At 38.4% G+C, this 144,179-nt stretch overlaps 1 long non-coding RNA gene, 1 other non-coding gene and 11 pseudogenes across 3 annotated transcripts in view; 11 read left to right on the top strand and 2 right to left on the bottom strand.

The window, feature by feature from the left end:
• Positions 1–107, top strand: part of LOC146399012 (uncharacterized) — a 12,678-nt gene extending 12,571 nt beyond the window's left edge. For both annotated transcript variants that reach the window (XR_014818218.1, XR_014818217.1), the window contains one exon: positions 1–107. This exon is cut by the window's left edge. This is a non-coding gene — a long non-coding RNA (uncharacterized LOC146399012).
• Positions 108–25,073: 24,966 nt separating this feature from the next.
• LOC100737261 (7-dehydrocholesterol reductase-like) lies at positions 25,074–28,920 on the top strand (annotated as a pseudogene).
• Positions 28,921–45,844: 16,924 nt separating this feature from the next.
• On the bottom strand, positions 45,845–47,094 carry LOC100526129 (E3 ubiquitin-protein ligase RNF130 pseudogene; annotated as a pseudogene).
• A 6,488-nt stretch (positions 47,095–53,582) lies between these two features.
• Positions 53,583–54,464, top strand: LOC106504600 (olfactory receptor 5W2-like; annotated as a pseudogene).
• Positions 54,465–63,430: 8,966 nt separating this feature from the next.
• Positions 63,431–64,354, top strand: LOC106505230 (olfactory receptor 4A47-like; annotated as a pseudogene).
• An 801-nt stretch (positions 64,355–65,155) lies between these two features.
• Positions 65,156–65,260, top strand: LOC146399011 (U6 spliceosomal RNA). The gene has a single exon (XR_014818492.1). It is a non-coding gene; the product is annotated as a U6 spliceosomal RNA (small nuclear RNA).
• Positions 65,261–69,285: 4,025 nt separating this feature from the next.
• LOC146399010 (olfactory receptor 5J3-like) lies at positions 69,286–73,898 on the top strand (annotated as a pseudogene).
• Positions 73,899–83,903: 10,005 nt separating this feature from the next.
• LOC106505231 (olfactory receptor 8I2-like) lies at positions 83,904–84,838 on the top strand (annotated as a pseudogene).
• Positions 84,839–93,401: 8,563 nt separating this feature from the next.
• On the top strand, positions 93,402–94,423 carry LOC100737473 (olfactory receptor 8H1-like; annotated as a pseudogene).
• A 9,826-nt stretch (positions 94,424–104,249) lies between these two features.
• On the top strand, positions 104,250–104,766 carry LOC100512010 (achaete-scute homolog 1-like; annotated as a pseudogene).
• A 2,092-nt stretch (positions 104,767–106,858) lies between these two features.
• LOC100512187 (olfactory receptor 8J2-like) lies at positions 106,859–116,366 on the top strand (annotated as a pseudogene).
• A 4,257-nt stretch (positions 116,367–120,623) lies between these two features.
• LOC102161499 (nucleolar MIF4G domain-containing protein 1 pseudogene) lies at positions 120,624–126,468 on the bottom strand (annotated as a pseudogene).
• A 1,633-nt stretch (positions 126,469–128,101) lies between these two features.
• LOC106504621 (olfactory receptor 10AG1-like) lies at positions 128,102–129,091 on the top strand (annotated as a pseudogene).
• Positions 129,092–144,179: the final 15,088 nt, after the last annotated feature.

Raw genomic sequence — 144,179 nt, 5'->3', positions numbered from 1 at the left:
AATATTATTATAAGATTTTACTCCAATATGTATGTTATATGTCTAGGATTTACTTATTCACTTGCTCATATATTCATTTATTCAATAAATGTTATGTGCCAACTTCATCCTAGTATCCCATCTTTGTTTTTGTGATTTTATTGTACTATGAAACAGAAAATGGTAAGATGGTAAATGGCAAAAAAAAGTAAAATATGTATTGTGTTATAGATGTGTATGAAATTGTTATTTTTGATGGCTGATATTGACTGTGGCCATGAGTCAAGTGGAGATGATCATGAAGTTTAGGTTCTTGTCTCCTCAGAGAAGGAATTTAGAAATGAAAGGAAAATTGAGACAAAAAAATAAGGATTTATTTAAGTGAGAAATACAACTCTTATAGGGAGGCAGGCAGAGAGTCAAGCAGCTGCACTGTGTTTCTTTGGCATACTGGTTATAAGGGGCATCTGTGTGGGCAGAATATTCACTGGGAAGTTTTGGTTTGGGGGACCAATTCCTTAATTTTCATATCAGCTCTAACTTCCCAAAGGGTGGAGGAATTTTTGTCCTTATTTAGCTTTTACTGGAAGTGTCCTGGTGTTGGTGCATGATGGGTAATATTTATCTGCACAGCTAATTTTATTATAATTTTATTATAATGAGGGCATAAAGAGCAACAGGTTACATTCAGATGCTGGAGACTTGCACCCTTTTCCATCATTCCTTGTTCATTTCCAGGGCACTTAATCACCCCAAAACATTCCATCAGTGTGGAGGTTCCTGCTTTTTTTGTCTGCCCATGGACCCCACTGTTTGCATAATGCAGTTTCCTGCCATCTGGCCCCATGTCCCCCTTATCTGTCCATACCTAATTATCTGCCTGCTGTAACATAGACAAATACCATTTGATGAGGTCAGAAACTAAGTTTTAATGGCATTGGAATAATTGTCTTTATTCTGATGAAACCAACTCAAAGTAAGACAATCCCAAATCAAGTAAAAACCATACTGTTACACCTTAGGGAGCACTCCCTCACCTTTGGAATCTTTGAGGTGGACTAAGTTGACCACCTGATATTGATGTTATACACTGATATCCAGCATAATGAAAATAGTCTGGAGATAATATTAAGTTTATATCCACCACAAATCCCTCTAAATATCTTATATTATAAATATGCCAAAAAGGGGTACAAACTTTTTACAATTTCAATATGTTGTAAATGTAGCTGATGAAGTATGTTATTCTTCTGTAGGGAATATCTAAAAATGTTGAGAGAGAAGCGTGTGATTAAGTGTAAGTCATTAACTGGAAAGGAAATCCAGAAATAGTTATAGCAACAATAGCAAAATAAAAATTGACAATGTTGCTGAGTCATTAATTGTAATTTGAGTTCTACATTCTCACAGTTAAACAAGATAGGCAGTGAAGAAATTATAGACTGTTATGCTTCAAGTTTCTTTCAAGAGGAGCATTTCAACTAAAATCGTATTTAGTAGTATTTACTAGTCCATCTCATGAAGCCAACTACCTCTGAAGATACTGAGTTTCATCCTGTGAGACAGGGCTGAGTCTATTTTTGTTCATTATTTCTTAGCTAACTTCTTTAATTATTCCATTTGCACATGTTCAAAACTCATTCTAAAACTGTGATATTAGGGAGTTCCTATTGTGGATCAGCAGAAATGAATCTGACTAGCACATGGGGGCACAGGTTCAATCCTTGGCCTTGCTCAGTGAGTTAAAGATCCTGCATTGCTGTGAGCTGTGGTGTAGGTCACAGACATGGCTCATATCTGGTATTGCTGTGGCTACATCTCTGATTTGACCCCCAGCCAGGTAATATACATATACTGCAGGTGCAGCCTTAAAAACAACAACAACAACAACAAAAAACTATGATATTAGTAAAGTCTAGCTTTTGGAAATTATCTAAAAGTTGAAACCAAGTTGGGAATTTCCATCATGGCTCAGTGGTTAACAAATCTGACTAGGAACCATGAGTTTGTGGGTTTGATCCCTGGCCATGCTCAGTGAGTTAAGGATCTGGCATTGCTGTGAGTTGTGGTGTAGGTCATAGATGCAGTTCAGATCCCACGTTGCTGTGGCTCTGGTGTAGGCCAGTGGCTACAGCTCTGATTCAACCCCTAGCCTGGGCAACTCCATATGCCACAGGAGCAGCCCAAGAAATGGAAAAAAGACAAAAAAAAAAAAAGCTGAAACCAAGTATATTCCATAACATAACTTATGGATATTTATAAGTCTTTCCATTTTTCTCATTCTAATCTTCCATACCCAAAGTTTGCTTCTCATTTCTCTGAATTGACTTTTATACATTGTCCACAAGAACCAACCAACCAAACAAACAAAAAACAGTGTGGAAGTCAATTTCATCCTCTTGGGATTCTCAGAATATCCAGTGTTGCAGGATTCTCATGCAGAGAGACAGGACACTGAGGCTTTATGCCAAGAAGAGATTTTATTTGTGCTGGCACTGGCTCAGCAGATTCACATCCGAAGGCTGAGCCCTGAACAGAGTGGGGCATTGTCTTATATACCGTCCATTAGTTTTCCCTCTCATTTTGGTTCCTTTGTCCCCCTTAAAATGTCACATACCTTCTGTAAATTCTAGTTGGATGGTCTATGTTACAAAGTTGCACATGGATACTGATTATGTCATGCTGCCACAGAGTTACACAAGTGCACACAGATGCTGGTTATGCCACATTGCCTTCTCTTTGTTCTGGGAGGGCCCTTACCACATTTCCCCCTTTGATACTTGGACCCCCCCTTTGGGTCAAAGAGCATCAACTTGGTTTAGGGGTTTACATTTCCATAGCATCATTACATGCGTGACCATTTTTCTTTCAACCATGGCCTCAATGAGGCTGGAGACAGACCATGTAAGTAGAGGAGTTAGACAGGGGAAGATGTAACAAGCCCCCAAAATTAAAAGCATAAAACCTATGAGGATTTTGAATCCCCTCAAATTTGAAAACCTTCAACCAAACAAATTTTTTGGGTTCCAGCCTCTGCAGGTTTGGACTTGGACATGAGTGATTTTTCTCATTTGGCCTATGATTTCCTCTATGATATTTCCTTCATCACCTATTTGTAAACAGAAATTACTGAGGTTAAATTTTCCATGAATTCCTCCTTCAGAGGCCAGAAGGTAACCTAAGCCTAGACAGTTTTGATAGATAGCATTATGCATTTTGTTTTGCTGTTTGGCTAGTATATTAAGGGTTTTTGCAATTTTATTAATTATAATTTCAACAACAGGCTGTAACCTGATGATACTATTTAACATATTGATGGGAGTATGATATATATAAGACCCTCCTCTGTCCATGTGGCTGGACCACAATAATAGACATATACTCAGGGGGCCAATTGTCATCTTTCCAGTTTCCAATTTGTAGGGCATGCCATTATCTCTGGGTCTCCCAGTCTTCATACACTGGACTCTACAATACTCCCCTCTGGAATGTGGGAGCAAGAAGAAAAATGGGTGGATCAAACCCAACATATAAGATCCTGATCAGTTTTGGATAAGTACAGTATAGGCAATTCTCCCACATATCCAGTATAGTCCAACTGGGGCCCACCATTTGATGTTAGTGTCAACATTGTCCCAGGCCTGTTGGAGATTAGAAAAGTTGGACAGGAGGTCAGGATTTGGTTCATAATGATTTGAGGATCAACACCATTAGATTTTCTGGGTGGTTACATTATAGAATCTCTGACCTAGGCAGGTGGGGCTCCCAACAGTGGTTTTGAATCATTCTCCCCATTGGGAAAGGCAGTTCTTTCCTATGATTGGGGTCTTAAGAAGCTAAATCCTGGTAGCAGGATTGGAGTATCCTGCCTCATCATAAGGTTTGCAGGGATCTAGCTCTCTGCCCCCCCCATGACCATTGATCTTCCATGTTATTTCCCCCACATACATAACAAGAAACATTCAGAGTCTGAACTATAGTCTCTGCCAGGGCCAGAAACCAGTTTCTGGTCATGATGGTGTTGGGAAGTGGCCTACTTTCTATTTCCTCATAAAAAGAATGAAAGACCTTGTGAGTTGAGGCTCAGAGTGGAACTGTGACCTTCTTGAAGTATAATATATTTCCTGGGTCAGTGCCTCACCTGTAGATGCATATACCAACCTTGGGACCATTTTTCCACCGAGGATCCTCTGGGTCTAGCATAGTAAAATCACTGGAGTTTCAGGCCCCTAGTGTAAGTTGGAATTGGCTATACCCAGTTGGAGGATGGCTGTTTTGTCTTTATCTTTCCAAGGGGTGCACCTAACACAGCTCCAGTAGGGGCAGTATCAGTAGACTGGGTCATCACATTCACCCCAGGATTTTTCACACATATATTTGTCATTAAGTCTGTAGTCTCATTCCCAGTGTGGGCCCCCATATGGTATAGTATGATTTAACCATGACCTGGTATTACCAATATCCCCACATACCTCAAAAATTATCAACACATTGGATTTCCCATCATGGCGCAGTGGTTAACGAATCTGACTAGGAACCATGAGGTTGCAGGTTCGATCCCTGCCCTTGCTCAGTGGGTTAACGATCCGGCGTTGCCGTGATCTGTGGTGTAGGTTGCAGATGCGGCTCAGATCCTACGTTGCTGTGGCTCTGTCATAGGCTGGTGGCTACAGTTCCGATTAGACCCCTAGCCCGGGAACCTCCATATGCCACAGGAGTGGCCCAAGAAATGGCAAAAAGACAAAAAAAAAATCACCACTGGCAGGTGAGGATTAGTAACCTGTGTTCTGTTAATTAAATTTCTCCCATCTTGGGAGTGCCTGACCTCTAACAATACTTCCCTTGGGGAGGACTGTGGGTCAAAGCAAGTGTACTGATTCTCTTGTTGGTAGATAGAATAGGTGGTCTTGTTGTGTTTGCAGGTCCCCAAGACTTCTCCCTGGCAAGCAAAATGGGTGCAGTAAAGTAAGGTCTTTGTGACACTCTCATCATATCCTGTAGTGTGGATGCTTGGGTCACAAGATGGGGAAATTTGGTCTACAAAAGAGGCCCAAACCAGAGGCAACCAATAGCAATAAAACTTCCTGCCCACAGGAGGAAAGAAAGCACTAGTGGAAACATTTCTGCACACTTCCAGTGGGCTGGAGTGGTCTCTGCCAACCCTATGGCAAAGATTAGGGTGAGGATCAACCCCAACCATCAAAGGGGACAGAGCAGCTAAGACCCAGCAGTGGGGTATTTGCAGGCAGTGGATGTTCAGGGTCCATGAGGGGACATGATAAGGCCACCCTCTGTGGACTGACCTCCCAGCAACAGGGCCATGTGTCCCATACTGTGGCCTCTAATACCTGGAGGTGACAGCAGTGGCAGAGACCTGGAGGGACAGTGCCATTTGAGTCATCTGCCTGGTACACCAACCCCACTTAGGTGTTTCCAGAAGAAGCCTCCTAGCACTTGGGCCCCAGGTTCCATGCTCCAAGCTTGGGGTGAGTAGGTGGATCCCTCTGCTGCCAGTGGTCACTTACCTGTTGAGGAATGTCACCCAGCAGTTGTAGCAGACATTCCAGTGCATCACAGGCCTGCGGAGAGAGGGCACACACACACTTGTCTGCAAACAGCAGTCATACATCTGTTTTAATATGAAGTTTCTCCAGGTCTTTACGAGAAACAGAAGCTCCTTGGGGGCTTTCTAAAACCAAAGTTAACAATGGACCCAAGTGTTTCTGCCACAGTGCAGGGTCTAAACACAAGTGTTCTAGATTGAGCATAAAGTCCTTCCCCCTCAGGGATCATCCTCTCCTGGAAGGTTCTCAGACCTTCCAGAAGCTGCCTGCCTCCTTTTGCTCTTCCTTGTTGCCACATCAACTCTCTATCTCCTACTAGCCCTGGGCACCAGCCTCTGCATCTTCCCAGTTCTCCCCCACAGCACCACTCCTGACCTGAGCCCACTAGAAAGAAGGTTTCAGGGCACGGGCGAGTGGCCTGAGGGGTGGAGGCAGGGTGGTGGGCACTGAATAGAGCTGTTTGCCCCTCTGACTGGACTCCTCTCAAGAGAGACATTGTGCTTCACATCTCTCCCTGACCACCTGGTACTTTCCTGCTCTGCAGGAGAGGCCAAAGCAGCAAAGGATAGGATGCTCTACTGGGCAGAGCTGGGCAGAGATGGACAGAGCTGAGCAGAGGTGGGGCAGAACTGGGCAGAGGTGGGGCAGAGATTGCCAGAGCTCATGGTGTGGGCCCAGCCCAGGATGAGAGCACAGGCGCTCAGAGCAGAATGTGTCAGGCAGCAGGGGAGGATGGTTTGAGGAGAATCCAAGAGGACGTACTGTCAGATGAAAATGATTAAATCCCATAAATATCCATGGATGTGATGTAGGAGGAAATAAGGCCAACCATGATCAGTGTGGGCTGTAGAGTCAGGTGGATGGTCCATTCCCACTCGGCACTGGCTGAGTCATGTGGCCCTGCCTTCCTCCCCCAGTAGGGATCAAAGTGAGGGAGGTGGGGGGGCTGCCCCTATCCTGCCCATAGCACATGGTACCACCAGCAAGACTCCCACCATTAAGATTTCTGCTCCTCCCCCAGCCAAAAACCCTGGGTTCACATTTGTGTGAAAATTGTACTCAGAGAAGGAGGTAAACATAGATTTTAAAATAAAACTGAGACCCACACTGAATATCTGATTTCCAACTGAAATAAACTTCTCAAACAAAAAAGAAACACCAAAAAGCACCACAAGCAAAAGTTAAAGCTTAAAACATAGAATTAAATTGCAAACAACATACAAGGAAAAAAGTATTTTTATCCCAAGATGGAATGGGCTGACATAAATCAAATATAAAGAACTCATAAATTAGACACACACACTTCAGTGGTTGACAAAAGAATAAGTGAGACAATGTCACAAATGGCCAATAAAAAAAGTTCAACTCCATAAGTGATACAGGAAAGTAAGATAGTTATAAAAATTTATGGATCATTCTAAGATTTTCTTTTTCTTTTTTTTTTCTTTTTCAGCTGCTTCTATAACATATGGAAGTTCCCAGGCAAGGGGTCAAATCAGAGCTGCAGGTGCCATCCTACACCATAGCCACAGCAACCCAGGATCTGAGCCGAGTCTGTGACCTACACCACAGCTCATGGCAAACCCATATGCTTAACCCACTGAATGAGGCCAGGGATTGAACCTGCATTCTCACAGAAAAAATGCTAGGCCCCCAACCATTAAGACACATTGCAAACACATGTTTTCCTTTATTTTCTTTATTTTAAGCTAGGCCTTCCCTTTGTGATCAGCACTAAAATAACTTACCTCCAACCACTGAAGGCTGGAACATGGCTAAGCACCTTTTCCCTGGAGAATAATTTTTTTACTTTTTATTTTTTTATTACTCAAATGAATTTATCACATCCGTAGTTGTACAATGATCATAACAATCCAATTTCACAGGATTTCCATCTCATAACCCAAGCACATCCCCCCACCCACAAACTGTGTCCTCTAGAGACCATAAATTTTTCAATATCTGTCCTTCAGCATCTGTTCTGCAAAGAAGATCAGTTTGTCCTTTTTTCAGATACCACATGTCAGTGAAAGCATTTGATGTTGGTGTCTCATTGTATGGCTGACTTCACTTAGCATGATAATTTCTAGGTCCATCCACGTTGCTAAAAATGCCAGAATTTCATTCCTTTTAATGGCTGAGTAATATTCCATTGTGTATATATAGCACGTATTCTTTATTCACTCCTCCATTGATGGACATTTAGGTTGTTTCCATGTATTGACTATTGCAAATAGTGCTGCAATGAACATCGGAGTACATGTGTCTTTGCAAGTCGTGGTTTTCTCTGGATAAATGCCAAGAAGTGGAACTGCTGGATCAAATGATAGCTCTTTGTTTAGTTTTCTGAGGAATCTCCATACTGTTTTCCACAGTGGTTGAACCAATTCACAATCCCACCAACAGTGTACTAGGGTTCCTTTTTCTGAACACCCTCTCCAGCACTTAGTGTTTGTAGACTTTTGGATGATGGCCATTCTGGCTGGTGTGAAGTGGTACCTCATAGGGGTTTTGATTTGCATTTCTCTAATCCTGAGTGATGTTGAACATCTTTTCATGTGTTTTTTGGCCATCTGTATGTCTTCTTTGGAGAACTGTCTGTTTAGATCTTCTGCCCACTTTTGGATGGGATTGTTTGTTTTTTTGGTACGGAGCTGCAGAAGTTGTTTATAAATTTTGGAGATTAATCCCTTGTCAGTTGATTCACTTGCAAAGATTTTTCTCGCATTTTGTGGGTTGTCTTTTAATTTTGTTTAGGGTTTCCTTTGCTGTGCAGAAATTTTGAAGTTTGATTAAGTCCCATTTGTTTATTTTTGTTTTTATTGTCAATACTCAAAGAGGTGGATCTGAGAAGACGTTGCTGTTGTTTATGTCAGAGAGTGTTTGGCCTATGTTTTCTTCTAAGAGTTTTAGAGTGTCTGGTATTCTATCTAGGTCTTTAATCCATTTGGAGTTTATTTTTGTGTCTGGTATTAGGGAGTGTTTTAATTTCATTCTTTTCCATGTGGCTGTCAAGTTTTCCCAGCACCACTTATTGAACAAGCTGTCTTTTCTCCATTGCATATCCTTGTCTACTTTGTCCTAGATTAGTTGGCTGTAGGTGTGTGGGTTTAATTCTGGGCTTTCTATCCTGTTGCACTGATCTATATGTCTGTCTTTGTGCCAGTACCATAGGATTTTGATGACTGTTGCTTTGTAGTATAGTCTGAAGTCCAGAAGCCTGATTCCCCCATCTCCATTTTTCTTTTTCAGGATGTCTTCAGCTATTCTGGGTCTTCTGTGCTTCCAACAAACTTTAAAATCTTTTGTTCAAGTTCTGTGAAAAATGTCCTTGATAATTTGATAAGGATTGCATTGAATCTGTAGATTGCCTTAGGTAGTATAGTCATTTTGATAATATTAACTCTTCCAATCCACAAGCATGGTATATCTTTCTATTTATTTGGGTCATCTTTGATTTCTTTCATCAGTGTCTTACAGTTTTCAGAGTACAGGTCTTTTGTCTCTTTAGGTAGGTTAACTCCTAGGTATTTTATTCATTTGGATGTGACGCTAAATGGGATTGTTTCCCTAATTTCTCTTTCTGTTCTTTCATTTTTCATGTATAGAAATGCCATTGATGTTTGTGTATTAATTTTGTATCCTGTGACTTTGCCAAATTCATGGATGAGCTGTAACAGTAGGTATAGTATCGTGTCATCTGCAAATAGTGATAGTTTTACTTCTTCCTTTCCAATTTGCATTCCTTTTATTTCTTTTACTTCTCTGATTGCTGTGGCTTGGACTTTCAAAACTATATTGAAGAATAGTGGTGAGAGCGGGCATCCTTGTCTTATTCCTGATCTCAGTGGGAATTCTTTCAGCTTTTCACCATTGAGAATGATGTTCACTGTGGATTTGTCATATATGGCCTTTATTATGGAGATTAACTTGCAATTAAGAGAACAACTTAAAACAATCTCATATATATATAGACCCATATCAAAACTTCAGAATAACTGCAAACCAAAAATCTACAATTGATACAAAAACCAAGAAAAATCAACTCAGATACAACACTAAAGATGGCCATCCAACCAGAAGAGGAGAGAAGAAGAAAAGAAAAAAGAGCAACAAAAACAAATCCAAAGCAATTAATAAAATGGCAATAAGAACATAATATCAATAATTACCTTAAATGTTAATGGACTAAATGCCCCAATAAAAAGACACAGACTGGCTGAATGGATAAAAAAAAAAGACCCATATATATGCTGTCTTCAAGAGACTCACTTCACTTCTAAGGACACATACAAATGGAAAGTGGGAGGATGGAAGAAAATATTTCATGCAAGTGGGGATCAAAAGAAAGCTGGAGTAGCAATACTCATATCAGACAAAATAGACTTTATTTATTTATTTATTTATTTATTTATTTATTTATTTATTATTATTAGTTTTTTTTTGTCTTTTTGCTATTTCTTGGGCCGCTCCCGCGGCATATGGAGGTTCCCAGGCTAGGGGTCTAATTGGAGCTGTAGCTGCCAGCCTACGCCAGAGCCACAGCAACGCAGGATCCGAGCCGCGTCTGCAACCTACACCACAGCTCATGGCAACGCCGGATCGTTAACCCACTGAGCAAGGGCAAGGATTGAACCTGCAACATCATGGTTCCTAGTCAGATTCGTTAACCACTGTGCCACGACGGGAACTCCAAAATAGACTTTAAAATGAAGAATATTTTAAGGGACAAAGAAGGTCATTACATAATGATCAAAGGATCAATCCAAGAAGAAGATATAACAATTTTAAATATCTATGCACCCAACCTAGGTTCACCACAATATATAAGGCAACGGCTAACAACCTTAAAAGGACAAATCAACAATAATGCAATAATAGTGGGGGAACTGGAGGATAATTTTGAAAGACAGTTTTAGATGGTGAATATCAGTGACATCATGGTATAACTTTTTTTGTGGTCTGGAGCTTACAGATCCAGATGAGTATTAGTTTCAAAAGAAAAATATCTTTAAATTTTTTAACATTTTAAGGGTAAAAAGTAGAAAAACAAAACATTTTTTAATTTAAAGGCCAGCAGAGGAAAGTGGCATAAAGAAAACATACAAAAGATGAGGAAGAAAATAGAAAAGCAAGAAAACATGGTGACAGAGAATCTTAATAAAGTGACAAAAATCAGTCTACATAGTGGGCCGAGTAAAGGCCCACCACCATGTCCCCATCCTAATTCCCAGAACCTGTGATTCTGTCACTTCACTTGGCAAAAGCAACCTCACTGATGTGGTGATAAGTAAGTTATGTGCCTGAGAGGGGAGATTCTCCTGGAATCTCTGGGCCCCAACATGACTGCAGGGGTCCTCATACAAGGTAGGAGGAACAGTTGGAGTGGACATGGTGATGGAAGCAGAGTGGCAGTGACATGCAACTGGCTATGATGATGGAAGGAGAAGCCTCCAGCTCAGGATTCAGGCAGCCCTAGAAGGTGGAAAAAGCAAGGAAACCCATCTGCCACAAGAGCCTCAAGGAGCAGTGGCCCTGCTGACCCATGTTAGACTCTGACCTCCAGCACCACGGAACAACAGGTTGGTGCCCTTCTGTGTTTTGCATGTGAGGTAGTTTGTCACACAAATTACAGGAAACAAACACAGTCCACAAATCAAGAAGTGTAATGATAACAGGAACAGACCTAGAGGTGATAATACAAAGTGAAGTAAGTCAGACAAAGGCAAATATCATATGAGATCACTAATATGTAGAATCTCATAAAACATGACACTGAAGAGCTCATTCACAAAACAGGAAGACACTCAAATTTTTGAAATAAAACTTATGGTTACCAAAGGAGAAACACTGGAGGAGGGATACATTTGGAAGTTGGGATTCACATACACACTCTCCTATATATATAAAAGATAAGTACCAAGGACCTACTGCATATCACAGGGACATCTACTTCATACTCTATAATAATCTATATGGGAAAAAGAATGCATATATGTGTATGTATAATTGATTCACTTTGCTATAAACTGAAACTAATGTAACACTCTAAGTCACCTATATTCCAATAAAATTTAAAGGAAAGAATTATAATGAATGTGAAAATAATGGATTAAAATTCTCATCTAGGAAGTTCCTGTTGTTGCTCAGTGGGTTAAACACCTGACTAGTATCCATGAGGATGTGGGTTCAATCCCTGGCCTCACTCTGTGGGTTAAGGATCCAGTGTTGCAGGTGACAGATGCAGCTCAGATCCTGTGTTGCTGTGGCTGTGGCTGTGGTGTAGGCCAGCAGCTATAGATTCTATGCTCAGATTTGACCCCTATCCTGGGAACATCCATATAAAAGAAAGTAATTTTAAAAAAACTCATCTATTCACATCTTCAAAAAGACTATTCAGATGTCACAGTCTGTGGAAATGAAGTGTAGAATACAGTTTTGTAGAATACGTGTTAGGCTGAGGAAAAAGAAAGCAATCACAGCTATGTCTCTAACACTTAACACAGAACTCAGGACACAAATAGAAACAACAGAAAGGCCGATCAGAGAGCTTTGGTTGTGCAAAGCACATCACACACACACACACACACACACACACACACACACACACACACACAAACACGCTAGAAAAGTTCTAGTCCATAGTTCCTACCTATGTTGATGTGCACTTGTGGAGCCTATACCCTATGGACAAATAGGAATACCTCATTTTATTGTACTTTGCTTTATTGTGCTTCATATATGTTGCAATTTTTACAAATTGAAGGTTTGTGGCAGCCCGGCATTGAGCAAGACTATTGGAGCCATTTTTCCAAAAGCCTTTGCTCACTTCCTGTCTCTGTGCACATTTTGGTGATTATCACAATATTTCAAACCCTCCACTAGTCCAAAAGATGATGACTTGCTAAAGGGTCAGATTCTGGTTAACACTGTTTAGCAATAAAGTACTTTTCTTTTTTCTTTCTTTTTTTTTTTTTCCATTTCTTGGGCCGCTCCCACGGCAAATGGAGGTTCCCAGGCTAGGGGTCTAATCGGAGCTGTAGCTGCCAGCCTATGCCAGAGCCACAGCAACGCAGGATCTGAGCCACGTCTGCAACCTACACCACAGCCCACAGCAACACCAGATCGCTAACCCACTGAGCAAGGGCAGGGATTGAACCTGCAACCTCATGGTTCCTAGTCGGATTTGTTAACCACTGTGCCACGACAGGAACTCCTATTTTTTCTTTTTCTTTTTTGTCTTTTTGCCTTTTCTAGGGCTGCTCCCAGAGCATATTGAGGTTCCCAGGCTAGGGGTCTAATTGGAGCTGTAGCCACCAACCTATGCCAGAGCCACAGTAATGCAGGATCTGAGCTGCATCTGTGACCTACACCCCAGCCTGGCAACACCAGATCCTTAACTCACTGAACAAGGCCAGGGATTGAACCCACAACCTTATGGTTCCTAGTTGGATTTGTTAACCACTGAGCCATGATAGGAATGCCAAAGTACTTAGTAAGGTTTAGCTGTCTATCTTCAGACATAATGTTACTGCACACCTAATAGACTACAGTAGCATGCAAACATAATTCTTACATGCACTGGGAAAACAAAAAATTTATGAATCACTCTATTGCTACATCCATTTTACTGTAGTGGTCTAGAACCAATGCTTCAAGGTCTCTGAGGTCTGCCTATAAACCATATGGACCTGCACCTATGGAACCTACACCATGTGCATCTACACTTATGGAAGCTGCATCTATGAATCTCTACCATATGGACCTCCACTGTATGTAACTATTGTATATATATCTACATCTAGGGACCTGTGCTGTATATACTTATACCACATACACCTAGACTTATATAAGCTGTGTCTATAAGATATGGAGCCTATATCATATGGACCTACACCATATACATCTATACCTATGGAACCTACTGCTACAGACTTCCATCTATGGAACATATGCCATCTGGAGCCATAATGGAGGGATGTGGAACCATCCCAAGACTCACCATTAAGTAAAGTGCTATGTTTGGTGGGGGCCTGTGCTCCTACTTGTGCAAATCATGTACATGCACAACACCTTCTGGATGAAAATACACAAATCTACCAAGAGCAGCCAATGCTGGGCAATCAGCTATCTGCTGGGTTAGGAGGGAGCAAAGACCACTTCTCTACAGAGGCTTCTGTATCTCTGAAGTGTGCAGATTCCATATCCCTGATGGCAGGATGGTACCAAAAGCACCACACCCTTGAACTTGCCTCTTTGCTAGCTCATCTCTCCACACAGTCATGTTGCCACTTACATTCCCACATCCCAGATGGTATCCTGAGTGATTGGAGATTCCAAAAGGGCAGCCAGGAACTGGAGAAAATGCAGGAGAGTGTATGACTCATAATAATAATCCCAACATCCATGGCTGCTGAAGAGGGAGGGAGCAGGCAGGTAAGTCCTTGAGCCATACCGGGTGGGCTAGGAGGCATGGCAGAGACCTAAAGGCCAATGGGATCAGAACTTGCAGGGGTGAAACCCAGGCATTTTTTCTTTATAATGCCTCCCTTATAATTCCTTGCTTAAATAATGATATATTGATTCTTCCCTGTCTTAGAAACTGCAGGGTAAATGGAGGCAGAGACTGGGGCAATGAGACCTCAAGCAGGTTTATCAACAAACACAGTGTCCCAGAGCACTGAGCAGAGAGAAGTCTCCTGGCTTAGAGAGCAGTTAGGTATATAGGGAAAAGGGTCATTTCTATTTTCATTGCACCCCATTTTTAGCACAGATTTTTTTTTTTGTCTTTTGTTGTTGTTGTTGTTGCTGTTGCTATTTCTTGGGCCACTCCCTCGGCATATGGAGGTTCCCAGGCTAAGGGTCGAATCGGAGCTGTAGCCACCAGCCTACGCCAGAGCCACAGCAATGCAGGATCCGAGCCGCGTCTGCAACCTATACCACAGCTCACGGCAACGCCAGATCGTTAACCCACTGAGCAAGGGCAGGGACCGAACCCGCAACCTCATGGTTCCTAGTCGGATTCGTTAACCACTGCGCCACGACGGGAACTCCCAGCACAGATTTTTGATGGAGTAAGAAACAGGGAAGATACAAGTTATATTGTTACAATTTAACAGGTTCTCCAGCTATTTTTGTCTTGAAGTTTTGTGCTTCATTTTGTTCCAAGGCCATCTGGCTTTTGCCACATTTTAGTTTTCACCTAACACTCTGGATATTTTATAATTTTATGGAAAAGTTTCTTAAAGGTAGGAATTGCTCTGGAGTGATTTCCAGCAAAGGGTAAAGAAAGGAGAGAGGAAAGCTGGAGATGAGGAGCTGTTTATCAAAGTGGTGTGAGATGTTCTGTCATTTACTGAATGTTTCCTGAGTGTCCTGCCCCAGGCTTGGTGCTTCAGCCTTCCTTCTCAGAACCACCTGGGTAGCAGGCATCACCCCACCTTAGAAACGAGGAGACTGAAGCTCCCAAGAAGTGAAGTGACATGGAGGGATTTATACACTTAGAGAGGGCAGAGCCTGGGTTCTCACCAAGAAATACTGGGGACATGGCTTTAATTGAGGAGAGGCGCCTCAGAGACAAAGCCCAGATTTGGGGGGCTGGGAGTTGGGGGCATAAATCCCTCCTAGACCTCCTCATCCTCCCAGATGCCCTCGATAATGGTTATTCCCAACTGACTTTCTTCCCAGGGCAGGTGAATGGGGCTGGGTGGTCTTCCCTTAGACACACCTGGATTCCAGCACCCAGATTTAAGAAACAACACCAGGGACTTCCCTGTGGAGTGAAAAGGACACTTTATACACTCTTAGTGGGAGCAGAATATGATCTGTTCTTTCTGAATATGATTCAGCACTCCTGTTTGATAGAATTTTGAATAATCCTGTTTATTCTCTCAAAGAAGTAGATTGCTGGGTGAGGGACCTGAGAAACTTGGGGGGGTTCCAGAGGCCAGGTGCTGATTGAATAGCCCAAGATACCCTGAAGGCCCCCAGGGAGGTGACAGGACAGGCCTGAGGAGGATCCAGTCAGCATGCCTGCAGGGCACTTTCCAGTGAAAAATCAAGATGGTCTGCAAGGTGAAAACTCAGAAACAACAATGCACAATTCATTCTTTGGATACTTCTCATAACATCATTTTACATATCTGGTGCTAAAAAAATGGCAGATTTACATATTTTATCTATGCAGTTGGAAACCTGTGTATCAAGATCAGAGAAGGCAAAGAAGTGAGGTTGCAAAAGAATGTGGAGGGAAATAAATTTGTAGGAAAAAAAGGAGGAGGATGACTGGTTGTGTACTGTGTGATAAGCTGCTTGTGGTACAGTCTAGAGATTACATGGCATAGTTCAGTGACTTAGACTTGTGGTGATTGTTTTACAGTGAGTGAATATTTTGCAACTTTTGAAGCAGAAGCTCTGTAACTAGAGTTGAAGCTGCATTTATCCTTTAGAAATAGGGGTCAAGTTTTCAGGAATTTGCTTCCAGTGTTCACACCTATCTCTGGATGCCTTAAAAGAAGCCCAGGAGGGGGTCCAGCCCCAGCTAGGACCCTAAAACTTCCAGGTGAGCCAGGCCAGAGCTCCTCACTCACACTCTTGGAAGCAACACCTGCATCTGGCAAGGAGGCTTGCTAATTGCAGGTGCCAGTTGAGGGGGTGACTATGTCACCTGTGGGTGTGTGTGGAGGGCACTGGGAGAGGTAGAAAATCTTGAGATAAACACAAGAATCAGCCCCTAAAGTCAGTCCCCCCTTACCTTGAGAACAGATAACATCCATGACTCCAGTGAAAGCCACAGATATTTACAGGAGTGTGGATCTTAGGACTCCAAAATAATTTTTAAAAATCTCTTCTTAGAGTTCATATTGTGGCTCAGCAGGTTAAGAACCTCACATAGTGTCCATGAGGATGCATGTTCAAACCCTGGCCTCAGTGAGTGGGTTAAACCCTGGCATTGTGGTGAGCTTTGGAGTAGGTCTCAGATGAGGCTCAAATCCTGCATAGCTGAGGCTGTGGCATGGGCCTGCAGGTGCAGCTCCAATTTGACCCCCACCCTAGGAACTTCCATATGCCACTGGTGTGGCCCTAAACAACAACAACAAAAAAACAAAAAACCACCTCTTTTCCTTGTCACTAAATTATTTATCATTATACAAGCACACATGTACTACAAAAATTAGGAAAAGGAAGAAGCAACCCACATAGATGTCTCAAACTGCTGAGGGTTTTGGTGTATGGCTTTTTTACAGCTTTTTGGTGAGGGACCATCTTTCAGCTTTGCCCTTGTGCTAGAACATACTAGGGAACACTTTTCCATGATAAGCTCACTCTTCTGAAGAGTGGTTGAATATTTCACTGTACCCAATGTATCTTTACTTTTCTGACCTCTTTCTTAATATTCATTTTGTTGTTTCCAGTATGTTGCAAGTGTATACAGCCAATATAAATGGAAGTTCTTGCCTCTGCATGTTTACACAGACATCAGTGTCTGTACCAGGAGAAATTCATACAAGTAGATGCTGGGTCAGTGTGCAGGTCTCCTTGGCCTCTGGATCTGTCTTTCCACTGGAAGAGCAGCTGCCCACAGCTCACTGATCCTTGAGACTGAGGCCAAGCCCATGTCAATAGCTTCTCAGAGTCACACAATTTGAGTTCAAAGTGGGGACATGTTGGCAATAGGACCTGGTCCTGCTGAGAACCTGCAATCTTGATGGTGACATCAGGGGCTTTTGTGTGTTAATAGTGCCATCCCTTCCCTGACCTGATCCAGGGTCTCTAATGCATCTCTAAATACCAAAGCCTCAATATGCCAAAAGAGCTGCTGTGGGGCTTAAGTCTTCTGTTGTGTGGATCCTGGGCTGTCCATAGTGATGTACTCAGCCAGGAATGCATGAGGCACATGCCTGGCCTGCTTTACTCTGGGAAGCCCCACAAACAACTCCCCTGCTGGGCCATGTAGTGGCTATATCACCTAGTGGTAATTGCGGAACACCTTCAGCAAAAATCATCAGGGAATGTTGAGGAACAAGATTTACTCCTGGAGGTTTTGTGGGTGCACATCCCTCCTGCCCAGGGCCATACAACCTGGTTGTGGTCAGAGAGGGTAGGAATGTGAGCCTGGGGCTCTGCCTCTATGGGGGCATGGGAGTGGGGGGGGCAGGTCTATGGCTTCTTTGGTTCACTTTTCATTGGCAAATTGAAAGCATAGGAGTAGGAATTAGGGTGTTGGAGGGGTGGTCACTCAAATTGTCACTTGCTAGGTTATCCAGGGCCTTCCAAATGAGGATCTTTTGTGGGGAGGTGCTTTTGGGATTTATTTGGGGGTCTTACTGGTGGTTCTATCACACAGCAGGCTGTATGTTTATTGAAGACAAATGGCTTTGAAATGGGTGTTACTATCAGGATCATACACTCCATCATTGCAAACCCTCAGGACCAAAGTCCCTTTTTTTAATGATTTTTATTGTTTTCCATTATACATTGTTTACAGTGTTCTGTCAATTTTCTACAGTACAGCATGGTGACCCAGTTTCACATACATGTATACATTCTTTTTTCTCCCATTGTAATGCTTCATCATAAATGATCAGACATAGTTTCCTGTGCTACACAGCAGGATCTCATTGCTAATCCTTTCCAAAGGCAATAGTCTGCATCTTTTAAGCACAAGCACTCCATCTATCCCACTCCCTCCCCCTTGGCAGAAGCAAGTCTATTCTCCAAGTCGAAGATTTTCTTTTTTGTGGAAGTATTCATTTGTGGCACAAATATCAAGGATATCATATGGTATTTGTCTTTCTCTTTCTGACTTATTTCACTCAGGATGAGAGTCTCTAGTTCCATACATGTTATTGCAAATGGCATTATGTTGTTCTTTTTTATGGCTGAGAAGTATTCCATTGTGTATATATGCCACATCTTCCTAATCCAATCATCTGTCAATGGACATTTGGGTTGTTTCCATGTCTTGGCTATTGTGAATAGAGCTGCAATGAACATGCAGGTGCATGTGTCTTTTTCAAGGAAAGTTTTGTCTGGATATATGCCCAGGAGTGTGATTGCTGGGTCATATGGTAGCTTAGTGTATAGTTTCCTAAGGTACCTCCATACTCTTCTCCATAGTGGTTGTACCAGCTTACATTCCCACCAGAAGTGAAGGAGGGTTCACTTTACTCCACACCCCCTCCAGCATTTGTTCTTTGTGGACTTATTAATGATAGTTATTCTGATGGGTGGGAGGTGGTATCTCATGGTAGTTTTGATTTGCATTTCTCTAATAATCAGGGATGTTGAGCATCGTTTCAGGTGCTTGTTGGCCATCTGTATATCTTCCTTGGAGAAATGCCTATTCAGGTCTTTTTCTCACTTTTCAATTGGGTCTTTGGCTTTTTTTGCTGTTGAGTTGTATAAGTTGTTTGTATATTTTAGAGATTAAGCCCTTATCAGTTTCATCATTTGAAACTATTTTCTCCCATTCTGTAAGATGTCTTTTTGTTTTCTTTTTGGTTTCCTTTGCTGTGCAAAAGCTTGTCATTTTGTTAGGTCCCACTGGTTTATTTTTGCTTTTATTTCTGTTACTTTGGGAGATTGACCTGAGAAAACATTTTTTTTTTTGTCTTTTTGCCATTTCTTGGGCCACTTCCACGGCATATGGAGGTTCCCAGGCTAGGGGTCAAATCGGAGCTGTAGCTGCCAGCCTACACCAGAGCCACAGCAACGCAGGATCTGAGCCATGTCTGCAACCTATACCACAGCTCATGGCAATGCCAGATCGTCAACCCACTGAGCAAGGGCAAGTATTGAACCCTCAACCTCACGGTTCCTAGTCAGATTCGTTAACCACTGCGCCACAACAGGAACTCCAGAAAACATTTTTAAGGTTGATGTCAGAGAATGTTTTGCCTATGTTCTCTTCTAGGAGTTTTATGGTGTCTTGTCTTATATTTAAGTCTTTCAGCCAATTTTAGTTTATTTTTGTGCATGGTGTCAGGGTGTTTTCTAGTTTCATTGATTTTCATGCAACTGTCCAGGTTTCCCAGCAAGACTCGCTGAAAAGACTGTCTTTTTCCCATTTTATGTTCTTGCCCCCTTTGTCTAAGATGAATTGACCATAGTTGTCTGGGTTTATTTCTAGGTTCTCTATTCTGTTCCATTTGTCTGTTTGTCTGTTTTGGTACCAGTAGCATGCTATCTTGATGACTGTGCTTTGTAATATTGCCTGAATTCTGTGAGAGTTATGCTTTCTGCTTGGTTTTTGTTTCTCAGGTTTGCCTTGGTGATTCTGGGTCTTTTGTGGTTCCATATGAAATGTTTGGATTGTTTGTTCTAATTCTTTGAAAAATGTCATGGGTAATTTGATAGTGATTGCATAGAATCTGTAGATTGCTTTAGGTAGTATGGCCATTTTTACACTATTAATTTTTCCATCCTGGGATCATGGAATATAATTCCACTTCTTTACATCTTCTTCAATTTGCTTGATTAACATTAATCAAATATTAATAAATATATAAAATAACATCCCTTTATCTTTGGCAAATATTTTTCATTCTGTTAGCTACTTCTGTGCTGTAGTTACCTTCTTATTTCTAAATAATTCACTTTTACCACTCCCAACATTACACATGCCCTTCTATACATCAAATAGTCAATAACCAGAGTTTATGTTGTTCTGGCAAAGTTATTATTATTTCCTGTTGAACCAAGTAATGTTGTATAACTATGGTTTGTATTTTCCCCTCTTGAATGTTTTTTTATTTTTTTCTGGAGTTAATGACTGCCTCACTTTTTCAATACACTAAGGTTTCTATGCATCTATTACTAGTTTTTTTTTCTGAATATTCGAAAAGAGTCGCATTGTATATCAATAAATTTTCTACACATTATAACACAATAAAATTTATTATTTCCTTTCCTTACCCCTCATCCTACACTCCCCATAGACACTCATGTTGTACCATGTTTACTGGTTACCACCTAGTCCACTGCACAGCTGTTATCTTAGGATTTCTCCTTGTCCTTTAACTGGGCATTTCTTTGGGAGCCTTTGTGAATCCTGTATCTTCTCCTCTGAATAACAGTTAATGTGAGAATATAATTCTTGGTAGAAAGGATTTCTTCAGAATTTTTAGTTTCCATTCTTGTTTTTTGGAATCAAACGTGCGCAAAGAATTCTTAATCCTGGATTTTATCTGAAAGCTTTTAAGATTTTTTTAAATTCCTGATACTTTGAAATTTCATAATTATGAACTTGTTTTGAAAGTGGGGGTGTCACTGCTTCCCCCATATTATAAACATTCAGGGCAGCTTGATGTCCTTAGACAAGTATAGTTCCTACACTTTTTTTGGGTAAATGATTATTAATTGGATGCACCATATATACCAGATACTATTCTAGGCTTTAATAATAGAGCCAGGATTGGATGCAAGATTCCTACCTTTGGGGAGCTTCCATTTTCATATGACAGAAACAGACAATAAACATGCACTCAAATCAATGAAAGATTTCTACATGTAATAGCTACTTTAAAAAACAATAACAGGAGTTCCCGTCGTGGCACAGTGGTTAACGAATCCGACTAGGAACCATGAGGTTGCGGGTTCGGTCCCTGCCCTTGCTCAGTGGGTTAACGATCCGGCGTTGCCGTGAGCTGTGGTGTAGGTTGCAGACGCGGCTCGGATCCCACGTTGCTGTGGCTCTGGTGTAGGCTGGTGGCTACAGCTCCGATTTGACCCCTAGCCTGGGAACCTCCATATGCCGCGGGAGCGGCCCAAGAAATAGCAACAACAACAACAACAAAAAGACAAAAGACCAAAAAAACAAAACAAAACAAAACAAAAAAAACAATAACAGGTAGAATGCCTTGGCAGGGGGCTTGGGGGGAAAGGCATTGTATATTGAATTTTTGGCTTGTATATAGGTATAATATGAAGGACTCTTAAGGGAGGGTGGAATGGAAATGATAAATTGTGTTGTGTTGGAGGGTGTAAAAAATTATTGATACATATGACAGCTTTGTAGAGCATTCAGGAAAAAAATATTGAAGGAGGCAGAGAAACCTTAACAAATGGAAATAGTGAGGCAAACTAACTCTGGGAAAAATATAAGGTCATATTTTACATCAGACCTGAACAAGGAGACCTATAAAGTGTCTTCTAAGCAGAGAAGTAGCAGGTATTGTGAACAAGATAACTATATTCAAGAATCGGTAAAGAAATTGGTAAGCCTGGAGCAGAGGGTATGAAGGGAGGGTGGGGAGGAGGGGAGATATTGTGAGAGGGTTCTGAGCCATGATGTCCCAGTTCACATGGTAAGAAGGGTGTTCTTCTACCATTTGAAAAATGCATTGAGATAAGAGCAGGAATAGGGCCAGATGGGAGGTATTTCAGTTTCCAGGAGTGAGTCTAAAGTGCACTGATCCCTTTCCTCACTGGCATCTTCCATCCAGGACAAGGTGAGGAGAAGGGAATGAAGGAGGCCAGCCCCATGGGACCCATGAGCAGTGCCAGGAGGTGTGGTTTCAGTTCTTCATGGCATAATATAAACAGGGTATCATCTTCCCTCATGGCCCAGTGGCTGCAACATCCCAGTCCAGCACACCCAAAACCAAGAGTCTCAGAAGCATTGGCAAATTCAGTGCTGCAATTCAAGTGCAGTGTGGCCTTGCCTAGTAAGGTCTCACCTGTCTTCCCAGCTAGAAAGTGAAAAGGGGTCTTAGTGAGAGGTTGCCAGCCTTTGGGATTTCATGAGCCCATTTAAAAAATTCTCTTTATCAGCAGGACTCTCATTAGTAGCAGTTTCCCATTTTATATATAAGGAATTTAAAAAAAGAAACTAAATACTAATTTCAAGGATGGCTGGTGCCCCTGTAACTTGGAATATGTAAGCACTTTGAGGCCATAGAGCAATGGGGACTTGTGTGAATGACACCCACATCCTGAAATGAGAAGCCCCTGGCCATGTTGGTTGTGAAGTCCTTCTGTGTTCATGTCCTGGGCCCTGGGGTTTTGGGGGGGGTCCATGGGTCTTTGGACTTCTCACAGTGGAGCATGCATATGTTGCATGTTGGGTGCCTTCCCTGGGCAGTAGGGGCCTTGGGACTGTGAGCCAAGGAGGTGCTGGCTGGTTTGCACAGGGAGTAAAGCATTCTGTGTGTGAGGTCATGGCTGCTGGGCCCTGCATGGCAGCTCTCATCTGCCCACAAGGGAAGTGGAGTGATTTTCTTTGGTGAGAATCATCTTCCTGCTGCTATTTGCAGCCCTCATCATGTGTATTACATCAAGGCCTGTGATCAGTACAGCTGCTCCCTGATGGCCCCGTGATGGACAACACTACCAGTCAGGCATGACTCTCTGACATCTGGGCCAAGACACCAGCTGTGATGAAGACCACATTCACGTTCTAAGCTGCATGGGTCATGTACCAGGTCAGCCCTCCTGGCCCTGGCCACCATCATCAGGGCTCTGTCATGCCAGGATGGCCTGCCCCCTGGTCTGGGGTGGAATCCTGGCTCAAGTTGACATCCTCATTCCCAGGACCCAGCAGGGCATCACTTGCAGCCTGGTGGATTGGCTGCATTTTCAGATCCAGAGCACAAATCAGCATCTGTGCCCAGTTGGGGTCCACACTGAGAAGGAAGCTGATCCCACAGAGGGCATGAGGGCATGGCCACCAGGGAAGTTTATTCTTGGACAGCCCATGGGAAGCAGCATCCAGCCACAAAGGGCCACTCTTGTGTATGAGAGATGCCACTGAGCAAAGCCAAGACTGTGTCTCCAGCAGGTAGTTGCACAGGCCTGGCCAAGGACAGCTTCTGCTCTGCTATGATCCCACTGGCCTACAAACAAGGGGTTCACCAGAAGGCTGGCTGCATCATGAACTGGTGAACAGGCAGTGTTGTTTATTCTCTGAACTTAGAACATTTCCAGGGAAACAATGCTGGGAGGAGGCATGCCCCCCACCCTTGCCACTGTTTTTTTTTTTTTTTTCTGCCCTAGAAGAAGACTCTGACCACTATCAGTTGTTTCTTCCCATAGTCCCAGATTCTGGTCTTCAGATCCCCTCTTATTTCATATATCTTTGTCCCTTTGGGTTAAAAAATGATTCAGAGCAGCACAAGTCACAATAGCCTAAAGATGGAAATGATCCAAATGTCCATTGACAGGTGAATGGATACACAAGATGTGGTCCACACACAGGTGGAATACTCTTCTGCTATAAGAAGGAATGAAGCTTTGACACAAGCTGCATCCTGAATGGACCATGAGAACATGCTTGGTGAAAGAAATCATTTACAATGGGACAAATCTTTTATGATTCCATTTATACAAAAATTCCAGGGCAGGCAAACCCACAGAGGCAGAGAATAGATTAGCAGTTATCAAGGGCTGCAGGAGGGGCAGTTGGGAGTGCCTGCTGATAGGTATTGGGCTTCCTTTTGGGGTGATGAGAATGTTCTGGAATTAGAGGTTTGTGATATTTACACAGGCTGGGGAATGCACTGAACACCATGAAAGTGTACACCTTAAAAGGATGAATTATATAGTACATGAACTAGTGGGTTCTCCTGAGGGGGGTGACAGCCCCTTATGGAGATGCCTTTGGGGCTCTGAGTGTCCTGTTCAGGACCACCTTCAAGGCCCACAATCAGCCTGTAGCTGGATCTCCCAGAGCCATAAACCCTTCTGGAAGAAATAAGCAGCTGTGTGCAGGATTTCTGCCATTTGTACATCTGTCATCCCCATAGAACAAGGCTGTGTCAAAGCATAGCCAGGCCCTCCTGCTCACAGGTAATTTGCCTTAAAATCTGTGTTCTAACATTTCTTTAGCAGGAGCTTTATGGCCACATGACCATCTCCATGGTCTTGGTCAATGTCCTGTAGGTCTGTGGTCCATGGTGTTGGAAGCTCTGGTGTCCACTGGATTCAGGGAAGGCCCAGAAGCCCTATAGGTTTCAAAAGACCATAATCTGCCTCCTTTAGATGGGAAGTGGTCCCCTTCCCAGTATCCTGGCAGCTGACTAGTGAGCATGAGGTCAAGGAGTTTTGTGTCTGCTAGGTGCTGCACTGGCCCTGGGGGCTTGAGTGGCCCATGGCCTCTTTCCTTGGGGATGCCTGTTAGGAGCTCAGGTGTCAGTGGTCCTGGAAACACAGCCCTGGCATCTCTGGGAGGACCCTGCACCGAGCCCTTGCACTGTGATCTGTCTTTGTCCATAGCTCCCAGCCCTGGACATCAGTATCTGGGCCATTGCCAGGTGCTCCTATTCAGGACATCACATCATCTCAGACAGTAGGGTCTCTTTATGGGGACTCTGGCCCTACCCTACCCACCTTGCTCAGGGTCCCAGGCATGGTGGGAAGTATAGGAGCAGCCCCATGGTGCTCATCACTGGAGCCCAGGGACATACCCCCAGTCTGCTGTGGTTTTCCCAAGAGCCCCCATAAGTGCTTGCAGTCTGTACATGGCAACTCCTGTTTTACAGGCTGTCTACATGCTGGACTTATGGAAGGAGACCTGGTACCTGAAAACCATTGATGTCTGACAATGAATACTTTGAGTGGTACCTCTATATGCTGCAGGTAAGGGCAGGGATCCTAGCCGCTGTGCCAGGCCCAGCCCAGCAGGGCACTCAGGTCTGGGGTCCCCAGGCATGTGCAGTACTGAGCAGACATGGTAGGGCATGTGCTGGGTCTTTTTCTCAGCCAAGTGTCTGTAGCTGTTGTGGTGGGTGGAGCTGGCACTTGGAGAAGCAAGGCTTTTCCTCTGTTTCCCGAAAGAAGAAAATTTTGGTGGATGAGTCAGATCAGGCGGTCATAACAAACACCATGGCCTGGGTGGCTCAAACAACAGACATTCAATGTCCCTAGGTACTGGAGTTTGTAGTCCAAGACCCAGGTGTGGGCAGGGCTGGGCTCTCTTGAGGCATGTAGAAGGCCCGCTTCTCCCTGTGCTCTCACAGGTTGCTTCCTCTGTGTGTGACTGTCCTGAGCTCCTCTTGCTATAAGGCCCCAATCCTATGGGATTAGCCCCCAGCCTAGTGACCTTGTTTTACCTTATTCATGTATTTAAAGGTCCCACCTCCAAATACAGTCACATTCTGGGGATCTGGGGATTAGGGCTTCAGTACATGAATTTGGTGGAGACACAACTCAGAGTGTAAGACTGAGAGAGGAAGATGATACAGATCTTTGGCTTTGGATCAAAAGTAATAATTTGGGAAAATGGGTGGATGGAGGGGACATGTATATTGCTATTTATTCAAATCTTACTGCTGAGAGGATAAGGGGCCTTCTCTCCTACTTTGGTTTTCCCCTTAAATACCTTGAGTGTCTACGTGCAGGTGGAGGAGACATAGGGGAGCCCTGCCCTCTCAGAGGGTATGGCTCAGGGAGAGGTCATGACAGAGGCTTCCCAGTGAGGACAGAGGTTTCTTGACAGGAAGTGGGGTGCCAACCCCTGGGAGACGCCCAAGGAGGAGCCCCTAGCCTCAGGGAAACCCCCAGGCAGCCATAGCAAGGCTGAGAGTAGAGTAATGGATCTGTAGGTGAGAACATTCCAGAAAGGGGTACTAGCATGTGCAGTCTTCTTGGCCAGGGGGTATATCAGAGTCAGAAGCCTGTGGAGAGCAGAGGAGGAAATATAAAGCACCAGACAGTTGGGGGTGACTGGGTCACAGGACATGGGGGTGGAATGAAGCCTGGCCAGGTGAAGCATCTAGCATTGCCCTGCACCAGTTGTACAAGGGCTGCTGTAGGGTGCATCTGGGGGTGGGGACAAGGAGGCCTAGAATAGGACAGTGTTCCCATGAGAGGAGGATGGGGAGGTGGGGGTGGGGAAGTCATGGGCTCTGGGTGAAGTTCCCATGAGTGACAGATCAAGCTGGGTCCCCAGGATAGCCTTGGCATGTGTTATGGAGTTGAAGGTAGAAACCTGGCCCAGGAAGCCAGAGGAACCTAGGTCTGAACCTCTATGTTGGCCACCATCTAGGTGAAAGGGCCTTGAGCCCATTCCCAACCATCTCTGAAAAATCAGGGAGGATGACACCTTCATTGGTGCTGGGCCTGATGACTCATGCTGGGATGGGTGGCTTTTTTCCTGTACCTGCCATGTGCTGTGTGCCATAGAGAGCTTCCTTGGGGATTTCTGAGGCTGTTGGGGGACAGGGAAGAGCACCCTCCCCCACCCCTTCCAGCTTGGAACATGCCCTGCTTTCCTCTGCATGGTGTGGGCTCCTGTATACAGGTTGGTAACTGATAGGCTGGCTAGGTGCCACTTTTGTAAGCTAATGGGTAGGTGCAGGGATGGAGGAAGGAACTTGTTCTGGGCACTTGAGGGGTGAGCCATGGGTTGGGTGGCCTGCTTTAACCTGTTGTGTGAGAATGGAGAGAACCAATATGAGAAGAATCTATAGGCGGCCCAGAATGCACACAGGTGAGGCAAGTATATGATCACATCAGTCCTGCCAGTGATTATGAGACCAATGTCAGCTTGCCGAGGACTCCTTGCAGCATCTCAAAGCAAAAACCCTGAAAATGCAGGAGAAAGCAGGGTTGAGGGGAAAGAGCCCTGGGTGGGTGGCCACAGGTCCTGGCTCTGGTCTCCACTCTGGATGCTCTGGACCTCTTTCTCCACTTGGCTGGTTGTAGGCTCACTGGTTCCTTGAATCTGTGAACTCCATTTTCCAGGCAAGCAAAACAATAGCAATAGGGTATATATAGGCATACATGTATATATGTGTGTGAATATGTGTGTGATTATATGATTGTGGTCCTGTCAGGTCCAGAATCTACAGGGCAGCCAGTAGGCTGGAAATCCAAGGAAGAGTTGAGGTTATAGCTGGGACTATAGGTCCTCTGCTGGTGGAATCCACTCTTGTTCCAGGAATTCTTTTATTTGAAAAGCCTTCAACTGATTAGATAAGGCCCATCTATATAGTGGAGAGTGAACACCTCCACTTAGTCTAATTGGACATTTTTTGTTTGTTTTTTGTCTTTTTATGACCACACCTGAGGCATATGGAGGTTCCCAGGCTAGGGGTCAATTTGGAGTTACAGCTGCCAACTGACACCACAGCAACACAGGATCTGAGCTCCATCTGTAAACTCTACCAGAGTTCACGGCAACACCAGTTCCTTAACCCACTGAGTAAGGCCAGGGAGATTCATTTCTGCTAAATCATAATGGGAACTCTAGAAATGTTAATCACATCTAAAACATACCTTCAAGGAGTTCCCTAATGGTCTTGTGGTTACGGATCTGGCATTGTATTGCTGCAGCTCTTGTAAATGCTGTGACCTGGGTTCAGTCCCTGGCCCAGGAGCTTCTTTAAGCTGCAGGCACAGCCAGAAAAAAAAATAGCTTCATAACAACTATAATAATGTTTGACCATGTAGCTGGGTTCTGTAGCCTGGCCAGGGTGACACACAGAATTAACTGTCACAATATTACATTAAAATGATGTTTTATATACTTTAAAAAATATATATTACAGATTTTGTAATTTGTACAATATTTATAGGAAATAAAAACAGATTATTAAAATGAATGTATAATGTTTTTTCCAATAAAATATGAATGATATCAAAGAAAACTATATATGCTATATATTTTATAAAATGCTATATCATTTATATTTATGCTATATGTGATATGTGCATGTATGTACATGTGTGTAGATAGACATAAAGGTGGCCAAGTAGGTAGGTAGATACACAAATTTGTGTATTTACTCCTTTGATTCCCGCCTCAACTTCTCTGAGGCAGTTGCATCTATTTGCTGGAAAGTGAGGCAGAGCCTGGCTTTGTAGCTGGTCAGGGGCAGAGCTTGGCTTTGAACCCAGGCCATATTCCTGTGCTCATGGACTTCCTTGTTTCTCAGATGAAGCCATGTCTGACCTCTGCCCTTTTGCCCTGCAGGGCCTGTACCTGGTTTACCATCCTGTGCAGTGTTCTCCCCCTACACCATTGGCATCCTGCTGCTGTGACTGCTGGGCTACTGTGTCTTCTGGATGGCCAACAATCAGAAGGACCTGTTCCACTGCACATAAGGGCACTGGATGATCTGGGACAGGAAGCCCTAGGCTATCAGATGTTCCTACACATAGACCAATGGCCAGAAACAACACAGCAAGCTGCCAGTGTCTGGCTTCTGGGGTGTGGCCCACCACTTCAACATACACAGGCAACCTTATGGGAAGCCTGGTGTACTGCCTGGCCTGCAGCAGTGGTCACCTCCTTCCCTACTTCTACATCATTTGTATGACCATCCTGCTGACCCACTGCTGCCTGTGGGAGGAACACTACTCTGCCAACATGTACAGCCAAGACTGGGAGGGTTACATGGCTGCTGCACCTTACCACCTGCTGCCTGGTATATTCTAAAGGGCCATATAGGAAGAGCTCTGAGGGGTGGTGAAGAGCACTAGGTCAGGGCTGCTGGGGAGGCCTCCTAGCTTCACCCTCCAGGAGACTCAGTGTCCTCTTCTGCAACATGGAAAGACCCCAGCACTTGTCTTGAGGGTTGACACCACTGCCTTCTCACCAGCAGGAAGGACCAGTTTTCTCTATGCAGTGTCCACAAGTGAGGGAAGATGGCCTAGTGACCTTGAGCTGCCCAGTTTGCCTGCTGATGTCACTGTTTTTTCTCTGACTGGTGGCCCAATCCCTCCACCCACCAGATAGCAGGTGTCTCATACTGAAGTGGATGCCATCTATCCTGAGCTCAGCCCTGCCCTTATCTTGCTAAATAAAAGTGGAAGTGGAAACATGAGGTATGCTGGTGATCACCTTCATTCCTTTCAGCTCCAGATGCACCCTTTATCACCAGATCTGTGGCAATGAGCTGTGCCCTTCAAGCTTTTCTCCTCTACAGTGTGCACGGTGCTACTTCTGTCCATAGAAGGCAAGGAGGGATGCAGTGTGAGGAAGGTGCTGATCCTGCTTCTGGTTCTTCCACAGACTCAGCTTAGCAAACCCAGGGAACTTCGCCACCATCCAGGTGCCTAACCAAGGCTTCCCTGAGGGGACCTGAACCTGATCCTTAAGCAGGGCACCTCCACATGCTTTCTTAATTGGGGCACCATCCTCAACTTGCAGGTGTTTTTGACAGCTCTCTTTAGGCATTACCACCCTAGTGGGATTCGTGATTTTTTTACTCAGTCATACCTGGGAGACACTGCAGGTTCAGTTGCAAACTCTCCCCCAATAAAGCAAAGATGGCAATAAATCAAGTCGCATGTGTGTTTGGCTTCCCAGTTCATATAAATGCTATGTTTACATGACTCTGTACACTTTTCAGTATGAAACAGCATTGTCTTAAAAGACAGTATACATACCTTGGTTAAAAAAATGCTTTTTTGGAGTTTCCATTGTGGCTTAGCAGTAATGAACCCAATTAGTATCCATGAGGACGTAGGTTTTATTACTGGCCTCACTCAGTCAGTTAAGGATCCAGGGTTGCCTGAGCTGTGGTGTATATCACAGACATGGCTTGGATCTGGCATTGCTGTGGCTGTGGTATAGGTTGGCAGCTGCAGCTCAGATTAGACCCCAAGCCTGGGAAATTCCACAGGCCACAGCTGTAGCCCTAAGAAGACAGGAAAAAAATGCTTTATTCAGCAACATGGATACAACGAGAGAATCTCACATTAAGGGAAATAAGTCAAAAAGAGAAAGACAAACACCATATGATACCACTTATATGTAGAATCTTAAGTATGGAACAAATGAACTTATTTACAAAACAGAAACAGACTCACAGACATAGAGGACAGACTTATGGTTGCCAAAGGGGAGGGGCCAGGGGAGGGATGGACGAGGAGTTTGGGGTTGGTAGATTCAACAATTATATTTAGAATGAATAAGCAATGTGGTTCTACTGCACATTACAAGAGAACTCTATTCAATCTCTTTGGATAGAACATAGATAGAAGATAATATAAGAAAGGGAATATGTGTATATATATATTCATGTATATATATTCATATATATATATATAGGTCAATTTGCTGTACAGGAGAATTTGACACAATGTTGTAAATAAACTATATTAAAAAAATTGGGGTTCCTGTCTTGGCTCTGTGGAAACACATCTGACAATATTTTTGAGGATGCAGATTCCATTCCTTGCCTCCCTCAGTGAGTTAAGGATCCAGTATTTACATGAGCTGTGGTGTAGGTCATATGCAGCTTTGATCTGGTGTTGCTATGGCTGTGGTGTAGGCCAGTGGCTACAGCTCTGAATTGACCCCTGGCCTGGGAACCTCAATATGCCATGGGTGCAGCCTTAAAAAAGATAAAACAAAAATATAAGGAGTTCTCAGTGTGGCTCAATGGGTTTATAACATGACATAGTGTCCATAAGGATGCAGGTTTGATCACTGACTTGGCACAGTGGGTTATAGATCCAGAGATGCTGCAAGTTGAGGCATAGGTTGCAAATGTGGCTTGGACCCAGCATTGCTGGGGCTGTGTCACAGGACAGGCAGCTGCAGCTCTGTTTCAACCCATAGCCTATGAAATTCCAAACGTTGTAGGTGTGGTGGTAAAAAGGAAAAATGAGAGTGAAAAAAAGAAAATCAGAAAAAAGTGTTTGACAGCTGAACAATGTCAGAAAAATGACCAAAGTAACATGAGTTGTCACTGATCACAGATCACCATCACAAATATGAAGCAAATATTTGGGAGTTCCAGCTGGGGCACAGTGGATTAATAATCCTACTGCACTATGAACAACTATATGCCAACAAATATGACAATCTGGAAGAAATGGACAACTTTCTAGCATCTTGCAGCCTGCAAAAACTAAATCAAGAAGAAACAGAGCAACTGAACAGACTAATTACTAGAAATTAAATTGAGTATGTCATAAAAACACTCCCTACAAATAAAAGCCCAGGACCAGATGGCTTCACAGGTGAATTCTACCAAACATACAAAGAGGATCTGGTGCCCATTCTCCTTAAACTTTTTCAAAAGATTGAGGAAGAAGGAACACTCCCCAAGACATTCTATGATGCCACCATCACCCTAATTCCAAAATCAAACAAAAAGAAAGCTATTGGCCAACATTTTTGATGAATATAGATGCAAATATTCTCAACAAAATTTTGGCCAACCGAATCCAACAACACATCAAAAAGATTGTACACCATGCCAGGTTCACAAGGATGGTTCAACATATATAAATCAATCAACATCATACACCATATTAACAAAAGGAAAGTAAAAAACCATATGATATTCCTAATAGATGCAGAAAAAACATTTGACAAAGTTCAACATCCATTTATGATAAAAACTCTCACCAAAGTGGGTATAGAGGGAACATTTATGAACATAACCAAAGCCATTAATGACAAACTCACAGCAAATATAATACTCAATAGAAAAAATTGAAAGCCTTCTCACTCAAATCTGGAACAAGACAGGGATGCCCACTCTCACCACTGCTATTCAACATAGATTTGGAAGTTCTAGCCACAGCAATTAGACAAACAAAAGAAAAAAAAGCGTCCGAATAGGAAAAGAAGAGATAAAACTGTCACTGTATGAAGACAACATGATACTATACATAGAAAACCCTAAGGACTCAACCCAAAAATTACTTGAACTGATTACTAAATACTACAAAGTAGTAGGATGTAGGATTAACATTAAGAAATCAGTTGCATTTCTGCATACTAAAAATGAAATATTAGAAAAGGAATACAAAAATACAATACCTTTTAAAATCACACCCCAAAAAATCAACTACTGGGAATACACCTGACCAAGGAGGTAAAGGACTTATATGCTGAGAACTATAAGACATTCACCAAGGAAATTAAAGAAGATGTAAAGAAATGGAAAGATATTCCATGTTCATGGGTCCGAAAAATTAATATTGTAAAAATTGCCATACTACCCAAAGCAATCTACACAGTCAATGTAATCCCTATCAAATTACCCAGGACATTTTTCACAGAACTACAACAAACAATCCAAACATTTATATGGAACAACAAAAGACCCAGAATTGCCAAAGAAATCCTGAGAAACAAAAAACAAGCAGGAGGCACACTCTCCCAGACTTCAGGCAATAATACAAAGCCACAGTCATCAAAACAGTATGGTACTGGTATCAAAACAGACAGACAGTAAAATGGAACAGAACAGAGAAGCCAGAAATAAATCCTGACACCTATGGTCAACTAATTTTTGACAAAGGAGGCAAGAACATAAAATGGGAAAGATAAAATCTATTCAGCAAGAATTGCTGGGAAACCTGGACAGCTGCATGCAAAGGAGTGAAACTAGAACACATCTTCACACCATGCACAAAAATAAACTCAAAATGGCTGAAAGACTTAAATAGACAAGACACCATCAAACTCCTGGAAGAGAATATAGGTAAAACATTAACTGACATCAACCTCATGAACAGTTTCTCAGGTCATTTTCCCAATGCAACAGAAATAAGAGCAAAAATATACCAAAATGACCTAATCAAAATGACAAGGTTTTTGCACAGCAAAGGAAACAAAAAAGACAGCTTACAAAGTGGGAGAATATAGTTTCAAATGATGCAATGGATAAGGGCTTAATCTCTAGAATATACAAACAACTTATACAATGCAACAGCAAAAAAGTCAACCACCCAATGGAAAAATGTGAAAAAGGCCTGAGTAGACTATTCTCCAAAGAAGATATACAGATGGCCAACAAGCACTTAAAAAATGCTCAACATCCCTGATTATAAGAGAAATGCAAATCAAAACTACCACAAGATACCACCTCACACCAGTCAGAATGGCCATCATTAATAACTCCACAAATAACAAGTACTGGAGGGGTTGTGGAGAAAAGGGAACCCTCCTTTTGTGGGTTAGTGGGAATGTAAGCTGGTACAGCCACTATGGAGAACAGTATGGAAGTACCTTAGAAAACTATGCATAAAGCTACCATATGACCCACTCTTAGGCATACATCCAGAAAAACTTTTCTTAAAAAACACATGCACCCTCATGTTCATTGCAGCACTATTCACAATAGCCAAGACATGGACTCAACCCAAATATCCATCAACAGATGATTTGATTAGAAAGATGTGGTATATATACACAATTGAATACTACTCGGCCATAAAAAAAAACAACATAATGCCATTAGCAGCAACATGGATGGAACTAGAGACTCATACTGAGTGAAATATGTCAGAAAGAGAAAGACAAATACCATATGATATTACTTATAACTGGAATTTTCTATGTTATACAAATGAACATTTCCACAGAAAAGAAAATCATTGCCTTGGAGAATAGGTTCCTTGCTGCCCAGGGGGAGAGGGAGGGAGTGGGAGGGATCTGGAGCTTGGGTTAATGGATGCAAACTATTGCTCTTGGAATGGATTTACAATAAGATCCTGCTGTGTAGCATTGAGAACTATGTCTATATACTTACATCACAGCACAACAATGGGAGGAAAAATTATGTATACATGTATGTGTAACTTTGTCTCCATGCCGTACATCAGAAAAAAAAAAAAAAAAGAATCCTACTGCAGCAGCTCAGGTCACTGCAAAGGCTTGTGTTCAACCCCCTGGCACAGTGGGTTAAAGGATCCTATGTTGCCATAGCTGCAGTTGGTGTTCATTCCATCACCTGGGAACTTCCCCATGCATGAGTGCAACCACAAAAAAAAAAAAAAAAAAGCTTGAAGTACTGCCAGAAACACTAAAATGGACACAGAAAAGTGAATAAATGCTGATGGGAGAATGTTACCAGTAGTCTTTCTTGACAGGTTTGTCACAAACCTTGAATTTGTAAAAATCCCACTATCTTTGAAGGACAATCAAACAACATGTGCACATATTAAACATTCCTTGTTCAGGAATTCCCAATTTGGCTCAGTGGGTTAACAACCTGACAAGTGTTTGTGACAATGCATGTTTGGTGCCTGGTCTTGCTCAGTGGGTTAAAGATCCAGTGTTGCCACAATTTGTGGTGTAAAATTTGCGGATGCAGTTTGGATCCTGTGTTGCTATGGCTGTGGAATAGGCCAGCAGCTGCAGCTCTGATTCCACCCCTAGCCTTGAAACTAGCCACAAGTACAGCCCTAAAAAGAAAAGGGAAAAAAAGGTAAACATTCACTGTTCAGATTCTGTCAGGTTGACCACTGTAGGGACTGGACCCTCAACAGGCTTAGTTCCTGGTGTGCAGAAGGGATGCCCAGGGAACACGGATCAGATGCCTGGTTACTACCCCCAAGCTCTGGGTACCCACCGTGGAGTTCAGGGGAGGGTCTGTGGTTCCCCTAGTACTGACCTTCTGGGGAGGCTGCTCTTCTGCTGGGTGTAAGAGTCCATTGAATTTGACAGAGGAAGAAATTCCCGATTGTCCAATTGCCCTCAGGAAGTGAAGGGGGAAACCAGAAAAATGGCACTAGGCCTGCCTCACACCTGGAAGAACCTAGGATGGGGATGGCTGGGAACCTATGCCTTGGGCAGGGAGGACAGGTGTAGGGCAGTGCCACCCCTGCACAAGGTGGAATTGGTTGAGCAGATATGTGGCCTCCTGTACAGCCAGAGGGGGTCAAATCCAGCCAACTGCAGAGCTATAGATTTTTGGGTGTTTTACCCCTTAATAGGCCTGCACACAGGGCATATGAAAGTCCCCAGGCTACATGTCAAAGCAGAGCTGCACCTGCTGGACTATGCCACAGCCACAGAAAAGCAGTATTTGAGCTGTCTCTGTGACCTACACCACAGCTTACAGGAATGCCAGATCCTTAACCCACTGAGTGAGGCAAGGGATTAAACCTGCATCCTCATAGATTATAGTCAGGTTCTCAAGCTGCTGAGTCAAGTCGCAAACTCCCAGAGCTGTAGTTTCTAATGCTGGTGGCCCACCACTGCCCATAGGAGCTTGTACATTGAAGGGGGTCCCAGGCATGTGTATTTCCAAAAGCCACACAGGTGATTCAGTACCAGGTTGGAGCAGTCCTACCAGGGTGACCCAGAATTAACCCACCATTTCCTCCCAAATGTTGGGCAAATATATTTTCAGGAGGCTGAAGGGGTGTGGTTGTTAGTTCAGACCCTATATTTCCAACTCAATAACTGTGTAACCATGAGCAGGTGACTTCCCTCTCTGTACCTTGGCATCTCTGTTTGAAACATAAGGGTGATTATTTTTTTTCCAGTCGTGTGTGAGGTTTATCATACAGACTGCTTGGGAGAACTCCAGGTTCAAGCCTTGGATCTGCCTCTCAGTTTGCTAAGATTTGTTCATTTTTATTAGTCTTGGACCTGGGCTGCAGTCAGATCTGTTTTGTCCAGTGCACTAAGCAAACACAGTGAGGCAGGGTGAAATGTGAAATCTGGCAGATGGATTTGCCCTTGATCACCCCCTTTGCCTGTGGATGGATCACATTGCCCCCTCTCCAGACAGGAAGGTAGGGGCCTAGAGCTCCACCTTTGTGCCTGGTGATGCTGATGTGGGTGGGGGGGGGAAAGGATGGTTTACATCCTGGAGACATGCTCCCATGGCTATGAACTTGGCTTCACTGTGGTCTCTAGCAACAGCTATTCAAGGAGGGAGGGAAGCCTGGGCTGTTCCTCCAGATTTGGTGCTCCCTTGTCTGGATTTTTGTGTTATTTATATCATGAGAAGGCAGGAAAGATGGCAACCCAGCTAGGTTCTCTGGGTAAAAGGCTGAGTTGAGTGGTTGCAAAATCAGGACATAAGTATATGCCACATGCTTATTTCCTAGAAAGGGCCAGTCATTCTTATTCCATGAAACCATGATCCACCCCTCACTGGGCTCAGCTCTCCAAACTCACCAGGAATGATTTTAAAAGCTGGCCTGGTTGTCCCATGGGAGACTGCAGCAACTGGAAGGTAGGGATGGGATAGCTTTGGCTTCTAGAAATTTGGTGTCTGACATCAACTATTCATCAGTGACCCTCAGACAGACCCACCCACACTGGCTAATTCCTGGTCCATAATACAAGCAAAGGTTGAAGGCTTGTGCAGGGCCAAGTTGATCATCTGGACAGACAGGGATACTGCAAGAGAGCTAAGAGGCAGTTTACTAGGTAAGCTCACCTCTCTGGGGAACTTAAATACCCACATGAACAATGCAGACTCCATCTCTGCTGCCTCTCTGGGCAGAATCTCATCCACATGTCCAGCTGCCCCCTCTTATTTCATTTGGGTGGTGTCTGAAAGGCTGCTAGAACTTCATGCTTCAGCCACCTCCGGTGTCCTCCCCAGAATTTGCTCTCAGGAGGTGGAAAGTCCAGATTCAAACATGGAATCACCTCCCTCTGCCCCCTATAACCCAGATCTATGGGGAGAGAAATCCTGAAAGCTCTCCCTCCAGATGGTGTCAGGATTGGACTCTCCCTCTCAGCAGTCACCCTAGTTCCAGCCCAGCCCTATCTCACCTGGAGTGCTGTGTACATAAAGCCATCTCCTGCCTTTTTCCCCACAGCCCTACCTGCCCTTACTACATTAGTCCAATTTGTCTTTTCAGATATGAGAGCCAGAGTGTGTCCCTGCTCTGCCCAGAACTCTCCAAGGTCTTATCTCACTCAGGATGAAAACCAAGGTTGTCTCAAGGGCCGGAAATCTGCCCTTCCCTCTCACACACATTCTCCCCCTTTTCCTCAGCAACAGCATTTCTGGCCACCTTGATGGTTGCTGGTCCTCCAAGGCCCTAGGGCTCCTCCACCTCAGGATATTTGTACAGACTGTTGCCTCCACCCAGAACCCTCTTCCCCTCAACCTCCATGTGGTTCCTTCAAAGACCTAGACTTGGCTCAAATAGGACCTTCACAGGGAGGCTGCCTGACATACTCACCCCAGGATTGTCTGCCTTACTTCTCTTCATAGAACCTACACTCCAGGTGCAGAATATGAACCACCAGCTCCCTTTGGTTACCTGTCTCCCACACTAGGATGCAAGCTCATCAAGGGTAAAGTTCTGATTATTTTGTTCCCTGATATATCCCCTGCCCTTCCTATAGATAAGGTCCTAACAGCATAGCTTCATCACCCAGGCAGGAACCCATAGACCAGGTCCAGGGCCTGTCAGCCTCTGTGCTCAGGCCTTCTGGTCTCTCTCTGGGGAAGGGACCCAGGTTAGGGCAGAGCTCATTTCCAGACCATCAGGACTTGCTTCTCTAAAGAAGGATGAACCAGGAATCCTTGGATGTGTTTCCCAGCCCTGGGCATAAGGACATGGCACTCTCACTCCCAAGTGGCAGAATTCCAAGGCAACCCCATGGGCTGATGTGGGCAAGCATTGAGTGCAGCCCTGGGCACCCTTCCTCAATGGACTTGTGGGTACCATTCTGACTGGCTACCAGAATTCAAAAAGCATGGACCAAGGAAGGGGGCAAGATGAACACTCCTCCTTCTCTGACAGTCAAAGCAAGCCCACCAGTTGTAGCATTTCTGAGCCTGCTTTCCCTCCCCTCATCACAGCCACCCTCCAGGAGGAGGAGGTCTGGAGGCTGAGGAGGTGCTTGTGAGGTCCCATAGGCAGAGCAAGACACAAGAGTAAGTGTTCCCTTAAGAGTAAGTGTTCCCTTTTCTTATAGATGCACTTTCTGCCTCACCTATTGTTCTCAGAAGCCCAGGTAAAGCAAAGGATAAATAAGTCCTGAGTTGAAACAACTAAAAGCTGGACAATATATACGAGACAATGGTTTTCAGGTGCTAGACAAGAGCAGAGAAGGACAGAAATCTCAGGAAACAGAGATAACAAAAAACAAAACAAAACAAAACAAAAAACTGGAAACCTTTCAGTTTTCCCAAGTCAATTCTGGTAACTCCAATGAGGGAGGTGAAAAATAATTTTGCAAAATGGATACAAGAGGAAACTGAAAATCTGAATAGCCCCAAATCTATTAAAGAAACAGATTTCTTAATTTAAAAATATTCCAACAGGGAAAAATACCAGACCTAAATTATTGACTGGTGAATTCTATCAAATATTCAAAGGAATAACAGTTATATTACCCAAATCTTGTCATAGAGGAGGAGAGAACACAGTGTTAGGTATTAATCCTACAAAATGAAACACAAAGCTGCAAAAGAAGAATAGCTGGAGAAACTGTTATATTGTAACAACACAACTTGTATCTTCCCTGTTTCTTATTGCATCAGGAATCTGTGCTAGTGGAATGTGATAAAAACAGAAACTGCCCCTTTCCCTGTATTACTATCTGCTACCTAAACTTTGGGGGAGCCTGAACTCTCTCTGCTTAGTGCTTCTGTCCACTTAGTAGGTCAATAAACCTGCTTGAGATCACATTGCTCCAGTCTCTGCCTCCTTATTCCCTTGCTGCTTCTAACACAATTCAAATCTCATTTCAGGAGGCAAAGAAAACTTTGAAAAGACATTACAAAAAAAAAAAAAACCATAAAGGCCCAGCATCTGAAATTGTGTATCCACAGTGTAACATTAGCAAATTGAACACAGAGATAATTCCAAATGCTAATGAATCATGAAAAAGTGGGTTTATTCTAGGAGTACAAATTTGTTTTAACAACCAAAAGCCAATCAGTGCGATCCATCAAAGTGAGTGAATAATGAAGAAAAAACATTTGATCATATTCACAGAGGGAGAAAAAAAAATGGACAAAATGAGACACCAGTTTATGGTAAAAACTCTCAGCAAACTGGGACTAGAACAAATTTTCCACCCCTGAAAACACAGGAAGCATCTTATTTAATTCAAGATACTGAATTATTTCTCCATAAGTTCAGGGACAAACCAGAAGAGGCCACAGTCACTCTAGTTATCATTATAGTGGAGATCTGGATGTCAAAATAAGGCAAGAAAAATAAATAAAAGGACATAAAGAGATTACATATGGTGGTGGAGAATAAAGAGACCAGAAGCTTCAAAGTTGGTGAGGCTGTGGATTCCCTTGGGATGGGGGTGTTGATAGGGGTGGCCCCTTGGGGAAGAACCTGGAAGAATCTGAAACTGAGTTTCTGTGCCCCCTGGTGCCCCCTCCAAGCATCTATGTCAGGAGGGACTCCCAGAGACAAAGCCATGCCTCACAAGAGCATTCACAGTGGGACTGCTCACAAATAGTGTGAGAACCTGAAAGTCTGTCAAGGCTGTAGTGGCTGAATCAGTTATGGCTCATGGGACTCATGCATGGTGGGAGTTGGGGGGCCAGACTCCAGAGCAGACACTCTAGGAGTTCCAAGGACTTTCCAGCCACACCACTTTATGAAGAGACAGGGGTTGTTACCTCCAGCTATACCATTGCAGCAGGAGACAGGGGTACCAATGCTGAGGACACAGGGCACCCCTTTGGGGGACCAGAAACAACTGTATCTGCATCCAGTTATACCAGGAAGTGAATGTCAAAGTTCACACCCTTCATTATTTGCCTTTTCATGAAGGAAGGAAGAACTCCAGGCAGCTGGTCCAGATGAACCCACAGAGGAAGGGCCAGAGCAGAGCCGCGCACAAGCAGAGGGCAGAGTTGTGTGGAGTGGCCTCCTAGAGAAGAGTCCTGGGCAGCTGTGCTGCAGATTTTGGCACAGACCCTGTGGGTGTGGAAGGAACTGGCAATGAGATGAAGAGGCCCTGAACAGATGCACAAAATTGAGACACAAAGCCCCTGTGCTAATTGGTCACTGGCATCCATCACACACAGACATGGTCCCTGTGGGCACTCATTCTCTCCCCTCCTCACCCCAGGGAGCAGGTCAGTTTCAAGGTGATCATGGGGATGGCTTCAGGATCTGGTCCTGGATGTGTGGAAGCAAGGCTCTTAGGGTTCACTACATCATAAGGGCCCATGTTACCATGTCACTGGTGGAGGACATGCATCTGTGCTCTGAGTAAGTGGGTCCAGGAGCCCAGTCACCTCCTCTTGGTGCCATCCCCATCTCAGATGGGACACATGTGGTTTTTCCACCTCAAGCTGCCTTCTCTCTGCCTCACCTAACATGTGCCATCCTTCCAATCCAGGTGCTGGGAAGTCCTGACTACAGGGGTGAACCCAAACACTTGGGCTATGACTTGCTCAGGCCAGGACACCTGGACTCTCCTCTAGATTGTCACTGGCCCTGCCCAGGGCTCAGGGCAGCTCTGGCCAATGGTCAGTTCTCCTGCAGTGCCCAGGGATCCCCATCCCAGTTGAATGACTTGGGAGTCCATCTCAGGCCTGGGTTCCCAGATTTTTGGGGTAGGACTGAGACTTTGAGGGCACCATATGCAGAACAACTGTAGGAAAAGTAGAAAGGAGGTCATAAAACTAGACATGCAGGCCATGGCAGGCTGGAACTGATGTCAGGGAAGGCCCTGAAGTCACAAATGTGTCACAGCAGAGTGCAATTATTCTGCATCATGATGGCCCCCAGCCACCAGCATGAGGCTGTCTTGAAATAGAGTTTTAACTAAAGAACAACCTCCCCCCCCACCTTGGCTAAGAAGGCAGCTGCAAGCCTTTCCAGCTATGCTCATCACTATACCACCCTTCTTGTAATAATGTAACAACTGTGTGCCCTATGTCCAAGCCAGCAGCCTTGCTAATCATGTACCCAACATTGCTTATAAGTTCTGCTTTGGTAATGTTGCTTGTTCAGTTTCTTAGGGAGGAACACTGTCTGCTTGGGGATGGGGGGGAGGTCCAGGATGTTTACATGGGAAAATCAAGACCTTGTAGTGTATGAAAGTTACTGAGAACAAAGACCTAGTGCTCAGACTCTGGAGGTGACTCCTCTGAGCCCGCACCAGTGCTGAATAAACCTTGCTTTTCCATATCTCCGTGTGCTGTTTGTCTCCTTCCACTGCCACAGTTTTTGTGGTTTCTGCAACAGTCTGACACCCAGCCCCCTGGGTGAAGCAGACAGGTTGGTGGTTTCCCTGATATGCTCGACATTTTAAAAATGCTGTGTGTCTGATGTTTCAGTTCACCAGATGGCTTAGCTCTCCACAATGGCCTTTCCGTAAGGCACAGGGCAGAGAGGTTGTTCATGGGTTGCTCTGTCCACGGTGTTCATACAGCTTTTTATTTTCATAGCTCTGCTTTTGCTGTTCAAAGCCTTTTGAAATCTTTTTCTAGTAGGTTGAGAAATGTCATTTAGCAAGGCCAAGGTTACCGAATAAATGCAAATCCACTTGAGACCCAGGCCTGCAAGTGCCGCATCACTTTCTAGGGAACTGAGAGGTAAGCGGGGGAGGGTTGTTTCCCAGGTGTTGGAGAATCAAGCAAGGTGTACCTGGGGGATTCCATGTTTCCTATCTGTAAATACTAGTGGATTCATGTTATCTTGCTGCTTATTTTACCTTCTTACTCCAACTATTAAAAAAAAACTCCTTGAGAGTTCCTGTTGTGGCTCACTAGTAATGAACACAACTAGTATCTGTGAGGATGAGGGTTCAATCCCTGGCCTTGTTCAGAGATCTCTGGCCTTGCTCAGTGATACCTTGCCTCACTCAGCGATCCCTGGCCTCACTCAATGGGTTAATGATCAAGCATTTCCATGAGCTACAGTGTAGGTTGAAGACATGGCTTGAAACTGGCATTGTTGTGGCTATGGTGTCGGCCAGCAGCTGCAGCTCCAATTTGGCCCCTAGCCTAGGAACTTCCATATGCTGAGGGTGAGGCTCTAAAAAGAAAAAAAAAACTTTTCTAGCTGAGGATTGAACCAATATTCAATCCTCATTGAATTCAATCAATCCTCAATTCATTCAATTCTGAAAGTGTCAGGAATTCCCTAATTTCTGTGGAACTGCCACAGATGCAACTTTCCAGGCCCCAGAGTCAGGGGTTCCTGGCTGAACATGTAGGAAAGTGGGCTGGGTTTCTGTTAATAGGTCTAAATACAGTCCATTGTGTCTGCAATTAAATTAAGATTCTATTAAGGAGAAGGCTCCAACTTGGGCTGCTTAGGGCCTCTGGTAATTGAAAATATTTTGGAAATTTCTTCCAAACTTTTACTTGAAATTCACAAAAATTTGCACATCTCCCCAGTGACAAAGCCAGGGTGACACAGTGAGGAAGATATAAGGTCTTGAGGGAACAGATCCTTGATTTGACAACAGACCCATAACCCTATCCAGATTTTGCCAACAGCTCTTTCCTCTCCTCTCCTGTGGGCCTTGACCAGGCAGGAACTGACACTTTGATTTTGATGTGCTCCATAGAAGATAAAATTTGGCCTCCAACATATGAAACAGGGAAGGTTGAGAGGGGTTCAGGATTAATTTCAGTCCAGCAAAGAAGGAACATCTATGACAATGTGGTTTATGATTGTCACTGTCAATAAGATTTCTCTCCAGATTATTACACTTTTCTATTTTATTCTCAGTTCTCCAATACATAGGTCTTTGTATCCTAAGCACTGGAAAAGGGAGGTGGTATTTCACATTGTTTTTCCAATATTTTTAGTGTTATTGGTCTATTGCATGCTGAAACTTTGACTTCAGAAAATGTATTAAGTAAGAATTCTACCTGTTGTTTGAGGTTCCTTCCATCTCCAGATTTGAGAGTGCAGTGCTATGTAATTGTCATGTAACTAATAAAAACTGAGACATAACTGACACAAACTCTAGGAAAGCACATATTTTCAGGGGCTTATCATTGGCCAACCCTGAATTGCAATCTCTGATGATTCCAATTAAATCCATCTTTACTAGAGATATATCTGGCAGTGCATTTGTTTCAGGTCAACACCTGCTTTATACCAGCTGATCTGGTATTATAAAGTTAAATTTCAACTATAACTGTATGCCTAACAATTGTGATTTTCTAGAACACATGAATAATGAGTATGATGATCTTGCAAGACAGAGATATAAGAAAGGCCCTTTCGTCCTATCTTGCCCTCTATTTCTCCTGAATAGTATCTCAGGGTTATTTTGTTTGTTTGTTTGTTTTTCTTTTTTAAAGATACATCTACTGCCTATGGAAGTTCCTAGTCTAGGGGTCCAATTGGAGCTGCAGCTACTGGCCTACAACACCACAGCCACAGCAACCTGGGAACATGGTATCAAAAACATGTCTGCAAACTACACTAGATCTCACAGCAATGCCAGATCCTTTACCTACTGTGGAAGTCCAGGGATTGAACCTGCATCCTCATAGATACTTGTCATGTTTGTTTCCTCAATGCCACAATTAGAACTCCCCTCTAGACTGTTTTTAACCTGCAATACTGGTGACATGAAGCCATCTAATTCATATGAGTTTCAATAGGCTGAATATTTATTTAATATTATATTTTTGCAGTGTCATCTTTTGTTAGTGTTAAAACATCTAATAAATTCAAAATACTTCTGTAACAAAATTCTAGATAATAATATTTTCTTTCAATTAAAAGTTAAGTGAAAGAGTAATTTTAAATAATAGATTTAGGCCTATAATAGACACCCAGAGTCTTCCAGTGCTCAGTTACTCATGCTCATACAAAATAAGTGTGACCAAAATTTAAAAAAATAATGCAAAACTTATGAAGACAAGAATTTAATTCATCAAATTACCATGAACTATCCATGAGATAATTTTTTCTGAAGGATATATCTCAGTTCCATTAACAATATTTTCTGATTTGCGTGAGAAGTCAAAACAGACTACATCATTCAAATAAAACCCAACACAGAAATAGGAGCAGTGGCCCATCCATGGATTTGTTGTGTGCTGCTGTTTATAAAATATTCAAATAGTTCTGCACATGTGTAATATTTCCAACTTAGACAGGGGACCCTACACGTTGCACTTTCTAGCAAACAAACAATAGATGCTGCCTCGAGCTCTGAGTTGTATTCAAGGCCATGAGGGAAGCAGGTCACCAAAGTAAAGGGAAACACCAAACTATAGTGTCAGTCAATTCAGGTAAATAATTATGAAAAAATAGTATATGGTTCCATTTAGTTTAACCAAGCAGTTCTATAACTATCAAAAGAAAATATTCACTATGCAGTCTTGACATTTATGCTTCCACTAACATCTGAATGACTGAACAGAACCATTGCTTCTATACTGTACTGCTTAATCAAAACCACTCCCAGAATTTGAAAATTTCCTTTGCATCAAAACATTAAAAACAATAGAAAGCCAGCAGTATGTCATCCTGTTGGCTATTTAAGCAACTTGAGTATTCACAATAAACTAAAATTTCTCATAACATCTAGGTAACCACTACATACTATACCTGGACATCATAGGTCTATATACTAAATATTTGCAAAATGAAAACATGCATACACAAAATATGTCAGGTTTTACAGATGTGATGTGATTTGAATTAAAATTTACTTTGACAATGTACACACTTCTTTCAAAATACCTTAAATGAGTAATTCTGTAATTCTCCATAATTCTGAAATTTAGAGTTTTTCTTCTTAATATTCTAGGGTATAAATCTCAAAAGCCCTGGCAAGAAAGATTCTAAATTAGTTTTTGGATTTGTGTTCCAGTAAGAGAGTCTCTCTAGAAATAGGTTATGTGTTCATAATTGAAAAATACAAAGACTATATTAAAGAAATAGTCACATTTAAGAACCAGTTCCGCGGTTCTCAGTGGCATATGTTTGTTCAGAGATTTGAAACCATCTTGCTGAACACCATCTTTCCATGGTGGCATTCTCTCATTTATCCTATGCAAACACTTTGTTTCTTCAAAACTGCAGATTCTATGTAGTGGAGAGTATCCTCATATTGCATTTTGAAGGGTCTGCCATTCTCCAGCCAACACTCCATTAAGCAACATCCCTGTGGGAGTCAGGCCATTGAGGGTCATCACACAAAGGACTTCATAGGTCAAGTATACTTATCTCTGCTCTAGCTCAGATAGATAATATTATGGTAAGTTTGTACCTAGGAAAAATACACAGCAAAGAGGATGAATATATTTCCTTGACATAGAAAAAATTCTCAAAAATAATATTGAGTGAAATAAAAATCAGAAATAAATGTGTAAAAGCTGTATGATTTTAATATTCTATACCTCAAAAAATATCCAAACTAAAGTATATCGGACATCAATTTTTGATGGGTGTGTGGTTAATTTCTGAGGTGCTGGTAATGATTTTTTAATTTGGACTTATTCAGGGAGCAGGAATCTTTCATGCCTGAAAATTTCCTTGCAATATACTTTAACAGATGCAAGGTTTTTTTCTTTTTTAATTTTATTATTTATTTTTAATGTAATGCTCTGGCATTAGCAATTTTATGAAAAAATAAAATGTACTAAAAATAAATGCTTGAGTGGCATGCCTGGTAAATGATGCACAAAAATACGTTATTTTTTCCTACAAGGTAATCTGTCAGAAAGCAGTTTTTTCCTTCTTCAAAACAGTTCTACATCATTAGCATTCGAGTTGGCTATAGTTCTGATGATCACTTAGCAGAGCCTGAGAGCACTGAGAAGGCCAAAACTGGCAATAATAAACCATTATTTTGTTACTGTGATGTTGATCTCTCCCATTCTAGGAGTGAACTCCCCATCCTGAGGAAGAGAAGAGATCCCCAAATTTTGAAGTGGCTCCAGTCCAAAGGAGTTGTCACTGATAAGGTCACCTAGGGCTGATCTTTGGTTAACTGCTTGGGTTCTGGTGAACCTTTCCATATCAAGTGGTACATTATCTGTACATGGAAAATTTGACAGAATTTCCAGGGCTTTAAAGATATTGTCTGCATATAGGACTGGTACAATGTTCACTAAGCCAGAGAACAACACAGGATTTGTGGAAATTCTGTGCAGGGAGAATCCAGACATCATTCTGCTTATAGCTCTGTCTGAAGACTCCACAGTGATCAAAGTCTAGATCTGTTTCCTTATCACCTTTTTTGACTATTCTGGTCATCAGTCTGCTTATGGCTTTCTTGGCTGTATCTCCAAGATGATGCAGGTTCCTGTCTCAGGCATTTGTGTACCTGATCTTCTGAATGAAGTAGAATATAAGCCATTCTGAAGAAATAATCATCAAAGCAGTAAAGGATAGTGACACGAGGACTAGAGAGCCATGGCTGAAGTTCTCCTTCAGCATTCAAGTTCCAACAGCTATTGTTATTTGTACAAAGATGTTTTTCTCCAGATAACTCAAAATATCTTTACCCCTCAATTCTGTAATCATGACAGCAATAATATATATTTCCAGTGCCTGGATGAGTCATGGTGACTGGCTCCTCTTTGGATTTATTATGGTAGATGACTATAGCAACTGCATTGTGGAAAGAAGCCCCATGATATTTTCTTTTTAAACATGCAATTTCCCTTCTGCAGCAAGGCAATACACTGTTTGGTGTTTGGAGGGACAAAGAACCATGTTTGACCATCACAACCCAGAGGATCAGCAAGTCCATGGATTGGCAGCGATGCTAGCACCTGACCCCTGAACTAGTCCTTGGGTGAGTTGAGCCCTTAGTACCTGCTGTGGATGTGGAACATGGGCAGGGAGCCTTGGCCAGACTCCTGTTCCATCACATTGATGAGCCCCATGTAGTACTTCTAGCTCATGTTTTCTTCCCTTGTTTTCCACTGGCTTCAGGTCATCAGTGCTAGCACTACTGAGGCCCACCCTGCCCCTCACAACTCATTGTACCTCCTGCCTCCTATGGTGGACTGGGCTCCCAGCCTGCACAGAAAGGTGGGGTGGTTGAGGCCTGAATTGAGGAGGGAGTATGTGCAATAAAAGTTTTCTATATGTGTCTTAAAGTCTAAAAAGTGTGCATAAACAAAGTATGTTCATTATCCAATTGCATGAATTTTTTTTAATTTTTTAAACTAATAGTTTATTGTACAAAATGAGTGTTGATTATATATTTGTGAAAATGATGTAGTGAATAATTTCATATCGTATATCATCCTATGATTAATCTTTATGTTATTAAAAGAGCTTCCTTTCTTGTGGAACAACACTATCTTTATCCACCCATGGACATTCCCAGTCATTCTCCAAGCAGATATGAGACATAATGATCTTGCTGTCATGCAGTGAAATCTATATGGTAATACTCCAGGATTGAGGAGAAAGTAATCTTTTTGGCAGCCTTTTGCATGCACAGAATTTTAGTGTCACCAGGTGCACCAGGAAATCCTTACACATAGATTTTTTTTTCTCACTTGGCTTGTATCTGAAGAATACATTTTCTCCAGAAGACATGTTTTTCAGTTCTTTAAGATCTCCATTTTTAATGAAAACATAAATCCCATTCTCCAATTTTAATGAAAACTCAAATCCCAATTAGGAAATAGTTTAGCTTATCCACCTTAGAATGATAATATAGCTATCCAAACTCAGGTTTCAAATTGTTTGGTGGGGGGAGTTTGAAGGGATGCTGTCTACATTGTATTGAGGAGAAACTGTGTTAAGAAGCTAAAGCTTGGTTCTGTCAGAATAAAACATAACACAAGGGAATTTTGCATCCCACAGGAAAAGAAAGCACCTGAGGGAAACAAATACATTGGATAGGAATAAAATTAAGTGATCAAGGACAATTCTACACATCAGATGTGTACCAGAGAGATCAATAATGACAGGGAAACTTTTTTGTAACACAAATGCATCAATTTCTTGATTTTAAGTGGTGGAAAATTATTAGCAATTAATTATGTGTTTTGAGTTTTGCCTCAACAATGTCTCCCCAGGAGTAGAGTTGGTATTTTGGTATTGGGATTATCACACCAAGAATGATCATGACATACAAAAAGGCCTCATTGTCCCTATGAAACATTTTTCCAAAGTATCTAAAAAGGTACTTATTACATAAATTCCAGCTTGATGAGTTTCCTAGCTTTTCAGAGAAGAAAAAAGGTAGACAAACAAGAAAAAAATTCAAAAAAAATCAGAAAAGTAACACAAACATAGATGAAAATCTGTGTTCCTGTTAAATTCCAAATGAGAATTCAGATGAAAGGGAAGTTAGGTATGATCAGTATTTTTAATTTTAGGCCCTTTAGCTGTTGCTGTAAGTTTATGGTCATTGCCCTAATAAATAAGGAAGCTGAATAAACTATTATATCTGACCTTGCAATTTATACATTTTTTTTGGTGGGAATGTATGTTCAATCCTTTGCTTAATTTATATTGTTTGTTTTCTTCTTATTATTGAGAACTCTTCATATATTTGGGACATATGTTCTTTGTCAGATACAAGGTTTTCAACAATTTTCTTCATTTTGGGGGGTTTTAGGAGAATAAAGAATTCCATTGCTATATACATAAAAGTAAAAATAAACATTCCCAAAATATTCTCTCTGATGTGTTTACCAACACTGTTCTAGTTATCTTTTGTTACATAAATAATGACTAAATGACTTAAAATAATGACCATTGACTCATTATTTTGTTCTTTTTCATATTGACTGAGGTCACATGAAGTATTTAGAGGAATGATTGGTTAGACTGTAAGGTCACTCATATCTGGCACAGGATAAGAGTGATTAAGAGATTGCCTCAGATTTTCCCCTTCTCACTCCACATAATATCTGAACCTGCCACATGGTTTACTCAGGTTGGTTGGACTTCCTACATGGTACCTCATGGGTTTCAGACATTGTCTTCTTAAAGGCTAGACCCAGAAGTTACTTACAATTCTGATGATTTCTGTTGGTCAAAACAGCTAAAGTAGAACTCAAAGGGAGGGTAACTAGGCACTGCATCTGTAAGGAAAATGTTTAGAATGTGTATAGCTATCTTTAATCTTCCCAAACTATCATTAGCCCCTTGTAGAGCTCTGTAACTTTTAATTCTGGGTTTATTTATTAACAGTTTTAATATTTTAATCAAATCTATGAACATCCATACATCTCTTTTACCTTTTGTCGTGCACATACTTACAAAATCACTTTGTAATTGTCAGTACTTGAAAAGTACACATGTAGAAGGGATAGTGACAGATGTTTTCATCATTCAGATCATTGTGAAAGGAGGATTTGTTCTGGAGCTCTGAGAAGTAGTCCAATCACAGTAGATACCAAGATGGTAGGCCAAAGTTTTAGGAGAATAAAGAATTCCATTGCTATATGCTGAAGAGGATTAGAGGAAGACCCTAAAAGGAATATTCTGGTATTTTATAATTTTACATAGAACTGATATGGATAATGGCAAGTGACTTATTTTAAGAAAAAATATGGACATTTCCATTGTGGCTCAGTGGTTAACAAATCCCAACTAACATCCATGGGAACATTAGTTTGAACCCTGGCCTCGCTCAGTGGGTTAATGACTCAGCATTGTTGTGATCCGTGGTGTATGTTGTAGACATGGCTCATATCCCACATTGCTGTGGTTATGGCATAGTCCAGCAGCTACAGCTCTGATTGGACTCCTAGCCTGGGAAGCTCCATATACTGTGCATGTGGTCCTAAAAAGATAAAAAGATCGAAAAAAGTAACTGCTGATTTAGAAAAATCATCACCTATGCACAGTCTTAAGTGAATCATCTTTGTAAATATGAGTTGTATCAGTAGAAAAATCTCCAAATAGAATATTTCTATTTTTTGTACACAATTCTCCATTTTAATTGACAGAAATATTTACCAATTAATATTTATAAAGCACCACTTTTACAAATCATTTTACCATGGAGTTTAGAAAATACAAAATAAACATTGATCTTAATCCTGAGGCTTAAAAGTAGCAGAGACATTCTGAAATGAATAAATATAAATCAGAGAAGAGTTTACTATGAAATAATGAGGTGGATATTTAAAGAAAAATTAAAGACATTTAATTTTTTTTGTCTATCTCTTGTTTCAGGGCTGCACCCACAGCATATGGAGGTTCCCAGGCCAGGGGTCCAATTGGAGCTGCAGCCACCAGCCTAGGGTAACAGCAATGCAGGATCAAAGCTACCTCTGAGGGCTACACCAGAGCTCATGGCAGTACCAGATCCTTAACCCCCTGAGCTAGGCGAGGGATCAAACCTGCATCCTCATGGATGCCAATCAGGTTTGTTAACCACTGAACCATAATAGGAACTTCAAAGACATTTAATTATTTTAAATTACAAATTAAAGACATTAAAAGTCAATTAACTTTCCTTGAATATGTGGTTGTGAAAGGATGAAAATGCAACCTGACCCTCCCAGAACCCAGGAAGTTAATAAGAAGCTCTAAATGCCCTCGAGTTCCAGACCCTGTTCCCTATAGGTAAAAGATCATACTTTTTGCTGTTTTAGGGCTTGCTTTCTGTTCTGTACAAAACTATGTGGAAGGGGAAAAACAGGCCCCTGAGTATGTGCCTCTATGCATGAAACTTCTTGAAACTGCTTGAGATAACAGGAAAAAGGGTTCCTAACTGCTTGTTTGGCTTCTGTAAAGCTGCTTGCATAAGATAAAAAGAGGAGAAGTTAATCGCCTAACCGACCCCAGTAAGATCGGTTGCTCCACAAAATGTTGAAAATCCTGATAAATATATCTTGGCGACAATATGTCTCCCCCACCCAGGGACAGGCACAAACACGTAACTCCAGAACAACTTAAAATTAATTGGTCCACAAAGCGCGGGCTCTCGAAGTTTTGAATTGACTGGTTTGTGATATTTTAAAATGATTAGTTTGTAAAAGCGCGGGCTTTGTTGTGAACCCCATAAAAGCTGTCGCGACTCCACACTCGGGGCCGCAGTCCTCTACCCCTGCGTGGCGTACGACTGTGGGCCCCAGCGCGCTCGGAATAAAAATCCTCTTGCTGTTTGCATCAAGACCGCTTCTCGTGAGTGATTTGGGGTGTTGCCTCTTCCGAGTCCGGACGAGGGGGATTTTCACTTGACTGGCCTTTCAGTTGGAGGATGGGGGTTAGACATGTGTGACGATGAAAGCAGAGTTGAAAGGTAGTATTGACCAGAAACATATAGAATCATTATTCATAACAAAGGGTAGAAACAGCATTCATCCAATGAAATAACAGATCAATAAAGTGCATTATATGCATAAAATGAAATATTATTCTACCCTTTAATGAAACAAAAATCTAACACATTCTACAACATGAATGATCTTTGAAAATATTCTACCAAAGAAGCCTTACAGCAAATAGACCCATATTGGTTGATTCTGTTTATATGAGATGACTGAAGAGGAAACTACTTAGAATCAGAAAGTAAAATAGTGGTTTCCAGGGCTGGGGGAGGGGAGGAGGGGAGTGACAGGAAATAGGTATCAGTTTCTTTATTGCAGTGATCAAAATATTCTCAAAGTATATATTGGTATGAAATGTATTAAATCCAAATAACTCTATGCATTAGATCTTTGACTTTTATGGTACATGTATTATATTTCAATTAAAATTATGATCAAAATGTAGTAACTCTCCTAAATGAGGAAGTGAAGGAGACGGTTTCAAAAGCACAATTAAAAGGAGTTAGAGAAGATTAAGCAGGGATCTGTTTGAGTTTCATTAGATTTCTTCTGACTAGAGAAAGAGGATGTTGAAAGAGGTTAACTGTGAAATAAACCATAAAAACAATTTGCAGTTTTCTTCCTAACATAGATCAATTTGGTGACAATTGTGAAGGCTAAATGATCAGCCTATGCTAATTTGTTTCTGAATGCAGAGGGAGAACATACAGAAGCAGAACTATAATTAATGGAGTGTTTGCATAACATCAAAGCCTAAGGGCAATTGTAACTTCAGAGATTTAAGTCCCAAAGTGCCTGGTAAAATGAAAGGTCATCTGCCTATTGTTCATGAACTCAAGCCCTCCTTATCTCAGTTAGGTTTAAATGTCCTATTTTAAATGTGGGAGCAAAACTTACCTTTCTGAGAAAAAAGAGAGAGAGAGAGATTCACGAATAAAGCATCTTATGCCTATACCTGCTCACTCATTAAATTTTGTATTTAATGACTAACAACTATAATTTCTTCTCAGAACAGGAAGAATCTGTCAAAACATGTTAATATCCACAATATAACATTTTATTTATTTTATTTTGCTCTTGGTTCATAGGAAAGACTTTTCTCTATTTATTATTGAGCAAATGTATGTGCTAATTTAAGCTATGTTTTGTTTTATTGTAGGTACCACATTAAAATAAAAATGTGTTGAATTCATCTTCATATGAACCATTTAATATATTTACTTAGTTCTATGGAAAAAGTCCACTATTTACATTCTATACTCTTATATAGTAAAAGTATGTACACATGCAAACACATGACACTAGGGTAAATACTAGGGTAAATCACAAGGGAGAGCAGTCTATGTGTCTTATAAGCATGTATGGCTGCTCATCATTTCTATTTTATAACAAAAACCACTATTTAAAATCTAAAGTCATGTAAACATGTGTGGTAAACTCTGTTGTTTTCAATTTCTCTTAGCTCTTTTCTTCCACTAGGAAAGAGACTGTTTTGACAATAACCACTCCACAAAGAGGTAAAGTGTATTGTGGAAAAGCAATAATAAACTTTGAGAAAACAGGTCAATAATACAATAATACTTATTTTGTGGCTCACCAAATACTGAATTAAACACAAACAAAAACCAGTGAAATATTTGACATTTTTTAATTTATTACTGAAAATATTTTTAATTTATCACTGTTTCTAAAATTAGGAAAAAAAATTCTTAAATCAATCATATTTTTGAGAAACAAAAATTGTAAACATTTTTTTCTATCCATGTGAATATTTTCATACATAGAAAAAGTTTAGTCCTATAACTTAAGAGCCTGGTATCTATAACAAAATCTTCCATATGATTTTGAAGAGGACTGGAGAGGTAAATCCATCCATATTTACTCCCTGAGGAAAGGCAAGCAAAGATAGAGAAGAGCTGTAGAAAGTAACATACCTCATGAGTGACATTTAGATTCTCATCTAAGTTTCATAATGTCCTTTCTCAGATAATTTTTGCTATTAGGGAATAGATAGCAAGGCCTCTTTAATAAGTGGACACAAGATTGGATAATTTTCTAAATATAAAAATGCACTGAATGAAAGAAATCAAATTCTGCCCTATGATATTTTGCAGAGGTACAGAAATGCTACACATGCATGTGTCATTTTCTTGATCATTTTCTCAGAAATTTAGACAAGAACAGAGAAGTGATAGAGGAAATAGCTCCTCCTTGACAATTTATTTTCCTAGGAATTACTAATAACCTGGAGAACAAAGGACACTTTTTACCACATTTCTACTTGTTTACCTCATTAATCTTCTGGCAAACCTTGGAATGATGACTTTAGTTCAAATGGATCCCCAGCTGCACACACCTATGTACATTTTCCTCAGCCACCTCTCTTTCTGTGACCTCTGCTATTCCACAGCAATTGGGCCCAAGATGATGGTGGACCTAATTGCCAATAACAAGTCAATCCACTTCTATGGCTGTGCTCTACAATTCTTGATCTTCTACATCTTTGCAGATTCTGAGTGTCTACTGCTGGCAGTGATGGCCTCTGATCAGTACAAGTCCATTAGCAACCCTTGCTCTATACAGTCAGCATATGTAGGAGAATTTGCTCCCTGCTCATGGCTGGAGTTTACATGGTGGGAATAGTGTATGCTTTGATACACACAACAGTAGCATTATGCTTATGCTTCTGTTGGTCAAATTGCATTAACCATTTCTTCTGTGATATTCCTCCTCTCCTATTGCCATCTTGCTCAGAAACACAGGTCAATGAGTTAGTGATATTCACCATTTTTGGCTTCATTGTACTGAGCTACATTTCAGGAGTCCTTGTCTCTTATAGTTGTATTATTCTCTCCATTTTGAAGATCAGCTCAGCTGAAGAGTGATCCAAAGCTTTCTCCACTATACTTCACACCTAACTATTGCAATTTTTCAGGCAACTATATTCTTCACTTGTTTCAGGCCAATTTCTTCCTACTCTCTAGATCAAGACAAAATGACCTCACTGTTTTACAGCCTTGTGATTCTCATGTTAAACACTCTGATTTATACCTTAAGGAACAAGGAGGTGAAAGAGGCCCTGGAAAAACTGAAACTCAAAGGGTAGTTTTAAATATTTATACTACACACACACATACACATTGTGTTTATTGTATCTGTAAAAATATTTTGCATGATACAAGAGAAATAATGTTTCAAATACTTTAATTGATAAAACAGATATTTATTCTAAAGCCCAATCTTAAGAAAGGTTGCAATTACCCAAATATGTCATACTTCATTATGTGTCTAGAATTTATATATGTTACTTCCTTCTTTGTAGAGGTAACCTTTCTTATGATCCCAATATTTTGCTTCATTCTTTCATTCAAACAATAATTTGATATACTTAAATTCTTTGTGTGTTTACTAAGTGAATTTGGAACATTAAGTGCTTTGTATTAAGCACTTAATACAAAATACATTATGTAGTTTCCATACCAATGAATCTTGTCTATTTGAAGTACCCAACATTAATTAAGTACCAAATAATTAATTCTATTCTCAAAATTATCATGAAGTAAAAACAATGGGTATTAAATCCAATGAACATTTCCAAATCTAATGTAAAAAAGTCTTCATTGAATGGAGAAATTTATCCTCAAATATAAAAAGATGCATGTTGTGTTAGGAAAATATAGCAGGCAGAGAATATGACAATTAGAGATGTCTGGAAGCCTCCATTCTGGAGGTGACCTTTTTAGAAGTAATGAGGTTTTGAGGATGGAAAAAAATTAATTCCACCCTCATGTTCTGTAGGCAGATATAAAATTAAATTGATATGAAACATTTTAAAAATAGAAAAAAACAAATTTAATTATGTACATAGGAAGAATCCCTATAACATGAGCAATTTCCAAAGACAGGTAAAATCAAGTATATAAATTATTTTTCACAAAAGAGAAAGGGGTAGGAGTCTAAAAATTAAAAGCAGAGGAAGTCAATATTAACATATATTTTCTTGGCTGTAAAGAAACAATGAGGGATAGAGAGAAATTTTTGTTAACTTTTTCTTGGTGTACCTTTTTTCATTTATTACTATTATTTTTATTTATTTTTTCCCACTGCAGAGCAAGGGGATCACATTATCCTTACATGTATACATTACATTTTTCTTCCCCACACTTTGTTCTGTAGCAACATGAGTATCTAAACATAGTTCTCAATGCTACTCAGCAGGATCTCCTTGTAAATCTATTCTAAGTTGTATCTGATAACCCCAAGCTACCGATCCCTCCCCCTCCCTCCCTCTCCCATCAGGCAGCCATAAGTCTATTCTCCAAGTCCATGATTCAACATTGTAAAAATGGCCATACTACCCTACCCAAAGCAATCTACAGATTCAATGCAATCCCTATCAAATTACCCAGGACATTTTTCACAGAACTACAACAAACAAACCAAACATTTATATGGAACCACAAAAGACCCAGAATCGCCAAAGCAATCCTGAGAAACAAAAACCAAGCAGGAGGCATAACTCTCCCAGACTTCAAGAAATACTACAAAGCCACAGTCATCAAAACCGTGTGGTACTGGTATCAAAAAAGACAGACAGACCAATGGATCAGAATAGAGAACCTGGAAATAAACCCTGACACCTATGGTCAATTAATCTTTGACAAGGGAGGCAAGAACATAAAATGGGAAGAAGAAACTCTATTCAGCAAGCATTGCTGGGAAACCTGGACAGCTGCATGCAAAGCAATGGAGTTAGAACACACCCTCACACCATGCACAAAAATAAACTCAAAATGGCTTCAAGCCTTAAATATAAGACAGGGCACCATCAAACTCCTAGAAGAGAACATAGGCAAAACACTCTCTGACATCAACCTCATGAATGTTTTCTCAGGTCAGTCTCCCAAAGCAATAGAAGTTAGAGCAAAAATAAACCCATGGGACCTAATCAAACTGAAAAACTTTTGCACAGCAAAGGAAACCCAAAAGAAACCCAAAAGACAACTTACAGAATGGGAGAAAAGAGTTTCAAACGATGCAACGGACAAGGGCTTAATCTCCAGAATATATAAGCAGCTTATACAACTCAACAGCAAAAAAACCAATCAATCAATGGAAAAATGGGCAGAAGACCTGAATAGACTGTTCTCCAAGGAGGATATACAGATGGCCAGCAAACACATGAAAACATGCTCAACATCGTTGATTAGAAGAGAAATGCAAATCAAAACTACCACGAGATACCCCCTCACACCAGTCGGAATGACCATCATTAATAACTCCACAAATAACAAGTGCTGGAGGGGCTGTGGAGAAAAGGAAACCCTCCTGCACTGTTGGTGGGAATGGAAACTGGTACAGCCACTCTGGAGAACAGTTTGGAGATACCTTAGAAACCTATACATAGAACTTCCATATGACCCTGCAATCCCACTCTTGGGCATATATCCGGACAAAACACTACTTAAAAGAGAACATGCAGCCACATGTTCATTGCAGCACTATTCACAATAGCCAGGACATGGAAACAACCCAGATGTGCATCAACAGATGATTGGATTTGGAAGAGGTGGTATATATACACAATGGAATACTACTCAGCCATAAAAAGAATGACATAATGCCATTTGCAGCCACATGCATGGAACTAGAGACTCATCCTGAGTGAAATGAGCCAGAAAGACAAAGACAAATACCATATGATATCACTTATAACTGGAATCTAATATCCAGCACAAATGAACATCTCCACAGAAAAGAAAATCATGGACTTGGAGAAAAGACTTGTGGCTGCCTGATGGGAGAGGGAGGGAGTGGGAGGGATCGGTAGCTTGGGGTTATCAGATACAACTTGGAATAGATTTACAAGGAGATCCTGCTGAGTAGCATTGAGAATTATGTTTAGATACTCATATTGCAACAGAACTAAGGGTGGGAGAAAAAATATATACATGTAAGAATAACTTCATCCCCATGCTGTACAGCTAGGGAAAAAAAATCTAAAAAACAAAAGAAAACAAACAAATCAAAAAAATGATTCCCCCCCAAAAAAAACGAAATTGATGGCATTTCTATACACTAACAATGAAAGTGAAGAAAGAGAAATTAGGAAGCAATCCCGTTTACCATCACATCCAAGAGAAAAAAAAAAAAAACATACCTAAAGAGACAGAAGACCTGTACTCTGAAAATTATAAGATATTGATGAAAGAAATCAAAGATGACACAACTAGTTGGGAAGATACACTATGCTCATGGATTGGAAGAGTTAATATTTTCCAAATGACTATACTACCTAAGGCAATCTACATTTCCATGCAATCTCTATCAAATTACCTTGGACATTCCTCACAGAACTTTAACAAAATATTTTAAAGTTTGTTTGGAAGCACAACAGACCCAGGATAGCAAAAGACATCCTGAAAAAGAAAAATGGAGATGGGAGAATCAGGCTCCTGGACTTCAGACTCTACTACAAAGCAACAATCATCAAAACCGTATGCTACTGGCACAAAGACAGAAATATAGATAAGTGGAACAGGATAGAAAGCCCAGAATTAAATCCATGCACCAACAGCCAACTAATCTAGGACAAAGGAGGCAGTAATATACAATGGAGAAAGGACAGTTTGTCAATAAGTGGTGCTGGGAAAACTGGACAGCCACATGGAAAAGAATGAAATTGGAACACTCCCTAATGCCATACATAAGAAGAAACTCAAAATGGATTAAAGGCCTAGATATAAGACCAGATACTCTAAAACTCTTAGAGGAAAACATAGGCCAAACACTCCAACAAAAATGACAGCAACATCTTTTCAGATCCACCTTTTAGAGTAATGACATTAGGAACAAAAACAAATGGGACTTAATTAAACGTAAAAGTTTCTGCACAGCAAAGGAAACCCTAAACAAAACAAAAAGACAACCCACAGAATGGGAGAAAATCTTTGCCAATGAATCAACTGAAAAGGGATTAATCTCCAAATTTTATAAACACTTTCTGCAGCTCCATAACAACAAAAAAAACCCCAAATAACCCCATCAGAAAATGGGCAGAAGATCTAAACAGACAGTTCTCCAAAGAAGATATACATATGGCCAAAAAACACATGAAAAGATGTTCAACATCACTCAGGACTAGAGAAATGCAAATCAAAACCCCTATGATGTACCACTTCACACCAGCCAGAATGGCCATCATCCAAAAGTCTACAAGCAATAAGTGCTGGAGAGGGTGTTCAGAAAAAGGAACCCTAGTACACTGTTGGTGAGATCCTAAATTGGTGCAACCACTGTGGAAAACAGTATGGAGATTCCTCAGAAAACTAAAAATAGAGCTACCATTTGATCTAGCAATCCCACTCCTGGGCATCTATCCAGAGAAAACCATGACTTGCAAAGACACATGTACTCTGATGTTCATTGCAGCACTCTTTTCAATAGCCAAGACATGGAAACAGCCTAAATGTCCATCAACAGAGGAGTGGATCAAGAAGAAGTGGTACATATACACAATGGAATATTTCTCAGCCATTAAAATGAATGAAATACTGGCATTTTTAGCAACATGAATGGACCTAGAAATTATCATGCTAAGTGAAATCAGCCATATAATGAGACACCAACATCAAATGCTTTCACTGACATGTGGAATCTGAAAAGGGGACAGATTGAACTTTGCAGAATAGATGCTGAGTGACAGATATTGAAAAACTTATAGTCTCCAGAGGAGACAATTTGCAGGGTGGGGGTTGTGCTTTGGTTATGGGATGAAAATCCTGTGAAATTGGGCTGTGATGATCATTATAGAACTAAAGATGTGATAAATTCATTTGAGTAATAAAAAATAATAATAATAAATAAAAATAAAAAATTGTAGGATGATTTCCAATATTACACTTTCCAACACCTGTGTCCTTATTTTAGGACATGTCACCAAAATGGCTACTGCCAGCATCTATGACCCAAAGTTTGTTCAATTTCCTCCTGGCTCTCCATGAGGCTCTCCAAGATTTGTCAGTGGTTTCACTCAGTCTCCTTTCAAATTACTTTATCTGAAATTTTGCAGTCAGTCTTAGGATGTATGTGATTTTGTATGTGACATTTAAGGCTGGAGTCTCTATTTCTCACAGCCATTTGGTTCTCAAAAAAGGATGCCCTACTAGCTTTCAAAGCCAAATGTTTTTGGGGCTCACTTTTCCAATATAGCCCCCCTGGCCTAGGTAGCTCAATGAGCTTTTGAGTCTACTCACTCTTTTGTGAGAAACGTTGCAACTGCATTATTCTCCTATTTGTGGGATTCACACATACTCAGGCTATTAGACTTTACTATACCATGTCTCCACCACTTCTACTTGTCTTGTAGTTTCTTCTACATCCTTAGTCATAGAGGATGTTTTCTGCTTGTCAGATTGTCGTCCTCAATAGTTGCTCTGTAAATAGATGTAATTTTGGTATGCCAATGAGAAGTGAGTTCAGGGTCTTTCTACTCTATCACCTTGGCCATTCCCCCCCGTCTGTCTGTTTTCTATGCCAACATCACACTGTTTTGATTACCATAGCTTCATAATATATTTTAAAATCATGGAGTATGATTGCTTTGGCTATTTGGAATCCCTTGAGATTTCATACAAATTTTATTTTATATTTTTCTATTTCTGCAAAAAATATTTTTTTCTGATTTTGATATGGTTTACATTGAATTTGTACATCATTTTAGGGATTATTGTTATTAAATAATGTAAATAATATTAAATATTCCATCTGATGAATGTTTTTCCACTTATGTGTGCCTTCTACAATGTTTCAGCAAAGTTTTGCAGTTTTTAGTATACAAGGCTTCTGTAACCTTGTTTAATTTTTTCTTTAGTATTCTATTTTTTTAATCCTTGTTATAAATGGAATTATTTTTTAATTTTTCTATTTATATTATTCACATAAATTCAACATCATTTCATGACAAAATACTCACAATAAATTGAGTACAAAAGGAATGTACCTGAATATATTAAAGTCTATATATGACAGACCTGCAGGACATGACATATTCAGCATTGAAACATTGAAAGATTTCTCATTAAAATCTGGTGCCAGGAAAGAGCGCATATTCTCACATCTTTGCAACATAGGAATGCTTTAAAAAAGCTCTCTTTAATTTTTTAGAGTTTTCTACATATATACCAGATAATTGCTGAATGGATTCAGCATTTAAATGAATTATAAGTTTTATCTTTTTCATCCATTCAGTTAAAATAATGACTATGTAGAATCTCTTTGAGTCCAATGTGTCACAGACATTGTGATTATAAAGTTGATGAGGCACAGATCTCTCCCCTTTGTAACATGACACATAATCAAGAACCACGCAATTCCAGGCCAGTGTAATAAGTGTCATTACAAGAAAAATGACACAAGGCTAAGGATAACAGTGGAATCAGATAAGTCTTCCTGGAGGAAGAAATGCTTTAGCTGAGGTTTTAAGGAAAATTGTATGAACAAGAAAAGATGGTGAAATTCCATAAAAACACAATTTATAAAGTTGAAAATATGTAATATTTGAGACCCACTTTAATTTACATAATCTTTGTGAGTTGATCAAACTATGAATAGGTCACTGCCCATAATGTCACAGAACTCACTAGACTTCTTTCTGAGTGTCTTTAGTTGGATATACCTCATTGTCTTGGTCAATAAATACCGAAGCAGTTCAATTTTGTATCTCCAGCCCCTATCTCTACTCTATTTTAACTTTTTCAAAAACATCTTCATTTTTGGCCAACTGTATTTTGGTTTCAAGTTAGTCTTTATTACAGAAAATCTAAAAATTTCTGTAATAAAAAAGTGTTCCCCATATCATTAAATGGTACAATCTTCAATATAATTGCTTCAGACAAAAAAAAATCCTCACAGTATTTTGAACTCCGTTTCATGTTCTCATATTTGTTATAATTTTAACAAATTCTGTTGCCTCTATGTTCAAAATATACCACAAATTTGATCATTTTCTACCCCCATTTTTTCCCAGCTTTCTGCAATAGCCTCCTGCCAAGTCTCTCCAGTTTTATTCTCCCTCCAACAATGTGTTATCTTGAAGCAGCCTAAATGATTCTCTTTGAATCTTCTTTAATTTTCTCACTCAACTGCTATAAAATCTTACAGAGGATTCCAATAAAGCACTGACAATTTAATATTTAACACTTACTGTAATAAGAACTAAAATGACCATTTTATAGCTGAAGAAAGAAGGTGCAGGATATCTCACTAATCTTCCAGAGGTCACACAATTGTAAAAGATAAAACTTGAGAACTGGAACCTAAGTTTAATTTATTTCAAAATGATTTATTTTTAACATAATGAAAAAAGTCACAGAACTATAAAGTGTGGTTTTCAATATTTACTTGTAGTCTTACCTTGTGGACTCTTGTTCACAATCTGAAAGGACACCTTTTAAATTATACATAAAGACCTGTAATTCATCTAGTATGACAGCCAAGATTGAAAGACTGTATTTTTCTTGCAAAAATATTTTAGTTCATTTAGCTATCCATTCATTTTCTCCATAGAGTCTTCTGATTATTTCTAGGATATTTTAATTGTACTGTAGAATGTTTAAAGGAAACACCAGGGTGGCTACAAAAAAAAATCAGAAGTTTAATATATTTGGATAATTTATCAGAAAGATGATCAAATCCTATGTTTACATGGCAAGGTAGGAACTAGTAATTCTCCAGGAAGATTTATCTCAAATAACTTCTTTTCCTCAAACTTCAAAATAGAAAAATACAGTTCAATCATTTATTCTTCTCATTCTTTTGTATGGGTGTGGCCAGAATAGTTGACTTGAGTTTTTCAGAGGCTATATTCTTTTGCTGTTTTCCTTTCTTTCTTTCTTTCTTTCTTTCTTTCTTTCTTTCTTTCTTTCTTTCTTTCTTTCTTTCTTTCTTTCTTTCTTTTCTTTCTTTCTCTCATTCTTTCAATACATTGCATAAAGCCTAACACAGAACACTGAACATTTTTAAGATATTATTAAGATATCTTAAAAAGATATTATACTGTTCCCACAAGGGGCAAAGATAACTGGACCTTTTATCCATTCTAACATCATTTATCATTAAGTCTTAGAACTGGAATATGTCCAAGACAGATACTTGCTTAATTAAAATCACTGGGATTTTCCACAACATTTAAAAACTACATGTGTGTGTCAAGATGTTACTAAACTATATTACAGAATTATGGTCAGAAAAAAGGTAACATGGAAAAAAACAGCTTTAGAACCATTTTAAAAACCAAGAGCAAAATATCAATTCAATTATTTTTTTCTGTGAAAATTAACTCACTGTACATTTCACCACCTGTCCTATCAAATTTTGTTTTTGTTTTATTTAATACTCAACTTATTCTGCCCTATATTTTGTTAAATATAGAAAAAATATTGCCAATTTATATTTAATAACTTTTATTTATCAAATTATTATATTTTTGCTCAGATCCTGCATTGCTGTGGCTCTAGCAGAGGCCAGCAGTAACAGCTCCAATTAGACCTCTAGCCTTGGAACCTTCATATGCCATGGGAGTGGCCCTAGAAAAGACCAAACATATATTTTTTAAACTTAGGGGACCTATTTTATGCCACAAATGGAATTATGATTGATGAAATAACAATTAATGAAACAAGGAAAACATCATATGAAAGTTTCCTCATGATTCAGTCTTATATTCCAATGATAGAGTCAGAAAATAAATAGTAAGCCAGTTTAATAAAATAGTTGTAATCTTATTCAGTACATATAAGATAACAAATATGGTACTATGACAGACATAATAGGGAAATTTTTTTCTATTAATAGTATAATCATAGATATTCTTTCCTATAGGTAATGTTTAAGATGAGATCCAAGTAATAGGAAATGGCTAACATCAGAATCACTTTTACAGACAGTAAAATTTAATAAAATTATCTCACTGAATGGATGAAAAAGATAAAACTTATAATTCATTTAAATGTTCTCCCCTGTTTTATAGACAAACTGCTTCTAATATGTGAAGTCAACCTCTGCACAGACTAGATGGAACCAAGGAGCAATATGACTTGTTTCATCCTCTTGGGCCTCACACAGAATCCAAAAGAACAAAAAGTCCTTTTTGTTATATTCTTGCTCTTCTATATTGTTACTGTTGTGGGCAACCTGCTCATCATTATGACTATAACTCAACAACACCCTGAACGCATCAATGTACTTTTTTCTTGCTAGCTTATCATTTATGGATGTCACTTATTCCTCTTCCTTTACCCTAAGATTAATTTCAGACCTGCTTTTTGGGGAAAACATTATATCCTTTGAATCTTGCATGACTCAGCTATTTATAGACCACTTTTTTGGTGGATCAGAAGTCTTCCTTCTTTTGGTAATAGCCTATGACTGCTATGAGGCCATCTGTAAGCCCTTGAATTATTTGGTTATCATGAGGCAAAGGGTGTGTGTTGCACTACTGTTGCTATCCTCTGTTGGAGGTTTTCTGCACTCAGTAATTCAATTTAGCACTATTTATGGACTTCCATTCTGTGGCCCCAATGTCATTGATCATTTTTTGTGTGACATGTACCCCTTATTGGAACTGACTGCACTGATGCTTATGTCATTGGCCTTATAGTTGTGGCCAATGGAGGAATGATGTGAATTATTCTGTTTCTGCTCTTACATATCTCCTATGAAGTCATCTTGCACTCTCTAAAGAACCTGAGTCAGGAAGGGAGGTGGAAAGCCCTCCAGACCTGTGTTTCCCACATCACCGTGGTTGTCTGCTTCTTTGTTCTCTGTATTTTTATACATGTAAGACCTGCTAAGACCTTTCCCATTGACAAATCATTGAATGTGTTTTTTACATTCATAACCCCTATGTTGAACCCATTAATCTATAGTCTAAGAAATTCTGAGATGACTAATGCTATGAAGAAGCTCTGGAGGAAAAAAAGGTGGATCAGGTATTAAGTAATTGCATTTTGTCTCATGAAGAAATTAACATAAGGGTGCATTTCTCTGAAATGTAAAAGTGTTAATAAATATGATGCAAACTTTCCTTTCTCTGAAGGATTTATGATAATTAAATTAAGGTACAAACTGTATGTTCATAAACAATTGTAGTTTTTTCTGCTAGAATATAAACTGTGTAATGTCTAGTTTATCACTTCACCTGGAGAGGTGGAATGAATTTACAATAAGTAGTCAATAAATAATACATTTTGAAATAGTCAATGAAATTTTTATACAATTACACTAAATTTTAATAAATTTTTGAAGTTATTTTAATTTCTTTCTTATTTTTAATTTAATTGTTGGTCAGCATCTCATCCTTTATCTTCATCTGTTTATTATGCTAGATAAAATAGTTAAAGCTATGTGGCCTATCCTCTTTATTCAATTTCATTTGCCTCACAGATGAAATTTTTAATGTGATATATAATTTTTAATTCACAATTGAAAATATGATGGATAAAAATAAATATTAAAATTAGAATGCAAACAGAAGTAAAGAGAGTAGAGTAAAACTCCTACATATCTCAAACTACTATCTCCTGGTATTTCTAGATTCAATCACTCTGCCTCTGATAGTCACCTAATAATTTGCAAATACAAGCACATTTTCATATGTGCACATGTTTATGTCTCTGTGTAAACCTTGTACATTTCTCTGCTTAGCCTTCTAAAGATCTTTAAATACTAGTCTATATATGCCTAATTAATTATATTTCTTCACACTGCTTTTCTTCTTTATAAAGATACACTAAAGTTGTGCCCACTTTTGCAGCACATATACTAAAATTAGAATGATACAGAGAAGATTATCATGGCCTCTGTGCAAACATTACACAAATTTGTTAAGCATTCCATATTAAAAAATATATATACATTAAAATTGATGTAACTGTAATAAGAAAGAGCAAGTATAAATCCATATTGGATCTATTTCTTTTACTTTAATCTTTATATGCTATTGCTCTTGCTACAGATTAATCACTAAATGGAAGTTTTCTGTAGCTTAAAGTAAATATAATGAATGGCCTATCTACAAGTATCCTGCTTCTGTTGCCTGAGTGTTAACTTAAAATACCTTTGTTTATCACCAGGAAACATTCTGTTTAGCTATATTATTTATTCTGCAAGAATAAACAAATTAACACCTGCCCCTTGGAGTCTGGCCAGAAAGAGAATCTATTTGCAACAACTTACTTCTTTTCCTCCACTGCTTCTCCTCACCATTTTTTTTTTCTTATAAAGAAACTAGCATCCAAACCCAGGCAAGCTGTTTCTTTAGGACACTAGTACACCATATACTCAGAGTGATGGCTTTCTGAATAAAGTTTCTATTTCTGCACCTAAAAACTTGTCTCTCAATTTACTGGCCTGAGGTGGGGCAAGCAGTATGAATTTGAACTCAGTAACAAAAAATATTTTTATTATAATCTTAACTTTTCATTCACTTTAAGAACCTCATTTTTACAGTTTTTCTTTGTTTGTGTAGATTTTATATATTTTATATTTAATGTACATTTTTGAGAAATAGATGGCAAGTTTAGTATAGTATAATGATAAAGAACATTGTCTTTTTAATTTTTCTTAAATTTCCCCAATACATTTTTTTTCTACTGTACAGCATGGTGCATGAGAACATTGTCTTTTTAAGGAAGATAGTTCTGAGATCAAATCTTAGCTAATCTACTAATAATGTAATCTTTGGCAAAATAACTACCTTAAATTTTGGTAAATGTAGAATGATGGAGATATTTGCAATATCAATTTAATAATCTGTTGGCAAATAAAATACACATGAATGATAATTACTGTGATAATTTTATTATTAGAGTCTTTTAAATGTAATAAAACTACTCACCTGGCCAATAGCTTTAATCTAAAATAGATAATAAAAATATGGTAATTAATTGATCAATCAATCTAGCTTGAGGAAGGATTACTTTTTTTTGTCATTTTAGGGCTGCACCTGGACATAAGAAAGTTCCCAGGCTAGGGGTGAATCAGAGATGCAGCTGCTGACTTATTACACCACAGCCACAGCTACGCCAGATCCTTAACCCACTGAGTGAGGCCAGGGCTTGATCCTGAGCAGTCATATTCATACTGCTGAGACATTATGGGAACTCCAGAAAGAATTATGCATAATTTCTCTTTGCCAGTGGAGAAGGACACTTGAAGCTCACTGGCCTTTTAAGTATTATTTCTGTTGGAATAATTCCCTACCTTTTTGACAATACTTGGATCTCTCTTTCTTGTTCTCTACTGCACATTAGCCCTGTATTTCCAAAAACTTGATGTGATATAGCTGTGAGTATGAAATCCCTGACAACAACTCTCTCAGGGGTCAAAAATTATTTTGCTATGAACATTAGTTCTCTATAGCATGCAAGAAGTACATGTAAAGACTCAAAATATAGGAAGTTATTCACAAGCAGTATAGAGTATGTGTGTTGTTCAACGTCAAATATCCTGAAACTACAAGAAAATTTGGCCCAGAATAAATGCTTAATCAGTATTTACTAAATTAATAACCATCATCTCTACTTAACCATATTAAGAGTAATTTCTTTTGTTAAAAAATGGCCCTTGTTAGCTATAATGCTTCCAAAATATATGGCATTCCATTCTTGGTGATAAGTTGAAAAGGAGAATTTTATATCTGTTTGGTACATGTGATGGTTCTCATCTAAAGACATTGAATCATGTCTACAAGTTGAAGTTGGAAGGATTTTGTGTATGCAATTAATTGGCTTAAAGAATCTTTGGAGAGAGTGGGTCACAGAGTCCAATCTGAACCACGATTAACAAGTGGCAGAAGCACACCTGACAGGTCAGTTTTGCTCAAGGAAATGATATACTGTTGATGCCAATCGTGTCACCATCACCTTAACTGCAAAGCTTCCACCACTTTTCTGACCTCAGAAGCACTCTGAGTCTCAGAACCACTTGCTTCCAATAATGTATATCCATGCTATGACTTCCATAAATGCTCATGGTTTTCAGAAGCCAAATCATATATTTCCATCCAGTTACTAGGAGGGTGTAAATGTAGCTCTTTGGCTTTTAAATTTCAAAAGTGGATTCATATCTTGGAAACATATAGCATATGCATATTATATTTGAGTTTTGCCTAGTCGCACACTCCCAATATTCACTAGAATGGGCATTAAAATCTCATAAAATGGGTTTTATTTATCTCATAGAGTTGTTTATTCCTACAAAATTTTAGAATGTCCATGTTTCTACCTTACAAGCAGGAAGAAAAGCAGAAATAAAAGACCAGGAGGCCTCTGGCTAGAGTAAATTTGTGGATACATTACAGAGATATTCATATATTTATTAATTTATAATCATATATTTATTAATTATTAACCACTGCTTACTAATTCTGGTTAGTGATGAAGTAGAAATACAAATAGATAGAATAGTTCTTCATCCTCTGGCACCAACAGAGTGCAGAGCAAGATTTGGAAGCTCTTCTCAAGGAGCTCTTCTACCTTAATTTTAAGATGGATGCTATTCTTAACTAAAAAAAAAAAAAAAATGCTTCTTTCGCATTACTCACTCCAATTTTAAAGGAACATTAAGTGGAATCTCATTTCTTTACCAAGATATGTACAGCACTTCAGAGCTCCTGTCTGGTTCACTTCAACATCAGTATGTTCTATTTTGTGCTATCCTTTCCCTTTCATATTTCCCTTAAGGCACAATGATATTTCAGTGTCTTGAATGTGCCAAGTCCTTTTGAATATTGGAGATTAACACAGTAACAGTGCTTCAAAAGGGAGTAGCTTTTCAACTGCTGGAATACAGCTAAGATACTACATTTCATAAAAAAAAAAAGACTTTTCTGACTACATTAGCACCCACAAAAGACTCTCATTCTTATTTTCTCTCATGGTACTCTCCATTTTGTTTCACTAGAAAAGATCATGCATTGTTAATATCTTATTAAATTGTTCCCTGTTTTATTGTCTGACTGTATTAATGTGAGGTTTTCAGTGATGAGACCCAAATTACTCACTACCCAATCTGTTCTAATCACAAGAAGCCCCAGGCCAAGCATAAAGCTGGCAAGGAAATACCTAACAACAGGTTGGCTAATGAAGTACCCATTTATGGCCCAGCCACTCTCATATCTACTCACCCACCAGTCAAATATCACCAGACTTAGATTCAGCCTCACCCACCAAGCTGGGGGGAATTTTATACCTGGAATAGTGCAGGCTATGGCCTTGTCCACATGTGTGCCAATACCAGCTTCAGAAAAAGCTTCAGAATCCCTGGGCCCTGCAACTAGAGACTCCAGGACCTGATTCCACCTGATAGTGTGATGGTTCTAAATCTAGGAACACTATCCCAAACACCAGTGTGTAGACTCCAGCCCTGGTACCACAGTGGTATTTCAGTCAGTTATGTAAGTTTGTGGCTAACTCACTAGTGTAATGACAGAAGCCTCAAAACTCCTTGTTCCCTAGTGCTTCCACCACCATACCAACACCTGTACTGAGTCCCCTGTCCCATAGCCAGAGATCCTGGAAACTGGCTCAGCTCAACAATCAATGGCACTTGCCCCAGGACACAGAATCATCCACAAATATCCACTGGGCCCTAACTGCAGGGACATAGCCTCATCAACCCATAGCATATACCACCCTCTGCAACATTATGCCCTGCAGTAAGCTTGTCAATACCCAGTCTGAACATCAGCAGGGTAGCACCACAACAAAACACCATGGAAAATCCTTACCTTCAGCAGAATTATACCAGTTCTGGGACACAGTGTTGCCTTTAGCCAGCCTACCACAGAATGTGCTCTGATTACCAGTTAGCCACACTAGCTCATGATTCCTTCATTGCCACTGCTATGTGACCTAGCCCCACCCATCATGGGCATGGACGATGACTTGGACACCTTGACCATACAACCAGTCATGCAAGAACCTGGCACTGTCCACCAGCATCAAGCAGCCACCCCAAAAGCAGAGTCTGTAAAGCAATAGGACCAGGGTCAAGCTCCATCTGCTACTGTGCTTAAAGTTACCAGCCCACAACAGCAGTGATCTATGAAGCCCACATAATGGACATCACTAGTGCATAAAGCTCTGGTGACCAGAAGGGAATATGATAGGGCATTTTCTATTTAAGTCCACTTCTTCAAGATTGGGAAAGATAATGAAAATACCAAGTACATAGGATAAAACAGGAAATTTAACAAGATGAGGCAATAAAGGAATATGTTCCACCTGAATAAACACAATGAAACACCCAGAAGAAGTGTTAAATGGAGATAAAAAGTCAACAAGCTAAAGAGTTCAAGATAATGACTGTAAACATGTTCAAATAATCTGGGAAAAAAACTACATGAATGGAAGGAAAATTATAAGTTTTTACAGAATTATAGAGAAGAGCCAGAAAGGGACAAAGAGTATAATACTTAAATAAAATACTTATTTAAATAATACTTAAATAAAAATTACACTAGAAGTAATCAACAGTAGATAATATGATAAAATGACACAGAAAAAAAGATCAGTGTGCTAGAAGACAAAGTAGTGGAAATCATTAAAGCAGAAGAGGAAAAAGAATTAAAATAAATGAAGACAGCTCATGAGACCTCTTTGCAGTATCAAGCATTCTAACATTGGCCTTATAGGGTTCCCAGAAGGAGAAGAAAAAGAGGAATTGGCATAAAAAGTATTTAAAGGCAGGCTAGCTGAAGATATCCCTGGCCTGGGAAAGGTAACAGATATGAAGTCCAGGAAGCAGAGAGAGACCTAAGCAGAAACAACCCAAAAAGGACCACATCAAGATACACTCTAAATAAAATGACAAAAAATAGTGAGTTCCCACAATGACACAGTGGGTTAATGATTCAGCTTGTCTCTGTGGCATTATTGGTTCCATCCTGGCCTGGTGCATTTGGTTAACATTGCAGTATTCCTACAGCTATGGTGTTGGTCACAACTCTTGCGACTTGGATTCTATCCCTCCCCCAGAAATTTCCATGTGCCACAGATGTGATCAAAAAATTTTAAAAAAGACAAAAATTAAACATAAAAAGAGAATATTAAAGACAGCAAAGGAAAAGCAACATGTTTCTTACAAGGCAACTGCCATAAGATCATTAGTTGACTTTTTAACAGGAACTCTGCAGGATGGCAGGGAGTGACACAGTATATTTAAAGTGAAAATAGAAAAAACTACAACCCAGAATACACTGCCTGAAAAGACTCTCATTCAAATTTGAAGAAGAGGCCAACAGTTTTACAGGCAAGGAAAAGGTCAAAAAGTTCAGCACCATGAAGCAAGGTTTACAGGCAATGTTTAAGGGAGTTCTGTAAGCATATAACAAAAGGCCTCAATAGAGCTATAAATATAATGAAAGGAAAAATCTCATTGTAAAATAAAATATAGACTAAAGGTAGTAGATCAACCAATTATAAAGCTAATAAGAAGGCCAATATAAAAAAGTAGTAAAATCATCTACAGCCACAATAAGTAGTTAAGGGTCAAAAATAAACATAGGAAGGATGAATAAATATTGTTTTTAAAATGTATTTGAAAGTAAGAAATCAGAAATTTAATTATATACACACACACACACTCACACACAGGGAAGACAACTCTGGTAGGTAAGGAAGAGAATCAGCAACTTTTATCACACACACAGATACCTGTATATATGTAACTTCACAGTAACTACAAAACAAAACTCTGTAATAGATATACACACAAAAAGGGAAAGCAATTCAAACAAAACAATTGTTATCCAATTGCAAGAGAATAGAGCAAAAGAAAAGAAAAAATATATACTACAAAGAGAAGACAAAATCAATTAACAAAATGGCAGAGAGTATATACCTATAAATACTTACTTTAAATGTAAATGTAATAAATACTCTGATAAAAAATATAGAGTATTCAAATGGATACCAAAGAAGATTCAAATACAACAAACCCATTTCTGATCTAAAAACACAAGATAGTTTAAATGCAAGGAAGGAAAAAAAATATTACATGCAAATGAAAAAAAGTAAGCTGGCATAGCAATACTGGTATCAGACAAGATAGACACTAAAACAAAGACAGTAGTAGGAGACAATGAAGGACATTAAATTATGATAAAATTATCAATCCTAGAAAAAAAAGATACAAGAGTTTTAAATGTATAGACACTCAGTGTTGGAGCACCTCCACATTGAGAAGATATTAACAGAAACTAAGGGGAAAGTAATAATAGCACAATAATCCTAGGAGAATTTAACACTTCCCTTATACCAGTCAATTACTATTCAGACATTAAACTGTTAAGGAAATATGCACCTTAAATGGTACTTTATATAAATGAACCTAATAGATGTATATAGAATATTCCATCAAAAATAGCAGAATATGTATTTTTTTAAAGTGCACATGGAAACTTCTTCAGCATTTATCCTACAGTAGACTGCTAAAAAAGTCTCAATTTCAGAAGATTGAAACCCTAGAAAAAGGATCATAAGAGAGTAGTATAATAAACAATTATATAACAATAAAATAATGTGGAAGAAATGTATAAATTTCTAGAAATATATGGTATCCCAAGACTGAATCAGGATAAGTAAAAAACTTGAACATAATAATTATCAGTAGTGAAACTGAATCAGAAATTTTAAAAAAGCCCTAAAACAAAGTTCTAAGACCAGGTACCTTCATGCATGAATTCTACCAAAATATTTTAAAAGAGTTAATGCAAATTTTTATCAAACAATTCAAAAAACCACGGAGGAAGGAGTGCTTCTGAATTTATTCTATAATGCTAGTATCATGTTGATACTAAAACAAGACAATGATACCACAAAGAACAATATCATTGATGAAGATAGGGGCAAAAATCTTTAACAAAATATCACCTAACTGAATTCAATATTAAAGATCATACACCATGCTCAAGAAATTAAGAAAATCATCTCATTTACCGTTGCATTAAAAAGAATAAAATGCCTAGGAATAAATATAGCTAAGGAAGTAAAGACCTATATTAAGAAACTTATGGGTAACTGATGAAATAAACTGAAAATGACACAAACCAATAGGAAAAAAAAATACCGTGTTTACAGATTGGAAGAATTAATAGTGTTAAAATGATGATATTCCATGGATTCAATGCACTCAGTATCAAAATACGAATGTCTTTTTTCACAGAACTAGAACGAATTATGCTATTTTTATGGAAACACAGAACCTAAATAACCAAACAATGGGTAAAAGACAGACATTTATTAATGGAACAAAATACAATTGTTCAGTTTCTGCTATCAAAAAGCTAGCAATGGCAGTTTCAATGTTCAATAGCCAAGTGTCTTTTAAGAAGTCACTAAGCCTTCCTGTCCTCTCCCATGAAATAGAGTAACATTTGCTCAAGCAGTTAGCCTACAGGAGTCATATAATACAGTTATTATTTTTTATTACCAATGTGCTCCATATAATGTATGATTCAAAAGTGAGATGTGAATTAATGATGTAAGAATTATTTTCAAAGTGTCTATGAGCACAAAGTGAGCTGGAAAATTGAATTATCATAAGAATAAAATACATTTTTAAAATTGTATTGTTAGAAACAGTATCAATTGTAAGTTGCAAAGAAACTATTTAATTCATGTAGTCTTATTGGGAAGTGTTTTAACAAATACTTCCAGAATCATAAATATGTTTTCTATACCCTAGTAACCCCTACCCTATAAATTATGCTAAAAATGAAATGAGATGGTATAAGTTGGCTTTCTTTTTGGCTAATCCTTAGTCATTTTTCCTAAGATGTTGGTGAACTACATAGAAGGATAGAAAGTCATCTCTTAGAGGGATTTCCTTCTTCAGGATTCTTTGTCAGCATGTTCCTGACCATGGAATGCTTCCTCCTGGCTGTGATGGCCTATGATCTGCATGATGCAATTTGCCACCAACTTCACTACAAAGGTCTCATGACCACCATGTTCTGCATCCACCTGGTGACAGCTTCCTATCTACTAGGTGGTGACCACTCACTCACCCACCTGACTGGCTTGCTCAGTCTGTCTTTCTGTGGGCCCAATGTCATTAACCATTATTTCTGTGATATCCCATTGCTCTTTCAACTCTCCTGTTTTGACACCCAGTACAGTGAGATTTATTCACTGACCTCTCTGGAACCACATCAGTGGCTACCTTTATGACGGTGGTTACTTGCTACCTGGGAATCCTTCTCACTGTCCTGAAGATATGGTCTCTGAGGGACAGATACAAAGCCTTCTTCAAATGTGCCTCCAACCTCACAGTGGTGACTCTCTTCTATGGAACAAGAATATTTACTTACCTGGGGACCAGCTCAAGATACTCAGAGTGTACAGCCAAACTCCTGTCCATGTTCTATATACTTTTGCTGTAAATATTAAATCTTCTGATATACAGTGTACAAAACACAAAGGCCAAAGAAGCAATTAAAAGAATTATGATGAGAAAAATATTTCCTCAGTGGCCATGAATTTTGAAATAGAAATGAATATCAATTGATGTCACAGGCAGGCACATGATTAAATATCTGTGGCAGCCATTGTAAGAAAAGAAGGATATATTTAAAAATAGCATGTCTGCAAAGATATATTCCTTATTGGCTTTTGGAAACAGGCACACATGTCATATATAATTATATTGTGTCTTTCATGTGAGCGTATACTTATATACATATGTAATATACACTATAAGTAAAAACTTTTCTTCTACCCTCAGATTTTCTGGGCATATAAATTAAACTGACAAAAGGTTGATTAATAAGAGGATAGACAAAGTTTATTTATTATTTATTTAGCTCAATTCGCAGTAGATTTGATTTGTTAGCATCATCTCATTTGCACTAAAAATAAACAGTTCTGATTATGAGTGTGGGGGAGGGAGGCAGAGTGGGGAGAAAGGGGTGGAAAGAATTTCTGCCACCAGCCTAGGCCATCCTCAAGGCATCCTAGGTGTGGGCTTACCCCCAAGGGAGGGGCTTTGGGGTCTGACAGTGAGTTAGAGAACTCGGTGGCTTCAAGGCCAGCTAGGTCAAGGTGACCCAGCAGGGTCCATACTGGTCAGCAGATGGCCCTGCATTGGGTCCTTCCTGCATGTCCTGTGCAACTTGCAGCTCTCAGTGCCCACAACAGCATGGGTCAAGGGCAACTCTGCCCAGTCTTGGGAAAGAGGATGTAGGAAATTCAGTGGCTGCCAGCAAACCCTCAGGAGCAGTGGGTGCAGGGTGGAGCACTGAACAAGAACCCAGTTCTCAGGCTCTTTGCTGATCACACCCAGTCAACCTCAGGTCAGGTCCCCTTTGCTTTTCCAGTCACTTCTTTCCCTCTATGACCACCCACAGTTATCACTCTAATGAGGGCTTTTCCTTTTTCGCAGGTTTCCAAAATCTCCACCTGGCCTGGGCTTTCTCCCTGCCATCCCTCCCTTCCCACCATCTAGTGCCAGGGGGACCTTCCTAAAATGCTAAGTTGATTTTTCCAGCACACTCCTGCCTAACCTAAGAATGTTTGGCAGCACAGCCATGAACTTCCACTATCCAAAGTGTTTTTAAATGTATATAAGAGGGCATCAAAAAAGTGAAGCTCAATAATTAGAGATAAAATTTATATGCCTAACTTAATATAAGGAAAGGAGAGGGAGACATGGATTCCATGGGAAAAATAAATGAGATTCTAAGGGAACAAGTGGGAGTTAAGAAATTCTGTGATCTCATTTTTTTCTGATAGGGCAGGTGGACTTCTGCATTTTCTTCCTAGCATTTGAAAGATTTATGGCAGCCTCACTCTCTAAATTCTGCCTTCAGCCAGATAAATGAAATCTGAGAAACCCTCCTTCTGCATTGCTTGAATCCCAACATGTCTCCCATAAACAATAACTTTATACCACTGAATAATTTGGATTCTTTCAATTCCCAAATTATTATCTTGACTCTCTAATAACTTCTTATGTAATAAACTAGCATCATCTTCTACAGTTTGGTTAGTTACAAAATATGACTTTCAGTTTTGATGCAATATAGGGCCAGTAGGTGATAATTACACAAATATACAGAAACACACACACCAAACTCAAGGAGAATCAGTTACAGAGAGTGGACTCAATCTTCTTTCTTTACAACTCTATAAGAGCTAACACATATTATAGCTAAGGAAACAAAGGATCAATGCAAAAACTTAACCAAGATAAAAAAAAAATCAAGATTTAAGAGGTAGAATTCAAACATACACAAATTTATGTATTTGTTCACAGGACTTCTAGCATTTCACATAAACAAACAGAATTTTTTGTGTGTATTTTATATTCCGCATTGGCCTATAACTGTTAAAATTTGAATATTTAACTTTAAAAAATAATTCCACAGTCATCAATGATGTTTTCTTATGGCAACTCCAATTCTGGAGTTAAATACAAATACTAAAATAGCAATGCAAAGATATTCTCTTATATACTACATTGGATTTCACTAAAAATCCACCTTTAGGAAATGTCCATAAAACATTATAGCCATTTGAAAAATACTCATAGTTTTTTTTTTAAACAAAATGACTATCAGAACCTCATATTGCTTATGTTTCTTATGGCATCATTTATTGTCCTACTTACTCCGACCTGCATCAGCAATCGGTTCACTAGCATTGCCATCAACACAGTTGATAAGCAAGGAAACATTATCTTAGCTGGTGACACTTTTGCAATATGTAGTGAATGACAGTTTTGAGTTTCTGTAAAGGGTGCTTTTTATCTATCAAATGGAATAATACTTAGTTGATAGCAAGAAAACTTAATCTGTCAAAATATGTGTTTTTATATTTTTTCCTTATTTCTTGACAATTATGTTTGTGTAAATAGATAACAAACTGTGTTAAAGCAAATTTTATTTCACTGTTTCTATATGGTCCATATTTTCTTACAGGAAAATTGTGTTGTGTTGCCAAATATTCTGAATACGTATCAAAATAACAGCCATGCATTTTCAAAAAGCAATAATTAATGTTATTATTATAACCAGTTTTCAAAAGTAAAACTACCTTTTAATAAAGGAGCCCTTAGGACATGGTAAATAACTTTCTTAAATATATCTCACAATCACAGAATAAAATTTAAATCTATATTAGGCCCAAGAAAGCATCCACATCCTGGGTTTATACATTGGGTTTTAATATTTTCTAAGTAATTTATATAATAATAATAAAGTTTGTATATAGAACCTGTTCATTTTTCTAAGTGTATTCATCTTAATAGATTTCCAATAATGGAATTTTCTGTTAAAACACTTGTAAAATTTTATATTGATATTTTATTAACATGCTACCCTAAAGATCTGTAGTAAACCTAATTCTTTCATCAACTCAATGATATTTATTTAAAAGTTTAATTTTTACAACCTAATATGCACAAATATATAATGAATACACCACATTACATAATTTCATGAATAAGGGAAAAAGTCAAACTAGTAACATGAAAATTAATGAAGATATATAATGAGTGATTATGTTTTCTCAAATTATCAATTGATTTCACGAGAAAAATTTGAGAACACAGAGTTTCTCAGTTTTTCACTCAAAAATGAACTTGAGAACATGGTCATCACACCAAAATAAAGAATTCAGAAGCATATGAAATCAAATGTTGGGGGTGAAATTGAAGGAAATGGGCATTCTGAAATATCATGAAATTACAGGTAGAAGTATTATTTAGGAATACCGTCAAAACCATGAGACATTAATATGTCTTTAAACATTTCTTACTCAACCTATAAATTGATAGTGTTAGACAAAAATATTAAAAATTCACTAAAATTAACTCCTCAGATCTAACAACACTTGTTTAATAAATTCATTAATAAATTAATTAATTATTTCAAAATGTTTTCTTATACGTACTGATGTATTGATATTTTTGATATTAAATAGTAAGTAGATGTTTGAAATAATTTTTAAAATAGGAGTTTTTCCACTCAGTACAGTAAAACAAAGAAAAACAACAAAAAGCATCCTCTTATTGTTATCAGTTTTCAAAAATATTTAAACTGACATATAAACAGTACACAAAGATATGAGGAAGTAGATCTTCATAATAATGAACTAGAGAATAAATTACTTTTGATCTATTAGGTTTTTTAAATATGGTTCTTAAAATGTAAATGATCACTATAGGCAAGTTATGATGAAACTGAGGGCCACGGAATATGCTCATGCAAATTAAAATTTGCCAAACTGTTCTAGAATGCCTCACACCAATGAGTATCAAAAAGTTGCAGTTTGGGCCACAAAATATTACTTCTAGTTACATTCTGAGCAATGTTTTTTTTTGTTTTTCTTTTTGTTTGTTTTTGTTTTTGCTTTTTTTTTTTTTTGTCTCTTTGCCATTTCTTGGGCCACTCCCGTGGCATATGGAGGTTCCCAGGCTAGGGGTCTAATCGGAACCATAGCCACCGGCCTACGCCAGAGCCACAGCAACATGGGATCCGAGCCGCATCTGCAACCTACACCACAGCTCACGGCAACGCCGGATCGTTAACCCACTGAGCAAGGGCAGGGACCAAACCCGCAACCTCATGGTTCCTAGTCGGATTCGTTAACCACTGCGCCACGACAGGAACTCCCTTCTAGTTACTTTCTAAAGAAATAAAATCAATGTGTATTCTGCATTATTTCAAAAACAAAGAAAATCATGTATAGTGTGAAAGTTGAACAGAGGAGGAAATAGTTGAATAAACACAGGTGTCTGAATATAATAGATAATTATCAGGCTATTTATATTAAGGACATGTAACAAATATTGATTGAACCGCTAGTATAATATCAATATCATGCAAGATATTTTAAATGAATTATCTAACTTCATCTTCACAAACACATGCTGCAAATGTTGCAATTGTCACTTTGCAGACAAAGCCACTGAGGATCGAAGAGATTAATAAATGTTTACATGACCACAAGCTACTAAATTTCTGAACACAAATTCAGAATTACAGTTCCTAAATCTAAATATTTTCAAATATTACATAGTCTTCTATTGAAAATTTACAATAACAAAAACTAGAAAATTTTAAAGAATTAAAAATATTAAGTATTTGTGATATATTCTTAAGGGAAAATATAACTGCACCTGTGAAAATAGAATAACTTGTCCATATCCTGGTTTCCAAAAATCATCCCTGCATAAAATATAGCACAGATCCTTGGAGAAGTGGTTGTTTCAAAAGCTGAGTTAGGGAAAATAAAAGGTAAACCTGGAGTATAGGAAGTGCTACCAGAATGTAAGAAGTGAAAAGAGGAAAAAAAAAAAAAGAAAAAGAAAAAGCCTCGTCCAAAAAGCAAAATATGCAGTAGCTAATTCAATGATGGTTCCATTAGCAAAGCTAGAATGATATGAGCAAGAAAATAAGTGATATAGGTACTGGCTAATATACCCCCAAAGCAAAATAATGATCATTGGTTATATATTGGTATAAATAAATAAGAAAGAACACCTCATCTTCACAGAATAATTTTAGTTAAAATATGTTGAAAGTAAAGGGAAGTGGCAATTTACTGTAAAAACAGCACCATAGAAGTTGGTAGAGGCAACATACTGATGGATGCCAAAAACTGTAAATGAAATATTTTAAGCCTAAATTTTCTTCCATATATGTAATATGTGTGTGTGTCTGTGTGTGTGTGTGTCTGTGTGTGTATTTGCGTGTGTGTGAGAACACAAAGAATCATAATCCTACAGTAAAGAATTCTGGCATACCCTATGTTAACTAAACCACCAGTTTAAAATTGCCAGTAGTTTCACTTATCAACATCATATACCCTCTTATTATATGAAAAGGGCATACATATCACAGAGCTGATACTTTTTCTCATAATGAATAACTCAAGTTAATCATGAGAAAACACCAGGCCAACTTAAATTGAGAGACATTCTGCAAAATACTTGACCAGAAATCTTGAAAAGTATCACAGTCATGAAAAAGAGAAAAAGAAAATGGAAGAGTCACAGACTGCAAAAAACTAGAGACAGGAACCTAACTGCAGCATATTTTAGATTGGATCCTTGAACAAAAATAAAAAAGGACTTTGGAGGAATAACTGGTGAAAATGAATAAAATCAGAGGTTTAGTTAATATTATTGCACAAATGTAAATTACTTTTGTGAATTATTATGACATAACCATGTAAGATGTCAGCATCTCTAAAGCTGGATAGAGTGCATATGAAAGATACAAGACTGAGAATATCTAAATAAAAAGTTATGAATAGATGATTAACAACTATATCTCAGAATGGTTTTATAAAGTATATGATTTGAATTGAGCAAGCATTTGTTATATGTCCATTGAACCTACGGAATGGTCAGCCATAGCCCCTCTACATATTATGTATTTGTTGCCACAATACCTACTAGCACAGCAAATATAAGAATTTTGGGAAAATTGAAAAAAATTTTGACCCCTTAAAGAGGAAATCAACTCTAAGTAATATATATCAAGAGACACTTATTCTCATATCTGCAGTCCCACACAGAGCGTAGTATCTATGATTTAATAGCTGCTTAATAAAAGTGTGTTGAGAGAATAAGTAAATCAGTGTTCCTTGGTGGCCTTGCAGTTAAGTTTTCTTTCCCGATGATGAATCTGTCTTGTTTCGTCATTGTAAATAAAATCCTCTTAAAATTTTTATTGTGAAATATATATTTTTTCTTTCCCAGTGATGAATCTGTCTTGTTTCATCATTGTAAATAAAATCCTTTCTAAAGATAAGTAAATAAGAAAATATAATGATATCATCAGAAAATTAACTTAATTAGACAAGTCTGTGAGATTTGTCTAAGCTAGTATTTAGAAATAGTCCATGGATATGAGGTATTTTGAAAATTTTACTTTTGTGGATCAATCTCAGACCTACTGATCTGGAATCTTTATAGGGCTGTGGCCCAGGAAGCTGCTTTAAAAAATAAACAAAAAAAACCAAGTAGAATAATAATGTACTTCAAGTTTTCAAATCAGCTGAGCATGAAACTGAGAGCATGAGTTTTAATTGCACTTAAGGTTTTTTATTTTACTAGATGGTATACTTATCCTCAGCCAATCATTTTGTGTGTATAACATTAAGCACAGTCAATTAAAAATCACTGAATACCTGCATTAAAACTAAATACATATATGATTTATTGACATAGGTGTTAACATAATTCCAATGTATATTAATACCATTAAATCAGATAGGAAAGCTCACTTCTCTTTGCTAAGAGAGTTTATCTTGACAGCCAGGCAATGGCAGTGGTTATCTGATATTCTCTAATACCATGAATCTCATTTACATTTCCTAATGTTTTAGAAAATGTTTTATATATGTGTGTGTTGGTATATAGTATATGAAATATCAAAACAAATATAAACTGTTAAAAATATGCTAATTGCAGTTTTTACTTTATCTGCAGACATTGACACTGAAATACAAAAAAGTACAGGATATTTATTTCCAAACATTTCCATTGGAGATGTAGCCCAGGCAAATTAAACCTTGGGGTACAATTAAACTACAAATCTCAAGAGATCAAAGATGCTAATTGACCAATTCCTTTATGATTTAATTTTATGAGTTTAAAAGAGATGCTTGTATAAAAAGACTGCTTAACTCTAGATTTCAGAAGACAATCCTTTGTTATGGGACTGTTTTAGGAATATACTACAAAAAAAGTCATCCTGAATACAAATCTAAATTTTAGCTAAAAAATAGATATTAGTTTTGAGGAGGCACACAAAATAAATACTTTGTTAATTTGTCTATTATTTTTATTCTATCAATGGAAGGTAGTATACATATTATCCAGAACTGTCATTACAACTACCAACAATTTTTTCATCAACTTCGTAATATCTTCAAGTGTCCATTATATAAAAGATACAGTTCTGTGTTAACAATAGGAGCAGCAAAAACATCAGATTCAAACTATTCTACTGAGAATTGATGGGATTCAGAATTGTTGAGGGAAACATAGTTAAGTCAAAAATATACGGTGAATTTCACAAAAATATTGCACAATGTTTTCTCTTCTTGTTGTCTGATCACAAGCCTGAAAATGGCTGGCAGAGAGCTGAAAGGGAAAGAAGTTTCCTTTTGTGGATTAAATCCCAGGTAAATCTAACTTTAACATCCTCTTTATTATTTTGTGTGTCATGTGTGTGTTTCTAACACAGAGAAACTTTTTCTTTTTACAAAAGCTTGTATATTCCAATAAGTTTTAAGAAAAGTACCTTCAATGACAGGCAAGACAAACTGCTGCCATTGACTAACTACTGGTTAAAGGAAAGAATGGACAAATAGTAACACTGTATATGAGAGATACTAAGTGATTAAATATACTTAATATTACATCAAATCTTGGGTTACTCCAGCAGAGTGATAAATGTCTGAAATAAACTTGCGCCAACATTAGGCTAGTTTCAGCAGCTCGGGAAGGATGAGTAGTGGCTGGGAATCCCAGACCTGGAGCCTGGCAGAGCACAGTCCAGGCACCCTGCTGGTCTACACATTACCCTGCATGGCCAGGGACTGCTCCCAAGTGCTCCCAATAACCTGTGGTGGCAGAGGCTCTGGCTGGCTTCAGGTGAGTCCTAAGCATGCTCTGCCAGGGTGTGGCACATACCTGTAGAGAGCTGGGCTGCACTTCTCCACTTTAACTCCAGTGGTCAGGTCAGCTGCTCCCTGGGCAGTGCACTCCACCAGTGCCACCAGTGCCCCCACTCACCATGCTCCTAGCAAGGCCCAAAGGTCTGGCCGTTTCCTCACCTTGCATTGTCCAGTACAGGGCCAGCTGTTGCCAACTTGGAGGTGCACACTGGCAGAATCACTAAGGAGACAGATGGGCAGGATGGGGGGCACAACTGTGATGGGGTCCTGGGTGATGGGGTCACTCCCCAGAGGCATCACTCCCTGGCTTCACTGAGGGTGGGGCTGGCCATGAAAGGCAGGCTGGGGGGCCCTCTTGTGGCTCTGCTTTTTGGTTTCTGGGCACGCCAAAGCCCCCTACACTATCCAGGCAATGCTGATCCAAGGCCGTGGGCTCCTGTCCTGGGAAAGGAGAGATCTGGGTGCTGAGTTGCCAAAGAGGGCCTAGGATCAGCTCTGGTTGATGTGGGAGTTGGGGGGAAGGGGCAGTGGGGAGGCAGCAACAGTTACTTCTTTCTAGCAAAGTGCCAGAGGTTACAGTGCCTTAACGGGAGAGAAAAAAACAAGTCATGCTAGTTTCAGTTCTGATTATCACCCACTTATGTCAATATAACTAAACAAGTAGGTTCTCTAATTTCTAATTAATCAACTTATATATTTTTTTTGTTTGTTTTAGATATAACAAATCATATTTATTTCACTGTTTGTAAGCTTTTTAACATTGACTTGGAAAGTCCCATATTGCAATGAATTAGTTATCCCCTTAGGTCATAGATAACCATGCACTTCATGTTGGAAACACACATGGTTACTAAACACACATACAAAACTATTTGACTATGATATAAAGTTCCTCATTTGGTCATATCTCACCAATTGAAAGAAAAGATAGGTGATAGAAAAAAACTAGAGAATTTTAGCTTTAACATGTAAAATAAGCAGTGTTTTTTCCTTTTATATATGTTTTATATAATTTATAAATTTATAGTGTATATTATATATTAATATAATACATAAATATGTGTATATGTACATATTTTACAAAATGTTTCAAATTTTATTGATTCCAAGGAGATATTAAATATGTCCACCTAAAACCTTATTAAGCTCTTAAAGCAATCCTTTATTTATTTATAGTAATTTTATTTTTTCCATTATAGCTGGTTTACAGTGTTCTGTCAATTTTCTACTATACAGCAAGGTGATCCAGTCACACACATACATATATACACTCTTTTTTCTCACATTATCATGCTCCATCATAAATGACTAGTTATAGTTCCCAGTGCTATGCAGCAGGATCTCATTGCTTATCCATTCCAAAAGCAATCCTTTAAAGTAGCTGTAAAATGCTGAAATTTTAAGACTGCCACACAAAAGTATTATTAAATTCACAAAGTAAAGATCCTACTTTCCTAAATAACCTTTATATTTTCTAACACAGTATAATGTGTTCCAGAAGGTAAATTTCAAAGTGTGTAACTTGGAGTCCAGTGATACTAGGGTAGAGGCTGTTAGATCGTAGAAGGAATCTCTTCAAAAAATCATTCCAGATAGATTTTGTTTTGAGTGCAACCAAGTACACACAACTGTGAATTTGAAAATTTTTAATTCATGTGTTAGCTCTTCAAAGAGTAAAAATTATATATAAGTTCTCAATTAACTTGATGTCATTAACATTCAAGTCCCATTGGTCAAGCTCCCATTGTGGGAGTCAAAGTCTATGGTGATTATCAAGTCTTCAGACGTGCATCCTTCTCTTAACTTCCATTTTTGTTATTTGGCAGGTAAGTCAAAGTCCTGAGTTGATAGACATGACTGGGAAAAATTTCACGGAAGTGACTTTCTTCATCCTCTCTGGATTTGCAAATCACCCTGAGCTACAAGTCAGTTTTTTCTTGATGTTTCTATTTATTTATCTATTCACTGTTTTGGGGAACCTTGGACTGATTATGTTAATCAGAATTGACTCTCAGCTTCACACACCTATGTACTTTTTCCTTAGCAATGTAGCATTCATTGACATACGTTATTCCTCTACTCTAACACCGAAGGCACTGGTGAATTTCTAGTCAAATGAGAAAACCATCACCTATGTTGGCTGCTTTGTTCAAATGTACTTTTTTGTGGGTTTGGTGTGTAGTGGTTTTTTTTTTTTTTTCTGATCAATGGCTTATGACCGCTATGTCACAATCTGCAGTCTTTTATTGTGTTCAGTGATTATGTCCCAGAAAATGTGTAACTTGGTGGGAGCAATGCCATATACAGTAGGCTTCACCAATTCTCTGATATCAATCTGTGTGATCAGCAGTTTGGCTTTCTGTGATACCAGCGTCAATCACTTTTTCTGTGACATCACATCTCTTTTGGCCTTGTCTGGTGTGGATGCATTTAGCACTGAAATTGTGATTTTTGTTTTGGTTGGGTTCACCCTTCTTGGTTCTCTCTTCTTCATCATTATCACTTATATTGTAATTATCTCAGCCATCCTGAAGATCAAGTCTGCATCAGGCAGACAGAAGGCCTTTTTAACCTGTGCATCCGCCTCATGGGTGTGACTATCTTCTATGGGTCCCTGATTTTCACATATTTGCAGCCTGATAACACATCATCCTTGACCCAAGCACAGGTGGCATCTGTATTCTATACCACTGTCATTCTAATGCTGAATCCACTTATCTATAGTTTGAGGAATAAAGATGTAAAAAGTGCTCTCCTGAGAGTCATACAAAGAAAACATTTTGAATGACAAATCTCTTAATGTTGCAGTTAAAGCAAATCTGGCTGGTTTCAAGCATTCTATTGCTCCAACAATTAGAAAAATACTAGAATAACTCCAAAAAGAATAACACAAAATAACTGAAAACAGAGTCTTAAAATGTGAGAAACAAATTATTATTTAATGTGAACGGAATACTTAATCATTATTTTAAGAGTTCATTTCAGACACACACATGCACAAATAAGAAAGCAACTTAGAGTTCCTGTCATAGAGCAGCAGAAAGGAATCCAACTGGGAACCAGGAAGTTGTGGGTTAGATCCCTGGCCTTGCTCAATGGGTTAAGGATCCTGCATTACTGTGAGCTGTGGTATAGGTCACAGATGTGGCTGGGATCTGGCATTTCTGTGACTGTGGTTAGGTCAGCAGCATCATCTTTGATTAGACCCCTACCCTGGGGGTCTCCATGTACTGCTAGTATGGCCCTAAAAGGACAAAAGAGAAAAAAAAAGAAATCAAATGACTGGTAATTGAATCTTTCCCTGAACATTATTGAGTGAGCATGCTGTCACACTAAAGTATGTTAGACAAGTATTTAATGACATTTCATATTTTTTGATATTGTTTTCTCAACCATCAACACATTGAGAGTAGTAGTAAACTAGCAGATGAAGAGATAATGACTCAAATATTATTGACAAGAAATTATTGCTGAAAACTAGAGAGCAAAAGAAAAAGTGCAGTATTAACAAAATCAAATGTAAGTCTAGGATTGAAGGGGTGGGTTGTTGAAGTTATTCCAGGGGTGACCAGTGATAACAAGAGACATTGGGTAATATAGAGACATTGCTTGAACATGTAGATTCATTTCACCATAACAGTTAGAATTTTAATCATTTATCTCTGAAACATGATCTTTGATTATACAGAAAAGCAATGCATTCATGAAGTGGAGTTGATTGTCCATCAAAAACAACAGTTTAATTTCTTCATCACCTTGATGTGCCTCCCTGAGTTCAAAGACTTGATAAACTTTTAAATGTGTGAATGTGTCTATGTGTGTGTTTGTATAGATAAATGAAGTACTAGCAGTAGCATAATTCCTGAGGCATTTAGAAGGGATCTGTAGAGATTCTCATTTCTCTAAAACAGCAGAAAAAAACTTCATTAAGTCTATAGTATTAAAAGGGGAAACTGTCTCCTTTTCATTTTTCCTTAAAAAGAGACAATGTAAATCTCATTTAATGAACTCTCCCAGGCACTGTTACAAATGACCACTGGAAAAGATGTAACCCTCAGTACTGCCTTTACTGAGCATGAAACACTGAGTAGTAACCAAAGGATTTGGCCATCATATTTAAAATGTATTTTGAAAGGAATTTGATGAGGTGCTTTAAAAAGAAAGTGTATGTTTATGATATATCTCTTCAACAGGTATGTAAGCTCTCTGACAGAAAAATTTGCTCTCCACAACACATTGCTAATGTATTACATACACAATATGTAATTACATACTTCCTTTGCTTTTTATTTGCTTGTGGAAGCACAGTGATTCGTGGGCAGGGATTCGACTTTAGTCCTTTCTTTGGTATTTGGAGAGGTGTGTGCATTTTGTCGTCCAAAAACACATTAGTTTATTTGAAACTTCTATTTCTAGAATTCTTGCAAAAATCCATTTATATATTAAAATGTCATAGTAATCAACAGATTTCTTTTCACATGATTGTTCCTTATGGTTAAGTTATGGAAATGAGTATGCATAGATTTATACATTTTGTGTATGATTTTAAACCCTTGGAGTCAAGTAGTTAAGCCTTCTCATATACCCTGCATCACAAGCAAACCTACTATGAAAACAATCAGCCTTCAGTCTTGGGAGTAAGTAGCTAAAGATAATTCATGTGAAAGTATCTCTGTGTGCACAAATATCTATTTGGTTTTAAATTTTTAATTCTTTTTTCACAAGTGTCTGACTCCTACAAACTTCATTCTATAATGTAATATACTATGTTATGAACCATTGTAAGTGAAAATTTGAAACATACTATGCATTATTCTAGGGATATATTGAGGATAATGTCTTATCAGTCATTTCCTTTGTTATGTCTACATGATTTTTTTTTTCCTTCTAAGCAGAGTCTAATTCAGATTGGTTGCTCTCAAGGTTTTTCATCATCATGGAGACCTATTAACCTGATTATATTTCCATTTCTTTTTATTCCAATGATTTTCATTCATGCATTATAACTTCATTGCTCAATTTTTATAATTGTCTGAAACATCATGACTATTGAACTTTATTTATATTCCCCAAGGTCTAATTATATGTATTATATTTATTTTCATTTGTGTTTAATATGTATTCTTCTGCAGATAATTTCAAGATTTTGTAATCTTTACTATCAGTAAAATTATGTGTCTAATTGTTATTTTTATGCTCTAATGTATCCTTGCTCATCTCTCTCTAAGAGCAAAAACATGCCATTCTTTTCTCACTCAACATAAGTAGAAATATAATTTATTTGTCCAAAGTTATGACTAAATGTTCACATACAGTTTTCAATATTCTCTTCATATTTATGCCTGGTGTAACTTCCATCATTCTATCTTCAAGATACTTTTTCTATACTTTCCCTCTAGAAACTGTAATACACATCTGTCCAGAATGGGCCATTTATACCTTTTCATTTTCTCCAGTTTTCCTTTTTCCAGACTCTTGAACTTGACCAGGCCAGATGATCAACCCAGTAATGTTTAGAACAATGGGACAATGTCCCCAAAGTGATCACAGTGTGTAAAATGACCCGGATGTTTTCTTCTTTGTTTCATTATGCTATAAGATATTCAGTTTAAAATGTTTGATTCATCAGTCTTCAAAATAAAAATACTGAGTGTTTTTTCAGTCTATTTAAACTGTAGTGCCCTTGAAATCTACCTGTTAACATTTTTGTTCCTCAAGTTCATGTTCCACTTCACCACTTTATGACATCTTTTATATCAAAATAAAGAAAAAAAATTAAATTATGGATTTTTTTCTTTTTTTGGTGGTTCCCACAGCATGCAGAATTTCCCAGACCAGGGATCCAGGGATCAAACTCATGCCCCAGCACCAACCCAAGTCATTGTAGTGACAATGCTGAATCCTTAACCAGCTGCACAACAGGAAAATGCCTTAATTTCTCTTATTTTAAGAAGGATTGTAGAAATTCCTGAAGAATAAATGTACTCAATGAAAGTAAAATGAAATTGACTTTTTGACAGTAGGCAGAGTCAGACTCACTCTTTTAACCATATACAAAGATTAGAGGTCAGTTCAGAAATGAATTCCAGATATTATCTGAATTACAAAAAGTACTGTAAAGTAAATTAAGATTTTACATAGGATATGTGCATTTCAAAATATGGGAAAGGGAAATGTGCTGAGAATCTAAAAATAGCTAAAGGAAATAAATAAGAAATAAAAATACGTTTTTGAAAAAATATAGAACTATTGGTATTAAAACATGAATATATTAGAGAAAACATAGCTAGTTTTATATTTATTCAGTATAACAAATTCTAAAAACACAAAGGTTTATCAAAGTGAGTCAAAATACAATCTCCAGTATATTGTATTTTTTTCACACATTTTTTACCAAAATAAAGTGATGCAAAACATTAGGATTGAGTAACTAATTTTATAGAACACAGTTTTTACTCTACCATTTGCCTGATTCTCACCTCCTCCAGCATTTTTTTTTAAATTTTTTACTTCATATCTTTCAGTCTGAAGACTCTGAAGAAATTTCCCTTAGAAATTTTTTTTTTAATTTTATTGCCACACCCATGGGATATCAAAGTTTGAATAGGAGCCACAGATACAGCAAAACACTGGATCCTTTAACCCACTGCACTATGCCAGGAATCCAACCTGCACTTTTGCAATGATTAGAGCCACTGCATGCTGCCCTTGGTTTCTTAATTCACTGCAACACAGGAGGAACTCCAACATTTGTTTTTAAGAGAAGAGGACCAATTGTCTCTATCCATACCCTGCTCTTTTTTTTCCTCCAAAGCCCTTATCACCATAGACACACAGATACTTCATTATTGTTTCTCCTGCCACACCTCCCCCAACATAAAACTTTTACTACCTAGTACTCTCTGACCCTCAGGCCGCATACCCTATCCAATGCATGGAGCCTCTGCACTGATGTTCCCTTGTCTGAACCACCCCCCTGACTTGTACCTGCCTGAATAATTCTTCCCTCCTTCAAATCTTTGCTCAAATTCCAGGGTTGTATTTATCCTTTCCTTAACATATTTCTGATTGGTTCCTCATGCTCTAACTCCAGAATCCTCTTCCTTCAAGCTGTTTCATATTTTATTTTTATAATACTTTTCACCTCCTAACATGTTATATTACTATTTTTTTTGTATTTATTTGTTTCCCCAGCTGTGAATTTATAATCTACAATAATATAATTGATTAGGCCAGACATGCATATCAACATTTGACTCTTTCTTTCCCAGCATCTGTGAGTCAGTTATACAAGTTGATTAATCCATAAATCTAAATCCATTCATTTCAATTAATGAATTCACAAATTAATTGATAAATTGATTAATCCATAAATTTCGATAACTTTACCAAATTTAAATTAAAGGAGTAACATTTTCTGACTACAACACAGTCCAATATGAAAGTTATATTTAAAGAATAAAAATAGGGAGTTTGTGTTCTGACATAGCAGTAACAAACTGGACTAGTATTTCTGAGGATGAGGTCTTGATCTCTGGCCTGGCTCAGAGGTGTTGCCATGAGCTTCAGTATAGGTTGCATACATGGCTCAGATCTGGTATTGCTGTGGCTGTGACATAGGCTGGTGTCTACATCTCTGATTCAACCACTAGCCTGGGAAATTACATTAAAAAAAGAATAAAAATATATCTTTTAGCTTGAACCTAATTTTTTAAAAATCTTGAATTATTCTTAAACAATAGGAAATTTAAAAATTTAACTTAGGTGATATATTTATTATGCCACAATAAGACTAATTAATATAATAATTGCATACAAGTCAAATTTAAAGCAACACTCAAATGAATAATGTATATATTAAATTCCTATATTTTCAAACAGGTAATAAAAAGGAAATAAAAAGATATTACTAGGTGCTAGAGAAATAACAATGTATTCAACTTGAAGCAGAAAAGCATTGCTATGCCAAAATATGCCTCTATGGCATAAGGATTACTTTGAGCTGCTTATTTTTAGGAAACAGACATAAGAGATGTTCTGAAAACTAAGTAGAATTTACCCTTTTGTAAGAGATATTTACATTTAAAATGGAAATCTTCCTTTGCAAGGATGTCTCTCTCTCTCTCTCTCTGTGTGAAGAAGAGGATAACTAAATATTTAGAAACTCTTCTTACTGAAGAAGGCTTGGACTTGAACCTGCGTTGACAAACATATCATCTTTTCTATGTTTTTTCCTGTCTCCCATACCCACATCATCTTTTGTCTTTAGCTTGATATGGTGTTTAAGGTGGTGGCTTGGGCCATTTGAAGGAGTCACTCAGATTTCTTGCTATCACCATGTATACAGGGGATATAAATGTTATTAAATTTCTGCTTATTTTTCTCCTATTAATCTGTCTTTCAATACAATGGGTGGGTCTCTGTCAAAAAACAAAAAGAGTAGAGGGAAAATTGTTTGTTGTTATCCATAATCCTAGTAAAGTAGGGGAAGAATGATAAAATTTAGATAAAAAGTAATGGATTAGAAAGGAAAAAATAGCATATATCCAAAAAAGGAAAAAAAAAAGTCTTACATGAGTTAAAGAAGAAAGAAAAAAGTAAATAAATAAACCAAGAAAGAAATATGTATATATATGCATAGTTAAAACTGCAATGAGCTAGTGTATAAAAGTATGTCATCATTAAGTCAGAAGTTATTTAACATCTCTGATCAGACTTTGGTTTCCTCCATGACACAATAAATGATATAAGTATAGCCAAAAATCAGAATTCCCTCATGGCTCAGTGGATTAAGGATCCGGGGTTTTTGCTGCTGTGGCTTTGGTCCCAGCTGTGGAGCAGTTCAATCTCTGGTCTCAGAAATTTTCATGCTGTGGACAAGTCTGAAAAAATTATAATAATAGCCTAAAATCATAAGCAGCACTTGACATGACCAAAATGTAGAGAAAATATTCAGGAAGAAACAATTGCTCCTGAGAATTTTGCAATCACCATGGCTTTGGAGGTAGCATTTACACTGAAAATTACCATAAGACTCTTATTTGGTTTAACTTTTTAGCCCTCAAAATTAACTACTTTCAAATAAATTTATGCTGGCTTTTTAATCTCCAAATAAGCCTGTTTCAGCAGCATTAACATTTAATGAATAGGCCTGCCTTTCATCAAAGTTACAATACATTCAAAAGGTGCTCCTTTATCCACACCAATATGATATCTCATGAAACTGTGAAGTATGAGTGGACTTTCCTGTAAGAGTCCCATTTAAATCTACATAACAATTTATCATGAATTAACAAAATATCTACAAATTATGGGATTTATGAAAGGCTAATGTAACACTGCTCATAGTATATTATGAAAATTTAGGCATAAATTGAGGATTAATACAGAATACAGTAATAATCATGCAAATCTATATGTATACAAAAATATTTTATGAACAAAAATAATTGAGGTGTATCAAAGTGTTTCAACAGTTTTGAATTATTTTCATATTTTCTTTGCATTATGTTTTTAATGAACACATTTCCTCCCATGTAGTATCACAAATTTAAATATAAAATTTCATTAAGAAAAATATATCATTCTATTACCGGTGGTTTCATTCCTAGAATAATTAAATATTTCCATAGAGAGAGTTTCCCTACTACCACAGGCATCCATTTAGACATCTCAAAGGAAGACCAAATCATTAGGCTCTTAACTGTGTGATTACTAAGGGAAAAGACAAGTAACTTCTCAAAACCCAGCAGAGCTGCATGGAGCCCTTGAATTTTTTTCTTTAAAAACATGTCAAGTAATCTTCCTTGGAAATTGGTCCACTGGGATGATCAAATATTGCATTATCATCAAGCCCCAGTATATTAGTTACCCCAGAATTAACAGGCTGAGCAGCCAGACATAATCTTATCTGTTTACATACATAGCTGATCTTTGATATTCATTTTATTTATTTATTTATTTTTTTTTTGTCTTTTTGCTATTTCTTGGGCCGCTCCTGCGGCATATGGAGGTTCCCAGGCTAGGGGTCGAATTGGAGCTGTAGCCACTGACCTACGCCAGGGCCACAGCAACACGGGATCCGAGCCGCGTCTGCAACCTACATCACAGCTCACAGCAACGCCGGATTGTTAACCCACTGAGCAAGGGCAGGGACCGAACCCGCAACCTCATGGTTCCTAGTCGGATTCGTTAACCACTGCGCCACGATGGGAACTCCTGATATTCATTTTAAACATAGCTTCCTTGAAAATTTTACCTTTGGTCAGGAGCTGAACACAATTTCTAGGTTGATTTATTTTTCCCTCAGAATCAAAAAAAATGAATGCACTAAAATTTAAAAATAACTTACCTCAAAGAAAAATGTTTATTACAGGAATTTTCTATTTAAATGGTCTTCATATCTTACTTGTGTGCAAATTTTGAGGTTGACAAATATCTAGACAGAAAAATATTGAAAAACTGTTTTTGCAAAAATTTTGACTCCTGGTAAGTATTATTTTCAAAATTAGAAGGTTTTCCTTAGAATCAAATACATTATCAGAATAATATTCATACAGATACTATTTAGACCTTATCTTACATAATGCCAGGATTTCTGGAACTAGAAATGCAGAGTTGAGGTAATCGGTCTACAAGAAATGTTCGTATTTTAAAAATATAATTTTGAATGAAATTTGATTTTGAATAACCAAACTATGAAAATAGCCCATTTTATTGAAATTAATACCAATATGTGGTTTACTATTTTAACACACCCCACTAACATCCACTGAGGTTGAAATTTCCTTTTCATTGGTATATTGCACCTGTTAAAAATAATAATAATAAAAAAATAAAAATTAAAAAGTTAAAAAAGAAAATAAAGTGAAAATGTAAGTATTAATAATAATAATAATAATAATAATATTGCACCTAAAGGACAGGACATGGTGGATTAAAACTATTACATCATTGCTTATTACATATATAGCATTTTTTCCTTCAGGTTTACTGAAGCTAATTATAAATAAGAATATAGTGAAATAAGCATACTATATGGAAGCAATCTATTTTGGTAGAATTACAGAACCAGATAAGTTACCCAAATACCTGTTCCCTTTTTCTTATCTAAATTATGTGGCTAATAATACTACCCATGGTATAAAACTATCACTGAAATTAAATGCTTTAATAAAGGGAAGCATTCAGAACAGTCATGCATATTCTATATACTCAATGTATTAGCCTATATTATACATTAAATCCAAATGCCAGTTATACCAATTTCTACATTTGTCAATCAAGATTTTTCTTTTTATATTCTGTACAACTCTCTTGTCATTTTCTACATACATGAAGCTAATGGAAATATGTCATGTTTTACATATAAATACCACATTTTTGAAGTAATCTCTGCTAAATATCAATTTAGATTTCTCAACAGTACTGAAAACTATCAGTGGAAATATAACACACACACATCTGACTTCATCCTTATGGGACTGACAGATTCTGAAGCAATCCAGAAGGTCCTGTTTATGCTATTTCTCCTGATATATCTGATTACTGGGCTGGACAATGCAGGGATGATGTTGATAATCTGCCTGAATTTCCAGATTCACAGCCTGATGTATTTTTTTCCTCAGCCATCTGTCATTCCTTGACCTCAGTTACTCAGCAGTCATCACACCTAAAACCTTAGATAATTTACTGACTTCCATGAAGTATATTTCATACATAAACTGCTTAACCCAGATGTATCTTTGTTTTCTAGGGTGCCACTGAATATTTTCTTCTCTCTTCCATGGCCTATGACCACAATGTAGCTATGTGCAATCCTCTGCATTACCATGTTGTTATGTCCACAAGACACTGCTGCTCAATAGATTTGGGATTTTATTCAATTGGCTTCAGGACTCCTTTGTCAATGTGCATTGCATGAGCAGATTGGATTTCTGTGATTCCAGTGTAATACATCACTTCTTCTGTGACACATCACCAATTTTAGCCTTGCCCTGTACTGACATAAAAGATATGGAAATAATGATATTCATTGCAGCTGGATCCACTATAATGGCATCTCTTATCACAATTGTAGTGTCCTATGTGTCTATCCTGTCTACTATCCTGAAAATTACTTCCACTTCAGGAAAGCAAAAAGCCTTCTCTACTTGTGCCTCCCACCTCCTGGGAGTCACCATCTATTACAATTTTTACTTATTCAAAAGAAAGTCAGTCCTACTCCTTGGAAAAGGATCAAGTGGCTTCTGTTTTTTATGCTATTGTCATCCCCATGCTGAACCCACTCATTTATAGTCTTAGAAACAAAGAATTAAAAAATACTTTCAGCGGACTCATGCAGAGAAGAACAGGATCCACACAATTAAAATGACAGTGATTCTAATCTTTTGATTTCAACTTTTTTCCCCCTCTTCCTTATAGTATATTTCCTTGGTCTCTTTTTCAGAAACAGTTGTATCCCTTTGTATTTATTAAAAACATCATTTTCTCAACCAAATGCAATACTTTAATTTCTAGGAATATGCCTATAGAAATCCATACAGCTATACCCCTATACCCCCTATAGGGGGTATAGCTCAGTGGCTGAGCATTTGACTGCAGAAATCCATCAAGTATTGGAAATTAGGAAACATATTAAATCTATGGTCTAAATGTTCATGTTTTTAAGGGCAATTTAATTTCAAAATTAAAACATACAATTGTCATTTTTAAATCTATATCACACAAATTCCCATTTATACTCCAACTTCAGAGAATTTCATTATGGAAAAGACCTCCATATGAGGAGTAATGAGAACAGTTTTAGAAATTATTTTATTTATTCTATGACAAAGCAATATATCATAGTGATTGTGAACACTTGCTTTGGTACCACACATTTCAGAATTTAAATTCTAGACCCTCTACACTTTTAGCTGTATAACACTTGAAAACTCACAGAAAGTTTTAGCCTCAGGATTCCCCAACTTTAGAATACAAATAATAATTCCAAAGTGCATGAAGTTATTATAAAGATTAAATCAGATAATGTCTGTAAGGCATTTAATGTAGTACTAATAAATGCTGTTCATTATCCTTAGAACACTCACATTTCTGCATTATTTTTAATGCTCCCTGACTTCTTCTTAAAGAATGTTCACTTGAGTTTTATAAATTACTTTTGTTTGATTTAAAGGGCAAACACAAATAGCTAAGGAACAACCCAGCACTACATAGTTTTGGTGTTAGAGTGCTATATATTAACATTAGAGAAAATTTGGAAAACATTGAAAACTTTAAGTTAATACAAAGCCCTAACAGTTATTAACAGCTTTGTACGAGGTCTAGATTGACAGTTCTATGTATATACATACATATTATATACATAAGTGATATTTCTCTCATTTCCTATGTACTTTTTAGTAGCTTTCCATATAGACTTACAAATTTAACATTTTATTTATTCTTTTGTTATTGAAACCTAAGGTGAAATGGTTCTTGGTACATGGGAAAAAACTGGAGACTCATTTTGCAGTGCTTTGGGTCTGAAACATTTATAAATTCATCAAGTTAAAATTTTGCATGCAGTACTATTTCTTTGGTGGCTACCTTACCTTTATATGATGTATCAACAAGCTTCAGTAAACTGATCCTTTGTTGAAATTCTGTGTATTTTTAAAAATTCCTTGCCTTTATCCTGCATTCTATGGGTTTTTATAATCATTAAAATAAATTATTGAATTAAATGCTTGACTCACTCCTCCTACCATTTTTAACAGAGACAAGTTTAAAAGCTAGAAATTTACAATGAGTTTTTATTTTTTCAGCAACTCATACATTTTAGTCAGATTGAGTGTAAAATTTCCTTTATTTAAATTTTATTTTATTTTATTTTTTGCCATGCTTGAGGCATGGTGGAAGCTCCTAGGCCAGGGAGAAAATTTATGCCACAGCAGCTACCTGGGCCTCTGCAGTGACAAGGCTGGACCCTTAACCCATTGCACCACAAGGCAACTCCCTAAATATTTTCTTCTATATAATCTGAAATTGCAGTTTTTATTTACTCTGCTATTTAAAGGCTATAAAATGACACGTTTCCCTTTTACCACTATTTTTTATTTTTTGTTTAAACTTTTGCACCTAGATAGTTTTTGTTCAAGCAATAAAAATTATAAATTTTTAACTTTTATGAAATTTGCATTGTTTTCCTTGTAAAATTACATTGGATGATTTTCCTTAAACACTTTAAATATTAAAAATAAAGTGCAAAATTATGAATTCCTTTTTAGTAGTTAAATGTTTAAAAATATTTGTCTAATTCAAAACTATCAATTAACTTATTCAAATCTTTTAAAAGTGAATTACCTTTCTCTATTTTATTAGAAAATTCACATATTATATATGAATGGCATTTCAAATTATTATGACATTTTTTGTCTGATATCCATGTTATTTAAATTCTATATTTACAGCTATTGCTACTGGGTTTTGCTTAGAATAGTTTAATAGTATGATTTTTTGGCACTTCTCTCATCTTTAATAAGCATTATATCATTTTATGTATTTATAGGCTCTTTTCATTATTCTATTGTTTTTTATTAACTATGTTTTTACCTTGCTTTCAGTAACTTCTATTTATATGATATGGAAATGTATCCTGTTGGTTTGTGTAGGCAAATATGGTCAACAGATTCTATGAGTTTTTGATAAAACTTAAGTTGATAAAATGGTAAGTCAATTTAACTAAATTCTCCAAAATTAAGACTACCCTATTGTCTTAAAATACAGTTTAGAAATGATGAATATAATGTCATTCACATGTGTAATATAATCAATGAGCAATATGAAATATTTAAACTATTTCTATTTGACATGAACATTCCTTGTCATTTTATTTAATGTAGCATGTAGTCTGAATAAATTTACAATAGAATGTGCTTTTTATTGTGTCACACCAAAGTGCTATTTAGTAAAAATATGATAGAAAACAAGACAAAATTAGAGCATGCTAAAAACAGAAACAGCTATGCTTGCTTCCAAATAATTTATAGATATAACAGTGTATCATACCTTGCTAAGCACTTACCATGTGCCAGACAATATTCAAAAGGCTTTAGATATATAATAACATATTTTACCTTAACAAGATAACTTGCATGTAGGAACCAGCAATATTTACATGTTCACATGAGGCAATGGCATATCATCTTTCTAACTGTTCACGCAAAGACTTAAAAAAAAAACCCTGAATAGGAGTTCCCATTGTGGCTCAGTGGTTAACAAATCTGACTAGGAACCATGAGGTTGCAGGTTCAATCCCTGGCCTTGTTCAGTGGGTTAAGGATCTAGCATTGCCATGAGCTGTGATGTAGGTTGCAGACATGGCTCAGATCTCATGTTGCTGTGGCTGTGGAGTTAAACCAGCAGTTACAGCTCTGATTTGACCCCCAGCCTGGGAACCTCCATATTCCATGGAAGTGGCCCAGGAAAATGGCACAAAGACAAAAAAAAATCCTGAATAGAATGTCTGGACAATTTTTCACATCATTGTGTTGGTATCAGTCACTGACTTCCACTATTTCTCAGGGTATTGAATAGAAACTGTTGTTCACTGTCTTGATCAGAGGGCTTATAATACATGACATAATTGATAACCCTACTGAGATTAAGCACTGTAACTTTATGAAATCTAAATGAAGCCTTCAGCTCCAGAGAGTGTCTCCAAGACAGACATTAGAGAGTATAAATCTTACTTTAATTTATTTTGATACAGCACTTCTCTCCCTAAGCCTATCTGACTCAGAAGGACAGGAATAACTCTTACCTCTTTAAATTAAGACTCAGTCTGGCAGGCTTTGTATCTGCAGAGGTAATCTTTGTCACATATGATGCTAACACCTGCCTGCATATAGTGTGGCACATGCTCACTTAGTGCATGCAGAGTAACCAGCATGCACCAGATCAGTTTGCAAGTGCCAGGACTAGACCTCACTGGAAACTGAAGTTTGTATGAAAAACTGATGTCCATTCCTGGCTCAGCCTCTAGAATGAACTGTAACAGTGAAAGAAAGCTTTCTTACATTTGTCTCTCAGTTTCTGCCCCCAACAAATAAAATGAAATCAACAATCAATCATTGACTATCCTCTATAAGGATTTGTGGGGAACAGATATTAACCAATCACCTGATCTGATGTACTGAGGGTTGTGTACCAGTTTGTGACACCTGGCTGCAGAGACCATTAAATCTACATCCCAGTCCCTGGCATTGTAAAATTTTTGTTACATTTTTATCATTTTCCTTGGCTATGGGCAATCCCCATGACAGGAAGTAGAAAAATTGCATCCTTTTTACTCTCCTCCCTCTAGACTCTTAAGAAGGCAGATATCTCAAAGTAGCATTAGAGAGTGACTTGTCAGCAGAGAACTGCTGGATTTTTCAGTCTTTCTACTTCACACTTATTGTCCTTACTTATGTTGATCTTCCTCTAAATATCCATTCCACCCAGTGATCTCAATGATTTAGAAGCTTAGTTCACACCCAAATTTCATGAACTGCTGCCTAGGTTCTTGCTCAGGATTTCCCTTTCATCTCCAAAAATGGATGTTTTACAATTCATTTTGGTAGGGAGATATAAGATGACCCACTGAAAAAAGTATGCTGAGATCTGCACAGCTGATTACAAAGCTGTAGAACATTTTCATCTTGTTGGGTAATAGTGTCTTAATCAAAATGAATTATTTTTTCAGTTTTTTTCAAAAAACTTATTCATTTTTTAAAAAATGTGAATTCAGAAATCTGGAAAGAGAATAGTTAAATGCAAAGTAACATTGGATAGTGAGAGAGGTGCCACTCAAATAATCACATTTTACAACATTTTGAAAATTCAATAGAAAAGTCTTCACTAACAACACCATTACACACAACTGACATGTTTTCAAATATTCCTAAATCTCTAAAAGCAACCTAACAATAAAAATGCTCTATAAATACATCCCAACAACATATGTAACTCTGTTTTCTTTTAAAAACAAAAGCACACAGTATTAGTCACAAGTTGTATAACTTCACTTAAATAATTTCATGACCAAAAGTGCATTATGATCTCTTAAACATTATATAAATATAAATAAATGAGTATTCAATGACATTGCAAAGTATTTCTAAATAACTTAGAAAAGGTGGGGAATATTGCACCTTGAATTAACTATCTATTTAATATGTGATCTTTATTGGGAGATGCATTTTGTTTATCATGTTCTCTATGTTATTTGAAAAGGCATTTGGTGAAAAAAGGAAAATTTCCCTGTAAAAAGCATAAAAAACATAACATTTTAAGTTTTCTGCTTAGAAAACAATAGTAATCCTGAAATTTTCTTTTTATCTCACACATCTTACTTCCAATTTCTCAGCATGATATCCTGATTCAAGACAGAATGCAGTTGGAGTCTACTTAACTTTTTTTTCTGCTACCGACTTGACCCAGGGAACATTATTTCAGTCTTAGAATTATTGTTACAGCTTCCTGGCTTGTCTCTGATTGGCCATATCCTTGTAGAATCCAAATGTCAATGTAGAAGCCAGAGCAGTACTGTTATATAGAGTAAATTGGATTATCACTTGCTTGACAAATACCACAAGACTTCTCATCACACTAAGATTGAAAATGAAAACTTTAACAAGAGCTCACTGGTCCAAAATGATCTTGTCCCAACTCCTTAACTCTATGAACTCATTTCTTATTATTCTCTTAATTGTACTTAACTTTGTTTTGAGCACATGTCATCTTAACTCTTCAGTACACTTCAGTCTGGATACTGCCTGCAATTTTGCTATTCTCTTTTCTTCATTTTGAAACCTTCTTTTCATAGACAACTACATGTTTTTTTTTCCTTGCTCTTTTCTTAGTGAAAAACGCCTTTGCCATTGTATTTAAAATTATCTCTCTTCCCTTTCCCCTTCATCCTTAATTTTTTCCACAACAGTTATCTCCATTAACATCTTTTTCATATATTTTTCTAATGCATTTTCTTTCCTGTCTGCCACCCCCCCCCACACACACACACACTATCAAGTAAGCTTAATGAGTGCAGGATTCTTGCTTACTTTGTTCAACACTGTATCTGCAGCATCCAGAGAGATTCCTCAATAAGTGTATCCCAATGCTGAAATTTACAGATGTTGAAAGTGGAGCACAGACAGGTTAAACAACTGATTCACTGTCACTCCACTAGTCAAAACAGCAGAACATATTGGATAGTCTAATTTTACTGTTGATATTCCTCATCATCACCTATATAGGATATTTTCTATGAAATTTTACTATTATTATCATAGTTGAGAAAAGAGGATTTATTATTATATTAAAGAAAGCATTATATAAAATACCAGAGGAATAAATCACCATGCCAGTTTTTGCAGAAATACTTGTTTAATTAAGGTTGAATTGAATATACAGATCATTTGGGAATACATTTAATGAATAGATCTCTTTTCTACAAATGGGTTGTTATCAATATTATCTTTCCTTACTTCATTCCTTCTTTTCTTCTTTCTTTTTTGTAAGAACCAGATGCCATGGCCAACATTCCCTATCTGCTAATTTAGAATCACTGAGAATGCAGCCAAAGTGTCTATGTATTTTTCACAATCTTTTTGAAGAATCCCTTTAAGTATGTAGTCTAGTACTACTCTATGGATAAGTCTAAAGTGTCCTCAGATCATGATGGTACTAGGTTCAGATGCTGAACTTTATCTCTACCAGATCTCTAATATTCTAACACTCTATTACCTAGAATAGTACAGTTATCTGTATACTGTCCCATTGCTGTTGTTAGTATTTTCTATAAATCTATGTCTTCTTTAGGGCTCCACCCACAGCATATGAAAGTTTCCAGGCTAGGGGTCAAATCAGAGCTGCAGCTGTGGTCCTGTGCCACAACCAGGAATTGAACCTGCATCCTCATAAACACTAGTCAGGTATTTCAACCAGTGACCCATGATGAGACCTCCCTATTTATATTATTTCACCTATTGACTACTTAATGAACTTTAAAATGTCTTTCATACCACTTACCAGTGTAGCATCTTTAAATTTAAATGAGTGTATATATATATATGATTATGAATTATGCCATAATTCATGGTTTTGTATTATTTCTTTATGCATATGGTAGAATTTTGAAAGAAGTAAACAGGTTATATTCCTAGGAAAAAGAAACTGAATTTCAGAGAATTTAAACTATCAACACCATGAAACATGCTTTTCAGTGTCAGAACTAGGACTATGTGCCATATCATTAAATTTATTTTCCAATCTTATGTATACTCTTTTTCCACTGAAGAATCATTTTATACTTGAGGCCAAAGTCCATTCTTATAATCATTTTATCATGTAGTTCCTGCTTCAGAACCATTCTCTTGTTTACCATGGGAAAAAAATCCTCATGTTACTTTTTGGTCCTAGGAGATAATTAGTGTGTTTTCTCCTTGGAGCTTCCTTGTAGATTTCAGGAAGAGCTTGAAAACATGGTATAAAACTCCAAATATTTATTATCCATAGCACAGTATAATTAAATGAGCAGTTCATTTCCACAGTAAAATTTGTAAATTTTTAAATCATTTACAAAATATAACCCAAGTTACAACATTGAATCTTAAACTAGATTATGTGCTTTAGACTCTTAATCTAAGACAGAAAATTGTAGTTAACCCATATTGAATAAAAATTAAATGAGAAAAATTCAGGAAATATAATAGGGAAAATAGAAAGACTCGTAACATGCTTAGGTCAACAGATTTGTAAGTTAGATATCTTATTTTATTTCCTTGATGGAAGGTAATTTAAGTCAGCAGTGAAAATAAGCAGATAAATTTCAAATTTAGGAAAAAAACCTTAACTGGAGAGAAAATTAACTATCATCCAACCACTGGGTATATGATATTTAGGGATCATAATTTTTTCTCATGGAAGTATATAAGTGAATTTTGAATTTATGTTGCTAGTTATATAATTGATCTAGAAGCCACTCTAGGGTTTTGTTAGTTTGTTTGCTTTTGTTTTTATTAATATGATGGTATACTTGAGCTGGTGGCTTTATAAAAGAATGAAAATAAATGAAGATGCTGTGTTGTTTCTAGGGATAACATTTCTGAAACAACAGTGTATCACAATGAGTCTGAAATATGGTCAAGTGGAAATAGCTTAACGTTTAGAGGGAGAGAAACCTGGGCTTGAATCCTGGCCCAGTAGTAACTGATTTTGTGTCATTGATCAGGTTATAGGTCAGGTAATTCTCATTTTTAATCTATATTTAGTTTGAGGTTTGCTGTGCATATTACATGAGATAAATCATGCAAAATTTCTAACACCTAGTGCCTACTTAATAGCATATGGAAGCTGGTATCACAGCTTTCCTTCTCAGGCTTGGCGTTGGTTGTACTTTTCTTATGGATGTATTGTACTTTGTTTTCTGACTTGGTGAGGGTTGAGGAACTAATGTGATTATAGTTTCCCAGAATGTCCAAGTTTTATAAAAACTTGCCATCTCTATTTTTGTCTTTCTAGCTTCTTTCTCCTAAAGTGAAATCAGGAAGACACAAATACAATCAGTTCCTTAATTACCGATTGACAGAAATGCTTGCTTGTAGAGTATGTTCAGTGAGTGAATAGACCTTCTACTTTTTGACTATTATCCTTTAGGTTCCCTAAAGTGAAGTAGGAAATTGTTTAATGGAAACAATTTAATTTGGATTAAAATATACCTTCATTCATAAATCACCATCTTGCACTACAGATAATTCAGAAAAATTAAGGAAGTTATCAAGGGCAACATTGCCAGAAGAATTTAAGCAAACACACTATTATTTCACTGTTATCCCAAAGTCAATGCAAGGGCAGAGTTGTATTTTTAAGATGCCTAATATCATAGAATATTTGGATCCAGTGGTTTTAATCTCATGAAAAAGGCATTTTAATATAATTTAATGTCATGTAAAAAATTAGTAAAATAATAAATACTTTGTTTCTTGTTTGGTACCCATTTGTTGTTCAGTGATGTGATAAAAAAACTTATTTTTAATTCTCTATTAATATTTTGTATATAATGAAACTTGGAAGTCATATTTCATATGTATGCATCCTTCATATATAATTAAAAACATTATTTTACATAACATATTTTAATGTATTTCATAAATAAATACTATGCAATCACAATACATTCGTGTAGTTGAACAAAACATGCACAAAAATTGTGATCAATCCTAGTTATTCTTTCTTTTGAAGCATAAGATTACCTTTCCAAGGTCACATTAGGTGCTAAATCTGATATTTTAATATAAGGATTTAGAATCAAAATATAATGTTCTTTATCTTCCACAATTGTGCTGTCTCAGACACATCAGTTAAATAAAGTTTAGAATTGTAGTGAAGCTAAAATGCCCCCATATGTCAGTGAACATATATATATTTTGATGAGTACTTTAGTAGATACTTATCTATATGTTTTTTAAAAATTGTGTATTTTTACTTGTTTTCACTGTGCTCATTCCTATTTGCCTAATTTCTGCTTAGTTCCTCTCATAAATAATTCATTGTAGTAGTTGTTATATAACCCATCAATTCTTGAGAACTAGAAGGAGAAATGAAGGGATTGAGAGAGAGTGAGAACCTTTTTAAACATATCTGAAGTTTTGGGGATACCAAAATAATACTTTGATGATATTTATATTATTAATTGATGGTTTTATATAATTTCATTAATTTAACCATTTAAACTGAACTAGACATTTTAAGATGTGTGTATATTTGTGTTTACAAGATTAATGTGTGAGTTGTTTATAAGTACAAATAAGTCAAAAATTCAATTTATTATGCTTTCTACTCGAATTCTCTAAGAATTAAATGGTATTTTTTTCATTCAACATTCCCACATTTTAAAAATTATGTATTATTTATATTAAAAAATTGTTCACATGTTACTGGGAAGAAGATTCTGGGAAAATAAATACAAGTAGCTCTCTTTTTCTTCTAGGAATTGTTTTAAGCTGATTTTCTGATTCCTTCTTGATGTCTGGAGAATCTCAATATGATAAAAATATAATGTGTTTCCTGTCATGAATATAAACTACTTGCAATCCTTTAAAAACATTTTGGTCTTTGACACACCATAGGGAAAATTAAGCTCACAGTTCTGATAAATTTCTCCTTTCTCTGCCATGGGGGTGGTGCAGAGCATTCAACAGCAGGTGCTGCAGCTTAGCCCCAAGCCCAATGGCCAGGCTTCAGGGGGTGCTCACAAGTCAAGGCCTAAGCAAGTGAAGCAACAGCACTGGTCCTCATGTGAACTGATGCACTGCAAAACAGTCTCAACTTCAGCAGCTTCAGCTACAGCCTGCTGCAGCAGCAGCCAGCTGCCACCTTGGCACACCAGAAGGAACATGAGCACAACAGCATCAAGCCGGTCCAATCTGGGCTTTGCCACCCTTCAGGAGCATGGTCCCTAATTGTGTGGCTAACAAGAAGATGAGCAAGGTGGAGACACTACACTGCAGCAGCTGCAGGATGAGCATGACAAGGTGAGCTCAGCCTTGTCACCCACCATCTCTCTCAACTACTTCAAGACCTGAACTCCATTGCTGGCTCACTGGTCTCATTCTACTGATCCATGAGGGCACTTAGGACCCACTCAGCCCCCAGGATCAAGAAGTACTTGACTTCACCAATTGGTTCTGAGGGGCTCAGCCTGGCCAGACGCTAGTGTGAATGGACTTTGGAAACAGGGTCACCACCCAACCTGCATCTTTAGGGCTTTCTCCTCAATGATGTTGGAAGGGAGAAAATCAGAGAAAGGAAGATAATATGAAGATAGCACACAAATACAGGCAACCAACCCCTATGCCAACTAAGCCTCACATGCAAAGCAAGGCTCTGGCAAAAGAAGGATGGGCTCAGCACAGTATCTCTGCACTCCAACTATTCACGGAGATAGAGTGACTGGGTCCTGAGTCAATACACAAAATGCCACTTGTGAGCAAAATCAGTGGGCTCCTAGTAGAAAGGAGCAGCACTCACCCTGTAGAAACTCCTTCCTACCACTAACAGGAAGAGCTGACCTTCCTGCCCTCTCTGAATGTGCAATTCTTAGCCCTCTAGAAATGGGTTGATGTCTTTTGTCTCTGCCCCATCCTGATATGCTGTGGACATTTGTCTACAGTGAAATTGTGCTATACTCAGTCCTTTAAAGCCCCAGTTGGTTGGGGGGAGGTTTCCCCAAAGCTCCACTCACACCACTTTTTCTTCCACTTTCATCATAGAATGCTTCCAATATTTTGTGAATTTTTTTATCATAAGAAACATTTATTTGTATCTAACCTAACCAGTTTTGTATAAATGGTTTAAAATGTGTATATCTTGATACTTTAACATGTAATTCTATTATCTCTGCATATTTTAGATGTGTAGTTCACCTTACGATTGCCATTTTCCCTGTGTGGTTTTGTAAAAACTGTCCTCATAGGTGAGATAAAAGGTCACCAGGTGTACTTCCACATCAATGTGTCTTACTTTATAGAAAATTTGTTAATGTATCCATGATGTCATTACCTAGCATTGAAGAAGAACAATGTTTATGTAGCTAGTGTCCAAACTCAAAGTTTAACAGGGCACTGCAGTCACTTGGCAGCCAGTTGGTTTTGATGGATTGCCTTTTGGGAAATTTCTATTACTGCTCTTTTTATTTCATCCTGTTTTATTACAAACTTGAAAAAAAAACAACAAAAACCTCATGTATAACCCTGTTTTATACAAACTAGTTTCAAATAAAACTTTTTTTCTGTTTTTACAAATGAAAAAAAAAATCTCGCTCCTGAATATGGTGGGTAAAATAGTTAATATTTTTTTTCAGTGATGAAGACATTCGGTCCAGGTACAGACAATGCCTAAGTTTGCTTTTCTTTTTTTAGCTGCACTAACTCCCTGACCAGTGATCAAATCTGACCTGTAATAGTGATCTACATTGTAGCTCTGTGGCAATGTTGGAGCATTAACTCACTGCACCACAGTGAGAACTTCTCCTCAATTTTTTAAAATGCAGTTTTCTTTTTCATAGTTCACTGAATAAGAAACAGTCTGAAAGCATAAGGACAGTGTTCCATAAGTACTGGTGGATGGGATAATAGACAAAAAAGAGGATTTACAACTGTTTGTTTGTAAAAGGCTTCCCTGTACAGAAAATTGAAATGTAAATCTAAATTATCCTAATTTCTACTTATCTGGGAATATTTAATATCAAATAACTTTGATACATTTTAAATGTAAATACTATACAATCTTGGGATGTGAATGTACTAGTTCCCTTTTAACAATTGTGAAGTTTAAGGAAAGACATTTCATGCACACTGTAGAAAATATAGGATTTATATTCATATGTGTATTTTTCCATTATGATATTTCTGAAATTGAAGATTCTTATATTCACTTATCTTTGTGAATTTTTAGATTATGAAGTATAATACCAGGTTGCAGTTAATGTAACAGAAAATCAACTGTAAATTAACCAATTTCAGTTAGATTTTTTTATCTGAGAATTTTAGCCAGTGACTTAATTTATTTAATTTAACAGGGCATTGCAGTCACTTGGACAAAATTTATTCATAACTGCCTATTCTGGCACTGTCAAGTTATCAATATGCTCCTCAAATAAACCAACAAATTATTTAAAAGGATGGCTTGTATTTTCAAAAACATTGCTTTGATTCTATAAGTGAAATCTGAAATGTCATGGTTGACATCAGTTCTAGATTTATACAGGAATCAGATGGAAAATATGACTGAAGTCACCATGTTTATACTGATAGGATTAACCAGTGATTTTTGAAGGTGCCAAGTCTTCCTATTTTTCTTTTTTCTAGCAATCTATCTATTTACACTGGTAGGAAATTTGGGATTGGTTATACTGGTCCTTAGAGATTCTCATCTCCACAAACCAATGTACTATTTTCTGAGTGTGTTATCATTCTTGGATGCCTGCAATTCCTCAGTTGTTACTCCAAAAATATTGCTCAGTTTCCTATCGGAGAATACAACCATTTATATCTTGGGTGTGCAGCACAGCTGTTTCACTTTATCACTTTGGGGACCACCAAATACTTTCTCTTAGCTGCAGTGGCATATGATAGCAATGTAGCCATCTAAGGTGAGTTTCTTTTAGACAGCATATTGAAGGTTTTTTCTTTTTTATCCAATAAGCTACTCTGTGTCTTTTGATTGGAGCATTCACTCTTCATTTTTCCTTTCTTTATTTTGGTTGGATGGTCTCCAATTATTTTCGGCTTGAGTATTTTTCTTTTCATTTTTTTGTGAATGTAATGTTTGGTTTTGATTTGTGCTTGCCCTGTTTTTTAAGTATGTTAACCCCTTCCTATAATTGTGTGTTTTAGCCTGATAGTACTGTAGGTTCAAAAACTTCATTACCATAAAAAAATTTTTTTTTGAAGAAAATTAGAAAAAGAATCTATTTATTTCCTTACTTCACTTGCCCACATTTTATGATTTTGGTGTCTCTTTTTTCTTTTTAATTTTATTTTGTTTTAAACATCTTCAAGATTAGATCTGTATGCTGGCTTATTTGAGTGACTTCTCTCTGTTGTGGTTTCCTCCATCCTGGTTCTTCCTCTCTCTCTCTCTCTCTCTTTTATTTTTTTTTTTTTTTTTTTGGATTTAGAGAAGCCCTTTCAATGTTTCTTTTAGAATGGGTTTTGTATTGCTGTATTATTTTAGCTTTGTTTGTTGGAAAAAATTTTTATTTCCCCTTCTATTTTAAATGACATTCTTGCTGGATAGAGTATTCTTGGTTGCATATTTTTTCCTTTCAGCACTGTAAGTATCTCTTGCCATTTCCTCCTGGCATGTAGAGTTTCTGTTGAGAAATCAGCTGATAGCCTTATGGGGATTCCATTATAATAAATGATTTGCTTTTGTCTTGCTGCATTTAGGATCCTCTCTTTGTCATTAATTTTTTCCATTTTTATTATAATATGTCTTGGTGTGAGTCTATTTGGGTTCAACTTGTTTGGGGCCCTCTCTGCTTCCTGTATTTTTTTTTGTCTTTTTGCTATTTCTTGGGCCGCTTCCATGGCATATGGAGGTTCCCAGGCTAGGGGTCGAATCGGAGCTGTAGCTCCCAGCCTATGCCAGAGCCACAGCAACGCAGGATCCGAGCCGCGTCTGCAACTTACACCACAGCTCACGGCAACGCTGGATCGTTAACCCACTGAGCAAGGGCAGGGACCGAACCTGCAACCTCATGGTTCCTAGTCAGATTCGTTAACCACTGCGCCATGACGGGAACTCCCTGCTTCCTGTATCTTGATACCAATATTCTTTAGATTTGGAAAGTATTCAGCCATAATTTCTTAAAATATATTTTCAATCCCCTGTTCTTTTTCTTCTTCTTCTTCTGGAATTCCTATTATGTGTAAATTGGCCCATTTTATATCATCCCATAGGTATCATATTGCTTTCACATTTTTTTTCATTTGGTTTTCTGTCTGCTGTCCTGTTTGTGTGATTTCCATTATTCTATCTCCTACATCACTAATTTGTTCTTCTGCATTATTCACTCTGGTTTTTACTGCCCTTAGCTCAGTTTGTATCTCTGCAAATGAATTTTCTAGTTTTTCTTGGCTTCTTATATTTTCTAGTTCCTTTCTGAGGGAGTCTGCATTACTGTTCACATCTTCTCTTAATTCCTTCAGTATTTTCACTATCTCCCTTTGAACTCATTGTCTGTCAGGCTGCAGAGTTCTGTTTCATTGTTGACTGCTTTAGGTGAGTTCTCCTGTTGCTTTAACTGGGAATGGTTTCTGAGGTTCTTCATCTTGCTTATTATTTTCTTTTTTGTGGTGGAGGTGCACTCCCTATGGCTGGGCAGGGTTTGCCCTGGCACTGCTCTGGAGTGTTTCCTGAGGGCTGGTGGTATTAGCTGGCCTTTTTGAGGCAGAAGGGTTTTTCCTGAGGGTGGGCATGCTAGCAGGGTGACTCTAAAGCAAAGGAGGACTTCCTGAGGATGGGCAGTACTGGAAGGACCACACCGTGGTGGTGGCACATTTCCTGTGGCTGGGCAGTGTTTGCCCTGGCAATCCTTCACTGCAGAGCTCTTCCCTGAGGGTGAGCAGTGCTGGGTGGCTTCCTCTACTGGAGTGCAGTGCTTCACGAGGGTTGGTGGGTCTAGCTGGCTTGCTTCAGGGCAAAAGAGCACTTCCTGAGGGCAGTGGGGACTTGCAGGTCAGCACCACAATGGAGGCAGCCTTCTTGTGGCTGGGCAGGGTTTGCCTTGGTGCTTCTGGGCCATGGAGCTCTTCCAGGAGGCAGGTGGTACTGGGTGGCTGCTCCATGGGATTGCAGCACCTCTCAAAGTTGGCTGTGGCTACCTGGTCACTCCAAGGCAAAGGAGAACTTTCCCAAGGCATGAAAGACTGGCAGGTCCACACCGTGATGGAGGCAGATTTCCCATGGCTGAGCAGGGCTTGCCCCAGTGCTTCTGGGCCACAGAGCTCTTACAGGGGCAGGCAGTTCTGGGTGGCTGCTTCTTAGAAGTACAGTGTCTCCTGAGTGTGGGTGGGGCTAGCCAGGTCACTGGGAGGCAAAGGAGTGCTTCCCCAGGGTGGTCAGGACTGGCAGGGCCACTCCATGATGGAGGCAGACTTCCTGTGGCTGGGCAGGGCTTGCCCTGGTGCTTCTGGGCCTCAGAGATCTTCAAGGGGGTGGGTGGTGCTGGATGGCTGCTCTGCTGGAGCACAGCATCTCCTGAGGGCAGGTGGGGCTAGCTGGGTCACTTGTAGGCAAAGGAATACTTCCCTAGGGTGGGAGGACTGGCAGAACCACACCATGATGGAGGCAGACTTCCTGTGGCTGGGAAGGGCCTGCCCCAGCCCTTCTGGGCCACAGAGCTTTTCCAGGGGGTGGACAGTGCTGGGCAGCTTATCCACGGGAGTGTAGCTCCTCCATATGTGGGCAGGCCAGGATGGGGAAAGCCCCAGAGGTGGTTGGCTTCCCATGAATGGTTGCCATTCCTCCCAGATGGCAGGCAGCCTCAGGTCAGACATGCATGGGGTAGGAGTGGGGGATGCATTGGGAAGCACTGCTCTCAGCTAGCTGGAAGGCAAGCATGCTCACTGGGATATAAGGAGTATTCTATGGTGGCCTGCCCCTCCTCCTCCCCCCTCCCCAACACTGGTGTCTTGTCTCTAATGTGGGTCCAGACCTTCTCCCAGGTTCTCTCCGTTGTGGCTTTCCACTCCCCTGCCCTTAGCATCTTGCTCCCTCCACCCATGTTACATCACTTCCTAGTCCTTCAGACTGTCTCACACCATAAATCCCAGCTGTCTTCCAGGGTGTAACCTCTGGAGCCTAGGTCTTGGTGCCCAGCCCCCACCTGGGCATTTTGGCTTTTGGTGATGGTACCAGTAGTTCAGATGATCTGTTGGGCTCCCACTCTGCTTTTCAGATCTCATGTCTACCTTCACAGTTCCCTTTCAGGAGAGCCAGTCTGGACCTGATTACACTTCTCTCACTCTCCTCTTTTCTGTTTTACCCAGTTATGTCAAGAGATTCTTGCCATTTTTGGTGGTTTAAGTTCCTCAGCCAGCATCCAGTTGCTGCTCTGTGCCAATGGTTTAACATGTAGATGTGTTTGTTTGTTGTGTTTGTGGGAGAGAGTGAGTGCATCCCCCTACTCTTCTGCCATCTTGCCTAGTCTCATCATCTCATTTTAATGCACTAATATACTTTTTGTTTGTTTGTTTGTTTTTAGTGTCATATCTGCAGCATGTGGAAGTTCCTTGGCTAGGGGTTGAATCTGCGATACAGCTGTGGGCCTATGCCAAAGCCAGAGCAACACCAGATCTGAGCTGCATCTGTGACCTACAACACAGCTCACAGCAATTCTGGCTCCTTAACCCACTGAGCAAGTCAGGGATCAAACCCACAACCTCATGGTTCCTAGCCGGATTTGCTAACCACTGAGCTACGATGGGAACTCCTGTACTTTCTTGATAATGTCTTTTGATACTCAAAATATTTAATTTTAATGAAATCCAATTTATCTATTTTTTCTTCTGTTGGTTGAAATTTTGGCATCATGTCTAAGAATCTATTTCCAAATCTAAGTCATGATTATGTACTTCTTTATTTTTTCTAAGATTTTTATAGCTTTAGCACTTTTATTTAGGTTGTTGATCCATTTTGAATTAATTTTTGTGTATAAGTTAGGGGTTTGACTTTAGTAATTTGTAGATACTTAGTGTCCATTGAATATATATTAAAATAAATATTATATATATATATATATATAGTATCCAAGAACATAATAGTAAAGCATTTTTAAGAAAAAAGACTATGGTTGGAACTTGAAGACATATTGCCAAGGGAAAAATCTAGTCACAGAATGACAAATACTGCTTGATAGCATTTATGTGAAGCAGAGTAGAATGGTGGTTGCCAGAATCAAAGGGAAAAGGATAACTGGAGTTTACAGTCAATAGGTATAAATTTTCAGTTATGTATGATGATTGAATTCTAGAGATCTGTTATATGGCATTGTATCTACAGTTAACATCACTTTATTTTATACTTAAAAAATCATTGAGGATAGATATCTTAATTTGTGTTTTTACTACAATAAATATAAGTTAAATGATTTAGAAAACATAAAAATATTAAATTATTTAATAGTTGTTTGCCTCTAGATGTGGTAGAGGGAGTGAGAATGGGAGAGGTTGAATCAATGGAAATTTAATTTATATAAAATTATGTGTTAATTTGAAATAATGAATCATAAGATAAATCTGTTCTTTGTGTGACGCAACTATATTGTCTGTCATTTTTTTTCAGCAAATTTATTTATGTGTGTGAATGTTTTACAAAAACCTTGAAAAATGAAATTTAATGATCCAGTGATGTTTATTGTCTTAGAGTTTTGTCTGGTTGACCAAGTTATGTTTACTAAATAGGATACTGAAGACTTGGGAAATAGAAAATACCTCTTATTCAGTGAGTACTAAGCTATAAATGAAAGATCAATTTGTAAAATAAAGCATTAATAACAATGGAAATTGTAAAATAAATATTCTTTAAAAAAATCTTTACCATGTTATAGAATACTAAATTGATGAGATAATTGGCAGAATTGGTAAGGGAATGGGGAATGACAGTGTTGTCAGCTGAGTCTTGTACAGGCAGTGTCTTTGGTCATATAAGACAACATACAAAGAACATTACAAAAGATACAAAAGATATAACCTTCAAGAGTATATCTTTTTAAATGATGCAACTGACAAAGGCATATTCTTTAAAATATACAAATGGGTTTTACAACTCAACAGCAATAAAGCCAACATGGGCAAAAGACCTGAATAGACATTTCTCCAAGGAGGATACACAGATGGCCAACAAGCACGTGAAAAAAAATTCACCATCATTGATTATTAGAAAAATGCAGATCAAAACTACTACAAGGTACTAACTCACATCAGTCAGAATGGCCATCATTAATATATGCACAAATAACAACTGCTGGAGGGGGTGTGGAGTAAAGGGAACCCTCCTGCACTGTTGGTGGGAATGTAAACTGGTACAACCACTATGGAGAATAGTATTGACGTAGCTTAGAAATCTATACATAGAACTTCCATATGACCCCACAATCCCACTCTTGGGCATATATCTGGACAAAACATTCCTTGAAAAAGGCACATGCACTCATTTGTCCATTGCAGCACTATTCCTAAGAGCCAAGACATGGAAACAATCTAAATGTCCATCCACAGATGAGTGGATTAACAAATGTGGTATATATACAGAATAGAATACTACTCAGCCATAAAATGAAAAAAAATCATACCATTTGCAGCAACATGGATGGAACTAGAGACTCATCCTGAGTGATGTAAGTCAGAAAGAGAAAGATAAATACCATAGGATTTCAATTATATCTGGGACATAATATAGGACACAAATGAAACTTTCCATGGAAAAGGAAAACAAGGACATGGAGAAAAGATTGTGGTTGCCATCAAGGAGGAGGAGGATGTAGGAGGGACTGGGAATTTGGAGTTAATAAATGCAAACTATTGCCTTTGGAAAGAATACGCAATGGGATTCTGCTGTATAGCACTGGGAACTATGTCTGGTCACTTGTGATGGAGCATGAAAATGTGAGAAAAAAGAATATATACCTGCATGTGTGACTGGGTCATCTTGTTGTGCAACAGAACATTGATGAACACTGTAAATCAGCTATAAAGGAAAAATGAAAATCATTATTAAAAAAGTACATCTGAACTCTGGAAATAAGGTCAAGGATTTAAATCATTGTAATGAGTAAATTAAAGATGGTAAAAAAAATCTTTGTATTTTCTATAACATTCTTTCTCTGCAATGTGTCTGTTACTTTATTTTAAAGCCAAAAAGTTCTGCAACATTTTTAGATATTAACACTGAGAACCATTGTGCCCCTACTCAAAGTAATAAATATTATAGAGGATGATACGCAACTTATTATTGTTTCTTTTTTTATCATTTTTTATATACATGTATTTTTCTACTCTACAGCATGATGACCCAGTTACACATACATGTATACATTCTTTTTTCTCACATTACCATGATACATGATAATTGATTAGACAGAGTCCCCACCGCTAAACGGCAGGATCCCATTGCTAATCCACCACAAAGGTGAAATTCTATATCTATTTACGCCAAGATCCCAGACCCTCCCAGTCCCTCCCCTTCCCCCTTGGCAAGCACAAGTCTATTCTCCAAGTCCATAATTTTCTTTTCTATGTAAAGTTTCATTTGTGCCATATATTAGATTCCAGATGTAAATGATATCATATGGGATTTGTCTTTCTCTTTCTGACTTACTTCACTCTGTATGAGAGTCTCTAGTTCCATGCATGTTGCTGCAAATGGCATTATTTTGTATGTTTTTTTATGGCTGAGTATTCCATTGTGTATATAGATCACATCTTCCTAATCCAATCATCTGTGGATGGACATTTAGGTTGTTCCCTTGTCTTGGTTATTGCGAACAGTGCTGCAATAAACCTGAGGGTGCATATATATTTTTCAAGGAATGTTTTGTCTGGATATATGCCCAGGAGTGGGATTGCTGGGTCATATGGTAGTTCTATGTATAATTTTCTAAGCTACGTCCATACTGTTCTCCATAGTGATTGTACCAGCTTACATTCCCACCAACAGTGCAGGAGGATTCCATTTTCTCCCGTGTGGCATGCAGCATAACTACACAGCATTGCTTCCTATTGATTCTTTATCAGAGTGAAAATTACATTAAAGAAAGACTATGGTCCTGGGAATAGAAAACCTAATAATTTCATACTTTTAGAATAGATATTGTACTCATTCATTCATTCATGTATGCATCATTCATTCCATCAGTAGGTCAGTTTACAAATAACTTTTGAACTTCTACTAATTCCTGGGTATTATTTTAAAAGGTACTCATAAAAAAGCAGGTTATTTAGACACATTCTTTCTTCTATAAAGTTATGGAATAGAAAAAAGCACACAAGTGTAAACTTAAGTCTTATTGGTATTTAATGACAAAATTCTCATATGCTGAAAAAAAGCTTACAGGATTGTGTGAAAAAATATATTTTCCACCCAAATAATTTTAAATAAAACTAGAAATTGTACCCTGTATATGATAGGAGTCCTAATAATTTGATCAAAATATTGTTATTCGGTGTCTATATTACAACTTCCATTTTGACTTTATGTTGTATATCATCTGATTTTTATGAAAAATACACCAATATTTGTTCTTGACACAAGAATGGAGGCTTTTCATTCAGCATTAATTCCAATATTCACATTTACCTGAACATTGGGGCCAGAATCATATGCTTTATAACTGCTGGATTTTTTCCATCCCAGGGCCATCAGCAATGCTTCTCAGAAAATATAGGGTACAATTGAAAACTTTAAAATGGTGGAGTCATTGCATTTAAGTTGATCAGTATATTACCTAAGCACCTTCCTAGGCTATCTCCACATTTTCACTCTTCAGGTAATATTTTTTCACAGAGATTTGACTAACGAGCCTTCAGTTTGTGTTTCTTTCCATGGGAATTCAGACCTGTACCTGTGAATTCTTGTTTCCATGTTCAGGGACTGGGGCCATGAACAGAGATTCAGTGTGAAGGTCTTCATGGACTTTCAGACACTTAAAAAACCCATTAGCACCCTTCACACAAAGGCCTTAGGAGCAGTCTCAGTCTATCTCTGTGTTCAGGTAGGTAACACCAAATACCTCATTACTGATTCTGTATGAGAAGAGCCAGTAGGTATCTGGCAAATTATCAACTCAAATCAGATTCAGAACAGAGATGGTATCTACTCTGTGTCTTTTCCAAGTCACTCACATCTCTGTCCACTGAGTGCAAAGTGGAAGTGGTGGTGATACAACTTAAGCAAGAGTTTCTAGCATCTCTATTAATAAATTGGACTGTTTGAGCCTTTGTACATAGTAATGTACAAAATGCTGTTTACCTCATGGTTACAAAGAAAACCATATCTTACTACGGGTGTGCAGACCAGCTGGGTGGATTCTTAGTGTTTATCATGGGTGAGATTTTCATGCTGGCTGTCATGGCCTATGACCACTATGTGGCTATTTGCAAGCCCCTGCTCTACTTGGTGCTGGTTTACCCACAGATCTGCCTTCTCCTGGTGTCCCTACAGTCTGATCACCACCCTGACATTCTCTTCTTGTGTGTCCTCTGTGTGGCATTGCTCATCCAATGTGATCAAGCATTTTTACTGTGATAATGTCCCTTTGTTAGCCTTGTCCTGTTCTGATACCTACATTCCAGAAAAAGCAGTGTTTACCTTTTTTGGGGCCAATTTGTTTTTCTCTCTGATTATTGCTCTAACATCATCCTCTTTCAACATCATCCTTGCCATTTTGAGGATACATTCCTTAGAGGGTTAAAAAAGCCTTTCCCAGTTGTGCTTCTCACTTGATGGCTGTCACTGTGTTCTATGGCACCCTTCTCTTCATGTATTTATAACTAAGTACCAACCATCCCTTAGACATTTATAAGTTGACTTCAGTCATCTACACCCTAGTTATACCAATGCTGAACCCCCTCATTTATAGATTAAGGAACAAGGGTGTCAAGGAGGCATTGAAGAGATTTCCGGATAACCCTTGTCAATCAATCAAATCAATGAAAATTTTAAATGACACATACCCTTATTTAAGGGTTTATTTTCTCCTGCTAAGTGAAGGGGCAATAGTTTTTTAAAAAAATCAATTATTTTCAATGGAAAAAAAACCCTTAATTCTCTTCATACCAACTTTAAATTTCCTTGTAGAAAAATGTATTCATTGTTCAAAGAAAATCCACTAATATAAGTAAAAAATAATCATTTGAAAGTAAACACATTTTAGGGCAACATGTCTACAAATAAGCTTATTTACACAACTGGAGTTACATTGTGGTGCAATGGAAGTGAATACTACTAGGATCCATGAGGTTGTGGGTACAATCCCTGGCCTCACTTTTTGAGTGGAGGGTTCAGCATTGCCTCGAGTTGTGGTCTATGTTGCAGAAAGGTCTCAGAATCACTAGTTGCTGTGGCTGTGGCTTGGATTTGACCCCTAGCCTCAGAACCTCCATATGCCACAGGTATTCCTAAAAATAAAACAAACAAACAAACATTTAAAAAACAGAAATATACTCACAGAGGTAGGAAAAATATTTGTGAGAAATAGAATGGATAAAATAGTATTTGGAAATTAAAATATACACACTATATATAAAATAGATCACCACAAATACCTACTACACTATAGCACAGGAAAATATACTCAATATTTTTTTTTGCATTTTTTGGCTTTTTAGGGTCACACCACAGTATGTATATACATTGCTGTACACATCAAACTTACACAGCTTTGTAAATAAATTATATATCAATAAAAATTATTTTTAGTATGTGAGTTAGTAGAGTTAGTGAAGGGTTTCCAGAATTGCTAAATATGGAAGAGAAAACATTGTAGCTCATGATGGAAGAATGCTTGAGGAATCATTTCTTGGATGGTTGTCAAGAGTCAGGTAAATCATCTTCCTTGTCACTGATATCTTTTCTTCAACTGTTAAAAGTTTTATAAATTTTTGCCACATTTTACCCACCTGTTTATCAACATTTTTTTGGACTAGCTGTTATCTTAGATTTAAAATAAATTTACACCACAGGGAAAGAAATAAAACTTTGGTGAAAATAAAAAGTAAACATAAAATGCTCAGATATATTCAAAATAGCCCATGTGGCAAAACAGACTGAAGAAAAAAATATAAAAGGGAATTCTACTTTTTTACTTCTCACACTTGACATACATATACAAACCAAAATTTCATATTCAACCAAATATGACATAGAATAATTTTACCTGAAATATTCTTATATTAAAAATTATTGTGAAAATAATATTTTTTTTATAAAATCATAACCACAAATACTTCTTTTAACATTTTTAGTCAGTGTGTTTTGTACTGAAATATTTTTACAAACACAAAAAAATGATTACTGTTCTCCAAATGACACCATTTCTCAAAAGCTTTCATTGCAAAAAATGAAATAAATAAGTCATTTTGTGCCCCATCTCTGTACATATAGAATGCTACTGACATACAGTGTGGAGTGGGGGAGAGCGAGCATGTCATGCGAGGTAGACAACATCAAAAGATAACTTATTGATGACATTGTCAGTGAGGTCAGAAATAAGTCAAACACAGGAACCATGACACTCAGGTTCATGAGTTAATTTCTAACATTAGTCTCAAATAATCAGTATAGCTTAAAACTGACATATCACACTAGATGATGGGAATTTCTGGTCTTCAAGGACAAAATTAGCAACTACTTTATAGCATTAGCCTTTGGGATTTTTACGTTGCATTATTTAAAATATATAAAAGTACATGGGGTATAATTTTATTTTGTCTGTATATTTGTTTTTACTTTATTATGGTTGTATTTGCTGTCACCAGCTTAGGCACTTGCAATTAGAAATGTATAATCCCCAGCAGAAAATGATCCTCTTAGGTAAAGAATTAGAGCAACATGATTGAACTCACTTGATTGCTACAAGTACTCTATATTTTTTAAATTTATTTTTGTTATTTTAACTTTTTTTGGAGTATGGTTGAGTTAAAATGTATTAATTTCAGGTTTACAATGAAATGAATCAGATATACATATAAATATATCCATTCTTTTTTCCTCATACAGGTTATTACAAACAATTGAGTATATTTTCCTTTGCTATATAGTAGATTCTCATTAATAATCCTCTTTATACAGTAGTGTGAATGTTATTCCTGCCCTCCCAATTCTTCCTTCTCCCCAGTGGTTTCACTTCTGGTGACCATAGATTGGTTTTGAAATCTGTGAATTTGTCCCTATTTTATAAAAAAGTTGTTTTGTACTATTTTTAAATTAGATTCCACATAGATATGATATATGATATTTGTCTTTGGGTTAGTTCATTCAGTATGATAATCTCTAGGTTCATCCATGTCCTCCATATTTTTTGGTGTGTGCTTTATAAAAATTCTTTATTTTGAGGGTAGTTCCCTTCATAGTGCAGTAGTTAATGAACCCAACTAGAATCCATGTGGATGCAGGTTCAATTCCTGGCCTTGCTCAGTGGGTTAAGGATCCAGAGTTGCTGTGAGCTGTGGTGTAGGTTGCAGACACAGCTTGAATCATGCCTTGCTATGGCTGTGGTGTAGGCCTGCAGCTACAGCTCAGCTTCAATCCCTAGCCTGGGAACTTCCAGAAGTTGTGGGTGTGGCCATTAAAAAAGCCAAAAAAAAAAACCCATTTATTTTGAAAAAAATTTAAAACAGAGAAAAAGTTATAAAAATACTCATCTGTACAAATTTCACCCATATTTGCCAACAAGAATCCTCTGCCTATCTGCCTTCTCTCTGTGTGGGGGCAAAGAGGGAGTGAGGGAAGGAGACTGTTTATACTGTGCAGCCTAAACCACGTGATAAGGCAACATCCTGAAAATGAAAAGATAAAGTGCAGTGTTTTGACTAGCAACAAGCCTCTTCTTTAAAAACGCCTTGCACTGGCACTCTAAAAATATATAAAATAGACATTAATAACACATTTTAGTGCATTAAAAGTTTCTTATGCCCCTAGTTTAATGATAAATCCCCCAAAGACAGCTTTTTTCAAAATGTGTACATTGTTCTCAACCTGCATCATAATTAAGTCCAAAAATTCATATATACACCAAGCAATGATTGTCTAAGCATTCTGAAATATTTTTCAAATGTGAATTATTGTAATAAATTACAAACCTATATATTTAAGAAATTCTTAATTCACAGTAGCTTTAGGTCAACTAGTTGAAAGTATAGTTACTATGTGGAAACCCATGATATTTTGTTGTAAAAGGGAGGTTTCACACCTATAGAGGGAATATTTTTTGATGACCTACCATATAATAAATGTAAAACCTAGGCAATGAATTAAGTCACCAATAAATTCCATGGCAAGGAGAAAGACTTTTTTTTAATGTTTTAATAATAAAAGATGACATAAAAATGGGACTCCATCTACAGAAGTTTATCTTCTGCAGGAAAGCCAGACTGAGGTTTAGTGCACACACTCCTGGTTCACGAGCATCTATAGAGCTCATTATACTACACTCACATCCAGGTGACTTTTTCAACTGATGGTGACATTTAAATCAGGTCCTTAGTATTTAGGAGAGAGAATCATATGCTAACATAGGAAAAACTAGACCTTTGTGAATTTGTGGCAAATGGTTAAATATAGGAGCACTTTTTACTTCTTTGTGCTGATCCATTATGTGTTTGGTGGTCAGGTGTTTCACAAGATGAAACACTCACCCCCCAGGTGGTTTTTCTCTATGCACATCTATACTTCCCAGAGCCCAGATCAGCAAACCTCACTCACTAATTGGCCAGTACCTGCTAGGTGACTTTGAGGTCATTCAGGAAAGTGCATATAAACCTGGCGTCAAGAAGTGTGAGAGACAGACACAAACAGGGAAGAGGGCCTTGACCATATCAGAGCTATAGGTGAGTTATGATGAACTCCCCCAATCCCCTGCTCCCAAGGCTTCTCCAAACACTATAGCCCAGATACTTGGAATGATAAATGAAACACCAGGCATGTTTAAAAGATGGTTTCTAAACTTTTAACCAATATATAAAAAAGATAAAAACACATCAATTTCTTTATAACTATACTATCTAGAGGCCTATTTGATCTATGAAAACCATGAGAAACTGGCACACCCCTGCCCAGTCTCATCACTTAAGGAATCAGGCCCAGGGCCTGCCTCTCCCTCCCTCTCTCCCTCCTCCTAGAGATTAGTTATTTTAAAATGGCTCAAAACACAAAATACATATAGCCTTGACCAGAATATACTATTTTAAGTACAAGAGACTGTGCCATAGCTCCACCAAGCTGTACACACAGTAGTCTCAGGCAGGCCCCCTTCCCTGGGCCCCAGACTACATCATTAGGGAAGCCCCACCCTGCAGAGCCCTAGTGCTCAGCTCTGCTCTCTCCCACAGCTCCAGCTCTCTGGCCTCTTAGGCACTGGTTCTCCCCAGCACCTGACCACCTTTCATCAGGAAGTAGCCAATGAACAGCTTCAAGCCCTCCATCAACAGGCCCAGCACAGGCTTGTTGGACCCCCTTGCAAAAATTAAACCAAGGTCTTCAACTTCTATTTCCATTAACAGAGTGTATTAACACTTTTCACAAAAGGTGGACCCTGGGTTTGTCCAATTCACTGAATTCAATGACCTTTAAGATAGAAAATGATAGTGATTTTGTTTTCAACAAATGGGCAAGCAAATGAACCAAATTAGAGAAATTAGTGACTGGCAAATTTTCTAAGTCCAGAAATTTGTTCTATACACTGAATTGTAAAGTCACCTGAAAACTCCTCTTGTGGTCACAGAAATTGCCCACCAGGAAGGTGTAGAAAGGGTTGTATGTCTTTTACCAAAGGCAACAGTCCACAAGGACATGAATGATTTCTCTATCCTGATAATCCTTAAGTCCAAGCTTCAGAAGTTTCTCAAACATGTCCAAAAATCTTTCATTAGTCATTATTGTACAAAATATGTTTCTCTGGATATTGGTGTTCATTCTCTGGTTTTGGGAAAGTTCTAGTAATTTGTGCTGACCATCCCTGTAAGCTACTTGTGGGGGGTCTTCTGCTGACCCCAATTGATCATAGGAACACCCCTCCATGAAGAACCCACAATCCACAAGCACCCAGTCCACTCAGTGTTAAGGATGCTGTCCCAGGAGACTTGGAGCTGGGTTTCCATCTCTGAGCCAGCACTGCATGCTAGGGCTCTCTTCAGCTTCTCCATGGGCTCGGGGTCATAGCATGGGATCTTCCACACATTGTTCTTCAGGGCCAGCAGTGGCTCCAGCATGAACCAAATTCTAGTCTTTTCCCAGAACTTACGGCCCACCTCACTGGCTTTGGCCTGTGTCTCAGTGATAGTTCCTTAAGTGACAAAGCATCATATTTTCTCAATGAAAACCCACATTTTTCAGCATTAATAGAAGCTGTCCAGTTTTCGCAGCATCACTTGCTGAAAAGACTATCTTTTTTCCCCATCTTATATTATTGCCTCCTTTGTCAAAGATTAATTGACCATAGGTGTCTGGGTTTATTTCTGTGTTCTCTATTCTGTTTTATTGGTTTATCTGTCTGTTTTGGTACAAGTACCACACTGTCTTGATGACTGTGGCTTTGTAATATTGCCTGGAGTCTGGGAGAGTGATCCCTCCTGCTTGGTTTTTTATCCTCAGAATTGCTTTGGCAATTCTGTGTCTTTTATGGTCCCATATAAATTTTTGGATAATTTGTTATAGTTCTGTGAAAAAAGTCATGGGTAATTTGATAGGGATTGCAAGGAATCTGTAGATTGCTTCAGGTAGTATGGCCATTTTTATGATATTAATTCTTCCAACCAAGGAGCATGAAATATGTTTCCATTTCTTTGAATCCTCTTATTTTCCTTGATTAATATTTTATAGTTTATCAGAACATATATTTCATCTCCTTGTTTATGTTTATTCCAAGGTATTTAATTTTGGGGGGTGTGGTTTTATAAGGTCTTGCATTTTTGTATTCCTTTTCTAATATTTCATTGTTAGTATACAGAAATGCAATTGATTTCTGAATGTTAATCTTGTATCTTGATACTTTACTTAATTCATTGCCAGTTTGAGCATTTTTTTGTGGAGTCCTTAGGGTTTTCTATATATAGTATCATGCCATCTGCATACAGTGAAAATATTTCCTCTTATCTTAAAATTTGGATATGTTGTATTTTGTTTTTCTGATAGCTGTGTCTAGTACTCCCAATACTATGTTGAATAAAAATGGTGAGATTGGCCATCCTTGTCTTGTTCCAGATTTTATAGGGATTTTTTTCAGCTCTTCTCCATTGAGTATTATATTTGCTGTGGGTTTGTCATAAATGTCTTATATTATGTTAAGGTACTTGCCCTCTATACCCACTTTGGTAAGAGTTATGGTCATGAATGGATGTTGGATTTTGCAAAATGCTTTTTCCTGGACTGATTGAGTTGATCATGTGGTTTTTAACTTTTCTTTTGTTAATGTATTGTATGACATTGATTGATTTGCATATGTTGAACCATTCTTTTGAACCTGGGATGAATCCCACTTGGTTGTGGCATATGATCTTTTTTATATGTTGTTGTATTTGGTTGGCTAAAATTTTGTAGAAAATTTTTGCATCTATATTATTCAAAGATATTGGCCTATAGTTTTCTTTTTTGGTGGTATCTTCAATTTTGGAATTAGGGTTCTGGTGGTTTCATAGAATGTCTTTGGGAGAGTTCCTTCTTCAGCCTTTAGAAAAAGTTTAAGAAGGATGGGTATAAGTTATTCTTTGCACATTTGTTAGAATTTGCCTGTGAACACATCTGGTCCTGGACTTTTGTTTGTAGGCAGTATTTTTATTAGATATTAAATTTCATTTCTTGTGATTGGTCTGTTCAGTTGACCTATTTCTTCTTGATTCAGTTTTGGCAGGCTGTAAGTCTCTAGAAAGTTTTCCATTTCATCTAGGTTGTCAAATTTGTTGGCATATAATTGTTTATAGTATTCTCTTGTGATTTTTTGCATTTCTGCAGTATCTATTGAGATTCCTCCTTTTTTGTTTCTTACTTTGTTTATTTTGGCTTTGTCTCTCCTCTTTTTGGAGAGTCTAGCCATCAGTTTGTCAATTTTCTGATGACAAGCAAATCTACAAAATTTCTGGGTGAAATATGAAGGAACTGGACTTAGGCTAATATTTGAATTGCATGCCAACTAGTGGGAAGATAGCCTAAGTGCCACATTAACCAAAGGGTTGTAGAAACTACAGAAATGATCACTAATCAGGTTTCCCTAATCTGTGCAGGGGATGGTGTTGTGTGGCTTGTCCCCCAACCTCTTTAGGAAATTGTCCTGAGAATTTATCTTTATCTGAACATTTATCATAGAATTGGCTGAGCTTATTTGTCCACAAATTACCAACTTAAAAAGTAAGAAGTATTGCCAACTATCTTTAGTAACTAGCTCTTTGGATTTAGTCTTTGTCTCCATGTTCCTATGAAAATTCTGAGCAGCAGTGTTGTGCTTCAGTTAAGAATTCTGTGTAAGTCAACTATACTTCAATAAAATTTATTTAAAAAGCATTCTGTAAATGGTACATTTGTTATCTCTTCCAAATAGATTTCATAATATATTAAATCTGGCAGAAAGCTGCTACCACTGTCCCAGGAACAGTCTCTAGAGAACCAGGTATTCCTGATTTTATACCAAATATTTCTTGCTAACTCTTCCTATAATAGCAAGATTATTCCACTTTGTAGAACCTATAATTCAAATTAGGTGTAGTTCAAATTAGTTTTCTTGGGATAGACTGATACAGTCACTTTTCTCCCATTGTTTCATTTTCCACCTCAAGCGTATTACAAATACCACAGGGCTGGTATATTAGCTTCTGCTTCTTGGGTGACATTTCCAATTTCAGAGGACAGGACACTTACCCAAGGGATAAATAATCCCACAAAGCAGAATTCTGACAGTTCTCCCTTAAAGATGAAGGCATTTTTGAAACATTTCTCATAGTCAATGTTTTTTGAAACATTTCTCATAGTCAATGGTTGTTGTGGCCATCCCTCTCCTACCACAGGTGGGGTCTGAACCTGCATCTCTTCCTGAGTGACCCCGGTTTCCATGTGTCATGTGTACCATGGGACTGCAGCATTGAAGCTTAGGAAGCAATCCTCTGTCAGTGCTGACCCCCATTCTAGGAATGTTCCCCTCAGCCACTGCTACAAGGTGTTTCATCTCCTTGTAAGATCAGAATCACAGACAATTCAACCAACATTACTTCTGAAATGATATTAAAAAAACTTATATTTTCTTACATATTGTCTTAATTGCTCAAGGTATCATATTTTTTAAAACAATAGATGTAATTAACATCCAATTCTCATGAGCTGGATTGGAGGTTAAATTTACACAGACAAGGGAGGGGTATACACACACACACACACACACACACACACACACACACACACATGCACATACAGGGAAGAATAATAACTTGGTAGTGGGCTATGTACCTTTTTGGAATAAGATAAAGTTACAAAGAAAGTTGTAAGTCAATAGCCAATTGAAATTATTATTATTTTTTAAATTTTGGCCAAAATCTTTGAAATAACTGAGATTACCTTAGAGATTAAGAACTCCTTTATGTTGCAAGTCCCACGTAATGTTTGATTCCATGTGATTATATTCATTTCATTTTGAGACTGAAATTTCCATATTTAGAGAAATGATTCTTCAATTAAAACCTATAATCTAGTCCTCATGGTTCCCCAATCTTCTTTAAGGAAAACAAAATAAAAGGGCAGCATGGGTATTTACCCAGAATGTGTCTCAAGTTTTTACAAATATATATCATGATTTTTCAGTATTTTCATTTCATTGAACAGATGAAAATTTTCTTCTCCATTTTTTTTTTTACATCTCAACTGATTTATCAGTGAATCTAATAAAAAGAAAAAGAAAAGGCTACACAAGTAAGACCTGGGAAGATGTTTTTGGTATCTGGTGCTGTCATTCACTGCCTTGCACAGGTACAGTGTCTGCTAGTGCTACTGTGGCATTAATTTGATAGCATTTTTTTGATAGTGTATTTTGTAATGAGAACGTTGTTGGTTCACTGTTAAAAACATTTCAAAAATATTCTGAAAATCATTATGGATGTCAAAATATCAGTTATCTAAAATGGGCTATTTTTGCTGCTTTTGATTTTGGAGCAGCAATGCATGGATTTTGGAGTTGAGGAGTATAAAGAATGGTCTTGAAGATGAGAATAAATGCATTTGAGTTAAATACACATACCTGTTGGGAGAATGAGAAAGATTTCAAGGATAGTTCTACTTTGAATTTTGGATGTGAACTAGAAGGAATAGAATAGAAGTTATGTATTGCATTTGCAGACACAGAAGGGAAATATGTGGACTTAACATCAGTGATTTTAGAGTCGTACAACCCAGATTCAATACAGATAATTGCTTAATAAATCCCAATGCTTATTCTTTTGTCCACTAATTTTCTTCTTACTTCAGTCATTCTATTTACTATGCTCTATTATCCTAGAATTTTTTCTATGTGATTAACATCATTAACATTTCTACCTTTCTTATGAACTTTAGATGATAAAATATTTACACCCAAAGTAAATATAGGCACACTATATTTGTAAAAAATGGCCAGAAGAAATGATACTTTACTTGCTGTTAGAATTAGCAGACACACTGGAGCTACAGTTTACCCTCTTTATGCTTTCCGTTTGTGTGTAATTTAGGCACTTACAGTTTGGGGGAATGTTGGAGTGATCCTATTAATCAGGATGGATTCTCACCTTCACAAACCCATGTATTTCTTCCTGGCTAACTGTCCTTTGTGGATGTTTGTTACTCATCCAGTATCAACACAAAGATGCTGGTAGACTTATTATCAGAAAAGAAAAGCATCTCCTTTGCCAGGTGCTTCCTGCAGATGTTTTCTTTATAGCCTTTGCCACAACAGAATGCATCTTTTTGAATGAATGGCCTATGACCATTATATGGCCAAATGCAACTCTCTACTTTACACCCAGAATATGTCCAGGACAGTTTGCATATAAAAAAATGGCAGGCATGGCTCTTACTGCTGGACTGTTGAACTCCAAGTTTAATACAAGTTACATAAGCAGCTTGCCATTCTGCAGGTCCAATGTCATCCATCACTTCTGTCATCCCTCCAATTTTTAAACTGTCATGTTCTGACACACACCTGAATGAAAGCATATTTTCCACTTTTGCTGATGTGAATATGGTTGGGACTCTGCTATTGACCCTCACCTCCTACTCCTACATTCTCTTCTCCATATTTCATATGCATTTAAGGGAGGGGAGGCACAAATATTTTCAACTTGTGCCTCTCACCTTACAGCTATTTTTCTGTTCTATTCCACTGCCATCTATACTTCTCTTAGACCTACTTCCAGCAACTTCCTGAATCAGGGCAAACTAGCTTCCATGTTTTACACAGTGGTGATCCCCGTACTGATCCCTCTGATCTACAGCCTCAGGAATAAGGAAGTAAAGAAGACTCTATGGAATGTAATTACTAGGAAAAATCCCTTCATTCCTGTTACTGTTTGGTTAGTTTACTGAACTAAATTTTGTGTTAATGAAGTTAAGGTTAAATGGTAGATCAAGTTTAGAGTTAGAATATATTAGGATACTTTGTAAGTAATCATGCTCTAAGATTACTCAAGAATGAGTATGTAATTAAGTAGAAATTACCAAATTTATGGATGTTTTATCCAATCATTCTTTATTTCCATTAGATTTTCAAAAATAGGGATTATTTATGAAGTAATCTTGGTTAGGGAAATAAAAGATTAAATATTTAGAGACAAAAGTAATAATAGCACATGAAACTAACCTTGTAGAATACTTATAATTGGTCTTTTTGATGGACTTTTCACCATTTATGATCTGCAAGAAATTATTTAAATGTAAAAATTCACAGGTTCTGGAGTTCCCACTGTGGCACATTGAGTTCATGATATGTCTTGTGTCTCTGACAGGCACATAGCTGCCTTTCCAGCTTGGGGGTTGTTTCTCTAGTTCTTCCTACAATTTATCAATTTAACTTTTTCTTAGGAAATTTAATTTTGGCTTGAAATAAAACATTATCCCAAATATTATTAGCATTAAAATTAGTTAAAGCCAAAAGTTGTGTTTTTTCAGCAATGTGATCTAGTTTAATTCAAAAAATTAAAAAGAATATTTTTGGAAAATTAAAGGGAGAAGAAAATTTAAAAATTGGCTTTTATGTTCTTAAAATAATCCTTTCTCACTTCTAAATTTAATTGTAATGTCTATTTTTAATTTAATTCAGAAGCATCTATGGAGTAACATATTGGACAGAGCCTTGTGCTATGTTCTTTTCAGATTGAATCACTGCATTTAATGTCAAGGGTATAAAAGATATATAAATAGTCAGTAGAACATTGCATTAGATGTTATAGGATAGATATTATGTTATGGACCAGAATAATTGATAAAGAAAATCATGGAAGTGGTCAAGTAATGGTCGAATTTGAGTTTTGACCAAAAAAAGTCATCTGAATACTCTTTTCTCATACCACAATTTAAATTAAAATATCTAGGAATAGGGCTCATATTGGTGTAATTAAATTGCAGATCTAACATGGAACATAATTTAAGCAATTTATTTATTGAATTTATTTTTTCTGCAGATGAGTTTATAGCTTCTGCTTTCACATCAGATCTCCCAGAGTCACAGAACACAAGAGTGACAAAGTAAGAATTTACTACAATGAAAGCCCATGTCTCAATCCAATTATAAAAGAAGAAAATGCAGTCAAGAAATGTAAATCCACAGAGAGAAAATAATTTGAAAATTACAGAAACAAATCTTACTATAATGATGGAATTTGTTCTCTTGGACTTTGCTGATATCCCCCAATTTCACTGGTCTGTTTTTAGGGTTTTCTTAGTCATTTATTTTATTATCCTATGGGAGAATAGCATCATTATTCTAATAACAAATGTAGATGCTACTCTTCAGACCCCCATGTATTTTTTCCTCAGTAATTTTTCCTTCCTAGAAATCCATTATGTATCTGTCACTATTTCCAGGAAGTTCATGGACCTTTGAACCTAGAAAGGAACTATTTCTTTTTTAACCTGTGCTACACAAATGTGGTTTCTTCCTTATGCTGGGAGTCACAGAGTGTTTCCTTCTTGCTGTGATGGCCTATGACTGCTAAGTGGCCATTTGTAACCCTCTACACTACCCTCTAATCATGAACCTCAAGGTCTATGTCCAGCCATTTGTTGCCTCATGGATCAGTGGAGCTCCAGTCCAGATAGGACAAACATGTCACATCTTCTCTCTGCCCTTTTATGGTTCTAACCAAATCAATTACTTCTTCTGTGATATGCCCCCATTATTGAAGCTGGCTTGTGGAGACATATTTGTGAATGAGATGATGGTCTATATATTTGCTACATTATTTGTCACTCTTCCTTTTATGTTGATTCTTGGGTTATATATCAGAATTATTGCCACTATCTTGAAGTTGCCATAAAAATCAGGATGAACCAAAGCCTTTTCCACTTGCTCTCCTATATCATAGTTGTACTTGTATTCTATGGATCAGCCACTGTCACCTATTTAAAACCTAAATCAAATTATTATGAAGGAATAGATAAAATAGATAAACTACTCTCTCTTTTTTATACAGTTTTGACCCCAGCATTTAATCCTATGTTATAAAGTTTGTGGAACAAAGATGTGAGAAAGGCAATGAGGAAATTTCTTCCAAATTTATCAGCATTGTGAGACATTTGAAATAATACATATTATTCTTTCAAATATTTAATTTGTATGTAGTCCTAATTGAAATCTACTTTTCAGCAATGTTTTGAAATTTTTAATAAGATAGTGATGTAGTTTCCTTTTAGTAGAGCCTTATGTCCTCAGATTTAAAGCTGAAGTGTTCATTTATTTGGCAATGTTTTAATTTAAAGATGAATCCCTCCAACAGTAAACTAGTGTATAGAAATGTGTAACTAAACCAGACGATGTGACAGGCAGGATGTTCTGTGATTGAAATTATGCCATTTTTATATTGTATTAATGCCTTTCTATACACTACCATAACATTATTAAAGAAACAAAACACTCTTAGATGCTATAGGCTAACTACTAAGTGGCTCCCTCACAGGAAAAAAAAGTGGATAAATGCATAAGGATATAAGTGTAAAAAAGTAGTAATACAAATAACTTATGTGTATTATAATGCTTATGGCTGTACTATTTTTCTAAGCAAAGAAAGCAAATGAAGTTCATGTTGAGAAATATTTTAATAAATATTATTTATTATAATAGAAATTTATGGAATCATTAGAAAATCATGTTATATCTATATAATAAAGGCCCCTATACATCATTTCTTCTTGTATCCATTTTTTTATCATCTTTTATAGACTGACTCAATTTATCTATGTGCGTACTTTGGCTAAGAGAACATTAATAGCACTTCATCATTCCAAATTATCCTCTTCAACAATGGAAATCTTTCCATCCCTTTGTCAAAAATCCAATCTAGACTTCTGACAATGAAAGAGCACTAGAACAAAAAACAAAGCTCATATACAAATGATATAAAGATGTTATCAAATTCAAATAGATTTACAAAGTTATACTTAAAGGGTTTGGGGATCTGTGATTCAGGTGTCTCTATTGTTCCCTATATTATATATTACTCTTATACATAAAAATTGTACCAATCTCTTTCTATTTTACAATGTTCATTTTAGTTGTTTTGGAATACTCATACATAGTAGATTTTTGAACTGCTTTATATATGGACATTTCGTTCCCAACCTGAGTCTCCTCTGAAATAAGTCTCTTTGCTGAGTACTCAAGATCACAATTTGAATGTCATCAGCAATCATACAATGACACAAATCTCGGGAATTCCTGACGTGGCACAGTGGTTAACGAATCCGACTAGGAATCATGAGGTTGTGGGTTTGGTCCCTGCCCTTGCTCAGTGGGTTAAAGATCCCACGTTGCCATGAGCTGTGGTGTAGGTTGCAGACGTGGCTCAGATCCCGTGTTGCTGTGGCTCTGGCGTAGGCCAGTGGCTACAGCTCCGATTCAACCCCTAGCCTGGGAACTTCCATATGCTGCGGGAGTGGCCCAAAGAAATAGCAAAAAGTCAAAAAAAAAAAAAAAAGACACAAATCACACACATTATTAGATACTGAAAGTGAGAGTCAAAGTGCATGACCTAAAATTTTTAGTCTGCAGTTCACAACACAATGCCATGTGCATTTTTTTTTTGTCTTTTTGTCTTTTCTAGGGCTGCACCCCTGGCATATGGAGGTTCCAAGGCTAGGGGTTTAACCTGAGCTGTAGCTGCTGGCCTACTCCAGAGCCACAGCAATTTGGGATCTGAGCCACATATGGCACCTACACCATAGCTCATGGCAACCAGGATCCTTAACCCACTGAGCAAGGCCATGGATCAAATCCACAACATCATGGTTCCTAGTTGGATTTGTTAAGCACTGAGCCATGATGGGAACTTCCCATGTGCATCTTTTAAAGGAAATATTCAACAAAATAGACCAAAAACAGCACTAATTAAAAAATAATATTAAAATATAACACGGAATATATTCTCTGGCCACAATGGAATTAAATTTCAATATCATTATTTTTGAGGCTTGGGAAATGGGGAAAAAGGAGAGCATGAGAACATTTTGAGGTATGATAGAAGTGTTCATCTTGGCTTCACCGGTGTATACACATATAAACTATGTCAAATTATGAGCTTCTGATATACACTTTTTATTATGCTTTAGCTATGCATTAATAAAACATTAAAAAATTAAAGATTTCAAATAGACACATTAGAAACTTTCAGTAAAAGAAAACAAACACAAAAAATCTATTACTATCAATATTGATCCACCAACAATGTCAAAAAAATCTTTTTGCCATAGTAGCATGACAAGTTGAAATTTCATATTAGAAATAAACTAAAGAAACATGAAATGTAGAATAAATATCTAACATTATGTTTTTATTTTAATTTAATTTTAATTCATATATGTCTTTAAGGAAAATATTTTTAACATTTTTTTAGGGACCCACATGAGGCATATGGAAGTTCCCAGGCTAGGGAGCAAGTCAGAACTATAACTGCAGGCCTATGCCACAGTCATAGCAAAGCTAGATCTGAGCTACATCTGTGAACTACACCAGAGCTCACTACAATGCTGGATCCTTAACCCTCTGAATGAGGCCAAGGATGTGAATACTAGTTGGGTTCATATCCACTGGGCCACAAGAAGAATTCCTATTTTAACATTTTGGTCATATAATACCAGTTCATAATAGGTAACATGTTTATTGTAACTCACTGAATAATATTCAAGTGTTCATTGTCTACTGAGGCCCAGTGGCAGGCAAAGAGTCACTGTTAAAAAGAAGAGTATATATCTACAGAGGATGAAAGGTGCTTTCTCCAAAATCCTAAGGGCTTGAAATATAATCATCTTAAAGAGCTTGGCCAAAGGTTTCAAATAGCATTCCTATCTGCCATGGACACATTGAGTACCATTGGTTCTAGAGGAACATATGGACCAGCTGATAGAGCAGCTTGCACAGTAGCCTGGACCTGATGCAGAACCCTCTCTTGTTGTGGGCTACACTCCAAACTAGAAGCTTCTAGGGTCCTTTGGTACATGAGCCATAGGAACACACTCAAATATGGAATAAATTGCCTCCAAAATCCAGAAAGATCTACTAGATGTGTGCTTCTTTCATTGTTGTAGATGACACCAGATATAGCAGGTAATTTTATGTTATTTTTTAAATTAATGTATAATTAGTTTACAATATTGTGCTGATTTCTGCTGTGCAACCAAGTGAATGTGTTGCAGAAACCATAAAAACCGTGGCAGTGGAAGGAGACAAACAGCAGTCAGAGATATGGAAAAGCAAGGTTTATTCAGCACTGGTGCGGGCTCAGAGGAGTCACCTCCAAAGTCTGAGCACCAGGTCTTTGTTCTCAGTAACTTTCATACACTACAAGGTCTTGATTTTCCCATGTAAGCATCCTGGACCTCCCCCCCCCATCCCCAAGCAGACAGTGTTCCTCCCTAAGAAACTGAGCAAGCAACCTTACCAAAGCAGAACTGATAAGCAATGTTGGGTACATGATTAGCAAGGCTGCTGGCTTGGACATAGGGCACACAGTTGTTACATTATTACAAGAAGGGTGGTATAGTGATGAGAATAGCTGGAAAGGCTTGCAGCTGCCGTCTTAGCCAAGGTGGGGGGGGGTTGTTCTTTAGTTAAAACTCTATTTCATTCCCCCCTCTTGATGTTTATGGTGCATCTGCACCCTTTAGAGATCAACATCAGTCATAACCATTTGGTAGCCTCTGATAAGTAGCAGGTGGGAGGCTGTTTTTCTTTCAACCATGGTTCTTATAAAACCTTTTATAACATTTATCAGGAGAGGTACAAGGCAGGGAATAAGTAGGCACCCTGCGAGTATAACCATGATTATTCCAACCATTGTCTTAATTTCTCCCAACCAAGAGAACCATTTACCTAAGAGACTGTCTGTATCCCATCCTTTCTAAGTTTGTACAGGCACATGGGCTAGTTTAGTCATGCGGTCAGCAATTTCTTCTATCACCTTTCCAGTGTCATCTATTTGTAGACAGCAATTACTTAAGTTAAATTTTCCACAAACCCCTCCTTCAGAAGCAAGTAAATAATCCAAGGCCAAGCGATTTTGGTAGATTGCACTGCACATTTTAGTTTGTTGTTGGGCCAATATAGTCAAGGCCCTTACAGTGTCATTTGTTATAAGTTCCAAAACTGCCTGTAGTCTGATGATGCGGTTCAGCATATAGATAGGGGTGCAATATCCCCAAGAGCCATCCTCTGCCCAGGGGCAGGCCCACAATATTGAATTATCTGTTCTGGGGGCCATTCATCATCTTTCCAGTCTCCAATTTGGAGAGACCTCTGGTCTCTCTGGGCACCCTGTGCCCTGTATATAGGCACTCCCAGTTGCTCCCCTAGTGATAGTGGGAGCAGGAAGAAGGAAGGTCTGATTGTTCCCAGTACACATGCCCCAGCCCAATGGGGGAGAGTATGGAATAGGCCATTTTTCCACAAATCCAATATAATCCCTTTGGTGCCCACCATTGGATATTAGCACTGATATCTTCCTGTGCTTGTAGGAGGTGGGAAAAGTTAGACAGGGGATTAGGCTTGGGCTCTGAGAGGTTGGAGGATGACCACCATTGAGTCTTTGGGGCAGTCAGATTATAAAACCTTAGGCCTAAACATGTTAGGCTTCCAACTGAAACATTAAACCATCCTCCCCACCTCACAAGACAATTTTTCCCTATAATAGCAGTTCTGAAGAGCCATACCCCATTGGTGAGCTGGGGCATGTAGTCTCATTATGAGTCTCATTATGGGTTCAGTTCTCTGGCTTGCCAGTGGTCTCCTGTGTTTGTTCCCCCACATACATAACAAGAGGAGACCTTGAGAGTTTGTGCAATAGTTTCTGCCAGGGCTAAGAACAAGTTCTTAGTTGTGGCTGGAATGGGAGGTGGGGTGTTTCTTATCTCTTCATAAAAGGAATGAAAGACCCTGTGAGAGGCAGCTTGGAGTACAAATGTGATTCTCTGGAAATGTAGCACAGTTCCAGGGTCAAGACCTCTTCCATCAATGCGAATGCTTATTTTGAAACCCTTCTTCCATTTGGGCTCACTGGAATTGAAAATAGTGAAATTAACTGGGTTACAAGCTTTAGTCTGACAGTCTGGAGGGGCCGTACCCTTTTGAAGGACAGCTGTTTTGTCTCCCTTATTCCAGGTTGCCCAGGCTATGCAGTTCCAGTAAGTGCATTCCTGGCAACTGCTCCAGGTGGTCCCCCAGCACATATATTTATGCTGGAGCCTATATTCTCTTTCCCATGATGGGCTACCACATGGTCTAGTAGAAGTCCATGACCCATTTGCAGCTTCACAGGCATCAAAAAGTATTGACACTGGCAACTTGGGGTTGGTAATTTGGGTCAGATTCATTAGCTGCCCTGATTTAGGAGAGCGCTGGACTCCTAACCATTCCTCAGTTGGTGAGTATAGTGGAACAAAGAAAGTATATTGGTCCCCCTGTTGACAGATAGAATAAGTGGTCCTGTTGTGAGTACAATTTCTGTGAATTTCTCTGGAACAGGAGAAATGAGTGGAGTAAAGAAAGTTCATGTAACCCCTTGATCTGATCAGGTCACGCGAATGCATGGGTCACATGAGGAAATGGATCCTGGCAGAACCAAAGGGGATCAGATTAACAGCAACAGGCAGCAAACATACATGTTGGATATAAGATAACAGTATATAACAGTAAGAAAGTCTCTTGTGGAAAGTAGGTAAGGCAGTTTATTTTACCAGGCAGCTGATTCCTCAAGCTTCAGCCGTGCATTGACTGACCAGCTTCCGGTGTGGTCAGAGCAGGGCTTTGAGATAGTCATCTCCTCCTCTGTGTTGTCAGGTGAAGAAGTCTCTCTGGATTGAGGGCAGTCTCCCAGTCTCCACGGTCGTCAGCTGGGCCAGCCGGTTTAACTCTGGAATGATGGATCCAAGCATCTATCCCTGTTACTTTAAGGGCGGTGGGGGTGGTTAGAATTACAGTATAGGGGCCCTTCCATACCAGCCTCAAAGGCTCCTTTTTCCACTCCTTTATCCACACCTGGTCCCCCGGCTTTTGTGGGTGTACTGTTATACCTAAGGACACAGGTATTCTGTCTGTGACCCATTTATGTATCTGAGAAATAGTGAGCCCCAGTCCTTGTAATTGTTTATGTAATTCCAAGTCTCCCAACTCCCTGGTGTTTCCCCCCTTTAAACTGATTAGTGGAGGTGGCCTTCCATATAAGATTTTAAATGGTGAGAATCCTATTCCCACTCGGGGTGAACATCTCACTTTTAGGAGGGCCACTGACAACATGTCTATCCAGGGCAAGCCAGTTTCCTGACATAACTTTGCCAGGATCTGTTTAAGGGTCCAGTTCATGTGTTCTACTTTCCCTGAACTTTGAGGGTGATAAGCAGAATGTAGTTTCCATCGGATCTGTAAAGCTTTTGCCACCTTTTGTACTGTTTTCGCCACAAATGCCGGTCTGTTATCTGACCTGATGGTCAGAGGCATTCCATATCTGGGAATAATGTCTCTCAGGATATCCTCAAATGGAGACAGTCCACAGTGTTGTGCCCCAGCTGGTCTGTTGGTCCCCTGGCGGGCATTATTCTGCAAACAGGCTATGCATCTTTGGGAGACAGAGGAGCAGAGTGCATGAAGATGAACAATGAGATAATACTGGCCCAGTAGGGTCTCTAAGACAGTTTTGCCCATGTGGGTTAGCTCGTGTTGTTGGTGGACTAGTTTGCAGGCCAGTTGTTCCAGAACATAAACTCGGTGGTCCTATATGACTCACCATCCCCTCTTAGTTTTAGTTCCTCCTTCCTCCTTTATCCATTTTTCTTCCTCTGGAGAATATCTGGGGACAGCTGGCACTTCTGGGACCAGCAAGACCTTAGGTTTGTCTGGCTGTTGTCTCCAGGCTGCCTGTGTGGCAGCTGCATTAGCACTACGGTTTCCTTTTGTCACTGGGTTGTCTCCATTTTGGTGGCCTTTACAGGGGATAACTGCAACTTCTTTAGGTTCCCATACTGCCTCTAGGAGCTTTAAGATTTCAGCCTGGTTTTTAATCCCTTTTCCTTCAGCAGTGAGGATCGTCTTTCTTTATATAAGGCTTCATGAACATACAAAGTTGCAAAGGCATACCATGAGTTGGTATAGATATTAACTTGCTGGTCTTGGCTGTGCTCCAGTGCTCTGATTAAGGCCCATAATTCTGCTCTCTGTGCTGACCAGCCTTGAGGAAGCACCTCTGCTTCTATCACTTTTAAGTCAGATACCGCAGCATAACCTTCCATCCTTTTTCCATCCTCCATAAAGCTGCTGCCATCAGTATATAAAACCAGGTCAGGATTTTGGAGTGGTTTATCAGCCAAGTCAGGCCTGCTGGAAAACACCTCATCTAGTACCTCCAAGAAGTTATGGTCTGGGGGCCCTGCTTCATCTGGCAGAAAAGTGGCTGGGTTCAGAGTTTGTACAACCTCCAGTTTTACCTGTGAATTTTCACATAGTGACCCTTGATATTGAGTCATTCATGCATGTGTGAGCCAATGGTGGCCCCTGGTATCCATTAGGGTTACAACTGAGTATGGGAATTTAACATTGAGGTTTGGTCCCAGAGTCAACTTGTCAGCCTCTCTCACCAACAAGGTGGTAGCTGCCAGCACTCAGAGGCAGGGAGGCCATCCGGCCGCAACTGAGTCAATTTGTTTAGACAGATATGCCACTGGCCTCTGCCAAGGCCCAAATTCTTGAGTTAAGACCCCCAAAGCCATCCCACTTTTTTTTTCATGAACAAAAAGATTAAATTCTCTGGTTACATCAGGAAGCCCCAAGGCTGGAGCCTCAGTGAGTTTGGTCTTGATTGTCTGAAATGCTGCCTCCTGGCTTGGTCCCCATTTAAGGGGAGCCTTTTTTTCCCCTTTTAGAGCCTCATACAGAGGCCTGGCCAAGTCTGAAAACCCAGGGATCTATATCTGGCAGAATCCTGCTGCCCCTAGGAACTCACGAACCTTCCGGCGGGTGGTAGGGACAGGAATGGCACAAACTGCCTGCTTTCTTTCAGTCCCCAGCATTTGTACACCCTGCATGATGTTAAATCCCAGATACTTGACTTGTTTTTTACAGATTTGTGCCTTTTTCTTTGATACCCGATACCCTGCCTCCATCAGTAGGGAAAGGAGAGCTCTTGTTCCCTCTGGGCACTAAGCCTCCGTGGTGCCAGCTAGTAAGAGGTCATAAACATACTGTAGCAAAACACAGCTCAATTTTTGTCCAGGAAATTCAGTCAGGTCAGCAGCTAGGGCTCCGCTAAAAAGCTTGGGAGAGTTTTTGAATCCTTGTGGGAGTTTGGTCCAGGTGAGCTGTTCCTTTGTCCCTGTATGTGGATTTTTCCATTCAAAAGCAAATAAGGGCTGACTGGCAGGTGCCACCCAGAGGCAGAAAAAAGGTGTTTTTTAAGTCCAGACAAGTAAACGACTCAGCAGTGGAGGGGCTCAGTCCTAGCAGGGTATACAGGTTAGGGACGGACGGGTGTAATGTGACTGTTGCTTCATTTATGGCTCTCAAGTCCTGAACTGGGCGGTAGTCCTGTGTTCCTGTTTTTTTTATGGACAGTAAAGGGGTGTTCCAAGGGGACAGACATTTTATTAACAGTCTGTGCTGAAGCAGCCTATCCAGGTGAACCAGTCCTGGTGGGTTTCTTTCAGCCCAAACCAATGGGTATTTAGTCTCTAGTTCTGGGGGAATGGTCCCCATTTCTGAAGGGGAAGAGTACAAGTGCCATTCCTCTTCCCTTTTTACAGCAAGAGCCATGATTAAAGGAGAGGGGGGTTCTGTCCATTTGAGTTGGGCCGATCCATCAGTAGAACAGGAAATTTGTGCCCCCATTTTAGCCAGCAGGTCTCTTCCCATCAGGGGGACTGGGCAGTCAGGCAGGTAAAGAAATTCATGTATTACTTCATGGCCTCCTAATCGACATCGTTGAGGACCACAGAAGGGCCTGTGGGTTTGGTTACCTGTGGCCCCAATGATGATGGTTTCTTTCCCTGAGAGGGGAGCTACAGGTTGTAACCACAGAAAGTTTGGCACCTGTGTCAACCATAAAGTCTACGGGGTGGCCCCCTACTTGAATTCTGACCATAGGCTCTCAGGGGCCCAGTTGGAGAGAGCCTGGTCCCCCCTAATCAGACTCAGCTAGGCCGATCAGGTTGGTGCTGAATGGCTCAGATCAGTACCAGCTAGGTGGGGTCTTGGTCTTTTTCTCAGGACGGTTGAGGCCTTCATTTTTCCAATGTCCCTCTTCTTTGCAGTAAGCACATTGGTCATGTTCCAGGGGACTTCTTTTCCCTGGCCTTGGGCCTTGTCCCCTACAATGTAGAGAATGTTTCTGCATCACGGCAGGCCACCTGGTCTCGGTTAATAAAAACCTTGTTGGCTATTTCCAACAGTTTAGTGGCATTCTCTCCTGCAAATCCTTCTAGTTCCTGTAGTTTTTTATGGATGTCTGATTGGGCTTGTCCCACAAAGGAAGCAGTTATCATCCGTTGGTTCTCAGGGGCCTCAGGATCAAAAGGGGTGTAGATTCGGAAAGCCTCACATAGTCTCTCATAGAATTTGGCTGGGCTTTCATTCGGCTCTTGTAGTATCTCACTGGTCTTAGCTATATTAGTAGGCCTTTTAGCCCCAGCTTTTGCCCCCTGTAGGAAGGCCTGCTGGTACCTGTCTAGGTTACATTTCCTTTCTTCAGTGTCATAGTCCCAGTGGGGGTTTTCTTCTGGGAAGGCTTCCCTTACCCAGTTTGCCAAGTCTGCTCAACCCCCTGCATTGGCCTGAAGCCATTTTTGGGCTTCTGTTATAATTTGCCAGTGCTCTTCAGTGTCAAACAGAGTAAAAAAGAGTTGCTGGCAGTCTATCCAGGTGAGACAGTGTGTCTGGAAAATGAATTCTAAGAGATCAATCAGCGCCTGTGGCTTTTCAGAATATGAGGGAGTATGGTGTTTCCAGTTGAGGAGATCGGCGGTGGAAAAGGGCTGGTAATAAAAAACCCATCCCCCCTCTTGTCTGGTCCCATCAGAGGCGACTTGCCATGGTCCCCGTGTCTCCCGTAAGGGCATGCAATGCTGGAGTGGCTGCTCCCTGAGCTGACCGGAGATGCCTGCTCATTGGTTCTGGAGAATCTGGCGGCAGGGATGATATTGCCTCAGGAACTTCAGAAGCAGAAGGAGGAGGAAAAACAGAAGGCGGTGGGCTATCTGGCATCTGGAGACCTTCGGCTCCCGGAGGTGGGGCCAGCAACACATAAGGTGGTGGCATAGGGGGTGAGTCCTCAGGTTCCCCTTGAAAAATAGGTGGCACCGTTTTTTGAGACAAGGTTTCTTCTTGGACTGAGCTAGTAGCACCCTACACTGTCCCTGGTCTGTGGTGCAGAACCAAACCCATAGGGGCCTCAAATAGGCAATTTCCAGCCATTGATCAATATACAGAAATTGGTCTGGGTGTCCAGGGTCTCCTGTTATAACATTATATACTGCTACAACTGTGAAGACATCTAAGGTCCCTTCCAGAGGCCAGCCAACACCAAAGGAGGACCACTCGAGGGTACAAAGTGTACATAGTTTTCCAGGACTCAGTTTAACACCATAATCTCTAGAAAATCCTTTCCTAAAATTCTTAACCATACACTCTAAGACAGTGGGCTTGGAAGCTGATTTACCCATTGTGTGAAGTCCCAACCTGTGATGGTGATGCAAGAAAAACAGCGAGGTTAAGGCCTCAGGTAACAATCGCTTCATCCGCCTGACCGCTCCCCCAGAGGAGATGTTTCAGGAGCCTCTTAGCATAGGTGGGACTGTATAAACCCCAACGTCAGGATCCCTCCAAAGAGGGCCACCATAAGCCATATGAGGGTCACCGTGGAACTGCAGGTTAGGACTCACTCTGGCTCCATAGTCCAAAGATGGTGGAGCACAGGCTCTCCTTCTCTCCAGTCACTCTCACACACACACACCAGAATTGACAAGCCTCCTGATCCCAAGGGAGCAAACCCTGACCTGAGTGACCCTTTGGTCACTGAGAGGTGATCAGTCTCTCCTTCCGCTGTATGGTGGGTCCTGACTTGGGCAGGTGTCCCCGGGGCACTCACCAGTTCAACATCCTGACCACTCTCCTTCTGAGTCTGTTCGGAAAGCGGTGTGAGCCAAGGCCAGCATGGCCCGAGTGAGGTTCTGGATCTGGCAAAATGGCCGGTGCATGCTATCCACCTGTCACTGGGCCAGCGACCATGGCCTCCCCAAGTTCCCTGACAACGGTGGCACAAGAGGCCAGCTCGGTTGTTGGCTTCCCACAAACACACCAACAATGTTGTGGAAACCACAAAAACCGTGGCAGTGGAAGGAGACAAACAGCAGTCAGAGATATGGAAAAGCAAGGTTTATTCAGCACTGGTGTGGGCTCAGAGGAGTCACCTCCAGAGTCTGAGCACCAGGTCTTTGTTCTCAGTAACTTTCATACACTACAAGGTCTTGATTTTCCCATGTAAGCATCCTGGACCTCCCCCGCCCATCCCCAAGCAGACAGTGTTCCTCCCTAAGAAACTGAGCAAGCAACCTTACCAAAGCAGAACTGATAAGCAATGTTGGGTACATGATTAGCAAGGCTGCTGGCTTGGACATAGGGCACACAGTTGTTACATTATTACAAGAAGGGTGGTATAATGATGAGCATAGCTGGAAAGGCTTACAACTGCCTTCTTAGCCAAGGTGGGGGGGAGGTTGTTCTTTAGTTAAAACTCTATTTCAAATACACATACACACACACACACACACACACACACACACACACACAACACACACACACATATGCATAATTGTTATTCATTTTAGAAGAGACATTAACATGCTCCACATCACAGACCCCTGAGAAATTCCAGAGGTAGAAGGCCCCTGAAATTTAGCTGGATTTATTTCCCATCCTATGATTGGAAAGAACTTTACCAATAAACTGGTGTAGCTGCTACTTCTTCTGCACTGGCACCAGTTAGCCACTTGCCATCAGTATAATGAAAAAGTATTTTTTTTTATTAGTGATAGGTGATTAAGAGCTCTGCAAACTAAATTATGACATGGAGTCAGAGAGTTTATACACCCCTTAGGTGAGAGAGTAGAAGTGTTTTATTGGTCTTGATAACTGAAAAAAAATGGTTCCTAGTGGGTCTCAAAGACAAGTGTTAAGATTAGTACATCCAGGCCAGGGTCCAGGGGATGTGTTATTTTACTCAAGCAATGAAACCACATCTGGATCATCTGCTGCAACTGAAGTCAGCACTTGGTTAAGCTTATGATAATCACTGTTTTCCTTCAACTTCTATCTTCTGTACGAGTCAAAAAAGAGATTTGAATGGGAATATAGTGAGAATTACCATCCCTGCATCTGTTAAGTCCTTGCAGGTGGCACTAATCTAGCAATGCCTTGAGCAATGTGGTGCTGCTTTTGACACACCATATTCTTATGCATAGTCACTTCTAATGGTTTCCATTTGGACGTTTCCATCATAATCCCCTCACTCCAAAGTTCAGTGAACCAATGTGGGGAGTCTGCTAATTCTTAAGTGTATCTATTCTAGTTATGCCTTCTGGAACTGAGAAAACAAGCACAGTATGTATTCAGGGACTCACTGGACTCACTGTGAGACAGACTTGAGCTAAACCTCTATTGTTCACTTGCCCTCCATAAAGTTCTACTCTGACTGGAAGGCCATAGTGATATTTTGGGTCCTGCTGGAATCAATGCCAGTGTCAGTGCTCAGTACTTCCAAAAAATTGTGATGGTTTCATTTCCCAAGTTCAGGTACCATAGAAAAAATTTAGGTCCACTTCAGAAATATTGGGGTAAATATTACAAATATAAACTTGGGATATTTAGTTGGGGTGCTTCCTTAAAGGGAACAATTCATTGAAAATATTCTGGGTCTGTAAACTGTCTCAAGCCTGAGAATTAAGGAGCTGTGACTATACATTTTAATAATTTTACTTAGACTTTGGTTCACTTGATCTGAATCTTTTCTGATTATGTAGATCAAGTAAAAATTTAATAGGTTTCCTCCCTATTTTATATCTAAGAAGATTATGATAAATTAACCAATGTCATTGATCTGTATGAATCAAATTATTCTGACTTTGCTGTCCATTGCAGTAACTAGGACCACCTCAGTTTTTTTTTTTTTTTTTGACTTTTTGTTTTGTTTTGTTTTGTTTGTTTTGTTTGGCTGTACCTGTGCATGTGGAAGTTCCTGGGCCAGGGGTCAAACTCATTCCCAAGCTGTAACCAGAGCCAGAGTGGTGAGTCACAAGGGAAATCCTTAACCTGCTGAGTCACAAGGGAACTCCAACAACTACTCTACCTTTTGAGAGTTGAGCACAGTCAGGTGGTTCCTGCCACTCTGAGATCTAAATTATATCACTGTATTTAGAATACCCAGTTTAGCAGCTGCAACCCTTGTAACATCTGGAATATAGAGAAGATCAATCATGGATATTTTTAAGAATGCTGGAGCTCCTTTCTCAAATGTATTTTGCACCTCACTGGTGAACGGTATGTCTTTTGCACACTCCCAGTGTGAGTGAATAGATCTTGAATGAGAAATCCACTCTAACATTTCAGTCTTCCTACGACTTTGAGCCACTTTACTTACATCAAACCAAGGCAGGTTCCCCATTACAAATTAGCTCAACTTTTGCTCCATATTTTATCCAACTAACCAATAAAACATGTTAAAATTCATTTCTTATGATTTTTATTTTTACATTATAGTTAGTTTACAGTGTTTTGTCAATTTCTACTGTACAGAAAAGTGACCTAGTCATATATAGGTCACTACTTATGGAACATGATGGAGCATAATGTGAGAAAAATAATTTATCTCACATTATGCTCCACATTATGCCAGAGTGGTGAGTCACAAGGGAAATCCTTAACCTGCTGAGTCACAAGGGAACTCTGACAACTACTCTAACTTTTGAGAGTTGAGCACAGTCAGATGGAGCATAATGTGAGAAAAATAATTTATCTCACATTATGCTCCATGTTCCATCGCAAGTGACTAGATAATGAACCCTAGTTTATAGAGCAGAATCTCTTTGCTTGTGCACTGCAAATTCAATAATTGAATCTATAAGCCCCAGATTTCCATTCCATCCCACTCCCTCCCCTTCCCCCTTGGCAACTCCAGGTCCATTAGTTTCTTTTCCGTAGAAAGGTTCATTTGTGCCATATATTAGATTCCATATATGTGATATCATATGGTATTTGTCTTTCTCTTTCTGACTATTTCACTTAGTATGAGAGACTCTACTTCTTTCCATGTTGCTGCAAATGGCATTATTTTGTTCTTTTTTATGCCTGAGTAGCAGTCCATCATGTATATATATCACATCTTCTTAATCTGATCATCTGTCGATGGACACTTAGATTTTTTCCATTCCTTGGCTATTGTGAATAGTGCTGCAATGACTATACAGGCCCATGTATATTTTTCAAGAAAAGTTTTGTCCAGATATGTACCCAAGAGTGGGATTGCTGGGTCACATGGTAGTTCTATATTTAATTTTCTGAGGTCCTTCCCTATTGTTTTCCATAGTGGTTATACCAATTTACACACCCCAACAGTGTAGGGGAGTTCCCTTTTCTCCACAATATATCCAGCATTTGTTATTTGTTGACTTGTCAATGATGATCATTCTGACCAGTGTGAGTTGGTAACTCATAGTATTTTTGTTTTGTTTTATTTCTGTTTTTGTTTTTATGTCCGCACCTGTGGCATATGGAGGTTCCCAGGCTAGGAGTCAAATCAGAGCTACAGCTGCCAGCCTACACCACAGCCACAGCCACATGGGATCCAAGATGCTTTGTGAACTTCACCAGAGTTCCCAGCAAAGCCAGAACATAAGCCCACTGAGTGAGGCCAGGGATTGAACATGCAACCTCATGGTTCCTAGTTGGATTCATTTCTGCTGAACCATGATGGGAACTCCTCATAGTTGTTTGGATTTGGATTTCTATAATCATCTGTGATGTTGAGCATTTATTCATGTGCTTGTTGTCCATTTGTATACCATCTTTGGAGAACTGTCTATTCAGTTCTTTTGTGCATTTTTCAATTGGGTCATTAGGTTTTTTTGCTGCTGAATTG

This window comes from Sus scrofa, chromosome 10, assembly GCF_054392235.1.
Source record: "Sus scrofa isolate SSC_HxYL_T2T_F1_AM1 chromosome 10, Sscrofa_HxYL_maternal_Yorkshire_Landrace_v2.0, whole genome shotgun sequence".
Lineage (NCBI taxonomy): Eukaryota > Metazoa > Chordata > Mammalia > Artiodactyla > Suidae > Sus > Sus scrofa.
Note: the sequence above shows the minus strand (reverse complement) of the source record. Positions and strands in the feature narration are given on the sequence as shown.